Source organism: Eubalaena glacialis, chromosome 1, assembly GCF_028564815.1.
Source record: "Eubalaena glacialis isolate mEubGla1 chromosome 1, mEubGla1.1.hap2.+ XY, whole genome shotgun sequence".
Taxonomy (NCBI): Eukaryota; Metazoa; Chordata; class Mammalia; order Artiodactyla; family Balaenidae; genus Eubalaena; species Eubalaena glacialis.
In genome coordinates this window covers 173,396,040-173,540,218 of record NC_083716.1, presented here as the reverse complement: position 1 = coordinate 173,540,218, position 144,179 = coordinate 173,396,040, and the positions used below count along the sequence as shown (strand labels likewise).

Sequence of the window (144,179 nt, the reverse complement as noted above, 5' to 3'; positions counted from 1 at the left end):
TTTCTTCAAGAGTGTACACTTTTGGGGCTTCCCTGGTGGCGCAGTGGTTGAGAATCTGCCTGCCAACGCAGGGGACACAGGTTCGAGCCCTGGTCTGGGAAGATCCCACATGCCGCGGAGCAACTAAGCCCGTGAGCCACAACTACTGAGCCTGCGCGTCTGGAGCTTGTGCTCCGCAATAAGAGAGGCCGCGACAGTGAGAGGCCCGTGCACCGCGATGAATAGTGGCCCCCGCTCGCCGCAACTAGAGAAAGCCCTCGCACAGAAACGAAGACCCAACACAGCTAAATATAATAAATAAATAAATTTATTTTTAAAAAAAGAGTGTACACTTTTTAAAAAGATAAAAATAAAATTTGTTCTATTTTTCACTGACTATACAACAAACCATAGATGTTCCAGAGTAAACCACTCACACCTACAAGCACCTTCCCTCTTCAGATTTGATTCTTCCTCATCCTTACCAGGGTCCTTTTCTTCTTATCTTCACAGTCCTTCCTTCCTCTGTAGAAGGATGGGGATGAGGTTGGATATGTTTTACTTTCTAGAAATATCTCTATTACCCATTGGCAGAAATTTAGAATCACAGAGCACTCATAGATGAGAGAGATGGGAGCATCTGCTTTGAAAACAATGAAAATGAGAGAAAAGGATGAAGGTGATTTTTAAGAAGTTAGATTAGTCCTTTTCAATCATTAACAAGCATGCAGATCTCCTGGGGATTTTGTTAAACTAGATATTTTGGGACTGGGAACTGAGATTTGGCATTTCTAATAAGCTCCCAGTGAAGCTAATGCTGGTGGTCCATGGACCACTCTTTGCTACAGTATCAAGGAGTTGGGCTGTTATCTTTATGAAAGCACACTTTCCTTGAAGTTTCTGGAAAACACGGAAGAATTAAACTGCTTCTTATTGTTTTTCTTGCTGCTTTATTATTTTTTTGCATGTACTCAAGGCAGGACTGGACCACATGTTGCCAGGATTTATATAGCATTTATGAAATCTGGTTTCTCTGAGGTGATGATGTCATAGTGGAGCATGTATCATGATGTATCTGTATGATAATCAGAAGATAAAACAACTTTGCTTAGATTCTCTCAACAGGATAATAGTATTGACTTAAAAAACAGCAACAGCAACAATCCCAAAAACCATTTGTTAAATATCTATTTTGTTTCAGGCACTGTACCAGGTCCTGGGGACCCAAAGTTGAAGATTACATCATCCCTGCTGGTAAAGATCTAAAATTCATCGTGATCAGTGCTGCAGTAGGGTACGTATAAATGACAGGGGAAAACAGATGGAAACATAACTTGCATGTGGGGAAGACCACAAGGCCATAGAGAAGAGGTGAGACTGGAGTTAAGGCTTGAATGACAGGTAAGGTTTTAGCGGGGGAGGACGTTCTCTGCAGAGAAAACAGCAGGTGCAAATGCGGGGAGGCACTTACTTGCCCTTGCAGCATGGCTTTTGATGGGGATGTTATGCTCTCCATCAGACAAGTTCCTTACGGAACAAATACAGTCAGAGCTGTGGTGAAAAATACTCTATTATTCACAGCAACTAATAATTGAAATAAGAAGCAAGTACTTTTTTTTTTTTTTTAAAGTGCTTGAAAAGGCAAGTGGACATTAAATGTTTTATAATTACCCTCCCCACTGCCTTTTTAAGGGAAGCTATTGTCAAGGAAAGAAAAAAAAGGAAAGAATGTGTTTTGCACCATTTGTTACAGAGGTTGCCATGGAAAAGCTGACCTTCCATGCAGGGGTCATGGATGGGAAGTTACTAGAGCACGCACCAGAAGCCACTTCTCCTGCGTTCAGGCACGAGACCAGTTCCACTATGGAATTAAAGACGATCTCTTTTGACTATGTAATTTTTAGGATATCATCACATGCTGGATAAGCCTTTTAAGAGACCAGCTTTATAGAGTCTGCTTTTTTGTTTGTTTGTTTTGTTTTGTTTTGTCTTATCAGCCAAAATAACTGATAGACATTTATTAGGGGAACACTGAAAGCAAAACAGTGGAGTGCAAGCTTCAAATATGACTAACATTAAATTCATTGTTTGTTATATACATATTTACTTCGCAATATTTTATGCTGAGCAGTTTTCTAGGCTTTGAAACTAAAATGACAAACAAGACAGGAGTGAACCTGACTCCAAGAAGCTTATATTTTAGTGGAAGCATCACTAAGCAACAGGGAGTGCTATTTCATCAGCAGTTTTCAAAGTGTGTTCCATGGACCCTCTGGGGTCCCCAGTACTCTCTCAGTGGGTCCATGAGATCAAAATGCTTTTCATAATAACACTAAGACATTATCTGCTTTCTTTCCCACTTTGTTGACATTTGCATAGATGATGCAGAAGCAATAATGGTAAAACTGCTGGCGCTTTAGCACAAATACCGTCAGTGGCACCCTACTGTCCTCCATTTCTAGTAATTTTATTCTTCCTGCCACAAACACACGGGAAAAAGAAAGAGAAAAAGCCAGTTTCACTTAAGAATGTTAATGAAGCAGTAAAAATTAATTTTATTAAATCTTGACCCTTAAGTACATGTCTTTTAAATACTCTGTGTGATTAGAGACAGATCTAGGACTTTAGCAAGCAGACAGATTAGGAAATCCTTAGTTTTCATCCTCCCATAAAAACAGATTGCTATTCATGAACAAAAATAGCCCTGGGAGGGCTCCAGAGTTCAATTAAGATCCTACAGCAACTCAGTGGAGGGAAGAAAAAGAGAGAATAACGGCACAGAAGGGGTTGCTGAGGAGATTGGCTTGGCTGAAACATCTGGAGAAAGCAGGAAACAAAGAAGAAGGTCAGGGGCTCTCAGAATCAGTATCGACACCAACCACGTGGCGGGTGCCATCGAGATCCTCAGTGACCTGCTGTACAGAGGACACCGGCAGCCTTTGTCCCCGAGGAGCTCAACAGCTCTGGTGACAGCTGCGAACTCTGCAACTTTCACAGCAGAGGACCCCAAAGTCTTCACCTCCGCTCTGCAGAGGGCACTGGCAGCTTTTGTCACTGCAGTAATCTGGTATAGTGCCTGGAACAGAATAGATGTTTAATAAATGGTATTTGGGAGTGTTGTTTGCTTGTTTTTTAAGTCAACAGAGTAGTGCCAACCAGGGGAACTCACCCAAGCTTCAGTGTCTAGAATTTGTATTGGGTTGCCTTTACATAGGCATGAATGAGTGAGTCACTGGCATATGATCAAACTAAATCTATACCCACCCTCCTCTCCCTGGATATTGGGTTTCTGTCACATGGCTCAAAGCCCCAACCCTCTAATTACATGGTTGGTCTTGAGTCAACTCAGCACAAACTCTCTAGGGCCCCCCTATGAGTAGGTAACTAGTAGGTCACAAGTATAAAGTGTCAGGGACCACCACCGTGAATAACAAAAATACCCTTATCACTTGGGAAATTCCAAGGATTTAGAGGCTACTTCCCAGAAACTGAAGACAAAGACCAGTTAAATTCTTCACTATACAACAGGGACCAACACATAGGCATTGAAATACAGAGACTTGAACATGCATGTCTTGCATGAGTAAAGACTTCCCGTCTGTGTGGCTTGACTCCAAGGTATTTTGAAACATAAAAATGAATGCTAAGATATGGACAGAAGTTTGGGGACATTTTATGAAGCATCTTTGAAAGTAGCCTAAGAATTTTATCTTTTTAATAATAGAAAATCTCTTCCTATTACTGGATATATTTCCATATATGTTCCATACCTGAATTACCTCTGTTTGGTGAGACTATAGCATCTAAAAAGATTCTAACAGGGAGAATGGCCCTTGACCATGTTTCTAAAAATCTACCTCATACTTATAAACTGTTTCCAACTGGTCCAAGAAAAAGTCACTGAGTAACTAGCGGTTTAACAAAACTAACAAGGGCCAGCCTGATGCAGTTATTTAGCTGAGTACCTATTTAGCTTCATCCCTGGATTCTCTATCGGCTCTGGTCTCTGTTAGACAGCTACCCATTTTTTTTCTGACTCAATTTTTTCTCTAGGATTCCAGATTCCTGGCTCCTCCCTGAAAACTTTTTCTGTGCCTCAACTTAATGTCTCTGCTGACCTGTTAACTTGCCTATATGTTACCTCCCAGGATGGCGACACAGCCAGAGGCCTAATTATACATCCCTGTGATCAGTGTGGCCATGCCAGGACAAGGCGCTACCTCTCAGCTCTTTAGCCTTGCATCCCTTTGCTGCAGTCCTTGAATGTTTCTTGGACAAGAGCCCTTCATTCCATTCCAGCTCTCAGCTCTCAGGCATGGGGTTGGATTCCTGCCCTTGCACACTGCTTGGGCAGGCACAGTGCCTTGTACAGGATGGGCACACTGATTCTGTCACATTATATCCACACGTACTACTTCTGCTGAAGTCATTGACTACTATACTGCTTTACCCCTTTCTAAAAAAAAAACATGGATCCTCAGGACTGTGGTATACAATAAACAAACTAGTATCTGGTCTGGCTTACAAGAGCTTCTCAACATGGTTAAATGCTAGGTGCTAAGTGAGAAATGTGGATAAATGAAAGGAGCCCTGACTTCATAAAGCTGACAGTCAAGTGGGTAGCTTATAACTTTTTTGAATATAAACACTATCAGTTAATTTTTAAACATATCCCTAATTACATATGGCTACTTAGTAATTACTAATCTAATAGTGTATTAGTATACTGTGTATATTATAAAATATATATAAACCAGAAAATCAGAAGGATAAATTACATAATCTTTTTCTAGATTTGATAATGTCTAATGTTTTTTGGACTTTTTATTAGATATGATTTTTTTATCAGGTAAGATTCATTTCTTTTACCTGATTATATGGCTGAAGGAGAGGTCTAAATCGTAATAGCAGAGGTGTCATTTTCTTGTTGTTATATAAATTCCATAGTTCCTTGCAGAGATCTTTTAAAGCTATTTAGGCAAAGAATCCAGAATAATTCTCTCACTTTTACACATTGGCCCCAACCTATGGTAAGTCAGTTCTATATTCTCCAATCCTTTATGTGCACAAGACAGGTTCCTATCTCAAAGGCGACCATCCAAAGTGGCCTGGAATAGAAATCTCTAAGCACAGGTAAGACATGAGGGGAGCTAGATTCCTTCTCTGGAATTTAAGCCAGGAAACAGAGAGAGAATCTGCAGGAGAAGACCATGTGGGAACAGAAGCCGAGAAGATACCCAGGAGACCATATTGAGGCAGGGCCATGAGAACCATGAGAGAAGTGAAGACATGAAGAAGAAGAAGAAGATACAAATGAGATGCATGAGCTGGGTGGGGGCTGGTAGGAGCAGAGATAAGTCTCCATCATTGCCCAGGAAGGATGTGCTCGGTTAATGAGGTGACCAAATAAATGAACCCTAATGCTGTGTGGATAATTCTACCTCACTTTGTTCAATTTCACTGCATCTCAACCATTCAACTCTTCCTGAGTTTCTGTGGGGTTCTTGCCTTCCTGATTTCCATACGTATCCTTTTATTAAACTTATACAATGTGAGGTAGTCTGAGTTTCTGTTTCTGACCAACAGACAGCACCACCCACTGATCCAGGGCCATTTGTTAATGATTTGATTACTGATTAGTAAAAAGGGAGAGATGGTGGGGGTAGGAGGAGTCTTTTTTGTTTTTTATGAGTTTAAGAGGCATGTTCCAGAACTAAGGCTAGGGGATATACTCAGAACCTTTGTATTCACTTAATTTAGAAAAAATTCATGTAAGTGGGGCAAACAGAATGAACATCACACACTGCAAAAGGCTGATATGCTTCCTCATCTCCCTGACATTCAACCGTGATCAATCTGAATGAAGCCATTCAGGAAATACCCATTCTTACTGGGAAGATATCATGAAAGTAGGCAAACAAGTGAAAGAACAGGTTGGTACGTCCTTTAAAAATCCTATTAGTAATATTCTATTATTAAAAACCCATGCTTGTGGCCAAAACAAAATCATCCAGATGAGTGTAATATAAAAAAAAAGTTTCCAGCCCAACCTCTAGCCCCTATTTCTATTGATACTTGCCAGAAGTAATGAGTAACGGTTTCATGTTTATCCTTCCAGAATATTTCTTTTTGTATATATATTTTTATACAAATAAACTCATTCTAAACATGTTATTCTTTAACTTTATTTTCTTACAGCAACTATCCATTTCTGTTAATATAAATCTGCCTCATTCTATCAACAGCTGGGTTGTATTATATTAAGTAGTTGTCACATTATTTAACCAGAACTCTACCGACAAGCATTAAGTTATTTTCAGTTCTTTGCTCTTATAACTAATGCAGAAGCGAACATTTTTCTTTTTGTATCATTGTGTATTTGAGTAACTATATTTAAAGGATAAACACCTACCAATGGATTTGCTGGGTAAGGAGATACGTTAATTTAAAATGTCATAAATATTGTGAAATTGCCATTCCAAAATGTTATTTCAATTTACAAGAACTTTGTAAAAAAAATGCCTGTTTTCCCACACCCATGTTAGACAGAATATTATCAAATCTTTCCATCTTTGCCAATATAATGTGTTAAAAATGTGCTGTTTTAATTTGCATTTTTAAGCGCTAGTGATGCCAAACATCAGATATTTATTGGTTATTTGAATTTTGTTTTCTGTGAATTCTTTTTTTAAAAAATTAATTCTTTGTCATTTGTGTTGAAAATATTGTTCCACTTTATTATTTTTCCTGTCGATTTATTTATTGAATGTTATCCTGAATACGCATGTCTTTTAAAAAATATTTATACATGTTCAAGAGAATCAGTAATTTGCTTTGGACTTTGAGGATTTTTGTATACTTGGAAAGTCATTTTCTACTCAAGGATAATAAAAAAAATGACGTGTTTTTCTATATTTTTATCTTAATATTTAAATTTTGGTAAATTTAGAATTTATTTTGTTATAAGGAGGGAGATTGGGATTCACTTCTCTTTCAGATGACTATACAGCTGCCCAAATACATGCATTAAATAATCCATATTTTCCCAACTGATATGAAATATCATCTATCATATCTTAAGTCCTATACATATTTAAATCTATTTCTGGATTTGAATGAATATAATTGCATTGATATATCTGTTCCTGTGCCCGTACAAGCTATTTAAGTTTCTATAGCTTTGAAAATGCCTTAATATTTGGTAGGAGGTTTATTCTTTTTCTTTCAAGGGCAACTTGAAAATGTGTGTCAAAAATGACAAAGTTGGGATTCCCTGGTGGCGCGGTGGTTGGGAATCCACCTGCCAATGCAAGGGACATGGGTTCGAGCCCTGGTCCAGGAAGATCGCACATGCCGCGGAGCAACTAAGCCCGTGCGCCACAACTACTGAGCCTGTGCTCTAGAGCCCGCGAGCCACAACTACTGAAGCCCACGCGCCTAGAGCCCGTGCTCTGCAACAAGAGAAGCCACCGCAATGAGAAGCCCGTGCACCACAACGAAGAGTCTCTCGCTGCAACTAGAGAAAGCCCGCGGGCAGCAACAAAGACCTAACGCAGCCAAAAATAAATTTTAAAAAATGTAAAAAAAAAAAAAAATGACAAAGTTAACTACAATCTTTGGCCCAGCAATTTCACTTCTAGAATTTTTAAGAAAATAATAAAATGTATATATAATTTTAAAACGTATGATCCAAATTTCCCCAGGTGTAATCAGAATATAGGACAAATTGGAACACAGTAAGAGTTATAACTAGGGTGACCAACCCTTCTCCTGGGACTGAGGGATTTCCCAGGACATGGGACTTTCAGTGCTAAACCCAGGAAATTCTCAAGTAAACTAGATGGTTAGTCACCCTAACTACCCAAATATTTCTAGTTTTTGTTCTTCCTGTTCTACATGGTCTCCAGCCTCACAAATATTTCTAGGAGGTCCCAATTTTCATATGTGCTTACAAATTTGTGTTTTGTGTAAATACATATACGGGCTCATATTTACTTCTGCTGGCACTGCCGCTGTTCCGCGTGGCAGTCCCCAACTGTTGCTGCTCTATTCTGTGCTACTTCATAGTTAGAGTTTCCTGCTTCTCTGTTGGGTATAGTGAACATCACTGTCTCTCTGCTTAGTATAGTATTACCTACCTGGTGGTAAGATATCTCTCAAGCTGTAAGTCTCTGGTTTCTCTGACTCTATTGCTGCCACTCTTCGGCCAAGAGCACAGACCCCTAGAGACGGATTGCCAGACTTCTAATCCTGAGACATTAGGAAGGCTACCCAGAGGACATAATGTCAGACCCAGATTGTCTAGGGAACAAATTATTTCCATGCTTCCCATTAGCTAACTGGAAGAGCTCCACTCACTTGTTCATAGCCGGAAGCCAAGCTTCTCCCCAGGACTGGGTCTACTTTGCCTCTAAGCTGCTGAGTGAACCTGGCCTGTGAACCCAGATGATTACCCAGGGGTGACACGATCTCAGACTCTGAAGTTTGGGCTCACTGCCAATTTACATGTATGAATGTGTACCCTGCCACTTTTCACTACTGAGTTTGGCGTAAGAAATGAGTGACAACAGGAGACTTGAATTACTCCTCTGTGTTGAGCTAAAGTGGGACCAGAAGAAGAGTAGTAGAGTGAGACTGAGCAATAACCATTGGGAGTGCTGCTACCCATGAGGGCAAAACAGGAACTGAGGCAGAGAGACTCACGTGGCCACAGAAACACGGCAGGTGGGCGAGGCATGTGCTTCGGTGATATCAGTAATTGTTATCCCAATGACTAAGTACTAAACACAATGATAACTTCAAAAAGAAATGCATACAATTGTTAGTTTTTAACCATTCTCTGTAGCCTATTTGGACGTATATTTTTTTAGCAATGAAAAGCAAGAATCAGCAATACATTATCAATCCAATTTTAAACTCTAAAGCAGGTGAGTTTCATCATAGGGCATACTATTAATATGTGTCTCATAAAATATTTTACATTTTGGAGATGTAATGAAGGTATCCAACTGGTTTAAATTTATTTAAAGGACTTAATTATTTTAGAGCACATTTAGGTTCACAGAAAAATTGAGAGGAAGGGACAGGGATTTCCCATATATCTCCTGCCCCTACACATGCACAGCCTCCCTCATTATCAATGTCCTCCACCAGAGTGGTACATTTGTTACAACTGATTCACCTACATTGACACATCATCATCACCCAAGTCCATAGTTTATATTATAGTTCACCCTTGGTGTTTTACGTTCTGTGGGTTTGGACAAATGTAAAATGACATGTGTCTGTCATTAGAGTGAACTCAGAGACTTGAAGCAGAAAAGACTCTCTTCTGCTGGCCTTGAAGAAACAAGCCACCATGGGTTCTACTGCTAAAAGAAACTGAATTCTACCAATGACCACATGAGCTTTAAAGAGGACCTCAGGCATCAGGTGAGACCTCAGCCCTGGCCAATACCTTGACTACAGCCTTGTGATGTCCTAAGCAGAGGATCCAGGTAAGCAGTCCCCAAACTCCTGATCCATAGAAACTGGGAGATAATAAACATGTCTGAACCACTATGTTGTGGTTATTTACTACTCAGCAATTGAAAACCAATATGCTATCATAAAAATATCTGAAAGTTGTTTGGTGGAGATGACAAATAGATATTCCATTTGTTGGTTTTTAGAATGACTGAATTGAAACACCTTAGGAAAATCTATATATGATTTATATATTGATTATAGAGTAGATTCTGGTATATTTCCAGATGTTGCTAAAGGCCTATGATTAAGCTTGTGTTTCTGGATTTTGGGAATTTTTTTTTTTTGCCAGGCCCATATTGAGTCTTGTCCCAAACTGTCTATACTGATATGCCTGCTTCTTGTTTCATAGAGGACTTAGTATCATTCTGATTTTGCTCAGAGCATGGTCTTTATAGTGTTTATCAGCTGATTCCCGAGGAAGTCTTTGCTTCCTGTTAGTATGCCTTGGAAAAGGCTGACTGCCCACTTTATAAATTAACCCGACAATGGCTGTACAATACTATAATTGTATGGTACTAATCAGAGCCCTTTGGATCAGATTTACTTTGTGGACTCTGTTTTCTTGGGCTAATTTTTCCCTGCTGCAGTTGGAAATTGTTGTGTATGGTGGCAGGAAGACTTCCGTTTTGTAGGAAAAGTAACTTATTGTGTGGTTTTGGAGCTGAAAATAAATATTCCACACATGTGGATACATGACATTTCCTGTGTTACTTTGTTAAAAGCCCTAGCCACAGTAGCTCAGGGAGATTATGGTCTAATTATTTTATTCCTGATATGGCTTCCACAAATGTAGCTTTATTAATTTTAATATGATGAAGTATTTCATGAATCAGAGAAAGAAGTTAAGACATGAGCTGAGTTGGATAACTAAATGTTACTGTGCTCATGAAAATATGGATAAACACTTTTAAGACTCTCTCAAGTACTTACAGTAATAATGAAAAAGTATTTGAAACTTTGTATTTATATGAATGCTTGGACACTTTGTTCATTAAGTTTTATATGAGTCTCTGAAATGCTTTCCATTAACCTTTTCTTTAGTTTCATATTTTATTCATGTTGGTTTAATTTTTGAACTAAGAGGTCTTCTATACTCAAGGAAAGAAATATTTTCTTAATACACATGTTTCACAACCTTTTTTTCTTGAAGAGGTATATTCAAATGCAAATTCATAGTTTTTCCAGGAATGTTTCCTAGAAAAATTTGCTACTTTTTTTTTAACACCTAAAATAGATGGAAAATAAGCAGAAAATGTTTTTGCAAGGCTAAATCCTTCTACTCCACCAAAAACAACTAGTCATGCTTCTCAATGGAAGCAGCGTCCTCTAGTGGATAGAGTTGCAATAATGTAAACTTTTTTTAAAAACAAATTTTCTCTGAGGTGAAATTCACATAATATAACCATTTTAAAGTGTATGATTCAGTGGTATTTCGTGTACTCACAATGTTGTGCAACCACCAGCTCTCGCTAGTTTCAAAACTTTTTAATCGCTCCATAAATAACTCATAACCATTGAGTAATCACTCTCTATTCTGTCCTCCCATCCCCTTGTAAGCTCTATTATGCTTTCTGTCTCTATGGATTTGCTTATTCTGAATATATCACATAAAGGGAAACATACAATATGCGAACTTTTGTGTCTTGTTTCTTTCATTTAGCATTTAGCATTTAGTTTTCAAGGTTTATATCAGTACTTCATTCCTTTTTATTGTAGAATAATATTTCATTGTATGTATATACCACAATTTGTTTACCTGTTCATTCAGTGATGAAATTTGGGTTGTTTCCACGTTTTTTCTGTTATGAGTAATCCTGTTATAAACATTTGTGTACAAGTTTCTGTGTGAATATATATTTCCATTTCTCATGGTTAAATACCTTGGAGTGGAATTGTTGGGTCATATGGTAAGTCCATGTTTAACTTTTTGAGGAACCACAAAAAAAAAAAAAAAAAAAAGGGCCAACCAAGATACATCAGAATATGGTTTCCTAAAATATTGGCATGTTTTGCAAGAGAATGCTTGTTAGTGGGGAAAATAATGGCAATAGTTATAGCTACTTATATTTCCCTCTAATAATGCCAATCTTTTACAGAAAGCCTTTCTAGAATTGAGCATGTGGTGATAATCCCTCTTACCTCATGAATATTGAGTTCAATGATATGCTATAAGATTTATCAATTAAAATATATATGATTATTTATGTATACCAAGATGTTTGAGTTATCTCCTGTTGCATTTTGACTTCTAAATAAGTTTTTCTCCTTTTCTTGAATCCTTTCTATCTGAAAAACATGATATTTTCTTGTTTCAAATAACAGGAATTCAGATATCAATTACATCAATTTGGAGGGGAAAAAACTTTGTTCCCCTCCAAATTTGATATTTATAAACTTATAGTAATGTTGAGTTTTTGCATATTAAGATTCAAAGTTCAGAGAATTGAATAAAGTATAGGCTCTAGAATAGGAAGAATAGTTTATTATATAAGGGAAGTTCTTGTCTCACAGGAAAGGGAAAACATTTCCTGTTACTGGTCAGTGGAGCAAAAGAAGAGAAAAAATTAAGGGAAGGGGATTAGATATGAGTGACCTGATTCTCTCTCCCACCTCATAGTTGAAACTAATATTGGAGGTGGTGGTGGTAGACCATTACCATTCGAAGATAGATTTAAGTGACTCTCAAGCAGAGGGCATATTCTGCACTTTTCAGGACATAGCCTAAGAAATTTGAAAGATGTTTAGAGATGACCCCGTTTGGCAAATCCTGGGAGCAATGTGGTGCTGTCCTGTAGGTACAAGAAGAATCAAGAGAGTGGTTACAATGTCACATGGTCTGCTCCTAACAGGTAAGAGGATCCAGAATTTCTTTGGAGCTCTGGCATGGGAGAGGTAGAAAGCAAAGTATGAAAGAGCCAAAAACAGAGTGGATCAGAGACATCTGGAGGCACTATGTGGAAAAGAGAGAATTTGAATCAAGAAACTGCAGTGTCTCTGTTCATGTGAAATCCATCTGCGGCCAGCAAATGATTCCTGTTCATAGCAAAGCAAATCAGTGTTGTCAGATAGAGATCATAGATCTCTGTAAGTCAGTCCTCACTTGATCCTGCTGTTTGGGTTCTTATGGATTTTCTCATTAATTAAGGAGTTATATGAAATCTTGGACTTTTTAAAAATTTGTATGAGAGACATGGTTTTAGGTGTTTTGGGGGTAAATTATCACTTTAAAGAAAATAATGTCACCCTCAAAATACTAAAATAGAAAAAAAATATTACCTTACAAATCTATATCTAGTGAAAATATCCTTCAGAATTGAAAATAAAAAAGAAACACTTTTCGGCAAATTAAACTTCAGGGACTCAATAAGAGTGGACCCACAGTAAAGAAAATACTAAAGGGAGGTTTTTTTCAGGCAGAAGACAAATGATTCATAAGTAAGGAAATTCAAGAAGGAATAAAAAGCATTAATATTTTGGGAAATCTAAGTGAGTATTGGCTGTAACAATAATGCCTTCCAGAGTTTAAGTATAGGTAAAATGAAAATATAAGACAATAACAGCACAACAGATGACAGGGGTGAAGTAGAAAAAAAGTATTCTCATGTCCTAGCAAAGTATAGAAGCTGGTAAAAGTACTAATTTATTCTATTTTATTTTTTTAACACCTTTATTGGAGTATAATTGCTTTAAAATGTTGTGTTATTTGCTGCTGTATAACAAAGTAAATCAGCTATATGTACACATATATCCCCATATCCCCTCCCTCTTGCGCCTCCCCCCCACCCTCCCTATCCCACCCCTCTAGGTGGTCACAAAGCACCGAGCTGATCTCCCTGTGCTATGCGGCTGCTTCCCACTAGCTATCTATTTTACATTTGGTAGTGTATATATGTCAATGCTACTCTCTCACTTCATCCCAGCTTAAGCTTCCCCCTCCCCGTGTCCTCAAGTCCATTCTCTACATCTACGTCTTTATTCCTGTCCTGTCCCTAGGTTCTTCAGAACCATTTTTTTCTTTTTTTTTGATTCCATATATATGTGTTAGCATGCGGGATTTGTTCTTCTCTTTCTGACTTACTTCACTCTGTATGACAGACTCCAGGTCCATCCACCTCACTGCAAATAACTCAATTTTGTTTCTTTTTATGGCTGAGTAATATTCCTTTGTATATATGTGTCACATCTTCTTTATCCTTTCATCTGTCAATGGACACTTAGGTTGCTTCCATGTCCTGGCTATTGTAAATAGAGCTGCAATGAACACTGTGGTACATGACTCTTTTTGAATTATGGTTTTCTCAGGGTATATGCCCAGTAGTGGGATTGCTGGGTCATATGGTTGTTCTATTTTTAGTTCTTTAAGGACCCTCCATACTGTTCTCCATAGTGGCTGTATCAATTTACATTCCCACCAACAGTGCAAGAGGGTCCCTTTTCTCCACACCCTCTTCAGCATTTATTGTTTGGAGATTTTTTGATGATGGCCATTCTGACCGGTGTGAGGTGACACCTCATTGTGGTTTTGATTTGCATTTCTCTAATGATTAATGATGTTGAGCATTCTTTCATGTGTTTGTTGGCAATCTGTATATCTTCTATGGAGAAATGTCTATTTAGATCTTCTGCCCATTTTTGGATTGGGTTGTTTGTTTTTTTGATATTCAGCTGTATGAGCTGCTCGTATATTTTGGAGATTAATCCTTTGTCAGTTGCTTCATTTGCAAACATTTCTCCCATTCTGAGGGTTGTATTTTCACCTCGTTTATGGTTTCCTTTGCTGTGCAAAAGCTTTTAAGTTTCATTAGGTCCCATTTGTTTATTTTTCTTTTTATTTCCCTTTCTCTAGGAGGTGGGTCAAAAAGGATCTTGCTGTGATTTATGTCAAAGAGTGTTCTTCCTAAGTTTTCCTCTAAGAGTTTAATAGTGTCTGGCCTTACATTTAGGTCTTTAACCCATTTTGAGTTTATTTTTTGTGTATGGTGTTAGGAAGTCTTTTAATTTCATTCTTTTACATGTAGCTGTCCAGTTTTCCCAGCACCACTTATTGAAGAGGCTGTCTTTTCTCCATCGTATATGCTTGCCTCCTTTATCAAAGATAAGGTGACCATATGTGCGTGGGTTTATCTCTGGGCTTTCTATCCTGTTCCATTGATCTATGTTTCTGTTTTTGTGCCTGTACCATACTGCCTTGATTACTGTAGCTTTGTAGTATAGTCTGAAGTCAGGGAGCCTGATTCCTCCAGCTCTGTTTTTCTTTCTCAAGATTGCTTTGGCTATTCGGGATCTTTTGTGTTTCCATACAAATTGTGAAATTTTTCTTTCCAGTCTGGGAAAAATGCCATTGGTAGTTTGATAGGGATTGCATTGAATCTGTAGCTTGCTTTGGGTAGTAGAGTCATTTTCACAATGTTGATTCTTCCAGTCCAAGAACATGGTATATCTCTCCATCTGTTTATATCATCTTTAATTTCTTTCATCAGTGTCTTATAGTTTTCTGCATAAAGTCTTTTGTCTCCTTAGGTAGGTTTATTCCTAGGTATTTTATTCTTTTTGTTGCAGTGATAAATGGGAGTGTTTCCTTAATTTCTCTTTCAGATTTTTCATCATTTTTGTATAGGAATGCAAGAGATTTCTGTGCATTAATTTTGTATCATGCTACTTTATGAAATTCATTGATTAGCTCTAGTAGTTTTCTGGTAGCATCTTTAGGATTCTCTATGTATTGTATCATATCATCTGCAAACAGTGACAGCTTTACTTCTTTTCCTATTTGGATTCCTTTTATTTCTTTTTCTTCTCTGATTGCTGTCACTAAAACTTCCAAAATTATGTTGAATAATAATGGTGAGAGTGGGCATCCTTGTCTTGTTCCTGATATTAGAGGAAATGGTTTCAGTTTTTCACCACTGAGAATGATGTTGGCTGTGGGTTTGTCATATATGGTCGTTATTATGTTGATGTAACTTCCCTCTATGCCTATGTTCTGGAGAGTTTTATCATAAATGGGTGTTGAATTTTGTCAAAAGCTTTTTTGGCATCTGTTGAGATTATCATGTGGTTTTTATCCTTCAGTTCGTTAATACGGTTTATCACATTGATTGATTTGCGTATATTGAAGAATCCTTGCATTCCTGGGATAAACCCCACTTGATCATGGTGTATGATCCTTTTAATGTGCTGTTGGACTCTGTTTACTAGTATTTTGTTGAGGATTTTTGCATCTATGTTCATCAGAGATATTGGTCTGTAGTTGTTTTTTTTTTTTTTTTGGTGACATCTTTGTCTGGTTTTGGTATCAGCATGATGGGGACCTTGTACAATGAGTTTGGGAGTGTTCCTCCCTCTGCAATATTTTGGAAGAGTTTGAGAAGGATTGGTGTTAGCTCTTCTCTAAATGGTTGATAGAGTTCACCTGTGAAGCCATCAGGTCCTGGGCTTCTGTTTGCTGGAAGATTTTTAATCGCAGTTTCAATTTCAGTGCTTGTGATTGGTCTGTTCATATTTTCTGTTTCTTCCTGGTTCAGTCTCAGAAGGTTGTGTTTTTCTAAGATTTGTCCATTTCTTCCAGGTTGTCCATTTTATTGGCATATAGTTGCTTGTAGTAATCGCTCATGGTCCTTTGTATTTCTGCAGTGTCGGTTGTTACTTCTCCTTTTTCATTTCTAATTCTATTGATTTGAGTTTTCTCTTTTTTTCTTCATGAGTCTGGCTAGTGGTTTATCGATTTTGTTTATCTTCTCAAAGAACCAGCTTTTAGTTTTATTGACCTTTGTTATTGTTTCCTTCATTCTTATTCATTCATTTCTGATCTGTTCTTTATGATTTCTTTCCTTCTGCTAACTTTGGGGGGTTTTTTTGTCTTCTTTCTCTAATTGCTTAGGGTGTAAGGTTAGGTTGTTTATTTGAGATTTTTCTTGTTTACTGAGGTAGGATTGTACTGCTATAAACTTCCCTCTTAGAAGTGCTTTTGCTGCATTCCATAGGTTTTGGGTTGTCTTGTTTTCACTGTCATTTGTTTCTAGGTATTTTTTGATTTCCCCTTTGATTTCTTCAGTGATCACTTCGTTATTAAGTAGTGTATTGTTTAGCCTCCATGTGTTTGTATTTTTTACAGATCTTTTCCTGTAATTGATATCTAGTCTCATAGCATTGTGGTCGGAAAAGATACTTGATACGATTTCAATTTCCTTAAATTTACCAAGGCTTGATTTGTGACCCAAGATATGATCTATCCTGGAGAATGTTCCATGAGCACTTGAGAAGAAAGTGTATTCTGTTGTTTTTGGATGGAATGTCCTATGAATGTCAATTAAGTCCATCTTGTTTAATGTGTCATTTAAAGCTTGTGTTTCCTTATTTATTTTCATTTTGGATGATCTGTCCATTGGTGAAATTGAGGTGTTAAAGTCCCCTACTATTACTGTGTTACTCTTGATTTCCCCTCTTATGGTTGTTAGCATTTGCCTTATGTATTGAGGTTCTCTTATGTTGGGTGCATAAATATTTTCAATTGTTACAGCTTCTTCTTGGATTGATCCCTTGATCATTATGTAGTGTCCTTTTTTGCCCCTTGTAATTGTCTTTATTTTAAAGTCTATTTTGTCTGATATGAGAATTGCTACTCCAGCTTTCTTTTGATTTACATTTGCATGGACTATCTTTTTCCATGCTTTCACTTTCAGTCTGTATGTGTCCCTAGGTCTGAAGTGGGTCTCTTGTAGATAGCATATATATGGGTCTCGTTTTCGTATCTTTTCAGCCAGTCTATGTCTTTTGGTTGGAGGATTTAACCATTTACATTTAAGGTAATTACCGATATGTATGTTCCCATTCCCATTTTCTTAATTGTTTTGGGGGTTTTTTTGTAGGTCATTTCCTTCTCTTGTGTTTCCTGCCTGGAGAAGTTCCTTTAGCATTTGTTTTAAAGTTGGTTTTGTGGTGCTGAATTCTCTTAAATTTTGCTTGTCTGTAAAAGTTTAAATTTCTCTGTCAAATCTGAATGAGATCCTTGCTGGGTAATCTTGGTTGTAGGTTTTTCCCTTTCATCACGTTAAATATGTCCTGCCACTCCCTTGTGGCTTGCAGAGTTTCTGCTGAAAGATTTGCTGTTAACCTTATGGGGATTCCCTTGTATGTTATTTGTTGCTTTTCCCTTGCTGCTTTTAATATTTTTCCTTTGAACTTAATTTTTGTTAGTTTGATTAATATGTGTCTTGGCATGTTTCTCCTTGGATTTATCCTGTATGGGACTCTCTGCACTTCCTGGACTTGATTTCCTTTCCCATGTTAGGGAAGTTTTCAACTATAATCTCTTCACACATTTTCTCAGGCCCTTTCTTTTTCTCTTCTTCTTCTGGGACCCCTATAATTCGAATGTTGGTGCATTTAATGTTGTCCCAGATGTCTCTGAGACTGTCCTCAATTCTTTTCATTCTTTTTTCTTTATTCTGCTCTGTGGTAGTTATTTCCACTATTTTATCTTCCAGGTCACTTATCTGTTCTTCTGCCTCAGTTATTCTACTATTGATTCCTTCTAGAGAATTTTTAAATTCATTTACTGTGTTGTTCATCATAGTTTGTTCGCTCTTTAGTTCTTCTAGGTCCTTGTTAAACGTTTCTTTTATTTTCTCCATTCTATTTCCAAGATTTAGGATCATCTTTACTATCATTACTCTGAATTCTTTTTCAGGTAGACTGTCTATTTCCTCTTCATTTGTTTGGTCTGGTGGGATTTCACCTTGCTCCTTCATCTGCTGCGTATTTCTGTCTTCTCATTCTGCTTAACTGACTGCGTTTGGTGTCTCCTTTTTGAAGGCTGCAGGTTTGTAGTTCCCATTGTTTTTGGTGTCTGCCCAGAGTGGGTAAGGTTGGATCGGTGGGTTGTGTAGGGGAGGTGGAGGGGACTGGTGCCCCCCCTGGTGGAGGGGACTGGTGCCTGTGTTCTGGTGGGTGTGGCTGGATCTTGTCTTTCTGGTGGGCAGGGCCACATCTGGCGGTGTGTTTTCGGGTGTCTGTGAACTTATTTGATTTTAGGCAGCCTCTCTGTTAACAGGTGGGGTTGTGCTGCTGTCTTGCTAGTTGTTTGGCCTGGGGCATCCAGCACTGGAGCTTGCTGGCCATTGATTGGAGCTGGGTCTTAGCGTTGAGACAGATATCTCTGGGAGAGCTCTCACCAGTTGCTATTACGTGGGGCAGGGAGGTCTCTGGTTGTCCAGTGTCCTGAACTCATCTCTCCCACCTCAGAGGCTCAGGCCTGACACTAAGCTGGAGCACCAAGACCCTGTCAGCCACACGGCTCAGAAGAAAAGGGAGAAAAAAAAAGAAAGAAAAATAAATAAATAAATTAATTAATTAAATAAATAAAATTATTTAAAATAAAAGAATAAAAAAATTATTAAAATAACAATTTAAAAAGTAATAATAATAAAAAAAAGAGAGTAACCAAACCAATAAACAAATCTACCAATGATAACAAGCGCTAAAAACTATACTAAGATAAACATAAAAATCAGATACAAGTCAGTTGCAGACAGCAAACCCCAAGTCTACCATTGCTCCCAAAGTCCACTGCCTCAATTTTGGGTTGATTCATTGTCTATTCAGGTATTCCACAGATTCAGGGTACATTAAGTTGATTGTGGGGATACAATCCACCGCTCCTGAGGCTGCTGGGAGAAATTTCCCTTTCTCTTCTTGGTTCGCACAGCTCCTGGGATTCAGCTTTGGATTTGGCCCCACCTCTGTGTGTAGGTTGCCCTCAGGCTTCTGTTCCTGCCCAGACAGGATGGGGTTAAAGCAGCGGCTGATTAGGGGGCTCTGGCTCACTCAGTCCAGGGGAAAGGAGGGGTATGGTAGTTCTAATTGGAATGTGAGGCAAGCCTGTGGCAGCAGAGGCTGGTGTGACGTTGCAACAGCCTGAGGCATGCTGTGTGTTCTCCCGGGGAAGTTATCCCTGGATCACGGGACCCTGGCAGTGGCGTGTTGCACAGGCTTCTGGGGTGGGTGTATGGATAGAGACCTGTGCTTGCACACAGGCTTCTTGGCCGCAGCAGCAGCGCTAGCATCTCATGCCTGTCTCTGGTGTCCATGCTGATAGCCGCGGCTCGTGCCTGTCTCTGGAGCTCATTTAGACGGTGATCTGAATCCCCTCTCCTCGCGCACCAGGAAACAATGGTCTCTTGCCTCTTAAGCAGGTCCAGACTTTTTCCCAGACTCCCTCCCAGCTAGCTGTGGCGCACTAGACCCCTCAGGCTGTGTTCACGCAGCCAACCCCAGTCCTCTCCCTGGGGTCTGACCTCCAAAGCCCGAGCCTCAGCTCCCAGCCCCCGCCCACCCTGGTGGGTGAGCAGACAAGCCTCTCGGGCTGGTGAGTGCTGGTCGGCATCGATCCTCAGTGTGGAAATCTCTCCGCTTTGCCCTCTGCACCCCTGTTGCTGTGCTCTCCTCCGCGGCTCCAAAGATTCCAACCCCCACCCAGCCCATGTCTCTGCCCACGAAGGGGTTTCCTAGAGTGTGGAAACTTTTCCTCCTTCACAGCTCCTTCCCAGAGGTGCAGGTCCAGTCCCTATTCTTTTGTCTCTATTTTTTCTTTTGCCCTACCCAGGTACGTGGGGGAGTTTCTTGCCTTTTGGGAGGTCTGAGGTCTTCTGCCAGCGTTCAGTAGGTGTTCTGTAGGGGCTGTTCCACATGTAGATGTATTTTTGATGTTCTTTTGGGGAGGAAGGTGATCTCCACGTCTTACTCCTCTGCCATCTTGAATGTCCCCCCCTAATTTATTTTAGAATTTAATAAGTCACAGAAGCATGTGGCAGTTGGTGGGGTAGCTAAAAACAATATAGTAACAAAATGTATAAAATAAAAAAATACCAATAATGAATCCAAAAGAAGTCATCAATTTAAATCCAAATGTATTGTGTGTGTGTGTGTGTGTGTGTGTGTGTGAGAAAGATTGTTAGATAAGGATTGTCAGACTGGATACAAAATAAAACATCCATATTCAATATTGAATATGAAGTTACAGAAACATTAAAGGTAAAACAATGAAAAAAGATATACCATGCAACCACCATCTAAGTGAAAGCCACTGTAGATATAGTAATATCAGACAAAGTGAATTTAGGGCAATTACTAGAGATTATTACTAGCAATTATTATGACTATTATTACTAGAAATTAAGGAGCCTATTTCATAATGATAAAAGGGTCTATCTACTACAAAAATGTAGCAATTATAAATTTTAGGTGCTAATAAATATCAAATAACCAAATAAAAATCAAAAAATATATAGCAGAAGTTAACAGGACTTAACAGTGAAACAAACAAATTCATAAATACATTGGGAGATTTTTACATATCCTTTTTTTACATTACCTTTTTGTAAATGATTGAAAAAACAGACAGAAGAAATCAGTAAAAATGTATTCTGAATGAGAAGTCCAATAAACTTGATCTTTTAAACATATAAAACACTGCATCTAATAAATGAATAATGCATTTCATTTTCAACTACACATGAAACTTATGTTACATTTGATAGATGCTGAGCTAAAAAGCAATTCCTCTCAAGTGTTAAATGGTTAAAATTATTCAGGGTATGTTATCTGAATAAACAGAAATTAAATTGGAAGTCAAAACAAATATATCTAGATATTCCTGAAGTATTTGGAAATTTAGCAGTACTCTTCTGAACTTCCAATAAGATAAGACAAAATCACAATACAACTTAGAAAATATTTTTAACTGAATGGTAACAAAATAAAATATAACAAAATTTGTAGATGTTATTAAAGTCATGCTTAGAGAGAAATATATAGCCTAAATGCATTTACTAAAAAAACAATAAAGGCTACAAATCAATTTCAATAATTTAGAAAATAATGGAAAATAAAAATCATAGAAATAGAAGAAAGTAAGTTATAAATATAAATGCAAAAAAAAAAACCTAGTGAAATAGAAAAGGATATACAGTAGAAAAGATGTCAAAAGCCAAAAGTTGGTTCTTTGAAAGACTGAATAACAAAAAGAAAAAAGTCACAAAATACCAATATCAGGAATCAAAAAAGGGTCATTAATACAGATTCTACAGATTTGTAAGACATAACAAAGTTATAAACAACTTTATGTGAATAAATTTGAAATTTCATTTGAAATGGGCAAATTCCTTGAAAAATTTGCTACAGAAACTGAAACAAGAAACAGCAAATCTGGGCTTCCCTGGTGGCACAGTGATTGAGAATCTGCCTGCCGATGCAAGGGACATGGGTTCGAGCCCTGGTCTGGGAAGATCCCACATGCCGCGGAGCAACTAGGCCCGTGAGCCACAACTACTGAGCCTGCGCGTCTGGAGCCTGTGCTCCGCAACAAGAGAGGCCACAATAGTGAGAAGCCCATGCACTGCGATGAAGAGTGGCCCCCGCTTGCCGCAACTGGAGAAAGCCCTTGCACAGAAACAAAGACCCAACACAGCCAAAAATAAATAAATAAATAATTAATAATTTAAAAAAAAAAAACTCACATTAAAAAAAAAAAAAACCAGCAAATCTGAATGGTTCTCTATTAAAGAAAAAAACTAAAAACTTGTACACAAAACCAACTCAGCCCCAGAAGCCTTCACTAGTAAATTATCCAAACAGTTAAGGGAAAATTAATACCAATCTTAATCTCTACTAGAGAACAAAAAAGTGAAAACCTTTTTCATCTTGTTTTAAGAGGTTAGCATAACTTTACAATCAAAATCTAACCAGCACATTAAAAGAAAGAAAAATTATAAGCCAAACTCTTCCACAAAAATAGATGTAAGAACATGAAACAAAACATGAAAAAAATGAAACATGGCAATATATGAAATTGATAATGCAAGTGACCAAATTGAATTCAATTCCAGGAAAATAATTAGATCTAACATTCTAAAATCAATGAATGTTATTTACTGCAATATAAAAATAAAGGAGAAAAATACTATGAATACCTAAATATAATGCAATAAAAATTTAATAAAATTCAGTATTATAAATGGTTTTTAAAATGCTTAGAAAATTAGGAACTGAAGGGATCCTCTTTAAGATGATAAAGGATATCTATTTTAAAAACCTACACCAAACAGCATACTTAATAGTGAATTATTAAAATCTTCCCCATACTCAGATCAAAAGTAAACAAGCTAACCATTATCATCATACCTCTTAAATGTTATAATGAATGTCTAGTCAGTCCAGTAAGGAAAGAAAATGAAAATGATGGTAGCGGAATTGAAAAGAGCAGAAATCAATGGAACAGAAAACTGAAAAACAGTAGAGAAAATCAGTAAACCAAAAGTTAGTATTTTTGAATACATTAATAAAATTGAGGAAATCCCTAGATAAGCTAATCAAGAAAAAGAGATAAATACAAATTTTCAATACCAGAAATGAAAAAAAGGATATGACTAGAGAGGCCACAGACATTACAAGCATAAAAAGGGAGTGATTTGAATAATTTATGCAGTAAATGCAATAACTTAGATGAGGAAATTCTTAGAAAAACTCAACTTATCAAAAGGAAAAAAAAAAGGAAAAAAAATCTCAGTAGCCCCATATCTGTTAAAGAAACTAATATCTTTAATTTAAAATTTTGCACAAGGAAGACTCAAGTTACAGATGGCTTTACTAGTGAATTCTATCAATATTTAAGTGAGAAATAATTCCACTCTTACAGAAATTCTTTCAGGAATGAATGAACACTTCCTAACTTGTTTTATGAAGACAGCATTATCCTGATACAAAAAATCTGACAAATTATCCAGAAAAAGCACTAAAAATAAGAGAGAGACATTAAGAGACATGGGAGAAAGATTTAGAAATTTCAACATGTAATCCTCAAAAGTTCCAGATGGAGAGAATAGAAAAGTATGGGATGAGAAAATATTTCTAATGCTAAAAGCTAAGAGTTTTCCTGAAATTGTCTTAATTAAAGATACTAATAAATATCTTCAAATTACATTAGCATAAATTCTAAGTCAGATTAATAAAAGTAATTTTATAATGATGCAAAAAATTTAAAAACATCAAAAATAATTATAATATAAGCTAATGTATTAAAAATGTGGCTGACTAGTCATTTTCAGGAAAAGAAAAACTGAGTGAGTTTGCTATCTACAAACTTTGCTGACAGAATTCCTCATCTATTTCAAGAAGGAAATAGAACACAAAATGAAGAAGTAAGCAAAAGAAGCAAACTTAAAGAAAGAAATGAATTAACATCTAAATAAGTCTAAATAAGCACTGCCTACATAAATCCACAATAATAATACTGTTTAATTCATTGGGTGCCAGACAAGGTAGAATTAAAATAGTAGACAAAAATAACACAAGAAGTGAGCAATGATATGAAATCAGTCCTGGAACTTCATTGCTCCAGATAAGGGTACAACTATTGATTATATTTCACTAATTAAGTATACATGTTAAAATTTAAAAGTAATCACTTATAAAAATAAATAAGGAAGAAGGAAGGAAGGAAGGAAGGAAGGAAGGGAGATAATGTGCATCTTCACAACAGTAGAAATGGGGGGAAAATGATGATAAAAAAATTAATGCAAAAGAAGACAAAGAAAAGAAGGAAGAAACAAAGAAAAAACCTTGAAAAATAGAAAGCACAAAATAGTGATAAAAATAAAATAAAATACATCTGTACCTAAAATAAATGTAAGTAGATTAAGAAAGGTTATTAATAGAACATGTCAAATTGGGTTTTATAAAATAAAAGCTAGGTATATTCTTTTAAAAATATGTACTAAAAAGATAAAAACACGGACACCTTAAAAAAAAAAAAGAGATGGGAAAATGAGATCTCTGTAAAATATTAGCAAAAAACAGGCAAGGTACCCTTATTACTAACAGCTTAAATAGGTACAGATGTATCTGATTTCACTGCTCATTCTACTGCTTGGAGCAATCAATCACTCCTCGTTGCCAACAGAATAAATTCCAGACTCTTTAGCATAACTTTCAAGTTTCTTCACCTTTGGCTACAACCCTCCTTTGGACAGTTAAGTTCATGTTTGATCTCTCAGCTCCTATCATAAAGCTGATATGTAGTAGACACGCAAGTATTTATTTAGTTCAGATGAAAGAAAAAAACTCACGAGGGACTTCCCTGGTGGTGCAGTGGTTAAGAATCCGCCTGCCAATGCAGGGGACACGGGCTCGAGCCCTGGTCCGGGAAGATCCAACGTGCCGCGGAGCACTAATCCCATGCGCCACAACTACTGAAGCCTGTGTGCCTAGAGCCCGTGCTCCACAACAAGAGAAGCCACCACAATGAGAAGCCCGCGCACCGCAACAAAGAGTAGCCCCCGCTCACCGCAACTAGAGAAAGCCCACGTGCAGCAATGAAGACCCAACGCAGCCAAAAATAAATAAATAAATAAATAAAACTCACGATTCATGCAATCATAACATTTACTTGCATAAAGTCCTCTTCAACTTTTTCGTAGGTGTTTTTTCTTTTAAAAAAAGAGAGGAGAAGCACATTTATATTGTGGATCTGACATATTGACAACTAAGCAAAATTTCTTTCACCCACGCCTCTTCCTTCCCTCTTCCCCCACTATTGCTGTACATATTAACAACAAAAGACTTTTTTTCAGAGGATAATTTATGAAGCATCCCCTCCTATTTCTTATACTCCCTTCCTTTCCTTGACTTTCCCGTTTTTCTTCCCACTTCTTCCTTCTCTTCTCCCTTTTCATCCTCTCCCTTCTTTTTTTAACTCCTCCCTTCTCTTTGTACATTCATCTGTATTATACCAGAGCTTAGGAAAACAAGTGATGATGAGGGGTGCCCAAGATAAGAATGGAAGTCTTTCCTGTTTAGATGTGACTTGACAATGACTAATCGAATGAACGTTTTATATAAGCTGCCTCCCATTGTCCAGATTTAATGGTTCTTACCCAACAGGGCATCTGGAGGACTATTTCTATGAATCCATACTGTTTCCTAACCCCCCCCCCCCGTATGCACTAGGGATAGTTGGGGTGCCATTTTGTATGTGTGTGTATGTATAATTTGAAGATCTCTAAACTATTCTGATAGAATTCCCTTTCCACCAACTACAGTCCTAGAAAAGAACCCCTGATACAAATGGGTCAATGTCACACTTCAAGATAAACACCTCTTGGGACTTCCCTGGTGGCGCAGTGGGTAAGACTCCACACTCCCAATGCAGGGGGCCTGGGTTTGATCCCTGGTCAGGGAACTAGATCCCACATGCATGCCACAACTAAGAGTTTGCATGCCACAACTAAGGAACCCGTGAGCTGCAACTAAGGAGCCCTGGAGCCACAACTAAGGAGCCCGCCTGCTACAACTAAGACCCAGCACAACCAAATAAATAAATATTTTTTTTTTAAAAGCTTTAAAAAAGAGATAAACACCTCTCTCCTACTGTATAGCACAGGGAACAATATTCAATATCCTGTGATAAACCATGATGAAAAAGAATATGAAAAAGAATATATATGTATAACTGAGTCACTTTGCTGTATGGCAAAAAGTAAACACAACATTGTAAATCAACTATACTTCAATAAAATTTTTAAAAAAGATAAACACCTCTCTCACTACAAGATAAACACCCCCAAAGCCATCATATCGGGAACTTGTATATGATGACTTATACAATGAAGCCCTGAAGGGAACAGGTGCATATTCTGTAGAACATTTTTTCATATTGAGCAAGGATACCCTAACTCATTGGTCCTCGACCCTAAGTATAAATCAGCATCAATGGGGAGCCTTAAAAAAATTAGATGCTTGGAGAGAGGAGAAGATGGCGGAAGAGTAAGACGCGGAGATCACCTTCCTCCCCACAGATACATCAGAAATACATCTACACGTGGAACTGCTCCTATTGAACACCCACTGAACGCTGGCAGAAGACGTCAGACCTCCCAAAAGGCAAGAAACTCCCCACGTACCTGGGTAGGGCAAAAGAAAAAAGAAACAACAGAGACAAAAGAATAGGGACGGGACCTGCACCAGTGGGAGGGAGCTGTGAAGGAGGAAAGGTTTCCACACACTAGGAAGCCCCTTCGCGGGCGGAGACTGCGGGTGGCGGAGGGGGGAAGCTTCGGAGTCACGGAGGAGAGCGCAGCCACAGGGGTGCGGAGGGCAAAGTGGAGAGATTCCCGCACAGAGGCTCGGCGCCGAGCAGCACTCACCAGCCCGAGAGGCTTGTCCGCTCACCCGCCGGTGTGGGTGTGGGCTGGGAGCTGAGGCTCTGGCTTCGGAGGTCGGATCCCAGGGAGAGGACTGGGGTTGGCGGCGTGAACACAGCCTGAAGGGGTTAGCGCACCACAGCTAGCCGGGAGGGAGTCCGGGAAAAGTCTGGAGCTGCCCAACAGGCAAGAGACTTTTTCTTGCCTCTTTGTTTCCTGGTGCGCGAGGAGAGAGGATTCAGAGCGCCGCCTAAATGAGCTCCAGAGACGGGCACGAGCCGCGGTTATCAGTGCGGACCCCAGCGACAGGCATGAGACGCTAAGGCTGCTGCTGCCGCCACCAAGAAGCCTGTGTGCAAGCACAGGTCACTATCCACACCGCCCCTCCTGGGAGCCTGTGCAGCCCGCCACTGCCAGGGTCCCGTGATCCAGGGACAACTTCCCCGGGAGAACGCACGGCGTGCCTCACGCTGGGGCAACGTCACGCCGGCGCAACGTCACGCCGGCCTCTGCCGCCTGCAGGCTCGCCCCGCATCTGTACCCCTCCCTCCCCCCAGCCTGAGTGAGCCAGAGCCCCCGAAGCAGCTGCTCCTTTAACCCCGTCTTGTGTGAGCGAAGAACAGACGCCCTCAGGCGACCTACATGCAGAGGCGGGTCCAAATCCAAAGCTGAAACCCGAGAGCTGTGCGAACAAAGAAGAGAAAGGGAAATTTCTCCCAGCAGCCTCAGAAGCAGCGGATTAAAGCTCCACAAACAACTTGATGTACCCTGCATCTGTGGAATACCTGAATAGACAACGAATCATCCCAAATTGAGGAGGTGGACTTTGGGAGCAAGATATATTATTTTTTCCCCTTTTCCTCTTTTTGTGAGTGTGTATGTGTATGCTTCTGTGTGAGATTTTGTCTGTATAGCTTTGCTTTCACCATTTGTCCTAGGGTTTGGTCCGTCCGTTTTTTGTTTTTTACTTTAAAATTTTTTTTTCTTTTATTCTTAATAATTATTTTTTATTTTAATAACTTTATTTTATTTTATCTTTCTTTTATTTTATCCTCTTTCTTTTTTTTCTTTCTGTATTTTCTCCCTTTTATTCTGAGCCGTGTGGATGAAAGGCTCTTGGTGCTCCAGCCAGGCATCAGGGCTGTGCCTCTGAGGTGGGAGAGCCAACTTCAGGACACTGGTCCACAAGAGACCTCCCAGCTCCACGTAATACCAAATGACGAAAATCTCCCAGAGATCTCCATCTCAACATCAAGACCCAGCTTCACTCAATGACCAGCAAGCTATAGTGCTGGACACCCTATGCCAAACAACTAGCAAGACAGGAACACAACCCCATCCATTAGCAGAGAGGCTGCCTAAAATCATAATAAGGCCACAGACACCCCAAAACACACCACCAGACGTGGACCTACCCACCAGAAAGACAAGATGCAGCCTCATCCACCAGAACACAGGCACTAGTCCCCTCCACCAGGAAACCTACACAACCCACTGAACCAACCTTAGCCACTGGGGACAGATACCAAAAACAACAGGAACTACGAACCTGCAGCCTGCGAAAAGGAGACCCCAAACACAGTAAGATAAGCAAAATGAGAAGACAGAAAAACACACAGCAGATGAAGGAGCAAGGTAAAAACACACCAGACCTAACCAATGAAGAGGAAATAGGCAGTCTACCTGAAAAAGAATTCAGAATAATGATAGTAAAGATGATCCAAAATCTTGGAAGTAGAATAGACAAAATGCAAGAAACATTTAACAAGGACCTAGAGGAACTAAAGAGGAAGCAAGCAACAATGAAAAACACAATAAATGAAATTAAAAATACTCTAGAAGGGATCAATAGCAGAATAACTGAGGCAGAAGAACGGATAAGTGACCTGGAAGATAAAATAGTGGAAATAACTACTGCAGAGCAGAATAAAGAAAAAAGAATGAAAAGAACTGAGGACAGTCTCAGAGACCTCTGGAACAACATTAAATGCACCAACATTCGAATTATAGGGGTCCCAGAAGAAGAAGAGAAAAAGAAAGGGACTGAGAAAATATTTGAAGAGATTATAGTTGAAAACTTCCCTAATATGGGAAAGGAAATAGGTAATCAAGTCCTGGAAGCACAGAGAGTCCCATACAGGATAAATCCAAGGAGAAACACGCCAAGACACATATTAATCAAACTATCAAAAATTAAATATAAAGAAAACATATTAAAAGCAGCAAGGGAAAAACAACAAATAGCACACAAGGGAATCCCCGTAAGGTTAACAGCTGATCTTTCAGCAGGAACTCTGCAAGCCAGAAGGGAGTGGCAGGACATACTGGAAGTGATGAAGGAGAAAAACCTACAACCAAGATTACTCTACCCAGCAAGGATCTCATTCAGATTTGATGGAGAAATTAAAACCTTTACAGACAAGCAAAAGCTGAGAGAGTTCAGCACCACCAAACCAGCTTTACAACAAATGCTAAAGGAACTTCTCTAGGCAAGAAACACAAGAGAAGGAAAACACCTACAATAACAAACCCAAAACATTTAAGCAAATGGGAATAGGAACATACATATCGATAATTACCTTAAATATAAATGGATTAAATGCTTCCACCAAAAGACACAGACCGGCTGAATGGATACAAAAACAAGACCCATATATAGGTTGTCTACAAGAGACCCACTTCAGACCTAGGGACACATACAGACTGAAAGTGAACGGATGGAAAAAGATATTCCATGCAAATGGAAATCAAAAGAAAGCTGGAGTAGCAATTCTCATATCAGACAAAATAGACTTTAAAATAAAGACTATTACAAGAGACAAAGAAGGACACTATATAATGAGCAAGGGATCGATCCAAGAAGAAGATACAAAAATTGTAAATATTTATGCACCCAACATAGGACAACCTCAATACATAAGGCAAATGCTAACAGCCATAAAAGGGGAAATCGACAGTAACACAATCATAGTAGGGGACTTTAACACCCCACTTTCACCAATGGACAGATCGTCCAAAATGAAAATAAATAAGGAAACACAAGCTTTAAATGATACATTAAACAAGATGGACTTAATTGATATTTATAGGACATTCCACCCAAAAACAACAGAATACACATTTTTCTCAAGTGCTCATGGAACATTCTCCAGGATAGATCATATCTTGGGTCACAAATCAAGCCTTGGTAAATTTAAGAAAATTGAAATCGTATCAAGTATCTTTTCCAACCACAACTCTATGAGACTAGATATCAATTACAGGAAAAGATCTGTAAAAAATACAAACACATGGAAGCTACACAATACACTACTTAATAACGAAGTGATCACTGAAGAAATCAAAGGAGAAATCAAAAAATACCTAGAAACAAATGACAACGGAGACACGACGACTCAAAACCTATGGGATGCAGCAAAATCAGTTTTAAGAGGGAAGTTTATAGCAATACAAGCCTACCTCAAGAAACAGGAAACATCTCGAAAAAACAACCTAACCTTGCACCTAAAGCAAGTAGAGAAAGAAGAACAAAAAAACCCCGAAGTAAGCAAAAGGAAAGAAATCATAAAGATCAGATCAGAAATAAATGAAAAAGAAATGAAGGAAACAATAGCAAAAATCAATAAAACTAAAAGCTGGTTCTTTGAGAAGATAAACAAAATTGATAAACCATTAGCCAGACTCATCAAGAAAAAAAGGGAGAAGACTCAAATCAATAGAATTAGAAATGAAAAAGGAGAAGTAACAACTGACACTGCAGAAATACAAAGGATCATGAGAGATTACTACAAGCAACTCTATGCCAATGAAATGGGCAACCTGGAAGAAATGGACAAATTCTTAGAAATGCACAACCCGCCGAGACTGAACCAGGAAGAAACAGAAAATATGAACAGACCACTCACAAGCACTGAAATTGAAACTGTGATTAAAAATCTTCCAACAAACAAAAGCCCAGGACCAGATGGCTTCACAGGCGAATTCTATCAAACATTTAGAGAAGAGCTAACACCTATCCTTCTCAAACTCTTCCAAAATATTGCAGAGGGAGGAACACTCCCAAACTCATTCTACGAGGCCACGATCACCCCGATACCAAAACCAGACAGAGATGTCACAAAGAAAGAAAACTACAGGGCAATATCACTGATGAACATAGATGCAAAAATCCTCAACAAAATACTAGCAAACAGAATCCAACAGCACATTAAAAGGATCATACACCATGATCAAGTGGGGTTTATCCCAGGAATGCAAGGATTCTTCAATATACGCAAATCAATCAACGTGATACACCATATTAACAAATTGAAGGATAAAAACTATATGATCATCTCAATAGATGCAGAGAAAGCTTTCGACAAAATTCAACACCCATTTATGATAAAAGCCCTACAGAAAGTAGGCATAGAGGGAACTTTCTTCAACATAATAAAGGTCATATATGACAAGCCCACAGCCAACATTGTCCTCAATGGTGAAACACTGAAACCATTTCCTCTAAGATCAGGAACAAGACAAGGTTGCCCACTCTCACCACTGTTATTCAACATAGTTTGGGAAGTTTTAGCCACAGCAATCAGAGAAGAAAAAGAAATAAAGGGAATCCAAATCGGAAAAGAAGTAAAGCTGTCACTGTTTGCAGATGACATGATACAATACATAGAGAATCCTAAAGATGCTACCAGAAAACTACTAGAGCTAATCAATGAATTTGGTAAAGTAGCAGGATACAAAATTAATGCACAGAAATCTCTTGCATTCCTATACACTAATGATGAAAAATCTGAAAGTGAAATTAAGAAAACACTCCCATTTACCATTGCAACAAAAAGAATAAAATATCTAGGAATAAACCTACCTAAGGAGACAAAAGACCTGTATGCAGAAAATTATAAGACACTGATGAAAGAAATTAAAGATGATACAAATAGATGGAGAGATATACTATGTTCTTGGATTGGAAGAATCAACATTGTGAAAATGACTATACTACCCAAAGCAAGCTACAGATTCAATGCAATCCCTATCAAACTACCAATGGCATTTTTCACAGAACTAGAACAAAAAATTTCACAATTTGTATGGAAACACAAAAGACCCCGAATAGCCAAAGCAATCTTGAGAAAGAAAAACAGAGCTGGAGGAATCAGGCTCCCTGACTTCAGACTATACTACAAAGCTACAGTAATCAAGACAGTATGGTACTGGCACAAAAACAGAAACATTGATCAATGGAACAGGATAGAAAGCCCAGAGATAAACCCACGCACATATGGTCACCTGATCTTTGATAAAGGAGGCAAGCATATACAGTGGAGAAAAGACAGCCTCTTCAATAAGTGGTGCTGGGAAAACTGGACAGCTACATGTAAAAGTACGAAATGAGAACACTCCCTAACACCATACACAAAAATAAACTCAAAATGGATTAAAGACCTAAATGTAAGGCCAGACACTATCAAACTCTTAGAGGAAAACATAGGCAGAACACTCTATGACATAAATCACAGCAAGATCCTTTTTGACCCACCTCCTAGAGAAATGGAAATAAAAACAAAAATAAACAAATGGGACCTAATGAAACTTAAAAGCTTTTGCACAGCAAAGGAAACCATAAACAAGACGAAAAGACAATCCTCAGAATGGGAGAAAATATTTGCAAATGAAGCAACTGACAAAGGATTAATCTCCAAAATTTACAAGCAGCACAAGCAGCTCAATAACAAAAAAACAAACAACCCAATCCAAACATGGGCAGAAGCCTTAAATAGACATTTCTCCAAAGAAGATATACAGATTGCCAACAAACACATGAAAGAATGCTCAACATCACTAATTATTAGAGAAATGCAAATCAAAACTACAATGAGATATCATCTCACACTGGTCAGAATGGCCATCATCAAAAAATCTACAAACAATAAATGCTGGAGAGGGTGTGGAGAAAAGGGAACCCTCTTGCACTGTTGGTGGGAATGTAAATTGATACAGCCACTATGGAGAACAGTATGGAGGGTCCTTAAAGAACTAAAAGTAGAACTACCATACAACCCAGCAATCCCACTACTGGGCATATACCCTGAAAAAACCATAATTCAAAAAGAGTCATGTACCAAAATGTTCATTGCAGCTCTATTTACAATAGCCAGGACATGGAAGCAACCTAAGTGTCCATCATCGGATGAATGGATAAAGAAGATGTGGCACATATATACAATGGAATATTACTCAGCCATAAAAAGAAACGAAATGGAGTTATTTGTAATGAGGTGGATGGAGTTAGAGTCTGTCATACAGAGTGAAGTAAGTCAGAAAGAGAAAAACAAATACAGTATGCTAACATATACATATGGAATCTAAGGGGGAAAAAAAATGGTCATGAAGAACCTAGTGGCAAGACGGGAATAAAGACACAGACCTACTAGAGAATGGACTTGAGGATATGGGGAGGGGGAAGGGTAAGATGTGACAAAGTGAGAGAGTGGCATGGACATATATACACTACCAAACGTAAAATAGATAGCTAGTGGGAAGCAACCGCATAGCACAGGGAGATCAGCTCTGGGCTTTGTGACCACCTAGAGGGGTGGGATAGGGAGTGTGGGAGGGAGGGAGACGCAAGAGGGAAGAGATATGGGAACTTATGTATATGTATAACTGATTCACTTTGTTATAAAGCAGAAACTAACACACCATTGTAAAGCAATTATACTCCAATAAAGATGTTAAAAAAAAAAATTAGATGCTTAAGTTTCATCCCCAGAGATATGAATTCAATTGGTCTGCTTTTGGTTCAAACATTGGCATTTATTAAAGCTTCTCAGGTATTTCTAATAGGTAATCAGAACTGAAAAACATTTCAAACTTCTCATAATTAAATGGAAAAACCAAATCTGCATCATTTGGGGAATTTTGTTTATATATTATAAAGAGTGAGATCTAAGCTCACTTGGAATTTTTGCTTCCAAAATTATAGAAATGAATATGAAGATATTATATGAACTTTTTCTAGTGCAGCAGATTATTAGGGGCCTAAGTGTACAGATCTGTTGTCTACAGACTATAATAAGCAAGAGATTTGGTGAACAGAAAAGAAAAAATAAGAATATCCTTAATGAAAAATACTGAGAGCCCAAGGAAGTGATGGAAAAGTATATAGAAAGTACATCAAGAATACATAGGGAAGGAACCAAAATGGAAAAGAGAATAACAAAACAAAACAAAGCAGTAGGTAGACGGGAAGGAGAAAGGATGCACAACTTAAAATGCTAGTCAATTTTTTATTAATTTTTGTAATTTTCCACTACTCTATCCAATACCATATCTAGGTTTTGGGCCAATATTAAAACTAGATATCCAGTACACTCTTCTTAATTAATTTCCATTAAATGAAAAAATTTAAAGATGAATTATTATATTCAATGTGTATTTTTACATTTTTTCTGACAGATCATTTTACATGATAGAAATTTACCTTTAAATGGCATTTCAAAGATAGAAACAAAGACAGAACAATTAAATACAAAAACAAAAGCAAAAACTTTATTCTTTTGGCTTGATTGTGATGTGGTTTACCGTTCTTTATGGTAATAGCATTTTCCTGCATGCATTTCACCAACATACTACAAGTCAATAGCTTTAGTGTAAAGAATCTACATTTAATGTTGCTTGTGAAAGAAACACAAAATGTTTTGCTGTAACTGGTAATATAATTTCACTTATATAATTTTTGTTGAAAAGAAAAGCTTGGACCTCATATCATATCTGATAAAGTTCTAATGCCATATGGGTCAGTAAGAATAAGATCTACCTGTGTGAACAAACACTGGAAAAGACTGATGATTTACTGAATAAAAGGACTAGGTGGAAACATCTGATTCAAGCGATGCCAAGAATATCAACTGATCGTTCCTTAAGCCTCTTTTGATGATAAGGCATCACTATTTGAAAGCAAATAAATGCTGGACTCAGTCTGAGATTTGTTTCACATTGAAATGTGTGCAAAGTTTACTGTACTAATAAAAAAAAGGCAGGAACCTACACTGCATGTTAGTCTTTGTTTCTTATTTTGTGAAGTGCTTTAATTTAAAAGTGCTAGGAACAGAAACTAACAGTAGTGACTGTGACATCAACCTGAAGATACTTTTAATTTCTCATTTTATGTACAAAAAGCTGAAAAATAAAATAAAATGAACTTTGTACAGTATTTATATTTTCTTAGAAAACTCTAACCATATATTTTCAACAGAATTAAGCAGCTTGCAACATGTTTGTACATCGGGCTTTTTACCGTAGAGTATTCAATTAAGATTGGAAGGATAAAAACCAAGAAGCTCTTTATTGTTTGCTGCAACCTATTGCTTAATGACATGAAGAATGAGGTCTTGATACAGCAATTTGCTTCACTTTACCACTGACATATATGGCTTCCCATATTAGACTTCTGGACAGTGGAAGGAATAAGATGCAGCAGCAGAGGCAAGATAAACATGCAGCAGTGACAGCTTCAAACTATAATGGAACCAATTACATCATATTACCTGTTGAAAGCTTGCAAACTATACTTACTGTGGTACATATTTGATGCAATAAATACTGTGCTTAAGTCCTCATTTTTGTTTGCTCAAACATGCACCACTGGGTAAAATTACTATTTACAAAGCAGACTTTTATTTTTTAAATTGACATGTACTATGTCAACCTTACCAAGAGCAGAAGATGGCTAAACAATACTGCAGGAAAAAGCAGAATCAACTTTATAAAGTGATGAGGGGGGGATGCTTTTTGGTCAATTCAGGTTTTAGAAAGGACTGATAGGATATTTTTATTTTATGCCAAAGGACACTTATCAAAAATGTTATAGTCATGCTGCCAGGACTCTGAATGACTATGTAATGGTGTGTGTGTGTGTGTGTGTGTGTGTGTGTGTGTGTGTGTGGTGTGTATACATATATATGTATATACACGCACATATACATATATACATATATACAGGTACATGTAATGGATTATGAAAAAATAAAACAACTTTTTAATGCTTGTGAATTCTATGAAACATTTACAGGCACAGTAAAATTTTTCTGGATGAGACACCTTAAAAACATGAATAGCTATTTAAGCACCTCAAAAATCTAAAAACATCCTGACACAAGAAGTAAACTCTTTCCTTTTGTGATGTGATTTCTTTTCATGTGAGAATGAGAAGTGCAGCATGCCTTCATTTAAAATATATCCAGTTATACAGTAGAGAAACATAGAATTTCTTACCTTTACTCCCTCTCCCCAAACATAAACCCATTTACAAAAATAGTCACATATAATAGTAAACAACCTGTGAATTAAAAAGAAAGTGATAAATTCACAGCATACATTTCATAAAAATATGGCAGGTGTGGCAGTTAGAACATAAACAGTGGTGACAATTACTGTTATCAAGTGTCACGTGCTGAATTTACATAAAAATTTAACTTCCCTCCCCCCTTTAAATTGGTTCCTAGAGTCTGAGTAGCCATTACTCTCTGCTCTTCAGCAGTGTCAGCTGGTTGTGAACACAGAAACCTCCTGTCGATGTTGTTTCTCTGGTTTGTTGAGTCTCAGTTTGCTGACCAGAGGCCCCTGTCTTGTTATAGGCACTGACCTTAAGTATACAGTTGTAAAAACAGTCAGTTTGGCATTGACCTCCTGTGGGAGTCCTGTTGACACAAACACATCACCATCACGGGCTGTAAACAATTGATCACAAAATGGAATATTCTTTGTTTCTTTTTACTTTTTACTTTCCCTGATATCTTTCCCTTTGTCTTCCTTTTCTGATTTGTCTTTTTCAAATTTTTCTTTTTCTGGTTTGGTCACACTGTCATAGGAAGGTGGAGACGTGGTAGAAGGTGTCACATCGGTTTTCTCTGGAGTTGAATTCTCATTTAGTTTATCAATGAGGATATCTTCTTTGATGGGTGTTCCATCACCTTCTTTACCTTTGTCCTTCTTATATATACATGAAACTTTCTTAACTTTTTGCTTCAAGAGGTAGCGTCTATAAGCCCTCTGGATAACAATAGCAGACACCTCCTCTTGTTTGCGTTTCAAAGTGGTTGTAATGGGCTCATAGGAGACTTTGGAGGGGTTGGATGCCATGAATCTCTCTTCCATCTGTATTCGAAGGGCATCCATCTCTCCACTCTCACCCAAAACACGCTTTGTAAAGGCAAATAAAATGTCGAGGCAGTGGATCCTGTCCCCACTGACCATGGGCAGATCCATAGCAATGAGCTGGACTTTGTTTGGTTTTGCTATGAGAAGAGGAGGATCCAGGGCAGCCGCAAAATCTGAGAGCTTGGAGAACTCTATGAACTGGGTGGCATCGGGATCAAACTTCTCCCAGACCTCATAGAACATCTCAAAGTCATCCTCACTCAGGGGCTCTGCGCTTTCTTCAGTAGCAACACTGAAGTTCTCCAGAATGACAGCGATGTACATGTTCACCACGACCAGAAATGATATGATGATGTAACTGACAAAAAAGAAGATCCCCACAGATGGGTTCCCACAGTCTCCCTTAACTGAGCTGCCAGGGTGATCTTTTTCAGGGTCACAGTCTGGAGGTCCACTATTAAGAATAGGTGCTAGCAATCCATCCCAGCCAGCAGAGGTGGTAATCTGGAACAGGCAGATCATGCTGTTGCCAAAGGTCTCGAAGTTGAACATGTCATCAATTCCAACCTCCCTCTTAACATAGGCGAAGTTGGACATTCCAAAGATGGCGTAGATGAACATGACCAGGAAGAGCAGGAGGCCGATGTTAAACAACGCAGGAAGGGACATCATCAAAGCAAAGAGCAGCGTGCGGATCCCCTTGGCCCCTTTGATCAGACGCAGGATTCGGCCAATTCTGGCAAGACGGATCACTCGGAACAGGGTAGGGGACACAAAATATTTCTCTATCAGCTCAGCGAGAAACATACCTATGGAAAGCCAAGATAAAACAAAAATAAGGTTATACTTAATGGCAGCAAATGAAAATTTACATTTCTAAGATAAGCACTAACTAGTTTTACAAAATGTGGACATAAGAATTAGGGGTACACACACACACACACACACACTTACATACACACAATCTGCAATATTTGTTTAGCAAAATGAAACTGGTATGTTTAGTGTTATAACATTAACACCTTTATACTAACTGAAGGTATTAATGGTCATTTTTCCTGGTTCAAGAAAAGCATCTATAAAGGACACAATGTATATGGCAGCCAAGCACAGAAATTTAAGAAATTTATGTTTCTTAAATACTAGTTCTAGTGTTTGTATAAGATTTAATGGATAAAGCATATGATTTTTGGATCAGGAATATGAGAGTTCTTATTCTTCTGAGATGGTTTTGATCCATTTTATTTGGGAGGTGGCAGAACAACGTACTGGAGACAATCCAGGCTTTCAAGACAGACATACGTGGGACTGAATCCTGGCAATGATTTTATGTATTGCTAAATGGTGATAATAGCTACTTTTGTTGTCGTTGTTAGGCTTAACATTTACTAAGTCTTTTCTTTGTGCTAGGCACAGTGCTAAGTGCATTTACTTTCATAATCTCATTTAATCTTCACAACACCACTTCACAAAAATATTCCTTGGAAAACTAAGGATTGGAAAGGTGAGGTAACTTGCCATAGGTCACAGAGTTGGTAAGTAGTGAAAATAGGGAAGTGCTCGGTCAGGTCTGTATGACCCAGGAGTCTCATCCCTTAATCACTGTATTATCCTGCATATCACAGTCGTCAGGATCAAATGGAATGCTACCTTGTCTTTCTATTTAACCAGCGAAAGTGTATAAACAGTGGCATACTATTTTTCTCTCTATGTATATGTTCTCTTTCCTCAAACAAGCAGAACCTTACTTCTAGCACCTGATTTAATGTCCTACACACAAACACTTAATATGTATTGATGAAATGAATTTGCTTTGAATTTTTGAACAAAATGTGTACTTGTGAAAGAGAATATTACACACCATAGAAAACTATCTGAACCCAAAGATAACATGAAGCTTGTATGAGTGTGAATATATATAAACACACAACATGATATTCTAATTATCAAGGACAATTATTTATGGACTATTTGACTACTTGTAATGATTTATATGTGTACGTGTGTGTGAACTGTTTATTCAAAGCAATACTTGTCTATACTACAGGAGTATGACTGAGTACAGGAGTATTATGCCAAAGTTGCAGTTATTTTCTTCTGAAATGAGACAAGATGATAAATGAAACCTGCAGAATATAAATTCTTTTTTTTACACATCATTTCATACACAGCATGCAATTAGAGAAATGACAAGCTGAGAATGGACTAATAATTAGAATTTTATTTGAAATTTCGGGGTGAATGAGTAAGATTAGCGAAAAAAACTTTAAAGCTTTAAAACACAAATTTTCACTACTAAATTCCTTAACTGAGTAAAAGCAGCTCTTCTTACCTACGATGGAGAGAATGACCACCACAAAATCAAAAATATTCCATCCGATGGTGAAATAGTAATAACGAAGAGAGATTAATTTCAGCACACATTCTCCAGTGAACAGAACAATAAACACCAGATTAATCCAGTACAGAATGTTTGTCATTTCTTGACTCTGGTCATCAGTTTCCACCATCATGGTGACCATGTTGAGGCAGATGAGGATCATGATGCTGATATCAAAGACTTGTTTGGTTACAAAATCAAAGACCATCCCTTGAAATTTGTTCTGAAACAAAGAGTATGTAAAGTTCACTTAGAAACTGAAAACAAAAAAAATCAAGTTCAACTTATCTGATTTTAATATAGCAATATGAAAATGTAGCTTTTATTAAAAAACACTCTATGTTTGTTTTACACTTGGAAGAAAATTTGTATATTGGAATATCCAACTCTTTCCAAATGTACTTGTTTTATTTACACTGTTCATGATACCAGATTTTATAAACTGATTTTATGTTAAGAACCGCCTGCTAGGTTCTCAGTGCCCAGAACATCACCATGTGTACAATGGACAGTTAGTAAATATTTGCCACTATAATGAATCTTTGTTATTGCCTGTGTTAGGGGTGAGCATCAAAATTAACTTTGAAGAACTAATAAATAAATACTTCTCTTGCTTTTTCTGTCCTATTCCCCCCTAGTTTCTCCCTTTATATACCCCCCAACCCCAGCAAAGCCAAAGCGTCTTAAATTCTACCTTAATTCTACCTCAAGGTGCAGTTGAGAAGATGTTTTTAGAATTATAGTTCAAGAAAAAGGACATTATGGGGCCTCCCTGGTGGCGCAGCGGTTGAGAATCTGCCTGCCAATGCAGGGGACAAGGGTTCGAGCCCTGGTCTGGGAGGATCCCACATGCCGCGGAGCAATTAGGCCCGTGAGCCACAACTACTGAGCCTGCGCGTCTGGAGCCTGTGCTCCGCAACCAGAGAGGCCGCGATAGTGAGAGGCCCGTGCACCGCGATGAAGAGTGGCCCCCGCTTGCCGCAGCTACAGAGAGCCCTCGCACAGAAACGAAGACCCAACACAGCTAAAAATAAATAAAGAAAGAAATAAAGAAAAAGGACATTAGTGGAATAGTTGGTGAAATCCAGTTAAATTCTACATTTTATTTTATGGTATTCCACCAAGATTAATTTCTTAGTTTTGCTAACCAATCTATGGTTATGTAAGAGGTTAAAATAAAGGAAAGTAGGGTGAGGATTTTGTGAGGTAACTCTTCTATAAGAATAAAATTATCTTTAAAAAATTACAGTTCACAATTCAAATGTTCAAACTCTGCCCTATTCAATTTGGACCTTATTCCAAGCACTAACTGGCCTTACGTCTTGTTTATGAAATTAAGTCCTCATCTTGTAAACCAATTAAGCCGATTGGACCCTATTTTCTTCCTTTTTGCCTCTATCTGTTTGGTATTGAGGCACTCTAGAGCTTGGGCCTTGGCTTACCTCTGCTAGGTTGTCCTCTACCTTCTCAACTAGAACTACAGATGTTCTGCTACCTCTACGCTCATAGTCTGCTTTCCCAGATCGACACATTTGTTGGTCTGGATTCTCTATGTTAGTGTTTTGTCCTCTCCCTAGTAGAAGCATCCATTACTCCCTATTGAAATTCTGGGACATCAAACACCACCTGTTTGTTATATTTTGCTATTTTCTCTGAATACATATTTAGCCTGCTGGGTTGGACTTACATTGTTTCAGCTGGGTCTGTCCTTCTAGGGCCTTCTTCAACCTAATAAATGCATCTAATTCCAGTTCTAAACACTTCGTTCTTAGCTCTTGTGTACTGAAGTTTACTTTTCCAAGGCTAGTTATGGTCCCCTTATTTCTACCCTTCTGATATTTCCTACCACTCTTGTACCGTATCATTTTATCTTGTTTATCTGTCTCCTCTGTCCTAACACCTCTGTCAAGGGGTATTATCAGACAGCCCTTCTCAGTCTGGTGAATCCTAACTCAGTTTTAAGTTTTAAGCACTCTGTGATCTCAGAAAACTTTGTGCTTACATTTGTCATAAAAGTGATGACATTTTATGACATCAATTGCTCTTATTTAATTAAAACCTTTTTCTCTTCCACAGATAATAACACCTACAGTGTAGTAGATTCAAAATTGCATAAAATCAGAAACTTGGTGTTTATTTTCATATCAGCATGATCAATAAAAAGCTCCTTAGATTCCCTGCCATTTAGTTTTCCAGTGGATTACCTCAACGTATAACTCCAATTCCCTGTTATAGATCACTGTCTCCAATTTAAATCCCAGAATATGCTGGAGGAAGCTATATAACCTTGGAGGCCTTGTTCACCAAAGATTTATGTTCTCTCACTTTATCTTGGCCCTTGACAATGATTAGCAATCCTTTGTCCCTCACTTGGTCCCAGGATAATTTCAAACTTCTCAGAAATTTCCCATTCTCTTGCCCTCTATTCTTTTTTGAGAACACCAAAGTCAACTGGTGTAAAGAAACTCTTCTACTTGCTTTTTCATTTCATATTATCTTGTCTCCCACACCTATCTTTTTATATATTACTCCAAATTCATTGGAGGACTCAGTCCCTTTTGCTCTCTAACCTAGACTACACTGTTCTTGAGCCACATCCTGCGCAACTTTATTCTATATTTATTCCCTTTCTCTTCAATCTCTTCTTCTCCAGAACTCCTGCTTTGCTCTGAACCTAATCTCTCAATCTTTAGAAACTTTATTTTTCTACTTCTTCTAAACATTCATTCTCTTTCAGACTCCCTTTTTGATTGTAAAATTCTGTAAACTAGCATCCCCAATTTTTTCTCCATTCATGTCCTACTTCATATTCTGCATGACACCACTATTCATCCAGTTGTGTGAGGCAGAAACTCATAAGTCATCTTTGTTGCTTCCTTCTTCACCTCTCATATTCAATTAATAAACCTTTTAATTTCACTCCTGTGATAGCTTACAAATCCATCCATTTTATTCATCTCTACACCACTCTACCTATCATCTCTGAAATAGTTCCAAAACGAGTCTACAGTGCACATACCACCTCTGTCAGCGCTGGTTGAGTGATATTCACAAAACCCAAACGGCCCAGGTCCCCTTCAATGGCTTCCCATTGCTCTAAGGACAAAGACTACTCTTGAACATGGCCTGTGAAGTCCAGAGAAGTGTGGACCATCCTAACCTCTTCATTCTCCCCATGTCCCAAATGAACTCCCACCCTCTGCACTCCAGCTCACTGGCCTTCCTACCTCAGCGCCTTCACATATACATTCCTCTTCTCTTCCCACATTGCCTACTGACACTTCCTCATTCTTCTCCATGCCTCAGCTCATGCTTCAGTGAAGCCTTCCCCAACTTCCCTGATTCATCAGTCCCCTCTTTCTTATCAGCTCTCATAGCCAAATGGATCTTTCCTTCTTGGCTATTTCTATATTTGTTGGGGTGACTACTTGATTACCAAATAGACTCTTTACTGTTCGATATTTAAATCCAATGTTTAGCATAGTACATTGTTAATGAATGACTGAATGGATGGATTTTACCAAATCATTTCTTAATTTGCCAAATTGTTGCCAATAATAGTCTAGTTAAGTGCACTGGTCATTTCCTGTGCATCCCTGTCCCTGTCCAGGTAAATCTACGTCATTTGATGTAATTAAACAGCCATTTAAAAATTTCTTTCTCAATCATTTATCTACATATATATGTTGCCTACTGATAAATCTCACTCCTTCACTGATTTACCTCTTCCTATAATGGTGAAGTGCCCAAGGCTTCATGCTCAGCACTTTTTGGGTCTTTTTTTTTTTTTTTGATATATTCTAATTATCTTTCAAAAATGAATCTAAGCTTCAGAGCTCAACTGAATTATGTCTGACAATGACAACTCTAAAATCTTTGTCTCATATTCATAAGACCTAATTTTTCCAAATGCCTTTATAAGACTTTGTTAGTGCAATCAGTAATTTTACAAAACATTAACTGTTTTACATTTTTCATTATCTACATGTCCTCCCTCTTTTCCTATATTTTATAGCTGCCTCATCCCACTGAGTCTTCTTGTTGGCTCCTTTATTTCCTATGTTCCAGTCCTATTGGCATGACCCCATATTGTGGACTCATCTTCTTGTATATAAGGGTTCATCTTCTTGTCCGAGGCCCAGCATTATTTTGTCTCTAACATCTTCTCATGCCAGTCTCTAAAATTCTTTTTCTTCACATTACTATGCTGTTCACTTAACTGTATTATATTTTCATTTGGCTTAATTAAGATCGATTTCTTCAGACTCATAGTGGTAACCTTGACTCATTTAACCCAGAAAACCTTGTGTTTACTACTCACTATTTCAAATATATCACTATTCTCCACTGCAATATTTATTTCCATGGCTTTGGAGTATATGTTTTCTTACATAGGGCATTACTCTGCTTTACTCCCCATCCATTCAAGTTGTATTATTTCTCAAAGAGTAGGCTCAAATTGTCCATTCCTAATGTTTTGTCCAATATAACTATCCACTTTCTTTGAGCTTTTGGCTAACTTACAAACAAAACATGGGCATGGCCAGTTTTAGCTTGGCCAGTTTTACATCGCCACTAATGGAGTCATAGAGTCATGATTCCTGGGGAACACTGGATTGCCTTGTACCATGTATATCTTGGGGGAGGACTTCTGAAACATAGAAACACTCAGGAACTCTCCTGACAACAATTCCTTGCAGCAACCAAACAGAACCAGTAGCCATTGGCAAATATACAATTGGAATAGCCATAAAAAGTCTTAAAGAATGATGTCATCTGATTTAGGGGCAAGATGCTAGGAGGAAATAGATTTTTCTTAAAAACCAGGAAAAAACAACAAGACCTGTGACTTTTTACATTAATGATTCCATTCAATCTGCAGAGTTGGACAGAATATGGGGCATATCCAAGAGGTACCAATTATCCCAGTTGGTCCCCACTGCACTCTGAGAACATTCAATATTCCCACACTATGTATATATGAATATGTTTTCTTCTCTGCATTATTAGAAGCTTCTCAATGACATCAATCCTATGGAATAATATTGGCATATAAATCTGAACATTATTATTAATATGTATTTTATGTCTGTATATAAAATATATTACATAATTTCTACATAGTATGTATATATAAATTACAAATACTTAGGCTATTTAGGCTAGCTAGTCACATTGCTAAGGCAAAAACTTTGTTTTGCAAATGCACAAAAATTAGTATCTAGCAATTTGGGCTGTAAAAGTGATAGATAGCATAGCTTTTATTAATGATGAAAGTATGTTATTCTTACAGCAGGTCGAGGTATGGGTTTTTGTGGTTTCTTTGAACCCAGTTTTTTCATTGCATTGTAGTATTTCTTCTGTTCTTCTGTCATAAAAATGTCTTGACCTCCAAAGTAAAGAAATGAAAGAAAAACTTGTAAAAATCACGTTCTTTGCTAGCTACAAAATTCATCTTAGTAATTGTGTGAAAAATGGCTCCACATTCTATTCTAATGCTACTAATTAATATATGTATTTTAGAGATGCATATATTCAGTGCATAAATTATGCCATATTAGTCAGATTTCTATACTGGAAGTATCAGTACATGCTATCTGAATTATCAATCGCTTAAAAACTCATAGATGATTAAGTCTCTCAAAACAATTTCTGAATTTTATATTCTTTCTTTTTGTTGACTGCATTTGGAGCCAAAAGGAAACAGTGTGATATGTTTAGTTCACATTTTAGAGCAAGGATGAAGTTTTAGTATACTTATCTTCTTTTTCTGTTGGTTGAAGTTATCTATGATGACACCAATGAAAAGATTCAGAGTAAAGAATGAACCAAAAATAATAAAAATGACAAAATAAAGATACATGTACAGATTGTCTTCATACTTGGGTTGTAATTCTACCTACAAAATATGAAAAATGATAACTATTAGACCTAATCCATGTTTCATAAAAAAGACATCAGTGAATTTTCGATTCTCAAAGCATGTCTCTATCACTGGAAATTAAAAAAAATTAAACAGATTTTATGAAACATCAAATCTAACACACCTATTGAAGAGTCTCTAATACGGTTCACTGACTAGAGAAAATGAAACAACTCATAGAAAAGTCTGAATAATTAAAATTAATTTCACCCAATAAATGCCTAGATTATGAATGCACTTTCAATGCAGTTTCAAGACCCCAATGGGGCATGCAAAGTGAGGATTTCCTCTTCCTACAGAAGAGGTGTTGTAGTCACACTATTCTATGTTAAAAACTTTCAAATTTTACCCTCTCTGACTCAGCTTCTTCATCTGTAAAATGGAAAAATATAGAATCTACTCCTCATATGGTAGTTGGGAAGGTTAAATGTTACTATTGTATATGAGAGGTGTTAGAACAGCACCTGGCCAATAGTAAGAGCTAAGAGTAAAGGTTTGATTTCTATTACATATTTCTGTTGATAGACTAGAATTATTACTGTACGTGTGGACATAGGTACATCAGTAGGATCTTTCCATTCTGAAAATGAGTCTATTGATTCATCCTATTCAGCAGGCCTTAGGCATTGTTTTTGTAACAATGATACCCTCTCTCATCCAGCACAGTTCTGATGAAAAATGTATGATGGTTGGTTTAAGCTTTGGCTGTAATCTGTAGTTCAGGTCTCACAGGACATTGTTCTAACCAACTCAGTTAACTAGTCACAGGTGACAATGAACGCAGGTAATGACCCATTGTGTCATGAAATCAATTTAGAGGGTAATGGCCACATGAAATTTTTTTTTCTAATGAAATAGGGTAAAATAGAAAATATTGGAAATATTCTAAAACTGCCTATTCTTTGATAAGACTTCTATTTTATTTATGCATGTGTGTAGTGGACAGTGATATAAAATATTTTAAAATGTCTTAAAATTAAATACAATACAAACACAAAGGTGCACAGTACATAAGTGTTAGATGTAATAAACTCTTTTAAAGTGAACTTTACAACCCAAGATGTCAGAAGCCCTTGGCGTATCCTTCCCAAACATAAACTCTACCATCCCTGCTAGAGGTAATCATTATCCTGACTTTTACGGTAATTATTTCCTTGCTTTTTCTTTAGAGTTAGAACCTAAGTATGCATTCTTGAACAACAAGGTTAGTTGTGTCTACGTTTTATCTAGTAGACACATTTGTTATAACAGTTACATTTTAAGATTCATCTGCATTATTATGTATACTGGATTCATATATCATTTTCAATACTGTTTAATATTCAATTATTTGCCTATTTCTACTACTTTTGAGTTGTTTCCAGTTTTTCACTAATGCAAAAAAAGTTATGCTCATTCTTATACAGAGATTCTCCTATATATGTACACACGTTTCTATAGAATATATTGCTAAAAATGGAATTGTGGGGTTAAAGAATATCTTGAACTTTAATGAATAATGTTGGTAATGCTCAACTTCTTTAAAGGAATATTTATCCATTTCCCCCCAACCAGCACACTAGAGTTCTTGCTGCTGTTTATTCTTAGCAGCACTTGGTATTGTCAAACTTTTTATTATTGCCAATCAGGAAGGTTTGTAGGTAATATCTAATTTTGGTTTAAATTTGCATTTCTCTATTAACTAATGAGAGTAAGAGTGAATAACTTGTCATAATTATAGTGGCCAATTGGACTCCATCTTTTGTAAAGTGCTTGAATGCTGAGGGGTTACATAGCAGATAGTGTATGCTAGGTTATTAAGGAAGAAACTGAAAGCAAGTTGTGTGTCATGTAGGTTACTGATAAGAAAGGTGGAGAGAATTTTAAATGAATTAATCAAATAGGTAGGAAACCACTGCAGAAAATGAGATAATGTAAGAAAGCCAGCACAGTGAGTGGTAATAAATAATAAATTATAATTATTATTCAAAAATCCCATAACTGGGATTCCTGATAGTAATAGATACAATGCAGGGTGTTAAGCTCTCTCATTCTTTTTTTTTTTTTAAATAAGGTGAAAAAAAATCAGGAATTCTTTCTAAGTTACCACCTGGTTTTTGGTGTCAGGGATATAATATTTTGAGCTTAATTACTATACTCTGGCAATATATCAGAAGCCAATCTCTTTTTCAAAATGTGATTTCCTCCCTTATTGTTAGTGAGAAATTAATGGAGATTATACAAAAAATTTCAAAAGTGCTGATGTGTATAAGGTAGATTATGAAAGCCCCTTTTTCTACCACAAAAATCTCACTTCCCAGAGAGAAACACCATTAGGTTTTTTTTATATGTTTATTTTGTCTTCTGTTTGCTTTTTTCACCATTAGTCAGATCCTTCCTATCAGAGGAAAGATCAAAAGCTGGAAGAAATCTGTGACAGATGAAGAAAGTGCCTGTGAGGGCTTTTAATTCATGGCCAGAACTATCAGAACCAAAAATAAGATGTCTCATTTTACAAATAGAGTCAACAAATTTTTAAGTGCCAGGTACCATGCTAGATACTAGGAAAGATATGTTAAAAGATTCACAGTGAGTAGAGAAATACATTTAAATCAAAGTTTGGAAAGTGTAATGTAAGGTTGAATATTTTATTTTTCTAATATAGATGTAATCTATAAATTAACCTATGATTTCATTTTATTGACAATATCATTAAATAACAACACTGCAGAAATATTCACTGGATCAAGTTAAACAATTTTCTCTCTAAACAGACTTACATTTCGTGAATCAACAGCTGCATACATGATATCCATCCATCCCTTAAATGTGGCCTGTAAGAAAAGTCACATCATTTAATTTTTTCCCTCACAAATTATAATTCTAGAAAAGAGATTAAATATCAGATTGATTGATTCAAAACAGGTATATAAAAGATTCATTCAAAACAGGTATATAAAATAGTTTTGAATTAATATTTAAACTCTTCGGGCAAAGTTTTATAACATATGCATTGAAAACTCTTCCTTTGTATTCTTCTATAACATCTTTTTATGAAACCTTAACATCTATAATGAAATCATGATGGATTATAACAATATGCTATCATAAAAGCAACTATCAATAACTTTTGACTCTGCTGTATCTAAAGAATATAACATGAAATAATTTCACGAATATAGTACTACCTTCAGACAAATGAAAAAATATGTTGTGTTGTTTGATCTTAATGCTTTCTTTTCTGCTTATCCCTTTCTAAGTGGTATTATCACCAACCATCAATCATGATGGTGTGTTCTTGAAATTCTCCTCAGTATTGCTAAATATACTATTTTGAGGCAGTTATTCTATAAGAAGCAGCATTATAACCTGAAGCAAACATTATATTTAATTGCAATTTACTTTTTAAAATATTTTGGTTTTGTGTGTTTGTGTGTGTGTGGGCATAGTAATCCTGAAGACAAGTCTTGTACATTTTTCAGTTCCTTAGTGCCACAGGACCCTGCAATATTTATCTAGTGTTGGGTATTGTGTAGGTGGATCATCTCAGGGAGCATGTGGACATGACTTAGAGTGGTCAGTTGAGAAGTTGAATGGATTTTTATGAAATTATAGCAGACATAATAGACTTGATAGGAAGGTTTTCATTTGCAAGAGAGCAATCTCCCTATCTGAAAGCATTCAAGCAGCAGGGAGGAAGAGGGGAATCAAGGTAGGAGTTTGGGTGAGGGTACATTTGGTTACGGTGTTGGTGAAGGTTGGGTGGGTGGAGACTTGGCGAGGGTTTAGAGACTGTCTGGTACCTGAGAAGGAGGACAGAAATCTACCACCCTTCTCCCCACCACCTTTCCAACCCCACCCTCAGGCCACTGCCTCTACTTTGCTCAGATTAGGGATGGAGGAAAACAGTAGGAACCTACACAGAAATCTCAGTAACAAAGACCTGTGCTGGGAACCTAAGGCTTAGTCTGAGAGACTATAAACTTTGTAGAGCTGTCCAGTTTTCAACATGGTGCAGAAAAGACAGGTCGGCCATGATTGAGGAAGAATCTAGGCAGATGGGCTTGAGGAAGTATGTATTTGCAAACACTGAGAAAGAAGAATTTTGGACTCCTTTTCATAATACATCACAGTGAATAATAAGGTGGTTACTTACTACTTGAAGTAGAGAAAGATACCCGAGTCCCACATTATCAAAATTAACTTTCACGTTCTTCCACCGGGCAGTTTGGTTGCTCTCTATGAGGGCCTTACACTCACTGTAGTTGTTGACCACGCTGACATCAAACATTTCTCCAGTGGTGTAGTTAATACAGTGATAAAACTTGCCAGCAAAGAGATTCACTCCCATGATACTGAATATTAACCAAAAGATCAGACAAACCAGAAGTACATTCATTATGGATGGAATGGCTCCTAAAAGAGCATTGACAACAACCTGGCACAGAAATGAGATGGAAAAAGAAGTGAAAAGAGAGTCAGATCTATGGAAGGACTAGGAATTTAGGTCATTATATATGCAAACTTGATATAGAAAATATGAAAATCATTCTAGTACTGAAAGTTTGATTCTCTTTTTAAAAATTAAAACAGCTACTGCAAAAACAGTAGATTTTAAACTGGTAAAGTGAAAAGAATTTAAGAGCTAGCCATTCCTTTCTATGCAATCATGTGCATACAAACATAGGAGAACACACACCTACACACATCATCTGTTTCTGGTTGTTTTTGCAACATTCAGAGAAAGTCCTAAGTAGCTATTTTAAAATATCACAAAAAAAGCATCTAAAAGTTCTTTTTTGAATAGCTAAATGTACCGAGACAGGGCATCACCATTTCCTCAGTGCTGAGGGTATGTGATCTCAGGTTTTGTGCCCCAGGGGATGACAAATGGCAGCACAAATTCCTCTGAGTTCTTTTGTACCACTTTTCTAAATGAGTGTTAGATTTCCACAGCTGACCTACTTTTTAGCCATCTCAGCCTTCGTTTGAAAGCTAAAAGGCCAGATTTGAACTTTAAAAGGCTCAAAATACATCATAAGGAGCAGGCAAGAAAAATGATGGGGAACGATGTGGTGGTTTCAAATTACAGTGAGTGGGATTCGTGCACGTTTATAAATGGAAGGAACATAACTAATCTTGACTCACATCAGAAGCCTACACAACATGCTAGAAATTTCCCACAGAGTGAAAAAATCTAGTTAGAAGCAATCTAATTGTTTCTAATTAGAAGCAACCATTCAGGCATTATGTTCTGTGAGTGCCTCCAACAATGTCAAGTTTATGGATGTCTGACAAATATTACTGATTGATTGGTTATGTGAGTCTGAATGTAGAAGACACAAATTCAGCATGGATTTGTCATGTCTAAGGTTCAAAGCAGCAGTTTGTTCTCAATTCTAATTCCAACAAATTCTAAAGCATTTGGTCTTACCCTCATTCCTTCAAACCGGGATAAGGCTCTCAATGGCCTCAGAGCTCTTAGTGTTCTGAGGGATTTGATGGCACCAAGTTCTGAGTAACCCAAAGCATTTGCAGTTAAGCTAACCAATGAGACCTATACAGAAAAAGCAACACAGTTTTCTCATTTACAAACAAAAATGCTTACACAATTCAACCTTGCTCTATGTAATAAACCAGTAGTTCTCAAACTTTAGTATCAGAATCACCTGGAGAGCTTGCTGTAAACACAAATCGCTGGCCAAGGTTTGAGGTGGGGCCTGAGAATTTGCATTTCTTAGAGTTCCCAGGTGAGGCTAATGATACTGGCCTGTGAGCCACACTTTGAAAACCACTGCTATAAACTTATGAAAAAGAAGAAGCTATTTGTGTTTTTTTTCAAGATTCTTGACAAGAAAATTTTAAAAAATTAAATGTAAAGCAAGAAAAAGAATGACACCGAAATGAAATTTTCATCTATAGATCTGTAAAACTTTATCATTCCTCATATTACTGAGCAGACCTGAAAGAGAAATTAAAACTTAGTACAAGTACGCAAGTAAACTACGCAAACCACTATTGACTCTGAATATAAACACATTCAGAAAGATCTAGGTTTCTAAACAGTGGCTTAGTCTTCCTGTAAATGTCAGTGTGAGGGCATAAGATCATTAATTAGGGAAAATTAAAATAATTAAGTAAAAAAAAAGTTGAGATTTTAGTATAACTAATTAGAAATTGTCAGAACAATGTTTTCTTTAGTCATTTACACAGATGACTAATGTAGTTGATAGAAGTTCTAAAATCTCAGCTAAAAAGGAAAAGAATAACTGCCATAGGTGGCACAGAAGTGTCTGATTTCCTTTGAAAATACATAGAAAACTCATTAAAGCTATATAAACTAAAAAAAGATATTTTCTCCTAAAGTGCACCTAAATTTCAAAAGTAGAAAAATGAAAACAGATGTGTAATATAGGTTTTAAGAATATGGTGTTAGTGTATATTTAAAAAATACATTTTTTAAGAAAAATAAGCAAAGCACAGAGAAAATTTTTACAACAAAACTTGACTTATTCGAACTAATTTTGCACATGTCATCTGAGATAGAAAAACCTTTAAATTTAGAAAAAAATAATCTATAAAAATTTCTGAAGTGGTTTTTATATTTTTCCTAAAATCTAAACTTTTAGGCTTTGTAAGTCTCCTCTTCACAGATAACTGAAAAATAGTTACTGAATTATCATTTGTTGTGAAGATCTTCTACATATAAAACAAGAGGACCTATAGTACTTTACCTTCTCTAAAGACAAAATGAAAAAGAGATAGGCATAAATTAAAGGAGGAAAGATAAAAATTAGACATAAGAAAAAAAATTCTGAACCGGGGCAGTATTTATTGGCTAAAGAAGTAGTAAAATATTCAATTTTATATGTCTTGTGTAGCTGAATATGAAAAGGAGATACCTGTAGACCCTCTTCTCTTTTTGATCTTTATTGGTCTTTGGCCTGTAAATAGTAATCTCCTTCTATTCCATCACTGACACCTCCACCAAATTTCTCTCCCTGAAAGAGTGAGCTTTTCTTGTCACTTTCCATAGACAATTCTTTAGCGGCTTCATTACTAAATCATAAATCTAAATCTCTTTGTATGGCATCTCAGGTCCTTCAACGTCTTCTCCAACTTATCTTTCTTACCTTATCATCCAATTACAGAACGCTTTCCCTCACTTGTTTTGTGAACAAGCCCTGCTTGGCATGCATCAGTGTCTTTAAGGCTTTGGTGTCCTTCCCCTCATCTGTACCTGCTGACATGTCATCCCTCAAAAGCCAGCTCACACTGCACTGCCCTCATGAAGCCTTTGCCCCTTCCTCAGTGAAGCAGATGGCACTTTTAATATAGATGTCATCTTCTCATTGTATACTATCTGTCCTCACTAGTTGTCTGTAAGCTCCCATAGGCCCAGAAAAATGGCATTCATATTTGTCTCTTCCATAACAAAATAGATGCTCAATAAATATATTTGACATAAAGCAAAGTATCGATTAGTTTAATACATTATCATAATAGTTTTCTTAAATCTAAGAAGGTAAATATCAGGATATGCTAGGTAATATGAGTAGCAGCTTATAGACTTCAACTAGATTTCTCTTAAGAATTTCTTTATATTTAGGTAGTGTTGACTTAATGCCTTTATTATCACATAGATATATTAAATGCCAGATATTTTTATTAAAAATCATAACCACATACAGAAAATAAAGAAAAGTATCATCCATAATCTCATTATACAAATAAAATAACTGGTATTGTCTTGGTATATTTTTCCTTTGTTTGTAATGTCCACACATATGTGGTTTTAAGTATTAGTTATTGTCTTATTTCATTGCCAGTAAACTTTTGATATAATTCTGCATGTAGCTCTATATGTTATTTAAGAATAGATTTGCTTTAGGAAGATTCAAGGGAAAAAAGATATTTTTGTCTCTTAAATTCAAAGAATTCTCTTTGTCTCTTACAAATTTTTTCCTCTGTTTGGTGATTAGAAAACTCCTACTAAATTAAAAGTTGATATATTTTTCACCTGAAGTTGTAAAAAATAATTTTCTCCATGAAAGGGTCCATTTTTTTCTTTGTTAGCATCATATGTAAATTTTATATTTCAAAATACATCTTTAATTGCCAAGGAATTATTATAATCAACAGAATATTATCTTTAAAGTACACTACTTAACACATTGTGCTTTCCTGAAAATTCCAGAGTCCTCCTCCTCCGTTAGCTCTGAGCATCACCCCGTCCCCTCCCCCCAGGTTTCCTGTCCCCTATTCTCACTGGCTAGCCTAGTCTTTTCTAGGCAAAAGGCCTTTAAGTTCCTTTCTAGTCTTTCAAAATGGACTATTAATTTAAAAGGGGTTTAAGAAGTAAATCTCCAAAACTAAATGAAAAGTGATTAAAAAAATTTTTTTTAGTTAAGATATTATATGCATTAAAAAAGGTGAGATCTTCCTCAAAATTTTCCCTCAAAAATCAGGGAATAACCTCATATTCGTATTTTTAAAGCTTCATATTCTGATACTGCATCTTTATTTTCAACACCATCGTGGTTTCACAAAACTTTTAAATAATTGGTCCATAGCCAATCTGTTTCTACCATCATACAAATCAAGAAGTGTCTCTTGCTATTTGGACTTTCAAATTTTTTTGTAATTAGTAATACACCTGTGGGACAAACACTTTGCAACAGGCTCTGGTGATGATGAATATAGTAACATCAAAGATGCCCTTGAAGAATTTAAATACAGTTATTGTATGAAATGTGAGAGTGATAAAAGCAAAACTTCTATGTTAATATATTATTTTGTATAACTTGGAATCTTAAATATTAATTTAAACTAAATCAATACATACAATAAGTTCCATTTGACTGTTTCATCTCTGAAAGTATATACATTTAAACCAGCAAAAAAAATTGTTTTGGGGCATTTTCTTATTGGGAAGATGGGAACCATCATTTATATTTGGGGCCATGCAGTACTTACTGAGTGCCTTTTATGTGCCAGGCACCATTGCTAGCACATATCATTCACATGCCAACAGAATGAAACAAGAATGTGCAGAATACTTACATCGACAATCAGGAAATCTAGCCAACACCAGGCATTGGTAAAATACATTTGAAAGCCATATGCAACCCACTTGAGAAGCATTTCCAGGATGAATATATAAGTGAAAACTTTGTCAGCATATTCTAACATGGTCTTAATGGTTTTTCGCTGTTCAATATATATATCTTCAAAGGCCTGTAAGTGAAAAAGCTTCACTGAATTTCATTTTCATAAACTGTCTCTAATTGGTATTTTATTAGAGAAAAACATGCTGCAAGCCTCTTCTCAGGTGCTTAAGGGTGGAACACTTTGTGCTTCCCAGAGCTGCACTTTGCTTTATAGTTATCTATATGCAAATGACTGTTGACTGAGCATTTATCAACCAATTAATTCAAATAATTTTTAAATTTTGTTATCAGGGTACCCCAAAAGAGCTTAAAATTTTTGAGACTGCCAGCTGCTTCTCTCTACAGCAGGAGGCAGAAAATCATCTGCACGCAGATCTGCTTTGTTCAGTGCAGAGTTGTGGACTGTAGCCCTTCAGTAATGCAAATGTAAGGCAAGGAGCCCCCTTAGCCTGGGAAAGGGGAATGGATTATGATCTCTAGCTTTCTCCTCTATCTCTCTTGCTCAATCTGGGCATGTGTGTGGTGTATATCTAGAACCTCCCTTTGCCACTATTTTGCAGAGCTCTTTGGAAAGGGAGGGGGAATTCATTTGCAGGAGTCCCTAGGCCTTCTGGAACGAAAAGAGCATTTATCTAATTCAGCCCTCTTACAAGAAAAACTATCAGGGTAACCTGGTGGTCTGGATCAAGGAGAAAGGAGAATTTTTTTTTTTTTTGGAGAAAAGGGGGATCTGGGCTTGTAAGTGGGGCTCAATACAAGGGCCTAAATACTTTTCAGCTCTATCTATAGCTGAAGCTAGAAGCCCCTCAGAAGCCAGCCTTTGTGCATGTTGGTGCACTTTGGTGAGCTCTGACTGGGTGTAATTGATAACCGTGAGCTGCTACAGCAAGGGCACTAGTCACCGACAAGATGTCACAGTTCCCTCTCTACTTGGCATTAAAACACAGAGCTGACCCTCTTTGCTCCAAGTACATGACAGGCTGCAGGATCCTTAATCAAATCAGAGGTGGGCTTTGAGGCCTCCAGATATAATGCCATGATCCTCCTACTGAAATCAACTCACCAAACACTAGCAACTAATAGAAAAATAAACAAATAAAAGAAATGTAACCACATTTACATTACCCAATGGAAAACGGGACACACTGTTTTCATTATGTTAATCAATATTTTGACCAAATTGACCATTCTGTGGAATGAAATCAGATATAAAATAAGATTGTAATGCTTTCACTTTGCTACTCATTGGTAATTAAGTTAGTTTACTATTTGCCATTCAGTGTGATTGGCACTAGTGAATCAGCATGAACAAGACAGGTGGGTTTTATGCAGCAATGGAGCTTATGTTAAACAGTTTGCTGATAATCCCATATCATGTCTACATACTCATTCTTAACAGGAACTGGTTCTGATGACTAAAAGAAAGAGCCTTCCTTAAATATTCACAAAAAATCATACTGATCTAAATTTGATTCAATCTGAGGCCTATTCCAGAACAATGAAAATTGCTATTTAAGTAGTGTGCTAAAAATATCATACAATGTCTCTCATATTCACAAACACCTTTTTGTAAAAACATGTAAGAGGAGGTTCATTAAGGGGAAAGGTGAAGGATTTCAGGTAAAAGTAAAAGAGCAAATCATATTTCACCTACCAGTGCCCCACTGCTGAGTAGAATCATGAAGACAATGAAGGTTTCGAACCAGTTATGCTCCACTATCTTATAGCAAGTTTTTCTCAAGTTCCACCAGAGTTTCCCTTTGCCTTCTTCTATGCTTATCTGACAACACTTAAACTTCCGCACACAGTCTAAAATATGTCAAAGTAAATGAAGAAAAAAATTACTCTTTGATTATGTGTATTTGTGTTGGTGTGAGATTCATCTACATTATTACCTGATATATTGTAAATAACTTTATTTTTTAATATGGCTTTCACTTGTAGAAATAGAAATCATCTATACTTTTTTTACTCATTCATTCAACAACTATTTTTTAGTGTTTATGGGACTATTATAATGAACTATATTGTATTATAAAAACATATTATAGAACAACAGAAAGAAGTAAAATCACCAAAAGTTGATATTTCCATCCTATCCTTATCCTATGAGTATGATTCCACTCATATACAGACCTTATATATATTTGATTTCTAATTAGTTAACTTAATGGTATAATATAAACATTTCCCTTTTTGTTACAAGTAAATAGAATTTTGAAAGGTTTCACATGCTTCTCTAAATAAGATTACCAGACATAACCAAAATTTATATAAAGATTCCACTATTATTGAATATCTTTTTTGTATTTTATTTAATTTATTTTTTTATACAGCAGGTTCTTATTAGTTATCCATTTTGTACATATTAGTGTATATATGTCAATCCCAGTCTCCCAATTCATCACACCACCTATTATTGAATATTTATATTTCTTTAACTCTAGCTATTATCAGCAATAATGTAATAGACACCTTTGCAGTCTACTATATCAAAGGCTTGTCAACAAATATTTATTGAATAACTGTTTATTCAAGGAATTATATTGGACAAATTATAAAACTAGAATGTGTAAAACACAGCCTTGTTCTAAAAAGAGTGTGTATTTTGAGTAGGGGACATTTGCCCACAGATATTACAGTTGTAGAAAGCAAAATAGGTATTGTGAGAGTTTACCAGCAGATTAATTTCTAATACTGCGCTCACTTTGGCAGTACATATAAAACACTGGAATGATACAGAGAAGATTAGCATGGCCCCTGCACAAGGATGACAGGCAAATTCATGAAGCGTTCCATATTTTTTACAAGGGAATCCCCATAAGGTTAACAGCTGATCTTTCAGCAGAAACTCTGCAAGCCAGAAGGGAGTGGCAGGAAATATTGAAAGTGATGAAAGGGAAAAACCTACAATACAACCAAGATTACTCTACCCAGCAAGGATATCATTCAGATTCGACGGAGAAATTAAAACCGTTAGAGACAAGCAAAAGCTAAGAGAATTCAGCACCACCAAACCAGCTTTACAACAAATGCTAAAGAAACTTCTCTAGGCAGGAAACACAAGAGAAGCAAAAGACCTACAATAACAAACCCAAAACAATTAAGAAAATGGGAATAGGAACATACATATCGATAATTACCTTAAATGTAAATGGATTAAATGCTCCAACCAAAAGACAAAGACTGGCTGAATGGATACAAAAACAAAACCTGTATATCTGCTGTCTACAAGAGACCCACTTCAGACCTAGGGACACATACAGACTGAAAGTGAGGGGATGGAAAAAGATATTCGATGCAAATGGAAATCAAAAGAAAGCTGGAGTAGCAATTCTCATATAAGACAAAATAGACTTTAAAATAAAGACAATTACAAGAGACAAAAAAGGACACTACATAATGATCAAGGGATCAATCCAAGAAGAAGATACAAAAATTGTAAATATTTATGCACCCAACATAGGAGCACCTCAATACATAAGGCAAATGCTAACAGCCATAAAAGGGGAAATTGACAGAAACACAATTATAGTAAGGGACTTTAACACCCCTCTTTCACCAATGGACAGATCATGAAAAATGAAAATAAATACGGAAACACAAGCTTTAAATGATATATTAAACAAGATGGACTTAATTGATATTTGTAGGACATTCCATCAAAAATCAACAGAATACACTTTCTTCTCAAGTGCTCATGGAACATTCTCCAGGATAGATCATATCTTGGGTCACAAATCAAGCCTTGGTAAATTTAAGAAAATTGAAATCTTATCAAGTATCTTTTCCAACCACAACACTTTGAGACGAGATATCAGTCACCGGAAAAAATCTGTAAAAAATACAAACACATGGAGGCTAAACAATATGTTACTAAATAACCAAGAGATCACTGAAGAAATCAAGGAGGAAATTAAAAAATACCTAGAAACAAATCACAATGAAAACACGACGACCCAAAACCTATGGGATGCAGCAAAAGAAGTTCTAAGAGGAAAGTTTACAGCAATACGATCTTACCTCAAGAAACAAGAAAACTCTCAAATAAACAACCTAACCTTACACCTAAAGCAATTAGAGAAAGAAGAACAAAAAAACCCCAAAGTTAGCAAAGGAAAGAAATCATAAAGATCAGATCAGAAATAAATGAAAAAGAAATGAAGGAAACGATAGCAAAGATCAATAAAACTCAAGGATGGTTCTTTGAGAAGATAAACAAAATCGATAAACCATTAGCCAGAATCATCAAGAATAAAAGGGAGAAGACTCAATAGAATTAGAAATGAAAAAGAAGAAGTAACAACTGACACTGCAGAAATACAAAGGATCATGAGAGATTACTACAAGCAACTATATGCCAATAAAATGGACAACCTGGAAGAAATGGACAAATTCTTAGAAAAGCATAACATTCTGAGACTGAACCAGGAAGAAGCAGAAAATATAAACAGACAAATCACAAGCACTGAAATTGAAACTGTGATTAAAAATCTTCCAGCAAACAAAAACCCAGGACCAGATGGATTCACAGGTGAATTCTATCAAACATTAAGAGAAGAGCTAACACCTATCCTTCTCAAACTCTTCCAAAATATAGCAGAGGGAGGAACACTCCCAAACACATTCTACAAGGCCACCATCACCCTGATACCAAAACCAGACAAAGATGTCACAAAGAAAGAAAACTACAGGCCAATATCACTGGTGAATATAGATGCAAAAATCCTCAACAAAATACTAGCAAACAGACTCCAACAGCACATTAAAAGGATCATACACCATGATCAAGTGGGGTTTATCCCCGGAATGCAAGGATTCTTCAATATACACAAATCAATCAATGTGATAAACCATATTAACGAATTGAAGGAGAAAAACCATATGATCATCTCAATAGATGCAGAAAAAGCTTTTGACAAAATTCAACACCCATTTATGATAAAAACCCTCCAGAAAGTAGGCATAGAGGGAACTAACCACAACATAATAAAGGCCATATATGACAAACCCACAGCCAACATCGTTCTCAATGGTGAAAAACTGAAACCATTTCCACTAAGATCAGGAATAAGACAAGGTTGCCCACTCTCACCACTGTTATTCAACATAGTTTTGGAAGTTTTCAAACAGCAATCAGAGATGAAAAAGAAATAAAAGGAATCCAAAGCAGAAAAGAAGAAGTAAAACTGTCACTGTTTGCAGATGACATGATCCTATACATAGAGAATCCTAAACATGCTACCAGAAAACTACTAGAGCTAATCAATGAATTTGGTAAAGTAGCAGGATACAAAATTAATGCACAGAAATCTCTTGCATTCCTATACACTAATGATGAAAAATCTGAACGAGAAATTATGGAAACACTCCCATTTACCACACAACAAAAAGAATAAAATACCTAGGAATAAACCTACCTAAGGAGACAAAAGAACTGTATGCAGGAAACTATAAGACACTGATGAAAGAAATTAAAGATGATACAAACAGATGGAGAGAAATACCATGTTCTTGGATTGGAAGAATCAACATTGTGAAAATGACTATACTACCCAAAGCAATCTACAGATTCAATGCAATCCCTATCAAACTACCAATGGCATTTTTGCCAGAACTAGAACAAAAAGTTTCACAATTTGTATGGAAAAACAAAAGACCCCAAATAGCAAAAGCAATCTTATGAAAGAAAAACAGAGCTGGAGGAATCAGCCTCCCTGACTTCAAACTATACTACAAAGCTACAATAATCAAGACAGTATGGTACTGGCACAAAAACAGAAATATAGATCAATGGAACAGGATAGAAAGCTCAGAGATAAACCCACGCACATATGGTCACCTTATCTTTGATAAAGGAGGCAAGAATATACAATGGAGAAAAGACAGCCTCTTCAATAAGTGGTGCTGGGAAAAGTGGACAGCTACATGTCAAAGAATGGAATTAAAACACTCCTTAACACCATGCGCAAAAATAAACTCAAAATAGATTAAAGACCTAAATGTAAGGCCAGACACTATAAAACTCTTAGAGGAAAACATAGGCAGAACACTCTATGACATAAATCACAGCAAGATCCTTTTTGACCTACCTCCTAGAGAAATGGAAATAAAAACAAAAATAAACAAATGGGACCTAATGAAACTTAAAAGCTTTTGCACAGCAAAGGAAACCATAAACAAGACAAAAAGACAACCCTCAGAATGGGAGAAAATATTTGCAAATGAAGCAACTGACAAAGGATTAATCTCCAAAATTTACAAGCACCTCATGCAGCTCAATATCAAAAAAACAAACAATCCAATACAAAGATGGGCAGAAGACCTAAACAGACATTTCTCCAAAGAAGATTTACAGATTGTCAACAGACACATGAAAGGATGCTCAACATCACTAATCATTAGAGAAATGCAAATCAAAACTTCAGTAAGGTATCACCTCACACTGGTCAGAATGACCATCATCAAAAAATCTACAAACAATAAATTATGGAGAGGGTATGGAGAAAAGGGAACCCTCCTGCACTGTTGGTAGGAATGTAAATTGATACAGCCACTATGGAGAACAGTATGGAGGGTCCTTAAAGAACTAAAAATAGAACTACCATATGACCCAGCAATCCCACTACTGGGCATATACCCTGAGAAAACCATAATTCAAAAAGAGTCATGTACCACAATGTTCATTGCAGCTCTATTTACAATAGCCAGGACATGGAAGCAACCTAAGTGTCCTCTGACAGATGAATGGATAAAGAAGATGTGGCCCATATATACAATGGAATATTACTCAGCCATAAAAAGAAACGAAATGGAGTTATTTGTAGTGAGGTGGATGGACCTAGAATCTGTCATACACAGTGAAGTAACTCAGAAAGAGAAAAACAAATACTGTACTGTAACACATATATATAGAATCTAAAAAAAAAAAAAAAAAAAAAGGTACTGAAGAACTTAGGAGCAGGACAGGAATAAAGACGCATATGTAGAGAATGGACTTGAGGACACGGGGAGGGGGAAGGGTAAGCTGGGATGAAGTGAGAGAGTGGCAAGCACATATATACACTACCAAATGTAAAACAGACAGCTAGTGGGGAGCAGATGCATAGCGCAGGGAGATCAGCTTGGTGCTTTGTGTCCACCTAGAGGGGTGGGATAGGGAGGTTGGGAGGGAGACGCAAGAGGGAGGAGATATGGGGATATATGTATACGTATAGCTGATTCACTTTGTTATACAGCAGAAACTAACACACCATTGTAAAACAATTATACTCCAATAAAGATGTTAAAAAAATTTTTCTTATACTGAGCTTTACAGAAAAAGTGGATTTGGGGCTAGACTTTGAAGGATGTGTAAGAATCAGGTCTAGTATATGGAGCGGTAAAGGAATGCAGAAAAAGTGATATTAATAAACCTTGGTGACGGAAAAGTCTAGAAATTGTATGAAGCTGAGAATTGGGAGTCAAGACTAGAAAACACACTCTAAAGCTAATCTCAAAAGGACCCGAATGATTCAGTTAGAGAACTTAGATTTTATGTGCTATCTAATGGGGAAAACATTGAAGGATTTATTTGGGAGTTATGGAGATTTACCTGATAAGAATACTGATTTAGAATGATCTTTACCTGCACAAGGCATTGGATGACTAGAAGAGAGAAGATGGAAAAGGAGTCCAGAGTCTACGAGATTCAATCAACTTAACATTAAAGAAAGTGAAAGCAAGGGTAATGCTAGTGATAGTGGTCAGGAATCAAAAGATACTGCTGAGTTGACAGTACCAGGCAGCACACAGTATATGGGGGCGCTGGGGTGTGAGAGAGGAGTCATGACATAGAGTTTTAACCATGACAGAGAGCTCTTGTTCAATGAATAGAAAAATGGAAACCTCATTTTGAAGGAGCTTAATATTTTAATGCATAAATATTTAACAGATGCTACTTTATAATGTCAGCCAGATCATATCCTTTGTTTCATGAAAATTTAATGAAGTCCTCTTAAATGTTATTAGTTTCTCAAGAAAGAAAGAAATAGCATTGTATTTCTTGTTTCTTTGAGGTAAGATCTTTTTCACATTTCTGACTCCCAAGGGATTAAGAAAAATTACATGCCCTGAAAATATTTGTTGTAATGAATTAAATGGAACTGGATTTAAGGGGTTTTTTCCCCTAAAGAGGATATGGGATGAAAAAACACTGTTTAACATAAAAAGACCAACATTAGTGGGAAGGATAAATGCCAAATTTGGGATACTGATTCACTTCTGAGAGGAAAGCAAGGGAATGGGATACTGAAAGGGTACAAAAGGGGCCAAATCTGTATCTGTTTTATTCTTAAATTAAAAGTCTGAAGCAAATATGACAAAAATATTCAAATTGTTAAAGTTGGTTGGTGGGTGTCTATGTATTATTTTTGTTTTCTATAATGTTATGTTGGTGACATTTCATACTTAAATGCTTTTTTTTAACTTCACAAAAGACAAATGTTGATATTACCATAAATATTATTATGCATATATTGTGACCCTAAAAATAAGCTAATTGTCTGGGAAGGAGTAATAACTAAAACTACAGAAATTATTTTTGTGATATACCACTTAAATGTTTCGTAAAGTCATAATTTTTTTCATAATCAATGTCACTGAAACGTGTGCAGAATTTTGGAGGAAATAGTGAAGAAAAGTGGCTTCCCTCATAACTTATGCTGAATAGCTCTTCCTCTAAAATAATTTAAAAATTGACAATTAATATATAAATATTTGTTTTCTCCAATGCATTGAAGTCCAAAAGCAATAGGTGTATGTAACATAATCATCTGCAAAAGCCTGGAATCTATTGACATCAATTTTGATTTCTAACATTTGTATAATCACATATTTTTAAAGTTAGCTTAAGTCTAAATTAAAACAGCTTTAACGTTCTTAAATGAAATGAAAATGAATGAAACACTTTTAGAATCAGTTGTAATTAAATAGCATTACTACAGTCATTATTATTAAAATAAATTACTGTTTAAGCAATTACTATTGAATTTGGGTCTAAGACATAGTATGAATTGTTAAATAGCTGTTAACTAAAAAAATGATTTAAGAATGAAGTGATTCCTAGGACTTTAGAGAAAAAGTTCTGTACCTACAATAGTGATTTATATAAGAAATATAAGGAATTTCATACTCCGTAATATTGCACTAAGTTTTTACGCCTCTTTGTATGTAGCGCATTCCCACATTGAATCTGGATTGGCGACTCTGCTTTGGTGAGCAGGACAGAAGCAAACCTGATGTAAGTGGAGGATTAAGTGCTTGGCATTTAGGCTTCCTCTCCTGCTCCTTTGCTTTCGCTATGAGAACAAGCCTGGGCCAGTGTGTGGATGGAGCTGAGTCAGGCAGCAGTCTCATCTAAGACCTCAGCCGTATGACTAATCCTAACCAAGATCAGCAAAACCACCTAGCCAGCCATGGGCTTGTGAGCAAAAATATACGTTTTTTTGTTATATGATAAGAAGTTTTGGGTGGTTTGATACACAACATTATTGTTCAAGAGATAACTGATGGGCTTCCCTGGTGGCGCAGTGGTTGAGAATCTGCCTGCCAATGCAGGGGACACGGGTTCGAGCCCTGGTCTGGGAAGATCCCACATGCCACGGAGCGACTAGGCCTGTGAGCCACAATTACTGAGCCTGCGCATCTGGAGTCTGTGCTCCGCAACAAGAGAGGCCGCGATAATAAGAGGCCCGCGCACCACGATGAAGAGTGGCCCCCACTTCCCGCAACTAGAGAAAGCCCTCGCACAGAAACGAAGATCCAACACAGCGATAAATAAATAAATTAATTAATTAATTTAAAAAAAAATTATTAAAAAAAAAAAAAGAGATAACTGATGCATACCTCAAATAACATAATTTTAGTTTTCTTCACAAAATCCTCTTAGTATTACTCTAATGGCATGGATCCCTGTATTATATAACTCAGTATATTTTGGCATTTCATTATCTACAATCTAGTATCATTCAGAGCTAATAAAAAATATTTGATCTTGACAGATACAGGTAATTGTTATTCATGGACAGTTTGAAATGTACATTAATCAATTCATACCCATTATGACCTAACAAAACAGTAAACAATAAATTACTTCTTTGATTTAAAATGTTTTTCTTTTTTTTTAAAAGCTAAAGAGAGAGATGTATCATTTGGCTTTCTCTCCTATCAAAGATTCTAGAAGGCCACCAAAAAACCCAGATGGTTAACAGCATTTCTTAAAGTTGAACAGGATTCACAAAAATAGAATATCTGATTACATAAATCTTACCTTTTCAAAAATCATCTTTGTTTTGATATAGAAAAAGCAATGAACAGACAAGTAAAGGAACAGTTGTTGGATAGATATGGACGATTAGAGCGAGCCCGGGAGAGAGAGAATAGATGGCTAGATCAGAGACGTCTAATGAGTGTACACACATTGTTTCCTCACCTTCCGTAAAACAGGCTTCAGGTTCCAGAGATTCTTCAGGTTCAACCTCAGGTTGTTCTCCCTCAGCGGGAGCTCCTATGTCAACAGTGCTGCCTTCAGATGAACTAGTTGCATTTAGCTTCTGAAAATCAATTCCACAGAAAAGCTTTTAAAATATTTTCTTTAATCTACAATATAAAAATTTTAAAGGCGTGCCCTTAAGTCTTCTGTATTCGTTTCCTTGATCTGTAATTTAAGAATATCTTAAACATAATGCCAGTCCGCTTTAGTAGAGGTGGGAGTCACAAGATTAGATACAGCACCACAAAATTTTTTCCTTTAAAAATATGGTGCTAACAACTTAAATAATTTTTGATTAAGCTCCTGTATAGAGAGAGATTCTGAAATAAAATCACGCAGAGAGCTTACGTAAGCTGCCAGAGTAGTATTGTGGTCTGTGATCTTGCTTTTGTAAATTAGTTTGCAAATGGTCTAGTTTGTTTTATTCTAAAATTGTGACCCAACCAACAAAAGCTGTCTGAGTGTATTTTCATGTCAAATGCAGAAAAGAGTTAATCAAATGCACATAAACAGCAACAATCTAAATTTACCCACTTTTCATTGACATGAAAACATATACCACTTGTTGTTATTAAATATATTCTATAGTTTTCTAATTCTGAAAAGAGCAGCACATTGTTAGCTTTATAGCAAGAGCTGATATTTTGCATTCTCTTTGGCCAATGCACTCCTGTGTTTCATTGTGCATTTGGAAACTACTTGTTACTCTGGCACTCTTACCTCTCCAGTTAATAAAGGCAGAAATGAATCTTTGGTTGTTGTTTTGTTTTCCTTTAGGTTAAATCAAATACCACCAAAAGAAAAATATAATAGAAAGAAGTTGTTTTAAATCTTGAAATACAACAAACTTTAGCCAGGTCAGGTCGTTCATGGGATCAGTATAAATGAAGGGATCCAGTCTTTAACCTGGTCTTAAAATGCTGCAGGAATGACACAGGGCCAGGTATGAGTGCCACATGGAATCAGAGTAGTTTGGGCCACAGCATTCTCAGACCTGTTACAATGTTATTACCATTAGTGCATAACATTAGGAAATGGCTGAGCTGATAGGAGCTACTTTATAAAGGGAAAGAGGTAAGCATATGATAAAATGCACATTGAAATATGTTGAACCCACTCTAAAATAGATGGTGTAGTCAGTACTGGAAACATTATATTTGGGCTAAGGATTCTATGGATTTCCGGAGGAAGCTGGTTCCTTTATTTCCTGAAAATAATTTTCTTTATATAAAATATTTCCTTGGCATAGTGGTGCTGATAAAGTAAAAATATTTATATAAGCTATAGATAAGACTGAAAATGCTTTTGTGTATGTAATTTAACAATACCAATGATAGAAGCATAAATATTATATATGTCTCCTCAATTAGAACTTGTTCAGGATTATTTTAAAATCTAACCAAACTACTTAAATCAAGGATTATATATTATAAGGTGCCTGAAGTTTGTTGATTTCTTTTTCTACTCACCAAGTATATCACAATACTAGATAGATACTCAATTATAATATTTTTACTGTTAAAATTTGAATATATTTTGTTTTAAAATGAAATATTATATGACTTTTTCTAATTTCCTGTCCTTCATCTTTTGATTAGACTCTTTCTTTGATAAGTGTAGCTGGGTTTATAAACATGTAATTGACTAAGAAATGGCTAAATTATCCTATCAATCCCATCCATCTGATTCACATAAAGCTGTTACATATTAGGGACCTGAAAATACTGATCTTATCATTTACTGGATATTGAAACATGACATAGGTAATCAGGATAAGTGAAGCTTGGTCATATATAATCTAACTACAAACAGCCCAAAATAACAAATGGAAAACATTCCTTTTAGGAAAAAGGATAACACTGCAATTACAGATTGGGGGATGACCTGGGGGTAAATGAGAATCCATATTGAGGGCGCTTCACATTGGCAAATGACTGCATCAGAGCCTGCATCAGTGCTGGCTATATTACACGTCAGGTACTCAACAAATTTTTTTTAAAAAATGAATGAATGAATGAACTTCTTCATAACAGAATGAAGGCTAGTCCTTGACAGTGATTGGGAGAAGTCACCAGACAACATATTCCAGGGAATCTTGGTTCAAAAGTTCCCAGAGGATCTCTGTAACATCAACTACAATGCCTTTCATTTAGTGCAGTGCCTTAGTACTGACATAGAATTAATAGATATCTTTTTAATTGAAGCCAAACATTTATATATTTAAAGGTCAAATCGTTACTTTTTCAAAAGTACAACATAAAAGTATTCTTCTTTTCTAGAAGATGTATCTCACCAGACAATCTTTCGAAGCAAAGATCATGCTTTTGCCATCTCTGCATCCCTAGGACCCATCACAATGTTTGTGTTTAATAGATGTTCATTGGGTAAATGAATGAATGACCAATGCATGCACTATTTTATTTTACCACTAACTACTTATAACACCTCCTATCTAATACTTACTTTTACATTCAAGGGAATACATATAATATTCTCATGTAAGTACAGAGAAACACAAATCCTTCAAGATTCTAAATTGTGTAGGTAATGACCAACAACCCTTAGAATTTGAAGTGCTGTCTAAACATCAGGCTTCCAATTAACCAGACCTATGATGAAACTACGAAATAAACTGTACTTTAACTCTGGAGTCAGGAAAACTAAGACTGACTCATTTTGACAATATTTTTCCTGTTTCTACTCTCTGCACATGGATCTACAATCCCAGCAAAGAATGGAACCTCTCTAAGGAAAGGCAATATCTCATCCTTCTCCATCTTCTCCCTGATGTGGAACAGAACCGGATCTACCTGTCACATTTATTACTTGAATAACTTTATTTGGTTTACAAATAAAAAATCTAGGGTACACATTAATCCTCAACACCAACCAATCTAGTGTCTAGTTAGAGAAGGAAATGTGGCTTTAATCATCTTGTCAAAAGTCATACTGAGTCAGTAGCTGGACTCTAGGTCTTCTGTACCCCACTTTGCTAGGATTCCCTAGAGAATTTCTTTGATGATCCATAAGTTAAGTCAATCTTTATCAATTTAAAACATTTAGTAGATGTGGTATGTAATTAAACATCGTACGTTCAAGATAGTGTTGGGATACTGTTGATTCCCATGTTTCATGACCATGAACGTAGTATTAGTTTCTTATATTCATATCTTTATATGTATTAATGTAGAGTGAAGCTAAATATATGTTGGGATATTTTATAAACAAAAGTTTACTTTAAACAATAAGCCTGAGATATAGGCAAGAAATTCTGATTTATAAAATCTTTCTTGATAACATCAATTCAATGACTTTCTTAAAATCACATAAGAGGCAAATATCATAATATCATAAAATATGTTGACGAAAACAGTTAAAATGTATAAAGAGCCAATAAAAACCAAAGGGATCAAATTAAGAATATAAAACTCTTCAGCTTCAGATAAGGTCATAATTATGATTAATTCTAACTACAGTGCAAATTCACCAATTAGAATTATCAAATACACATCATTTTATGGAATTATTAGTACTCATATACTTAAAAGAAGAATTTTCAAATAAAGATTATTTGTAAATTCTCCAATCTAGGCACCATTCACTGTAAAATGCCACATGAGTAAGAGACCAATATATTAACTACTTAGAAATAGAACCAGTTTTTTTATTTTCAAGTTCTATTCTTCCCTTTGGTAAAATTTAGATGTTTAGGTTCCTTTTTTATTATTTGTGCTTATTTGCTGGAAGACAAGTGGACTGAATGATGTTTTTAGAACAGCCCTTCCTTACTCAACCTTTAAGAAAATATGGATGTTCCCTCAATGTCAGGATAGTCAAGAGATCAAACAGGAATAACAAACTGTTATTTGCTATGCCTGGCATTGACAATCATTTATTTTCAGATGAAAATATTAGCTGAACTTTTTTTTTAGTGAAAACTTCATGTTACAGGGCTCTTACTATTGAAAATCTGCTGGATTCCTCTAAGTGCTGGGGAATTATAATCATAGGAGTTAAACAGGGCAGAATCATATTTTGCTTAATGATGTAATAAATAAATTTCAAGACACACAGTATTTCACTTTGCATTTTTAAACATTATACTTCTAACTTTTACTTTCCAAACTATTGTTAAACATTTACATGCCAAACTCATAGTCCTTCTTTCAGAAAGTAAAAGTATTTTTGAAAATAATTAATCACAACAGAAAAAGGGAGGGAAAACATCACTTCTTGTTAAGTTTTTCAAAGGCACACTTTTTTTTTCTCATTATAAAGTTAAGATATATTTTTGAGAAAATGTAATTAGTAAATATTGTATATATTTTGGGGAAAATGTATATTCTAAACTTAGTCAATAAAAGAAATTGGAATTTTTTTTAAAAAGAGATAATTCAAATATAGATTAAATCAAATATTCCATATCTAACTATTTTGGTCACCACAAATGGCAATCTTTTGTTCCACATGGATCCTAATCTGTACTTAAAGAACTCTAGGTCATTTTACATGAAAAATCTTAACATCGAAACAATGAAAGTGATGGTTATGCTTACTTTGGGATAGGCCTAAGGCCAAAGTGATACATTAATACTAGAAAGGAACTGCTCTTCTTAATAAGGAAGAAGGCAAAATCAAAACTATCATTATCATCGTACTACATTATCAGATAATCATTTTTGTCTTTATAATAGATACATTATAAAATTCTATAATCCATAAATAGCAGGGTCTTAAATATTTCTTGGGATGGCAAAAGTAACCCTTATGTCGTGCTGACCTACCCCTCAGCATATTACCAGTGCCCCAAAGACACATGTTTGGCCAATTTTGTTCTTACATTAAGGATATTTAGAGCTTTTTTTATCCTTTAATCACTATCCCACTGGAAAACTTTCCCTTGAAGACTACACATTCTCCAGTATAAAATTATAGATGGGTTTCTATTGAAACCACTCTACCACTGCTTACCCAAACCATCTCTACACATCCTTCTCTCCCTTCCTACCCCTTGTGTTGGAATTCAGTATACTACTCTTTTAGGGAGCAGACAATGTTTTCTGGCCAGAGACATATTCAAGGAAATTGGAAAGTGTAATAATGTGAGGGTGAGAATAAATGAAGTCATTTGCATCAGTTCTACTTAGTTTGTGTTCCACCACACTTACTCCAGCTAAATCTCTTAAATACTGGTAGACGATATTCCTGATTGTCGCTTTCCCTCATATACCTCTCTACACAGGAACTTGGAAAATGATACTCAGAGAATAAGAAAACTAACTTACCTCTTTCTAAGAAACTGGGAAAAACAAGGCATTATCCTAAGGAGTCAAATCTCACACTTTTCTGAAGAAGTAATATATAAGAGGAAAAAATAATTCTCTCTAGTCCCTGTGTATATGTTTTTACTATGTATCTGTGTTTAGTTGTGAGCATTTTTTACCTTGGGTCTCACTTTATATGACCAATGATATTGGTTTCATTCCTCCAATATATAAGGCATTATCTTTCATGAATGTAGAGTGCCAGTGACTGAATATTTTGTTCCAAGATACAAAAGAATGTTCTCAAAATGGCATGATTATCGCTCCTTCCAAAGAGGCAAATATGCTTATGTTAGGGTTGTTTAACAATTTTAATGGTAGAAGGAGAGGAAACTGCATCTAAGTGACAAAGCATTTAATTAACATTTCTTGAAAATAATTAAATTGGGTCGAGCAATTTGGTTAACATATTTTAGCACAAAACTGTGATTTCAACATCAGGAAATGAAAAGTCCTCCAAATGGAGCCCATAGAAAGGTGTTACATTCACTGCCTTAGTTGCATGACTAGGAGGTCCCTTCATTTAATAAACACGAAAGGAGCAAAAGCTCACACTGATTCTCTTCCTATATGAATTTGCAGTGCATGATATATTTAAATAATATTCTTCAAGAGAAAGTTTCCCAGCAGGTCTGGATGAAATAAAGGAGAGACAAAAACACCAAGTACAGAGGAGCAACACGATGAAGAAAGTGGATCCCAGATCTCTTTTCAGAATGAATATACCACCTATAACACTGCTTTCCTTCTTTCCTTCCTTCCTTCCTTCCTTCCTTCCTTCCTTTTGGTGTATAAAATGTATTTCCTTTTCTTTCATTCTCAAGAGTTTTAGGGGTAAATATCAACAGATTCTCCAAGGGAATTGTATTCTAAATACAAAGTGCTTTTGGTAAAGTGCTAAATAGAGAGATGGCATTTTCTCTGAAATGAAGCAGATAAAAATTGTACCCATGCTGGTAGCAGCCAAAACATAACATTCCAATTCATTTACATTCTAATCACATTAAAACATCCTTTAGGAAGTTTGCACATGAATAAGGGATTGCTTTAATTTGCAGATTACTCTTCAGAAAAATTTAATATGACACTGAGCAAAAAAATACCAACAAAGTACACTCATTGGGGCTTTATTTATTTAAGAAAAGGGCAGGGGAGAGAAAGCTTTCTGCAGGAGTTTTTCAAAGAGTATCTTATATTTCTCCTTTTAGACCCTTAGCAGGTTCAAAACTCTGTAATGTTAAATGGTAATTAAATAATCCATAAAGGCATGCACTTTTACTTTTCACTGAATGTAATTTCTATAAAAATCTATGTAAGAAAATTAGCAGCTAACTCATTTTTTAAAAAAAGTTAGGGTTCCCAGACTTGCCTGACCATGCTTTATGACTCAGCATAAAAGCGGCTGTGCATGTTTTTATTTTACTGCCAATGGATGGGCAAGGAATGTAGCTGAGTAACATGCAGGCCAGTCAAAATTCATTTAGAAACTAATTATATTTATATATGTACAACTTGCTTAGGTAACCTGGGTAAAAGTGGTGGCACAAGCCTCTGGCTGGTTAAAAAACACCAGAGCTGCATTCTTGATGGCTCCAGCTTGATTTTACCCCTGTGAGAAGTAAGAACGGTAAGCAGTGAAGGTCACCATATTGCACTAGTAAATTTCACTTTGAAAAATAATCATTGCGGCTTCAACATTATTAAAACTCTATAAGAAAAATCAATCATTCAAAATCACGAAGTATGAAAGGAATTACACTATATATAGTCAAAATAACATGAGTTAAAACATATAATTAAGATATGAATTTAAAATAATATACTCTAGAGAATCTACAGAAAGCTGTCAAAGAATCACACAAATTTGGCAAAGATGAAATAGAAGAGGATTTAGTTCAAACACCTAAACAACCTCTGGGTCCACTTGGTTAGTCTGCCCTATAAAAAGGAATTCATTAGGCATTCCAAAAATTAAAAGGTGCTCCATTTTTTTCCTTTAATTTTTCAAATCATTTAGAAAAGAATGTCAATTAGCCTTATTCCATTTATTAATACTCCACATGTGATATTTAACAGCACAATCCAAACCTACCAGTTAAGGAACTGACCAGACAAAACTTGAAGGCAGAACACTAAAAAGATATCTGAGGTGGGAATATTTGCAATTCTTGAATAATTATGTCAGTTCTCTTTTGTTTTCTAGTGTAGAGTTACAAGGTAAAATACCAAAAAATTAAAACGTGCACATAGTCCCTTCCTAGACTATTGCTGTAATCCTTTATTTGTTTATGAGCTTATATTTAGGAAGTTTGATATAAAGCCATAATTAAAAATTTCACCAAATAATAAATTTTAGCACACAAGTAACAATCACTATGATGGGAAAGTATTGAAAGGACTCTACAGCTAAAGCAATAAAATAATTCTGTCTACTTTCAACTGGCAGATCAGTTCTCTGCCTCCAATTCCGAAGTATTGACTTCACATATATTACTTTGGAGTACCTAACTCAAACAGAAAACAGATGAAAAAGCTTAATGGTAACAAGAGAAACCGGGAAGAGAGTTTGGAATTTTCCTTCTATAAGCCCCACCTTAACTAGATAATTCTCTAATGTCAAACACAATGGTTTGAGATGAGGCAAAATACATGCTCCTTTGGAGAAGTCTGAGGCTTTAAAATTTCTGAAAATTAAGAAGACTGGATGATGAGTTAACCATACCTCAAAAGATACTCAGCTAGAAGTTTAAATTGACTGATGGCTTCAACATTTTATTCTCCATAATTCATTCTTAGTTAATATATTTTTACTAGGTAAAAATAAAAATTGACTTCTGTACTGTAAGGGAGATATTTGCTATTAGGTATAATGTCAAAATAATGAGAGGGGAATATATATTAAAATTTAATGACCGAATTCTATCTTCCAAATGCTGACTTTAGTTTCTAGTAATATACAATGCCAGAAGTTAGTCCCCACCCTTTCAGCATAGCCCAATCAAATACACTTATCCAACATTTTATTAACTAGATCTTAAGATATTAGTCAGTTTTAAAATAATGATCTTATTAGTGAACAATTGAGTTCAACTAATTACAGCAATTATTTGTCCCAGGCTATAAGGTTTTAAAATTTTCCCCTTTAATCTCATCTGTTATTTTGTGAAACTAGTAGCTATGGCCTTGTTACCTATATGCTAATTTTAGTACCTATATTTAAACTTTCTCTGAATTTCACGTTTAACATCTACTTCTATGTAATCACTGAATTAGCAATACTACCTATCTTACAAACAAGAAAAACGGAAATAGCGTCTTCTTCAGTAATCTTATAGAATAAATATAGTAATACTGATTGAAATACCTAAGGTTCCTTTCTTAGAAATATATTTTTGCTCATAATTTTATTAACTGATCCCTAATTTTTGTGACTTTGTTGCACTACTTAAATTGTACCCTTCAGCATCTCGAACTCCCCCAAATCATCTTTCTTAGGATGAGAATAATAATAGAGGTCTTTTTGTTCCCTGCCAATCACTTCAAATGACAAAAAAGAATGAATCTTTGTTTTTTGTCGTTATTTTTATTTGTTTATGCAAGCTTTATTGTTGGGAATTCTGTCTTCATTTTTGTGTAGTTAAACATTAAGGTATTAATTCCTTCTTCTCTTTATTCCCAACTCTGTGCTTATTAACCTATAAACAAACCAAGAACATATCCTGGTATTTATACTCTTCTAGTAAATCAAAGAATTCTTTAAACTACCAAGACTCTTAACTGTAGTTGGTAAATTTAGAATTTTACATTCTATAACGTATCAAGGCTTTTTGTTTGTTTAGAGAGCATGTACTGGGTTCAGTAGGGTTAAAAACATTTTCAACCTGATTCTTCATGACTACCTTCACTTCCTTTAAAAAATTATTTACTTCAGGAAACATGAAACTATATGTAAATATCAAGCCAATATCCCAGTCATACTTGCATTCATAAATATGCCTGTGAAAACTAAATAAGGTCAGAGTTTATAAATTATTCCATAAGAGCCAAGAATGTAGCAAAATGAGAATTGGAACTGCCCTCTCACCAAGTATTGTTCTAGTACATACAAAAAAACCACCACTGTGGGAGAATTATAAGGAAGAAAGTGTATAAACTGAGGCACTGTTCACAAATCAAAAATTATTTAAAATCCTCAAAAATTCATATTAATCTGAATATTCATATTATCAATAATTCAAAATGGTGAATATTTGAAAAAATGAGTCAACATATCATTTGTCTAGTTATATATTAAGGTACTGTCAATTTATCTATCGCCAATTTTGCCATAGAAATTGTGTCAACAGATATTTCCTATTTTCTTACAGAAAGAAAATATAATTTTTAAAAGTCTGATAGTTTAAAGCATACATAACACCAAAATAACTTCTGACGTAGAAATTCCTACCTCTTTGCTTTCCTCCATATCTGACTCGCTGCTGAATTCTTCAGTATTTAAATTTTCAAAGTCAGATTCTCCGACAGCAATTGGTACAGTCACAGTGAGGCTGGGGTTGTTTATAAAGGACATGTAATCACTTTCATCCACAACATATTTTTCTACACTGCTGCCTATGCCACTGGTAGTTCCATTTCCATCTTTGAGATAATTGAGGTCTTTGCCTATTTCTATGGTGGTATGGTTGGAAATACAGCTGTCTTTTTTGTTATTTAGATCTTCAAGAGGTTTAATTTCATCTAAAGCTTTCTGCTTTCTAACAAAGGCTTTCTGAATAAATTCATGTAATTTTCTTTTAACATAATCAATTCCTTTCTGCATCCTTCCCACAGCAATCTGGAGATTATTCATTTCATTATCATCATCAGTGGCGGCAAGATTGTCAGAACTGAATGAACTCAAGAGTAAGGCCAGGAAGAGGTTCAGAACCTAAAACACAATAGGAAAATTGGTGATCAAAACATTCTGTTGTTTCTATTGCTCCGAACTACAAATTTTCCAAAACTGTTCTTACACCTCACTTTTTGCTGATAGGTATTCTTTCTAGTTTATGGTAAACTATCCTGGGGGAAAAAAAAGGTGAATGAAATAAATACCTGGCCAACATAAAATAATACTATTAACACTAATTCCTTTTCAGTCATTGCAAAATTACTGAAACCACTGTTGCATAAAACTTCTATATTAAGTTCAATTCCAAATTTAAAATTTTAGCTATCTAGATAACTATACAGTGAAAAAGAAAAAAACCTTTTATTGGGATGTTAAGTATTTTCCCCATGTAACTTGGGTTTTCCAGGACACTGATAATTTATTATAGTTTTATTCCTGAAGCCAAAGATGATTCCAATATATTTAAATACGATTTTATTTTTATGTGTTTGTACCAATTTTTGCACTTTAGATAACTTGTCGATTTAAAAATATATATATACCTACTGCTAGATCAAAGTTCCCAGTTTTTGGTTCAGAAAATAATGGCCACTAGATTTATACAGTGGTTGGAAATACTATAAAGAAATGGTTAGAGACCACTAATTAGTCTATAACTTGGGTCTCCAAAAATAGGACCCACTGATATGAGTGAGTGAAAAGATTAGTGACCCCACCATGTACACTCAAAAAGAGGTAATTTACTAAGGGACAGAGTACTCTCATGGGCACAAGACCAAGTAATATAATTTTTTTCAGAATTTGATTGATAATGTTCATGAGTCCCTGACTATTCAAGCATACAGAAAAAAAGGAAGGATATGGCCCTGAAGGGATCCAAAGACTAAAAGTAAATAGTACAGAAGAGGAATCCTAGGAAAAATTTTAAGTAAAACTCCAATGAAAAGGATGCTGCATTCTTGCTATATTCCTATCTTTCCAATAAGCTAATGAGGCTCAGAGTTCCTTTGTCTAACCAGTACGAGTTAGTCTAACCAATTGTGGTAAGAAAGGTAAAAACCTATAAGACCCAACAAGGACTGCGCATAATTCTGTGAGTCTATATTGACATCTTTCAATTGCTATACCATGTCTGCTAGTATTCATACTAAGACCTGCTCCTTCACATCAGAAATTTACCAATAAAGTTATATTTTATTGTGATTTGCCTTGAATTTACTTTTTGGATGAAAAAACAGATGCAAGAGAAAAAAATTAAATGCTACATTTGGGTTTTATCCATTATAAAACTGAATTTTGGTACCATAATTTTTTTCTAGATTTGATTTCCTAAGGTTTATTAATGAACTTTTCTATTAGGAATTTTTTCTTGACAAATATCAATCAACCTTCCCAGAGTGAGATCCAACTTATAGTTCCTCTTCAAAGCATTGGAACAGGTATCTATTTGTGTCATTTGCTGTTATATCTATATGGCTTGCTCCCCTTTCTCATGAGAATTATAATGTTGGGTAAGAATCCAGTTTCTGTCAATTTTCCCAGTGCTAAGCTTACAAGATTGTTGTAAGGATTCAATTAGAAAATCCATGTGGCTCTCACAAAGCTACCGGCACATGGTAAACCCTTGAGAAAGTTTAGCTGTTATTATCACTGTTATTAATACTATGATACAACCTACCCTCTGTTATACTATCTTTCAATTTATCTTTTTTTCTTGGAAATGTTTGTGTGAGCCAAGCTGATCTCTTTTTCTAGGGCTCCTTTGTTACCACAGGGGATTGATCTGCATAACAACTGGCCAAGGTGTTGGTTGTGATCAAAGGCAATTTAAGGGAATACAGTTCAACTAGCTTACTCAGGGACTGAAACCTGGAAACCTGTCTCACACGTGGTCATGGGCAGATCTGATAGCTCATTGAGTGAAAATGACTCACACGTCCCCCAGTCTCTTGGAATAATAATTTCCATTTGGGGTTCAGGATTGGAATGTATTGCACGAATCAATACTGTCTCCATCCTGATTCTTTTTTTTTTTTTTTTTGGCCGCGTCGCGGGCACGCAGGATCTTAGTTCCCGACCAGGGATCGTGCTCCCTGCAGTGGAAATGTGGAGTCCTAACCACTGGACCGCCAGGGAAGTCCCTCCATCCTGATTCTTAATTGGTGAGAAGAACCCAAAACTTTCACATCCCTCCTGTGTGCTAATGCTCCACCTTCTCTTAGACATAGACGAGACTGCGGTGGCTACTTCTAGAAGTGGTAATCTTCAAAAAATCGTATTTTCCTTCTGCAGCACTTGCCTTGAACCTATAAAAGGATTTCTGGCCATAGTGTTAGCAAACCAAGAATAATAGCCTGGGGAAAAGCAGTCTGTGGCCAAACCTCTGTCTTGTCTGTGGACTAGGCAGTGGTTACTCACACTTTTCGTGGTGGAGCACCATACAGAAGTTTACATGTGTTAACAGGAGGTTATGTCAGCTTGTCTTTGGGGGACATGACCCTTTCTGGTGAGGATGAGAAGGAAGGATTGTAGGAGGCACTGCATCAGTTTCAGTCAGTCTTATTTAAGCAAATGTGATATGAACACATTTCCTTAATAGTGGTAAACATGACAGATACTATTACTACCTTAGTTACTCCAGAAAAAATATCCAAGATATCACAAAAGGAGGAATATTTTTTAACTTACAGTAAAACAAAAAAAAAGGGAGATTCTTTAATTTTTTAAAAAATGTACAGAATTTAGGGCTTCCCTGGTGGCACAGTGGTTGAGAATCCACCTGCCAATGCAGGGAACACGGGTTTGAGCCCTGGTCTGGGAAGATCCCACATGCCTCAAAGCAACTAAGCCCGTGCGCCACAACTACTAAGCCTGCGCTCTAGAGCTTGCAAGCCACAACTACTGAGCCCACGTGCCACAATTACTGAAGCCCGCGTGCCTAGAGCCCGTGCTCTGCAACAAGAGAAGCCACCGCAATGAGAAGCCCGCGTACCGCAACGAAGAGTAGCCCCGGCTCGCTGCAACTAGAGAAAGCCCGCGCACAGCAACAAAGACCCAATGCACCCAAAAATAAAAAAAAACTTTTTTAATGTACAGAATTTAAATTTATGCCAATAGATGGAAATTATTATTTTATAGGCTATATCTTTTTATGCATATACAGCCATCCAAATTAATATTAAATGTCATCCATAGGTATGGATACTTCCTGAAATTCTCTTTTCAACTTGAATCCTCCGTACAGTTACAGAGATGTGTCTTATTTCAGTAAACTAATAGATGACATGTGATATGTTGAGTTTCCTTCTCTTTAAATTCACTCTGTGTTTTCTGGCTACATGAATTCTACCAAAATCCCACTTGCTCATTGTCACTTTCCTGATAAAAAGCCATCTGTAGCTCTGAATTGCCTACAGAAAAACTCCAATTTTGTCATGCAAAGTCAGCCTTTTCATAAATTAAACTCTACACAGTTTGGCCCCAAACTTACTTTCTACTACTCCCACTATGAATTCCCTGTTGCTTGTGTCTGATCTGCTCACTCATTGTTGTCATAAAGGGTTCTGTTCTCTGCCTTTTATTCTTTTCTTCCAATGTATGCCAAATATATAAATGGAATCAAATCAAATCTAAAATCAAACCTATGACCTTTTCTTTGTTTCTTTTCTATTAACCCTATGACCATTTCTTTCTGTTCTATGCAATATTGCACTTTTCTGAAAGCAAGCAAGTTGTATTTGGAATTGTGGTGGCTTTAAAGTAAATCTACAGGGGAATTCCCTGGCAGTCCAGTGGTTAGGACTCCACACTTCCATTGCAGGGGGCACGGGTTTGATCCCTGGTTGGGGAACTAAGATCCTGCGTGCCATGCAGCATGGCCAAAAAAAAAAAAAAATATATATATATATATATATATATATATTTATGTATATAAATTATTTGATACTCTTCCCTTCAAAAGTGAAAGCCTAATCCCTTTTTCTTAAGTGTGAGTTCTTTTTAGTGACTAGCTTCTAATGAATACAATATGGCAGAAGTGACAGTATGTGACTTCAAGATTAGAACATAAAGAGGGCTTTCTCCTTGCCCTTTGTTTTGTGTCACCTGCTCTGGGAGAAGCCAGTTGCCATGTCATGAAATAATCAACAATCCTATGGTGAGATACATGTGGAGAAAAACTGAAGCCTTCTACCAACAGCCAACAAAGAGGAATTGGGATCTCCTGCCAATAGCCATGAGAGTGAGCCTTCTTAGAAGCTGATCCTCCAGTCTTAGTCAAGATAACTGAGTTCCCTGCCAACATCTTGACAGCAACCTTATGACAGACCCAGAGCCAGAAGCACCCAGATAAGGTGCCCCCAAATTTCAGACCCACAGAAACTATGAAATAATTAATGTTTATTGTTTTAGGCCACTGTTCATATTTCTGGATTGTACACTGTTCATGTTTGTTGTTATTTTAAGAAGAGGTCAGAATTATTTAAGCTAATACTGAGGAGGTTGGAATCTTGGGATAAATAGAAATAAATGATAATCTTTTGCTTTTTTTCACCCTCCCTTTTCTTTTCCTCTGGGGAATTGGAAGTTACTTTGATGTGAAAGGAAATGAAGTCTATAAATTGCATACTTTAAAATATTGGTTATGACTATTCCACTGGACTGGGGCCTAATCAAGCACCTTAGTATAATAACTTTATATTTAAAGTATAAGAGCCTGATCCCTCTTAGAGAATCTACTGTCCTTTCTTCCCCAACCACTGGGTCCACTGCTCCCTGGCTTGGGACAGCCTACCTTTCTTCTTACCGAGCTAAATCTTACATCTCAGTAAAGATATTTCAGGTCTGAACTCCTTGACAAAGCCTTGCCTGATCATCCTTGCCACTGTAAAGCAAAGTTTCCATCTTGTGAACTTGACATATAACACTTCACTTTCACGTTTTTTCACTTACTAGCTCCTATTTTTACTCCTGTTTAGGTAAATGTCATATCACAATGCCATATATATCTTCCTATCATCTTTCCCATGCCTCCAGGACTCAGCAGAGATGTGTTGGACATGGTTCATTTTACACAGATATGATAAACAAGTGATTCTTGAGTCAGTGTTACTTGTTCATACTGTAGTTTCTAGGCAACAATTACCTTACGTGCTTTTAATGGACTGAGATTAACACTATTTTTTTTTAACTCCAACTTGTAGAGAACCCAAATTTGAAACATTTTCAAGTGATACTATTATTAGTACTTATAAGTAAAATGAATGACTGTTCTTCATTGCACTTCCATGCTTTAGTACAAGAACTGAAACATAAAAGCCAAAAATGTCCCTCTGCATGAACAATAAGAGGTACAGAGATGAAGAACAGCTTTGGTTCAAAAGACATTTTAAGAGTTTATGTTGCATGTCAATTATAGCTCAATAAAACTGGAAAAAATAAAAATAAAAATAATGAATAAGGAAATATTTAAAAAGAGTTCATGTGGATTTCAATAGTCTGAGCTATACCTGACTCCTGCCATCATGAAAATTGAGAATTGATTTAGAAAAAAAATTCAAAACATTCCTCAGTTGAACATACTTTTGCATGGTTACATTGTCTTTTACTGAAAATGAGAAAAATGTTTTACCACATACCACCAGGTTTCCAATGACCATGACCATCATGAAGACAGTAAGGCACATGGTTTGACCGGCGACCTCCATGCAGTCCCACATGGTCTCTATCCACTCTCCACACAGCACTCGGAACACAATCAGGAAGGAGTGGAAGAAGTCATGCATGTGCCAGCGCGGGAGTTCACAATCATTGGAAATCTTGCAGACACATTCTTTGTAGCTCTTACCAAAGAGCTGCATGCCGACCACGGCAAAAATGAAGACGATAATGGCCAACACCAAGGTGAGGTTACCCAGAGCTCCCACAGAATTGCCAATGATCTTTATCAGCATGTTCAGAGTCGGCCAAGATTTTGCCAATTTGAAAACTCTGAGCTGGAAACAAAAGTAAGAAGGCCATTACTGCTCTGCATTCTGAAGAATCTGCGTATTTGTTTATAGGAAAAATCTACAGTGTCTCAATTTTAGGTGATGGATTATTCATGTGCCAAACTATTATCTAGCAAATGTATTAGTTTGTTACCATGGGATATTTTTCATTTTGAAATAGTTTATATTGTAAATAAAATAATTATACAGTTTTTCATCAGCATTCAAAGAAAAAGATTCACCAAATATTCCTGAATCTTACATAAGCATTTATACTATTCTTTTTGTTTTTCTGTAAGGAACTGAGATATCTAAGATTAGTGGTGATTAATTAGAAAAGACTCTTTCAGAGAAGTAGAGGCTCTCATTATTTAAAAGCCCGAAGTGGATATATTTTTCAGTGTACTTGAAATACAATGCTGAAATGCACAAGTGCAAACAACATTAACACTTATATAAGGTACAAGAGAAAAACCAACTAATTTCTTTAAATCTCTGGACTGCTATATCTTTAGCTTGCTGTAATATTAGGCTGTATTTTAAAGGAGATTTATTATATTCAAGGAAGAAATACTTGGACTTGAGTAAAAAGCTGTATTTTGTCAACCTTTATGTCTTCAGTGATTTAATTAATCAACTCATTATAGTGTGGAAATGGCTCTCCACTACTGTGCCTGACACACTGGTTGTATTAGAAGCCTCTAGAGTACCATTTACCATTAAATAGCAGCAGCATTTTATTTCCGATGCTTCAGTAAATGTCAGGTCAAGAGTAGTGCATTATTTAATGGCAACTAAGTGACCCAAAGGAGCAGATATAAGAACCAAAAATTTTAATTTATTCCCAGAGAATAATTAATGCAAAAGGGCCTGATATACTAAGCAAGACACTGATGATATTATGCCTTCTATCTCCCCAAACTGCATCACATTATCACAAAGATTTACTAAGCTTCTTAAAAGTAGTTGCCCACACTTACTTGTTATATAATCATTGCTAATTTTTGTTTTTTTTTTTTTTTGCATCCTTCTAGCTTCAAATTAGATCTACAGCTATCCATGAAGACTAGGAAAGGAAATCACAGCTCTAAGGATCTTAACACAAATTTGAAAGTGGTAAGGGAGTTTCTAAACAGACTTCACAACAAAGTCTTGAAACTAATCACTGTTAAGATAAGTTGCCTATAAGAACCTGTCTTTACTAACTATATACAACCTCTGTTGTTTCAAAATAAATCACAAAAAGTTAGAGCCAACTCAAATAAACAGCACAATAAAACATACCAAACTTCAAATGGAAATGTGTCAAGTGATATTTTGTCTCATCTGTAAAAGATCCATAAACTTTGAAATATAAAGATCAAATGAAAGACCCTTTCTTTAAAATTAAAGTGTAACACAGGCAACTCTCCTCAGAGAGTGGATTTGGTGACTTCCTGACCTGGCTGAAGGAGCAGATGTATAGGAGCTCTGTCTTTCCCTGTACACTCTACCCAGTCCCGGGTCTTGGCTTCTATGGGGGCAAAGTGGGCAACTCCATAATCCCTTAGCCTCTGGTAGAAAGATGAGCCCACCCAAAGCCCCAACCAAGCCTTATCATGGGTAAGGAAACCCCATATAGCTGAGAGGTACATGTTGTGTTGTTTAATTTGATCTGCGTTTACCTATGATCTCCATTTTCTCTCTCCCCATTAGCCTTGCCATTCAATTACTAAGGACAGAACTATTGGCTGTTCATTTGAATAAACTTAATCTATGCATTAAAACTATGAGGAAGAAGAAATTACCATCTGCTTTGTTAGAAGTATATTCAAATAATATTAAAGCTATGGGAAATCTTGTAATTTTTTCCTAGAAAAGAGTGACTACTAATTAAATTATTTATAAAAACATTATGGTTACTCTCAGTTAATTTACCAGTCGAAATGATCGGAGAACTGACAATCCTTCCACGTTTGCCAAACCAAGTTCCATTAAACTAAGGCTCACAATTAAACCATCAAAAATATTCCAGCCTTCTTGAAAGTAATAATATGGATCCATGGCAATTATCTTTAGAAACATTTCTGCTGTGAAGATCCCAGTGAAGACCTAAGTGAGAAATGTTTATTACACAAGTGAAGACTCTTGAAAACATAAATAACTATTGAGCAACTTAATTTAGTCCCAACAAATCACAATTCAATTCTGAGTTTTAAAAATTGGTTTGGGTCCAGGAAATTAGTATCCTCAAATGGTTTGTATTCAAATCAATATTTAATTGTTTACTATATTTAAGGTTTATCAAGTGATAAAGAATACAAGAATTAAGACAATAAAATTAATATTCTTATTTCTATATTCTTAAGTGAAAGGTTCAGCTAACTCTTTGTGGTCAACTACCTGGCTCTGCCTCTGATCTCCCTAGCCCTCCAAAAACTCACCAAATAATTACCTAAGAGTTTGGTTCCCTCCCTTGGCCCTGCAGGCAAGGCTGGTGCTAAAAAGGCTTTATATTGGCTGTAATAAACAAGGTCACCACTAGCCCTATAGATGTTAAGGATGCTTTTAAAAAAAAATTTATTTTCCTGGCCAAAGAGAAGTAGCATTCTCTATTCTCCATTTTCTTTCTCTACAACTATTTTAAATTTTCCACGTGTCTTCAACCATTTTTCTTTATTCTCCACTCTCAGTACTTCTGCATCTCAGAGGTAATGGAAGTCAGTCAACCTGAACTCACTCAGTTTCCTTATATCTACCAAACTACTTACATTCACACCATACTTTGCTTTTCTTTTTCCTGTTAAAAATTAAAGACATGTCCCTGCTTTGCTCTAATTTCTGCAGCTGCAATTATGTATCTTCTTTGGACTTCTTGAAGAATTCACTTTCTCAATTAACCTGTAGTTTCAACCTCTTCCTGCTACTGACTGCTTCCTATTGGGATTTTACAAGTATCAACAGATACTCAGTCCCTCTCCACCTTAAAACTACCACCAGCATCATAAAAGAAACTCTCCTTGCATTCTACTTCCCCCATTAGCTACCGCCATCTGTCCTCTCTTCATAGCCCAACTTCTTTAAGAGTTTGTGTACTTGACTGTACTCACTAGTTCCATTTCTTTAACTTACCCCCTGACCTGCCAGTCAGCACAAACTGCTTTAACCAATTTCACCAACATAACCGAAACTGCCATTGATCAATTCAATTGAACTTTTAGTAGTTATCTTGCTTGCCTCTTTAGGAGTTTTTCACAACGTTGTCTGTTCCTTGTTCCTTAAAATAGTTTCTGTCCTGGCTTCAGTGATCCACATCTCCCTGGATACTTCTCAGTTGCTCTTCTTCCTCCAACAAATCATTCAACACTGGATTTCTTCAGAGGTCTTTCTGTCCTCAACCTTCTTAATCTAATTTTCCTTTTACAATAAATTTACATTTTGAGATCTATTTTCCCATTCAAGCATATCTCCTGAATTCCAGAACTACATCCTTATTTCCTTATTCAACACCTCCACTGGATAACTGTCTCACAGGTACCTCAAATTCAACAGGTCCAAAATTCATTTCATCACTTTCTCTGCACAACCGTGCTTCTCTTCTGATATTTGCTAACTCAGTAAATGGAATGACTCTCTACCTCGGTGGCCAGCCCAGAAACATGAGAGTCTTGCTAACTTTTCCAAATATCTCTTGAATACTTCAAGTTGAAATTCACCCATGCATGTATTACCAGTTTTTCCTCCTTTTATTGTTGAGTAGAATTCTATTGTTTGAATATTCTATAAATATTTAAATAATGTATAGCACTTTTTGTCTCTTTTCCAAGAAATCTTGGCCGCCCCAATCACATGTGCTAATATTTTCATATATTTTATACTTACATGTGCTATAAACGCTTGCTTTAAATAATCAGCTGTCTTTTCAAGAAATTAAGGGAAAAAAAAACAGTATTTTCTATTTACCCACATTTATTCATTTCTAGTGACCATCATTCTCAAATTTCCATCTAATACGTTCTTCCCGTTCAGCCTGAAGAACTTCCTTTAGTATTTCTTGCAGCATAATTCTGGTGTAACAACTTTTTTAAGGTTTTGTTTATATTAAAATTCTTTATTTCACACCAGTTTTTGATAGATAGTTTCACCATAGAATAATGTTTTAACTTCTTTTTTTCTTTTTTTCATCAGGCCACTTTCTTATGGCCTGAACTGTTTCTGACAAGATGTTAATCCCTTGTATATAATATGTATTTTTCTTCTGGTTGCTTCTAAAAGTTTCTTTTGTTTTCACAGCTTGGCTAAGATGTGCCCAATGTAGTTAATTTTATATTTATCCTTGTTGATGTTCACTGAAATTTTACAATTTAATATTAAGGTGTCTAAGTTAATATCTTTCATCAAATTTGAGAACATTTTGGCCATTATTTCTCCAAATATTTGTTTTGTTCCATTCTCTCTTTTGTCCTTCTGAGTCTCCCTTATGTAAATATTAGACCACTTGATGTTATTCTGCAGATTAGTGTGACTTAGTTCATTTTTCCTGTAAGTTTTTCTCTGCTGTTCAAATTGGATAATTTCTATTGGTTTGCTTCAAGTTTGACACTTTCTTCTGACATCTGCAATTTTCTTTTAAACTCATCCAGTGAATTTTTCATTTTAGAATTTGTACTTTTCAGTTCTAAAATGTCTAGATAATTCTTTTATATAGTTTCCATTTTTTCTGCTCATATTCTCCATCTGTTTATTCTTGATGACCATTTTTTCCTTCAATTTGTTAAATGTATTTATAATAGGTCCTCTAAAGTCCTTTAATGCTAATTTTAGTAATTCAGCCATCTCTGGATCTATTTCTATTGAGTATTTTTTTCTCTCAACTAAAGTTACAGTTTCCTATTTCTTCACATATCATGTAATTTTTTATGTGATGTGAATAATGTGTTGTAGAGAGTTTTGATTCAATTATTTTCCTCTAAAAAGTACAGATTTTTGCCCTAGCAGGAAGTTAAATTATAGGTTGGCCACTTTGAACTTACGGTAGTTTGGTTTAATACTTAAGTAGGGCACAGCTATTTTGGTTTGTTCTTTGTCCTAGTTGAATCTTCTGGTTCTCTGACATAGCCTTTACTCCTTAAGTGTAACCCCTTTGGGGTTTTAAAGGAAAGCCCAAAGTCTTTGTTCAATTTCTCCATCTTGGTCAGCTTTAAATTCCAAACCCTTGGGAAGTATTTCCTTCTATTCCTTTTTTTTTTGGAAACAATTTGTGAAGGATTGGTGTTAATTCTTTAAATATTTGGTAGAATTCACCAAAGAAATTATCTGGGCCTAGGCTTTCCTTTGTGGGAACATTTTTTGATTACTAATTCAATTTTTACTTGTTATAAGTTTTTTCGTATTTTCTATTTCTTCTTGAGTCAGTTTCAGTGGTTTGTTACTTTCTAGGAATTTGTCCATTTCCTCTAGGTTATCTAATTTGTTGGCATACAATTATTTAAAGTACTCTGTATACGCCTTTCTATTTCTGTAAGATCAATAGTGATGTCCCCTCTTCATTCCTGCTTTTAGTAATTTGAATCTTCTCTCTTTTTTCTTGGTAAGTATAGCTAAAAATTTGTCATTTCTATTGCTCTTTTCAAAAAATCAACTTTTGGGTTTGTTGATTTTTTTCTGATGTTTTCCTATTCTCTATTTCATTCATTTCCATTCTATTCTATATTATTTCCTTTCTTCTGCTAGTTTAAGATTTAGTTTGCTCTTCTTTTTTCTAGTTTCTTAAGATGAAAATATAGATTATGGATTTGAGGTATTATTTTTTTACTATAGGCATTTACAGCATAAATTTCCCTCTAGGCACTATTTCAGTTTGGTGTGTTTTCGTTTTCATTCATCTCAAAGTATTTTCTAATTTTTCTTGTGATTTCTTTTTTAACCTATCGGTTATTTACAAGTATGCTTTTAATTTCCATATATTTATAAATTTTCCAAATTCCTGTTTATTGATTTCTAATTTCATTCTATTTTTGTGAGAAAAAGTACTTTGATTTCAATCTTTTTAAGTTTAATGAGGCTTGTTTTATGACCTACCTATCTCTTATGCTGGGGAATATTCCATATGTACTTGAGAAGAATGTGAATCCTGTCCATATATTTTCTACTATTTCATTATCTTCCTTAACACATAAGACAAGTCCTATTTTGAACTGTCCATTTGTTGTTTATGTCTTTCCAGCATCCACTCTCTCTTCTTATGATAATGGTAGACCTAATTTTCTTCTTCATAATTGTATTCATTTACTCTGTCTCCAGTGATAAGACATGGTTCTGGTTTGGCCAAATAGGGCTTTCTAACCCTAGAATCATATTAACTGACTGACTTAGAAATGGTCATGTAACTCCAACCAGGCCAATGATATTCAATTCTTGGGCTTTTGTTAGAACCACTAGTTAGGAGGCACAATCCTTCTGCTTAAAGAGCTGTGTCAGGATAAAAGTTGGTAGACCGTTGACATCAATAGAATACCCAGCCAGAGATGAAAAAACATACTGGGAAAAAGTTGGCAAGAAGCTAACTCCCAATGACATTGACTGAGAACCTGAATCTAGCCAGATTAAAACGTGAATCTATGCCCAAATGGACTTTAGTTACTTGAAGTAATGAATTATCTTTATTTTTGTTTAAGCCCATTTGAGTTGTTTCCTAATATCCACCTCCATAAAGCTTCTTTGATCCCTTGCTCACTTTTTATAGATAATGTTGAAGTGATTCCTACATATGTGAAAAAATTTGGACTAGGTAATGTTATTGTTCTTTCCTAAAGTTTTGTGATTTTTGGCCACAGCTTAAAATAGTCTCCGAAATATCTTTTAGAGTCTCTGATATAGTATTCAGAGCTTCCATTGCTCCGTGAATTTCTCATGGGTATAGTTTCTCCCACTGTAAAAATGCAGACATTCATAGTATCTACCTAAGGACTGACTTTGTGGGAACCTAGAGAGAGGGATTTTACATAAACCATTTAATACAATGCCTGGTACAAAATAAGTGGTCAGCATATATATGTTAACTTTATCAGTTAAGACCTATCTGGATTATAATAAAAAAATAGTGGTTACTTCAGAGCCTAAAAATATTGTGTATTATACTTCAGAATATATCATTTACTATCATATAGAACCTGTTTATATGTTCATTTATCAAGTTGGGAGGTTCATGAGAACTTAATAAGCCTCATATTGATATTAATATATTTTTGTTGCCTGAATTTATTCATTTTGTTTCTCTGTAAAAGACCATTTTACTTTCAATTCTATCATTCTACCATGTCCATGAATGTTAATACAAAATTTTAAGTAAAAATGTATGAAAAATTAATCATTTATAAATTCTTAAATTTATAGGACAAATTCAAACAGAAATAATAACCTCTATGATGTTTCCTCTCTTAAAAATCCATCTTCAGTTATGAACAGATGATATTTCAAAATTACCTGACTTGGCATATTTTATAATTTGTTTGGCAAATGTAGACATGTCTGAAAGAATCTATTCTAAATGCCTGAGAAACACATCAGGATTTTACCATAAATCAATATCCTCCATAATTCATAATAATCTTTGTAATGAATGGGCAATTTATATTTAATTCTAAATCAAACTATACATAAAATCTTTGAATCTTTTCCACTGCTAAACTGTAGCAATATATTTTTGTTATAAAAAAGTGATGCTGAACTTTTGCTGTCCAGGTATATACGACCAATTAATTCATATTTAATTTGAGAGTGATATGTGAAATTCATTAAGGCAATCATGAACTCTTTCAATGGGTAGAGTAACGCTCAGTGAGCCTTACCAGGTTCCCGACTGACAGCACACTGCTAAACTGCTCCGTCATGGGATAGTGCTCCATGGCCATGAAGAGGGTATTTAAGACAATGCAGATGGTGATGGCCAGGTCAACAAAAGGGTCCATCACAACCAAGTTGACGACATGTTTCACCTTTAACCATGGCTTACAGCAGCCCCAAATCAAACACATGTTAGCAAATTTATACCAGCAGGGTGGGCATTTCTGTCTGGATTCTTCAAGTTCTGGAAGAAAAAGGTTAGAATACTTATGAAAACTGCTTCCTTCCTATTAAGCAGCCTTTGGTTTAAACTGAAAGTGATTTTTAAAAAATCTAAAGTTGTTAAAAGGCATTATAGGTTAATCTGATGGTTGAGCAGGAAAGCACTTACAATGGATTAGCTGTCATAAAAAGTGTGGGCACAGAAAGGCTAGTAAACTTTCCAAATGTATCTTGGTTAAACATGGTTTCCAAGATTCTATCTACAATATTAAACAGTCTGATAATTATCTTTAAGGCTATCAGAAATGAATGCGTAGGACTTGTGTTAAGTATACTTAAAGCTCATCTATGTTCCAGATAGAGCAAGACATATATTATCAAAGAACACCTCTCAGGAGATGTCTTTAAAACCTTTATCAGTCATGCTGAATCTCAGTTTCTTGGATTAGATATGTTCTTTGTGTATTTTAATGAGATAGTTTTGTCAGTGTCACCAGTCTTAGTTAAAAAGTTTCTAGTTAAGCCTAATTAGATATAGGCCTGTATATTAAACTCAGCAGTATTTCTTAATTTAACTAGATGGCACAAAAGAAGAGGAAATATCAAACCTAGGAAACTGAGAACTGCACTGTTTCACAAAATGGGACTTATGTACTACTGGTAAAATACAAGAGGAGCTTAGGTAGAACATACGTAGAATTCATAAATTTTAATGGTATGCATTTATTTTAATATATTAAAATGTATAACTATCACACCAAACCTATGATATAAGATTTCATATAAAAATACATTTATTTAAAAAAAATACAATGATTTCAAAAAGAATTTCAACTAAATAATAGGAGAGAAAAGACAGAAATGCACAGATCTATAAGGTGATACTCAAAATACTGAAACTTAGTAAATATTGGCAAAGAATTTGGGATAATTAGGAAGTGGGAAATTATCTGCTCTTTTCCTTTGGTATATTTCTCTCTTAATCAACTCTTGAGTGAGAAAAGAATTCAGAAGTTGTTGTTTTCTGCCAATATCATTGCTGCACACTCTGTTACCTGCTCTGCCAAATGTGAGCCCATCACCGATTAGCACTAAAATAAAGGAAAAGATTCTTTGTTCATCCATAGCATGACTCTGGTTGGTCACTTTAGTATTACTACTGTGGCAACTGCAATATCCCTCCAAACCTGGTACAGTTTACTAAGAATTAAACTTTTCAAGAGAGTTTATGCAATGGACAAACATGACCATAGGTAGTGATTTTTGCTTTGCTGATAAACATTCACTACTAATACTATAAAGTTTACTACTTCCCTAAAGTAAATTAATTTCCTTATTATTTTTAACAGAATTCCATGAGAGGTAGATTCTTCAATTGTCTCTTTATATACTGAAATTCTTCAAGTACCCAGTTTATTTCCTTTTCTCTTAAATGTAATTTTGTAAACAGTAAACAATAGTTGCATTGTAAATCAGAAGAAAAATATAAATATAGTTATTATGCACTGTTTTGTAGAAGCTTTTAAGACTCCTAAATAAACCCATATTTATACTGAAGGTAAAAAGGCTTTACTACTTACAGTAAATAACAAAAGAGAACTGAAAAAGCTCTTTGCCTATGTACAGTCAGAATAAGTATTTTTTTAAATGTTACTTGTAATTTAGCAGATAAAGAGAAGCAAATAGAAACTGTGTGGAAAAAAGTAAATCAGAGAAAAGTTCAAAAGACAAAATGCAGCCAGTGTTGCTCGTCTTGACACCAGGAAAAAGTGGAGCAGAGTTGTTAAATTCTAAAATAAAATCATTCAATTATTCATGCTAAAAAAAAAAAAAAAAAAAAGAATATCACACTTTGAAAAAAAAACAAAGCACTCAGGGAGAACTACAGCCACGTCTCCATTATTCCTGGGTGGGTTATCCACACTGAAAATCATTTACAGCCCAGTTTAGATCTTTTGCTGGCTCCCCTCAATTCCTCAGTGCTTGTACCTCACCCTCCCACCACCTTCCCAAGGATTTGACCTGGAAACATTTCCATATGGTTTTTGCATTTAAAAAACTTGAAAAGCAAACAATTCATTTTTCCTTATCTCTTACAGTGTCATTAAGTAAGGGGCATTCATTCATTGCCTGGACAATGAAGACTTAGCTGTAGTTCAAAAGAAGGAAAACAAAAGTTGCCAGCCTGGATCAACAAGCCTGGTTCCAAAAAGGAAAGGTGAACTAAACCATGATTAGACTTAGAAGGAAGGATCTCCAAATAAACAGATTATGTCAACCTAAGACACCTTTCCACTGTTATTTGTGTTTTTTTCCACTGTTAGGAACAAAAAAGGACTATATTAAAGACAGCTCTGGTTGCATGTATACGCTATGTACTGCTAACGACAAGCCTTGATTAATGCCAGATTCAAAATGTTTAGATATAACTGAATAAAGAAAAGTAGGCTTTGCATTCTATACAACCAATGAAAAACAGAATGAAAACTCAGCCATTTTTCCTCACATATATATAAAGTTAAAAGCTCTGCAGATATTAAAACCAAACACTCAGTCTCCTGCTTCCTAAGTTACACTTATCTCTAGGACATCCTTTTCATTATAAGCAAGTCCATGAGACACACTTACATGGAGGGCGATGTGGGTGCACTCATTTTTAACTCCATATCTTAATTAGTGGACAAGTCCAATCTTGTGGTGGTGGGTTGATGTTTTTTAAGTAATTTCTTAAGTTAGCCCAAACTTAATGCTATCAGAAGTTCAAAGTAGGACTGTTAATTTAGACTTACCCTGTCTCCTTCTCTACTTCTTGCTTTAGGGAGCAGACATGCTGCTGACATCGGTAGCAGAACCACTGGCAGCTTCCTCTCAGTGGTTTTGCTATGGCAAGGAGCAGAAGACCAGAGAATCTTCAAAAGATTTACCTGGAGGGACAGGGAGGAGCAAGCTACTGGCAGCTGGGGGGGAAGAGGGAGTGCAAGCTAACGCAGGCGAGGTTGGGGAAGAACGTACTGAGTTTAATATTCCATAGAAATCAGTGAAAAGATTTCTGATATTGCATTAGGACATTATGAAAATTGGGTCCTGCAGTAACTGACATGGCTGTGATATGTAAGACCATCTACATTGTGAGATTTTCCTGGCTGTGACTTTTAGGCTTTTGGTACTGATATTAGTATCATGGGATCTTTGCATTCAGACTGGAAAATAATTATTGCAAGAATCTATCCAGTATCAAGAGAAACTATAACTAACAGGAAGAAAGGCATGAGCGCATGTTCGCGCTCTCTCCTTCATTCTCCATCTTTCTTTTTCCTGTGACACATCTACACACACACACAAACACACACACACACACACACTTCGGAGGGGAAGAAAAGGGAGGGGCTATAAAAGAGAAAAGGAGAGAAGGGGAAAGGACAGCAAGGGAGGAGGATAGAATATATTTTATATGAAAGTATTTTCCAAGTAGCTGAAGTTGATAGTTGATGTCTGAATTCACTTACAGTATGGAAAGGCACAAACATGTGAATTAACAAAACAACAATAAAACAACCAATAATAATATTTATTGACTGTCTTCTACATGCCAGGTGCTTCTACATACATAGGTGCTTTATATATGAGGCCTTATTTAATCTTTACAATAACCTTAATCTAAACGTCATTATCCACACTTTACTGATGAAGAAACAAGTGTAGAGTCCCAAGCTAACACACAGAGCCAATGATTGATCGCAAATCAAGCTGTCCTCAAAGTCTTTATTTTGGAATTATAAGATCCAGATCTCTAAACAGTATATTCACTACTCACGTATAATCTGCAACTAAAGAGAAAGCTGAGATATTGTAATATCTGATCAGAGAGAGACAAAAGTGGTTTTACAAAATTTTGAAAACTTTGCTTCAAAGAGGTTATTATCAAACCCTAATTCTCATTTTTTCATTTATACATCTGGTTAAATCAAAAGAGTTTATAGCTTGAGTCTCAAGCAGTTAATACAATTTAAATGGGTTAGCATCACCATAAAAATAAACATTTATCATTACATTCCTTTTTATGTCATGCACATAACAAGTTTCAACAACTTAGAACTTAATCTACCAAAGTGGTATTCCAAGTATACCTCGAATTTGCAGTAGATTCCTGGAGGCTAAATGTAAAAATCTGTATGAGACAATAGAATCCATGTGTTGTACATGGATTTTACTTTTATTTAGTAAAAGACATAATGATGATTTGGTGTCAAGTCAGGAAGAATTTTCTTGGAATTTATGAGAGTTTTTTTCATCATTACCAGAGCACCGCCAAGTAATTGTGCTGTAAGACTTTTGACATACCTTCCATGGTGTTGGTCAAAATACTAGCCATACTCATTGCTCTTTGCTTTGCTGTAGGATCTTCCAACAGATCCATGGAAACATGATAAGAACTGGACCGTCTCTTTCTTATTTCCGTTTCAGTAGTCGTGCCCTAAAAAAAATTTCATATGAAATAACTATTATTTTTAAAGGTAGCAAAATCCAAAGTGTTCCTGTAATAGGTGTTACTTAACTAAGTATTCACCATGCTTTCTCAGATGTAAACAGCTCATTAAGACATTGCTGGAATCATCATTCTTGGGAAGTGTTTAAAAGCCCATCATATTCTCAGCTTTCAGGGATGCCTGGGTTTGTGATCAAGATGGACTTTTCTAATTCCTCCATCTTGGAGCTTTGGGCTGGAGGGATCATGCCTATTACAGGATGGATAACCTTTTAGCATTTCAGCCAGTCCTATCTAGGACTTCAAACTGAAGCATATCACTCCTTGAGTTACTCACAGGTTGAGCTATTAAATCTTTATTTATATGTATTCATGTGGTTTAATGTATGAAAAGAACTTTAAAGGCTTCCCTAATATGTTCTCCTAAAATGAGAATTCCACTTTAAAATGCTTCTGTTCATTATAGACAGGTAACATTTCCCAACATCCTTAATAATAAAACTAATTTTTAGAACTATCTATAACTTTGTCTTACACTTACAACACAACCCATCCTTGGCATTGAAACTCTAATTTAAGGCAAAACATCAAATTGGGGGGGGGGTCTTTGAGTCTTAGCAATGTTGTAATGACTTGATATGTTTCTATTCCAAAATAAACTCACCAGGATTTCAATATGGGCAGAAATTTATTCCTACGTCAGGAGCTCAAACAATGAATTTAATGGTCACAGGAAAAAAGGGCAAAACTCAAGCATTCCTAATGTGGGTCTCAGTGCTAATAATAAATAAGAAGTCACCTTTAGTTCTCTGAGGATTTTCCTTATTTCTAAAATAGTAATATGAGTCCTGTTCATCTACTTTATTGTGCTATGAATAATTAACATTACTTTATTAACCTCCATGCCTCTAATGCATACATATTCAAAAGCAGACTTTCCACTCAATTGATAGGATTGTCATTAATGGGAATAAACATTCATTTAGGTCACTCTAAAATTAATTTTACTGTGAAAGAAAAGTAAAATTAATGAGAAAAGAAATAACCCCTCTCTGAAACTAAAGCTCTTTAAATCAAAAAGTTGTCTCTCAGAATTTAAAATATTTTGCCTTGTCAGAGAAAGGCAAAGTTGGAAGGAAAAAATAGGGTCACTTATGAATTTGGTAAAGTAGCAGGATACAAAATTAATGCACAGAAATCTCTCATTCCTGTATACTAATGATGAAAAATCTGAAATTGAAATTAAGAAAACACTCCCATTTACCATTGCAACAAAAAGAATAAACTATCTAGGAATAAACCTACCTTAGGAGACAAAAGACCTGTATGCAGAAAATTATAAGACACTGATGAAAGCAATTAAAGATGATACAAATAGATGGAGAGAAATACCATGTTCTTGGATTGGAAGAATCAACATTGTGAAAATGACTATACTACCCAAAGCAATCTACAGATTCAATGCAATCCCTATCAAACTACCACTGGCATTTTTCACAGAACTAGAACAAAAAATTTCACAATTTGTATGGAAACACAAAAGACCCCGAATAACCAAAGCAACCTTGAGAAAGAAAAACGGAGCTGGAGGAATCAGGTTCCCTGACTTATAGGAATCAGACTATACTACAAAGCTACAGTGATCAAGACAGTACGGCACTGGCATAAAAACAGAAATATAGATCAATGGAACAGGATAGAAAGCTCAGAGATAAACCCACGCACATATGTTCACCTTATCTTTGATAAAGGAGGCAAGGATATACAGTGGAGAAAAGACAGCCTCTTCAATAAGTGGTGCTGGGAAAACTGGACAGGTACATGTAAAAGTACGAAATTAGAACACTCCCTAACACCATACACAAAAATAAACTCAAAATGGATTAAAGACCTGAATGTTAGGCCAGACACTATCAAACTCTTAGAGGAAAACATAGGCAGAACACTCTATGACGTAAATCACAGCAAGATCCTTTTTGACCCACCTCGTAGAGAAATGGAAATACAAACAAAAATAAACAAATGGGACCTAATGAAAGTTTTTGCACAGCAAAGGAAACCATAAACAAGACGAAAAGACAACCCTCAGAATGGGAGAAAATATTTGCAAATGAAGCAACTGACAAAGGATTAATCTCCAAAATTTACAAGCAGCTCATGCAGCTCAATATCAAAAAAAACAAACAACCCAATCCAAAAATGGGCAGAAGACCTAAATAGACATTTCTCCAACGAAGATATACAGATTGCCAACAAACACATGAAAGAATGCTCAACATCATTAATCATTAGAGAAATGCAAATCAAAACTACAAAGAGATATCATCTCACACCGGTCAGAATGGCCATCATCAAAAAATCTAGAAACAATAAATGCTGGAGAGGGTGTGGAGAAAGAGGAACCCTCTTGCACTGTTGGTGGGAATGTAAATTGACAGAGCCACTATGGAGAACCGTATGGAGGTTCCTTAAACAACTAAAAATAGAACTATCATACAACCCAGCAATCCCACTACTGGGCATATACCCTGAAAAAACCATAATTCAAAAAGAGTCATGTGGGGCTTCCCTGGTGGCGCAGTGGTTGAGAATCTGCCTGCCAATGCAGGGGACACAGGTTCGAGCCCTGGTCTGGGAAGATCCCACATCCCGTGGAGCAACTAGGCCCGTGAGCCACAACTACTGAGCCTGCACGTCTGGAGCCTGGGCTCCGCAACAAGAGAGGCCACGATAGTGAGAGGCCCGCGCACCGCAATGAAGAGTGGCCCCTGCTTGCCGCAACTAGAGAAAGCCCTCGCACAGAAACAAAGACCCAACACAGCCAAAAATAAATAAATAAATAATTGATTAATTTAAAAAAAAAAAAGAGTCATGTACCACAATGTTCACTGCAGCTCTATTTACAATAGCCAGGACATGGAAGCAACCTAAGTGTCCTCTGACAGATGAATGGGTAAAGAAGATGTGGCCCATATATACAATGGAATATTACTCAGCCATAAAAAGAAACGAAACTGAGTTATTTGTAGTGAGGTGGATGGACCTAGAGTCTGTCATACAGAGTGAAGTAAGTCAGAAAGAGAAAAACAAATACTGTATGCTAACACATATATATGGAATCTAAAAAAAAAAAAAAAAAAAAGGTCATGAAGAACCTAGGGGCAAGATGGGAATAAACACACAGACCTACTTGAGGATATGGGGAGGGGGAAGGGTAAGCTGGAACAAAGTGAGAGAGTGGCATGGACATATATACATTACCAAATGTAAAATAGATAGCTAGTGGGAAGCAGCCACATAGCACAGGGAGATCAGCTCGGTGCTTTGTGACCACCTAGAGGGGTGGGAGGGAGGGAGATGCAAGAGGGAAGAGATATGGGGATATATGTGTATGTATAGCTGATTCACTTTGTTATAAATCAGTAACTAACACACCATTGTAAACAATTATACTCCAATAAAGATGCTGAAAGAAAGAAAGAAAGAAAGAAAGAAAGAAAGAAAGAAAGAAAGAAAGAAAGAAAGAAAGAAAGAAAGAAGGAAAGAAAGAAAGAAAAAAAATAGGGTCGCTTAAAGGTCATCTAGTCCCTTCTGCTCTATATAAAATTATATGTGTAATCCTATATCTGTCTAATTTTTAGTGCTAGATTCCAAAATCTCTAATGATATTACCAAGGAAATTCTTTCTTAAGTTAAATTGCTTCAGTTGAATTTATGTGTAAACTGCAGGATACTGTGTGCTTTGGAGGGTGGCATTTGTTTGCAGCTCTTTATTTTCTGTTCTCTTTCCCTCTCTGCAGTCTTGCAAAGCCCCTTTTTTGGCCTGCACTTTCAGCTCATGTGGCACCATATGTTGCAGCTCATGTTGCAGTGCCCTGCCTCACACCTGACTGCAGCACTGAAGGACGGACACAAGGCAGCAGGAAATATAGATCACACTAGGCTTTGTTTCAAACTGCCCCAATTTGCCTTTAGAGATTTATCCCACCCTCTCTGATATGACAGGAGTTTTGTGGTAATTACTGATAAATGCTAAATATCTTCTGACAGACTGACATTCTCTTTGTATTTATGCAAAGAAGTTGTGGATTTATTTTTGTTTGTTCAATTAACCTTTATCAAGATCAGTGGTACTCATACTTTATTATGTGTAAGAACCATGTGAGATACTTGTCAAGGAAGAAGAAATTCCTGATCTTGCTCTCCTCGGCCTTTTGGTCTGAGTAAGACTGGGCCCAGAAATCTACATTTCTTTCTTTAAACCACTTTATTGAGGTATTATCGACATGTAAAAAGCTGTATATATTTCAGGTACGCAACTTGATGAGTTTGGGGATCAATATACACCCATGAACCATCACCACCGTCAGGTCATAAACATTTCCATCACCTTCTAAAGTTTCCTTCCACTCCTTTTATTATTGTTGTTGTTGCTATTTGGGGTAAGAACTCTTAACATAAGATCTACCTTCGTAGCAAATTTTAAATTTACAATTCAGTATTGTTAGCTCTAGGTCCTATACTATATAGTAACATATCCAGAATTTATTTATCTTGCATAAATGAAATTTTGGACCCTGCGGTCATCAAACTCAGAGAAGCAGAGAGTAGAATGGCAGTTGCCAGGGGTGGAGGGAGGGGGAAATGAGGAATTTCCACTTTGAAAAGTATCCCAGGGAATTCTGATGTAAGTAGTGTGAGGATGAAATATATTTTGAGATACACTGGGTTAAAATGAAAGTTTTTGTTTCCTTGGCCATGTCTTCTTTTCCATTTAAGAAAATTAATGGGAGGTAATATTGCAATACGGATAGAAGGTAGGTTCAGTAGTCAGCATACCTGGGGTCAAACCCTAGCTCCACCATGCACAGGCCTCAGTTTCCTCCTTATAAAATGAGGATATTAGTAACTACGATAAAGGTCTGTTGTGAGGACTAAATGAATTAATGCATGTAAAGTGTTCTGGACAGTGTCTGGTACATAGTTAGCCATGATTATTTTTTAAGAGAAGTTGACATTCCCTTTGCATTCTTCCAGTTTCTTTCACAACAAAGTTCTACTTTTTTCATGATTTGATCTGACTCCAGGATACCTGGACATTTCTCTGGGAGAAAGTGGTGGGGAGAGGCTATGTGAAAAAAGTGAAGAAGATCAGTGGCTATGTCTATAATCCAAGGTAAGAATCTCCTCTATTAGGTGACTGAAAGCTGACTCCATATGATTTTAATGTAGCTTAAAGAGCTCGTCCAACTATAATGAGTAGAATTGTGTAAAAAAAAAAAATACAGAGAAGATTTTAATATGATTCTGTAAGCTATAAAGTATAACCAATGACATTGCTAGAATATTTTTATATTGGCAAATGAAATCTTATTTAATAACGAAGTTAAAAAGCACCTATGTTTTACAAAGGAAATGTCAATAATATATCCCTGTAAGTATCTGGTATTTAGTTGAAACCCTTTTTCATATGCATGATTTAGGGCCACTATGTTTATTAAAAAATTCATGACGGTAATATAAAAATTGAAATCTGCCCTAACAATTACAACACATGACTTTACCAGGTACTTCGAGTGGCTTCTTTACCACACAGATGTACAATGGTCATTTGACTGGGTGCTAAAAATGTTACAGCACTCTGACCTGCCAAGAGGAAAAATGTTGCATTGCAGGATTTAGATGTATTTAGTAATACTATCTACTTCAAGTGGAAGTATCAAGTTCTTCTTTTAAAGGAACAGAGATAACAAGATCCTTAAGATAAGTATTTATATCATTTCTTGCATTTACTTTGCTTATATTAACTAATCATAATGCATGATAAATTGTTGCTATACTTTTTGGCAAGTTTCATTCTGTAGTAATAATGATGAAGGAATACTTCTAATTATAGTCTATGAGACCCAACCTACGTTTTTAACTCATTTGAGAAAAGTCTGAATTGAACAATTTGACAAAATAAGTTCATAACTTGAATGAACTGACCCCTGGCCTTTGAACGTTAGACTCAGTAAAATTCACACGTGTGGAAATCGAAACCCATTCCTGCCTGCAACCAGCCACAGCTCCCTCCCCAACAGCTGCAGGTTTCACTGGCCTCACCTCTGGCAGGAGCTGTCCAGCGGGAGACGTGAGGGCAGAAGGGCCCCCGACCAGGGAGACCACGCCGTTGCAATCCACAGAACTGTGCATCTTCCCGTTCATGGGCAGAACGGGGAGCACCCTGGAGGCGCGGCTGGCCTGGCTGACGTTGCTGGGGCGCCGCTCCCCGTGTCTGTGCGGCACAAACAGAGAGTCTCTTCTGCTGTCATTGTCTTCGAAGGTGCTGTGCTCGTCATCGGCAAAGTCATTCTCAGAGCCAATGTCCTTGGCTCGACCTCTGAAGCTGAAAAGGCTCGCCCTACTGTTGCGTCTTGGAGAGAAAAGGGAGCCACGGATGCTCAATAAAGACTATCAATAACAAGAAAGGAAACAAACAAAAAACAGATGAACAGAATTAAGTGCTGGTGTCCTGAACAATATGAGCCTGGACTCTTCATTTCATAGCTGTTGACTCACCAAAGGTAAGGCACTGGACAGGTGGAAGCAAGGGCTCCTGTGGCAACTGCTGGTGGGATTCTGGCACTTTCTACTAGGTTCAGGTCTTTTGTTCTGCTCTCCCTTTTCCTCCCTTCCTTCATTTTCATCTTCTGAGCTCTCATTTTCTACCATTTTCTTCTACTTTACCCATGACTTCAGATAGTCAGAAGTACCCCCCCGAAGACTGTTTTGTCTCATTTCTGGCACCTAGAACTGAAATCTTTGCTAGACCCTTCTCTAGAAACTATTCTTATTTAACAATCCAGTGGAAAGCAATTAAGTACACAACTATGTTTTGATCCTTTGAAGCCAAAACTACACCAGTAAGAGTTCACTAGTGCCCACACCCAGATGCAGATCTCACCACCGAGGAAAATAAAACCAATCTTGCTAGTAGGTCTGTTTAATTATAGTACAAGGAGCAACTTCTCTCCTTCCCTTTGCATATTTTATAACGGTCCTCATGAATAATTTAAACAAATCAAGCTGAAAGAACTGTATGATTCATTCCCTGATTTTCACTCTTCTGTCTCAAGAAATCTAAAGAGTACCACATTTACAAAAATCTGGTCTTCACTAAGTATCTGGTCACAACCATTTGACAATTTTCTAGATGGCTACAATGTCATTGCCATCATTCAGTTTACTTTGATTCTCAAACATAGTACCATTGAGCACAACGAATCATTTCCTGTTTATTACTAGTCTATTTTTACAACCTCACTCTAGTGAGCACTTGTTTCTGTTTGTCGAATACCCATTTGTCCTTTTTCTGTTGACAGTACGCCGATTATCTCCAAGAACTGCTCCCCAGGCAAGACCATGGCCCAGGTCTAGTCAATGAGTGTATTCCATGCCTCTGGCCGTAGAGACTGGTTTGAAAATGGGTAGGAGACCCTGCATGGTCCATTGACAGTCACCAATTTCTTGTACAATTGTTCGGAAAGAGGTGCATTTTCGATTGAGGTTGCTAAAAAATATTGAATGTAAGTTTGGAGCCATGGTGGGCATCTTATCAGCATATTGGAGGAACCTGGAGATGTGGAGTAATACTTGGCCCTGATAACATGTTTTGAGCCTTTGGATCTAGCTGTACCTAAAGCTACTCATTGATATCATTTATATAATTTAATCCTTTTTTTTTGCTTAAGCTGGCTTAAGCTGGATTTCTATGATTATTAATAGAATACCAACTTTATCATTTAACCATTACTAGTTTCATCTTTTTATCTCCCAAGGGTTTAAAGCTAACTAAAATTATTATTTTGTACCCATATATTTTTTACATTCCCTGACTAATAAGTATACATTTAACTTTATTTTCAGCTAAAGAATGATCTTCTCAATAACATCTATAAACATCTATAAAATGTCTATAATCTTTAAACACTATCTTATGTTATATGATCTTATTCATTATTTACAGAAACACAGCTAAGAGTACTGATCTGCTCCCACAGCAGAACTTATTTCTTCTTTTCCTATACCCATGTTTTTTCATCCTGTTATCAACTTCATTATTCTTTTCTTTTATTGTTTCCATATGAGTATTATTATTATTATTATTTTAATATTTATTTATTTATTTGGCTGTGCCAGGTCTTAGTTGCAGCACACAGTATCCCTGACCACGGATCAAACCCAGGCCCTGTACATTGGGAGTGTGGAGTCTTAACCACTGGACCACCAGGGAAGTCCCCAATACGAGTATTTTTTAAACTTCTCCTACACTATCCAATTTCTTTCATGTCTCCTTTCTCTCCTTTCACAAGGGACTTTGAATTAGCTATAAGGACATAACAGTTACAGAATTTCTGACCTGCTGGTTATCATTACCTCAAAAAGAAGCCAGATAAGAAATGCTTGGCAATAAGAAATAAAGTAGAAATTATGTATACGTACCACTCTTAGTAAGAGTTTTTATTTTAACTACAAGTACTCCCCTCAATTAGAGCCAATAGAAGGGCTGGAGAGAAATAAGTTATTAAATTGCACACAGTGTTTCTCAAAGTTCAAAGGTGAATTATGCCACAGAAGAGCATAGTTTACATATGGCAGCTATATGAAAAGTGACTGTTTCCCATCTGTTAGCATCAACTTCCACTGTTTACATTGATTACATAAATCCATAGCAATCAAATGCTATGCCACAAATAGAGGATGGACAGTAAGAAAAAATCTGCCATACCAAATGGATCTCTAAAAACTCCTGGTTTATCACAAATATGGAGGGAAATAATAACTTCAGAAAGTCAACAGTATCTTATAAAGGCTTCAAAATAAAATATTCAGGTTGTCTTGAGACGTCATTAGAGATTGCACTCTTGACTTTCTTCTTTCCCTTCTCCCACACTAACAAGTCATATTGAAGTCTAAAACATATATCATACAATCCACCTACCCTACTGAGAAAATTATAATCCTATGGTAAAAGTATACATTATATTTTTTTCAATATGAAAGTAGAAATGGTTACCAACACAGTTGCCTATCATGTCACTACAAAACAATAGTTTTTAATACTTTTGGGCCTTAGGCCCTTGAAAAATCTAACAAAAGCTATGGACCCTTCATCACTGCACCCAGGTTAAGAACCTGGTTCACTATTTTCAGTAGCACTTACAGCGTCTTGCAAAGTGGGATTAATATGATTTCAGCATCCCTCCCTTTCTTTCTCTTCCTTTATCTCTCTCTCTCTCTGTGCCTCTCCATCGCCCTCTCCATCTTCTTAGTTACTTGTCTGTCTACTTCTTTATCAGATAAAAATCTTTAGTTCTATTTTTATACACATACCACTTCAGAAACGAATATCAATTTGAGCCAGATATTACATGTTGTGTGAGTGATCACCTATAATGCCCAACTAGGAAGCAGAGGTTTTAAGAAGACAGTAGGGGGAAAATGTTATGTCTTTGGACAAAATTTACAGAAACAGATGGGATAGAGCCTAACATTTTCAGACTTTACTATTTTGCCTAGAATTAGTTCTATCGGACTTGAAATGAAGCAAATTGGAATAACTCTGTGGTATCTGTTGGTTTGCAGTTCAGATTTAGGTAGTTTTTCCTCAGGTAACTTACTTTCCTTCTTCCCTCCCTCCCTCCTTCTCCTTTTCCTTTCCTTCAAAATAAACAGTGCTCTAAAAAGGGGATTTGATTTTTTAAAAATTCACATTTATTAAGATTAGTATCTCCACTAATGTAATCATAATGACTGTGACAACAACATGAATAGGGGTGAGTAAATGTTGATATTTATTTAAAAACAAATTCTACTTCAAATTTGAATTCAACCTCACTAAGCCTTTAATTTATCCTATCTTATAATGTTACCTGGACTTGGAGTGAATCAGGCTGACATAAAAATTTATATGTATTAAACATAAGGCTATGTGAGACTGTGTATACTAAAAAATGTACAAAGAGCATGTATAATCCTAAACATACGTATCTTTTAAATGAAATCAAATAGTAAATTTCCTCAACAGTTTCTTAAGATTTTTTAAAATATTTTTATTTCTTTTAGTATTATTATTTAAAAAAAATTTTTTGGCCATGCCACATGGCATGCGGTGTCTTAGTTCCCTGACCAGGGATCAGACCTGCACCCCGCTGCATTGGAAGGTGAAGTCTTAACCACTGGACCGCCAGGGAAAAAAAAGATTTTTTTTTAAAGATATTCTTTCTAGTCAGCCTGATACAGTGGAAAGTTCAAGGGTATCAGTGTCAGGCCAAATCTGAATGCCGCTTCAACCTTTAATAACCAGATGACATTGGGCAATTATTTAACTTCACTGAGCCCAAAAAATAGTGAAAGTAGTACTATGCAGGGCTGTTAACATTAATTATGGTAGAATAAGAAGAATGCCAAGCACAAAACAGGCACTCAGCAAAGAATACCAGCCTTCCCCTGTCTTCACATCTGCAGATTGGGGATGAAGATTATAGTACCACCCTAGGGCTGTAGTGAGTGGCTTCAAGTAGCAATGCACCACGTAGGTGTTAGCTATTATCACTGTTATCGGTGTTGTTCAAATTGTGACTGTTAACTGTATGGGTATTAAGCTTTCACTACTGAAAAACTGTATTTCTGGTAATTCTCTTGGTAATTTCAAAGACAATTAAGGATCCTAAATTTCAAAGTTTCAGCAGCTTGTGTTGGTACATAAGCCAGAAGCATCTAGATATCATTTTCTGCACTATGTAAGTCAAGGTATTCTTTTCATGCAAGTCTCCTTAAACATGAGACACAGATAATCAAGAGCAATTAAGCACAACTGTTTATTTAGCGTCATAAATCTTCAGTGCACGTCTACCTAAAATTTTTGATTATATTTTTAGAAAAATTTTGCTTCGGTTTCCCTTGAAACAAGGACACGAAGAATACACTCCTCATAAGAAGTTTGCACGTGCATGGGAACAACTGCACAGATGGTCTGAGAGAATCCACTCTTCACTTCTAGGAACCTGTCACTCAGAAAACCTACAATTCACTGGGTCCAGGCACCACAGCTAAGAAGGGACAGTAACAATCTGCTGATGATTCCTCATGTAGAAAATTGCCCTGAGGAGTCTCATAATCACAAGCCTTCCCAAGCCCAGTGGGAGCTATGCTCTAAAAATGCTCTCCTGAATTCCCAAAGTTGTAAAACTCACAAATTCCTTGAGGTGATAACCAAAACACTCAATGATCGTTACCATTCTGAAAGCATTGTGCCATCCAGGAAGAAGGCAGTTTTATCTAACCAAATTCTGGCATATCTTAAAAAAATTGTGTTTGTTATGACAACGCAATTTATATAATCTAATATTTTTACCTGGTGTGGAGAGGAAAACCTCTTTTCATATGTCAGCCTGCTTCCTTCTAAGGAAAAACGGAAACCTTTTCTTCTTATGCTGTCTTCAGATTCAGATTTGCGGACCCCATCTTCCTTCTCTTCTTCTCCAGACTGTTCTTTCTGTTTCTTTTTCTTCCGTCTGTTTTTCAGCTCTTTTTCACTCTTGGAGCTCAACTTTGATGCTACTGAAGAACTTTCTGAGAAAACCCCTATCCCACCAGCACCACTGAAGTCTCTTGATTCAGCAGATGCGGCTGCAGCTGCTGCCTAGAAGGGTTCAAGGGAGATGGTAGTTGCATATACACTTTGAAAAACTCTATCTATGTTACTGCTTACTTTATCTTTGGTATCATGAATATGTGATTTTGAAAAATGATTCTCCATTCTAGTATGTATTTGGAAAACAATGCATTGTCGTTAGACCGACTGAAGAATTAAAATGAACAGAAAAGTGGAAATGCACAACAAAAGCAGATTATAGATTGTATATAAGAAAATCCCAGATCATGGCATCTGAATGAATTTGTAAATTTTAACAGTACAGTTATTGGAAAGAAAAAGTGTTCAATGTTGTTGCTGCTACCCCAGTATATTTTATTTATCTGATCTTTATTACATATTGATACTGTAAATTTCAACAGTACAGTTATTGGAAAGATAAAGTGCTCAGTATTGTTGCTGCTAGCCCAGTATATTTTATTTATCTGATCTTTATTACATATTGATATTTAGGATATTCTGTGTTAAAAGGGAACTGTACTCTACATCCAAGAAAAGACGAATATAGGCAATTGGATTAATGACATTAAGTCAAACAAATATACCTAGAGAAATTCTTGCCTTATTTTGAAGCCTCATCAGTCCAAATTATAGGATTTACAGAGTAGTAGGCAAAGAATGTAATGATTTAGTATGTTTATGTACCAGTGTTTTCCTTATGCGATCCACAAACTTGCATTTAAACACTTGAAATAGAAAATAAATATTAAATAGGTCTTTGTCTTTCTTCCAGACTCTATGAAATAATCTTCTCAGTTTGACCCTGGTTTTCTGACCTTTCCCACCTCTAGCAACACTAACGAAGAAGCAATTATAACTGAATTCTGCTTCCTCAGAAGATTAAGAAAATACTTCGAAGGCATGTAGGTATAACTACTTTGTGAGCTTGAGTCAATAAAGGGTCACAAGGGAGAAAAAAATGTCAACAAAGTCATTATAATTCGTCATGTTTGGATGCCATTACTATTGACAGTAAGTAATCATCAAAATAAAATAATAATCCCCTAATAAGCAAACAGGCTCCTAACACTTACCAAATACATATGACTTGTTTCGAATATCAATTACCACTGCTGATTTTGTGTGTTAGATGACTCTGATCTCGACAGTGTGGTCAGAGAGCTGAGATAAACAAACAAAAAGGCTCGATGCTTGCTACTATACCTGAGCTTCTTCTTGTTGCTTTTTTAATTGTTCAAGCATCTGCTGAAATTCAGCTTCTTTCTGTTCAGCCTCTTCCAGCGTTGCCTGATTCTGTTCCTCATAGGCCATGGCCACCACAGCCAGGATTAAATTTATAAGGTAGAATGAGCCCAAGAAAATGACTAGCACAAAAAATATCATATATGTTTTCCCAGCAGCACGTAATGTCTGCAAAAATGGAAGAGATATTTTATTAAATTTTATACAGGATGTTATGAGCTCACACTCTAAGTAATAAAGTATATTATAGCAATTCTCTTGATCTCAGTATTTCATGCTTCCCAGATGAATCATTTTATCTGTTCTCACCAGTTGATAAAGGTTTTCCCAGAAGTCTTGAGTCATAAGACGAAATAAGGACAAGAAAGCCCAGCTAAAGGTGTCGAAGCTTGTGTAGCCATAGTTGGGGTTTCTACCAGCCTTCACACAGATGTATCCTTCTGGACACTGGCTGTTATTAGGTTAAAGGAAAGAGAGGAAGTCAGTAACTGTAAGTTGGATGGCTGGCTTTCCTGTTTTTATAGATGCCAATATCCATTTTATGAGACACCAGGGAAAGCAGATTTCTCTCACTTTAGCCAGTGCTCAACCCAGCACTTAAGTGGACTGATTTACATAACAACAGAATCTGCTAAGTCTATTTGTGGATTCCTCTGTGATTCATGATTGTCATTATTATATTTATCATGTCTCCATATAAAAGCAATCATATTATGATTACTATCTTCTGGGATTTGTGAACATGAACAGAAAAATAAGTCTACAGGGAAAAATTTGATTTTCACTGAAGATATCTAGAGGCAGAAGTGTGTTGAATGTGGAGGTAGGCAAGAGGGCTAAAGAAAAGATGGTGGGGGCACATTGAGAGGAGTGAATGAGTCTGCAGAGTGAAGGTTTCATAGTATGACCTTAATGATCAAGCTGACCTGGCCTCAATACTGTGCCTGACACTTCTGGGCTGCGAGACCTTGGGCAAGTTTCCCACACTTGCTAGTCTTGGAGAACCTCATATGTAAGAAAGGGCTAATAACAGAACCTGCCTCCCAAACTTACAATCATTGAATACGATATCATATGTAAAACATTTAGTATAGTACAGAGAAAGAGTTAAAATCAGTCTGTTTTACTTATCACTAAGATCTGGAGATAAAGGCAGCACAATCTTTATCACATGAGCCAAATGCAAAGCCTGATGCTGATACCATTGGGAATTTTGCTACAGGTATTAGCTACTAATGTCCACAATATCATCTTCCACAGAAAGAACATTAGATTTCTGCCTATGATTCTAAAATCTTGTCAACTAGAGAAAGGTAACTATTTCTCTGAATTTTCCTCCTTGCTTTAGCTCCAGGTACAATACTTCTTAATAACAAGCATTCACATGATGCCAATCATAATAATTAAAAGTACTTATTGAATGCTGTAATAGCTAAACATTCATTAATCCATTTAATTCTCACAGCCACCCTATAATTATTCCTATTTATCACATGGGGAAATCAAGGCAAGGAGAGGTGACGTTATATGGTGAAGTCTGGGTTTGAATTCATATAAACTCTCCAGTCTACGCTGTTAACCGCTTTGCTAAAATATGCTAAACATGTACTCACCACACCTCAGATATTGACATTATCTTCAGATATCTTACATTTTATGCCATGGAGACCACATTAGCTTATATAGAATATCACACTTATAAAAGAACATGCTTATGAATTCTATTAACTTAAGCTTCTTATGTATATGTACTGCTTTTCCCTATATTTTCCGTTGAACTAATTTGCAAGATTAGCTGTGACCTAGTATGGAAAAATAATTGCTGCGTATGAGTGAGTGTGTGAAGGAGGTGAGAATCCACACTCATCCCAGCTATTTTGAGAGTCAGTGTGAAGTGGAATTTATGGAGGGCTTTGAATGAGGAGCAAGCGGGGGCTGGACGGGTGGAAGGTAGCAGGTTATGAAGGCCGATGGAGTAGTGTGGACTGAGACTCAACACAAAACATCACTTACCCTGCATCTGAGCTGTTGCCACAAAGCAGAGCATCATTTTGCCCTTCCAAAAAATAGAAGTGACCTATTTAAAAGAATAAAGAATAGAAAGAATCATTAAAAAAAAACCCTCAAAACACTTCAGCCATTGTGTCTAGGTAACAAAGCTTACCTTTTTTTAAACCATAATGAAATTGATAAAATAATAAATATGTATAGGGCTAAATGAAAATATTTTAATAATAATTGAATATTAAACAAATATCAAAAAACATTTTTGATTAAACGAATGTTTAGAAAATTGATTTAAAAAGAAATTTTTTGGTAAGGAATAACTATTATAGCATTCTCTATCAGCATTTATTGCAAATATAAACTCAAATTGCTTGGGATAATTCAAAAAATAGCTGTCAAATTAAGGCTGTTTGGCACAAAAAGTGAGAGATAGGAAAGCCTTGTTGCTTCTAAATGCTGCCATGAAATAACATTTTATTTTACAACTACGCTTTGCCTGGACCCAAACTAGATTCAGACCTTTGTTTTCCCTACCAATTTTAACTTAATTTCTTGTGAAAAGTGGACTGAGCTGTTTGCTCTTTCCATGATACTGTAAGTAAGTGGTTTGCTTTGAGTTTTGGCTTGAATACTGTCTTTCAAGATAAACTTGCTTCTTTGGAGATACGTATTTTCTAAGTATACCTATTTTTTATTCTTAAGGAATACCTTATATATAAATTTAATAAGTTGCAAAGATGATCTCAGGAAACATACACATATATAAACATACGTATTTACATATTCACATACAAAAACACACAGACACATATACATTAAAAAAACACACACATAACCCCCACAAAAAAATTTTACTATAGTTTTCAGGAATACTTAAAAGGCTATATTCAAGGAATACCCTAATATATTATGTAGGTCAATCTGGGTCATAATTTCACAAAAAATTTTAGATCCTTACCTCATAACATACATCAAAAAATCATTCTAGATATTTAGAGATTAAAGATTTAAAGACAAGTCCATTAATATAATATAAAAATATGTAGGTTTTCTTTTCAATCTAGAATATACAGGTGGCTGTTTTATATGCAGAATATACAGGTGGCTGTTTTATATGCAGAATATCTAGGTGAAAATTTTTATTATTTCTGAATCCAGAAGCATTTTATAATCTTAAATATAGAAAAAAAGAAAACAAATTTGATGACTTGATTGCCTAAAACTCAGAATCACTTAGGGACCAAAAACAAACAATAAGAAGAAAAAACAAGCTGGAGAATATATTCACCAAAAAAAGACAAAATGTTAAGATACTTGATAAATTATAGAGATCTTATGAATTCCCAAAATATACTATCACCTGATAGAATAACAGGTAAAAATGTCAACAGATAATTCACATTACATTAAATATATAACTTGCTAATGATACTAATAAACAATTATAGATTCTACCACATTAATAATTAAAAAGAGGATACACTTTTCCTTCCATCAGAAGATGTTAAAATATGGTAATAATCAATATTAATGAGAATTCAGTAAGATGGCCACTGCTGCAGGAGGTATATAGTGGTCTGACCTCTTTGGAGAGCAATATGACACTATGTCTCCCTAGCCTTAATCTCATCATACCCTTTAACCCCTCAAAATTCTACTAATAGAAATCTATCTGAAGGAAACAATCAGAAATAGAGAAAAGATTTATGTGCAAAGATTGTCACTGTGCTGTTATTATAACATTAATAAATGGGAAATTTCATAAATAATGAAATCATTTGTTTTATTTATTCACTTGTCCAAAGAATCTTAATCTCTTCAGTAAAAATCTTCATGAGAATACTAATTCTTAAAACATTAATATAATGTGAGAAGTGATAAAATTTCACATGGTTCTAAAAACCATGAAGGATACCTTGCACTAAGTATCCCAATGGAGTATTGATAATCAAGAGATCAATGGAAGTTGGCTAGCTAATTGCATAAGGAGAGGGAGGGACTTGGACATTCCAATGACAGAGGGGCTGGCTTCAATGATAAGAAATTATACTAAAGCATATCATAAGTATATTCTGATGTCCATCTCTAAAATAAAATCAAACTGTATTGATAAACAACTCTAACACAATGATTGATACCAAAGAGATAAACTGGAATAAGAATATTATAAAGGTAGGTTTTGAGTTTACACTTGCTCATCAATAAGTAACTTGCTGGACTGAGGTTGCTTAACTTTCTGATGAGTACACAAATTCAGATTTCATCTTAGTTTCTCCATTTCCAGATACATCATATGCACTCAATACGTATATTGAGTCAAACCAAATAGGGCCAGATTATTTTTCCTCAGTCTTCTTAATAATCCATTTCAGCAAAATACATTGAATAGTCCAAACTAATGATTTATTTATTAAGATGACTGAAAACTCCTGATCAATCCCTAACAAATAAATATTTTTGTTTGTAAAGCATTATATTGTATTGCTGTCAAGACTGGTTTAGGAAAAGAATACATCTTCAAATGGTAACTTTTATCACATTGGTTGAAAGATAAGGAAAAAGGAGTAAGATACCATTTGATTTCTGTATCATATATACTATCTTAAATTGGTCTAAGTAATTTGGTTCACATCAAAATTGAGACAATTTTCACTATATATATATTTTTAATATTTAAAGGACTAAACAGCTTAATGGTTAAAAGAGTATATCTTACTTTTATCTTCAATATATTCATCCCAGTTAAACATGCTCACTGTCCTATTGAAAGTGGTACCATTCCCATCCAATGAGTTATTAAAGAAGGAAGTGATGTTTATTTCAAAGGAAGAATTATCTGGGGGCCATTGCAAACATTTGTTTCGCAGGTTGCCCATAAACAGCTGTAATCCTATTAGTGCAAACACGCTCAGACAGAACACAGTCAGGATCATTACATCTGAGAGCTTCTTCACCGACTGGATTAGGGCGCCCACGATGGTCTTCAGGCCTACACATAAAATCAAAGGGAGGAATTTAAATATACTATTCAACAGCTACTTCACAGACAAAAACATCATGAGCTTGTCCTGGAAAATAAAGATGTCATGCAGAATGCCAACAATATTAGTTTAATGTTTGTGACTGAATAACATTTTCATGAAAAGCCTGCTAGCTGGTGAAAATGAATGAAAGCAGAATTTGTATGTTCATTAGAAAACCGTGAATGGAAATAAACCAAAAGTGTATTTCCAAATACTCCTTAGAGCAAAAGAAATGGTTTTGTTATTCATGCTTAAACATCAACCTTGTATAAAATTTTTGCCTTTATTTGCAGATGTCTTACTCCCTAACCTCTTATTGATTTTATAAAAATCTACATGAATAAAGTAGTAAGAAATCTTGAAGCCACTGAATTATGAGGTTATATACTTGTGAATTCTGCAAGCTTGAGTATGGGTTAAAAAAGGAAGACATCTGAAAAATGAGCCCCATGCAGCACTCATGCTATCCCTTGCTCTTTCATTTATCTGAAGTTAAAAAAATTACCAGTTTTAGACCTAACTGGTCAAATCTGCAGCAGTTTGAATGCCTTACAGTTTAGCTTCTATGGAGAAAGCTTGATGTTACAGGACGCAAACCACGTAGCCTGTTACTGCAAATGCCTCATGCAAAAAGTTGTTAAACTCAAAGGCTGATTTAGAACAGATCATTTTAAAGAAAGCAACTAGTAAAAGCAAAGAATCAAATCCACCCAAAATATGATGTACTGATTCTTGCTTTTTTACAAATTTATTTGCAATAGGTGAGAAGCAACAAGGCTTACGCACAAAAGCTGTGATTGTAGCACCAATGCTGCTAAAGTCAGCCTCGGTGTTTAACCTAGCTCTCACCTGGAATGACTGAAATTGTTTTCAGTGCTCGGAGAACTCTGAATGTTCTCAACGCTGAGACATTGCCCAGGTCCACAAACTCTGTCACATATCTGTAATAGGGAGTTCACACACAAACACAATAACAGAACACAAGAAACAGTTGGAGATATAAGGGGCCTACCACCTTATACCAGTTTCTTCTTACCTGGAATTACAGAAATAGTTTTCAAAGCTCTCAAGACTCTGAAAGTTCGAAGAGCTGAAACATTGCCTAGGTTTACAAATTCTGTTACATACCTGTAGAATTAAATCAGAGTTATTCAGAATTTAGGGAAATCTAAGTCTAAGTTGGTCTTTCATCAAGATCTTTCAACTTCAATGAGTGTTGTCATCAGATTTCCCAATTAAGAGAAAAATGGCATTGTCATCAATCATAATCTCTGTTACTTGGGTAACTTATTTTATTGCTTTACAGCACTAATTGAAATCAAAGCCATGTAATTTACTATGATAGTCCCTAATTTCTCCAAAGTGCACAATCTGATTGGAAGAAAAATATCCTAAATTCACAAAATAACCAAGAAAAATGCTTGATCTGTTAAGGGAAACCACCAAGGAGAAATACAGTGTAGGCTCCCACTAATGATTTACTCTTCCCGGATAGAAAATGTATTAAGATACTTACGCAAAAGTAATGACTGTGAAATCCAACCAATTCCATGGATCCCGTAGAAATGTGAAATCTTCTAAACAAAAGCCCCTTGCAAGTATTTTTATAAGTGATTCAAAAGTGTAAATTCCTGTAAAGGTGTACCTGAGAGAAAATAGCCAAGCCCACATTAAAGATCTAGTAGGTAATTTACATGTACATGTCTTAAAGGAGAAAAACAACAAATACAAATTAGAGGCTTCCATATAGTTCTATATTGGTCTCCCTATAATGTAGACCTTAGGTAGTACTTAAGGAAGAAACATTACATTCTGAAAGACATTCTCATTGACTATAAATGAGTATTGTACTTGCTACATTAATTCATTTGAAGGCCCAAATAATATGGTTCTATATGAAGATATTACCCGAAATACACTAGTTTTGGTCTAATTCAAGGAAATAGTTATTAACAAAAATAAATGAAGATTTTTTGTTTAATAAAATGTGCATCATTAACAGCCATGAAATATATACTAATAAAACATAGAAAGGTGATAGCCATGAGGAAAAGAACATACAAACTGGGTATAATTTTTATCATCAGATATTAGTAATCACTGATGACCTTTGAAAGAGTGTGAGACTCATAAGGAAGATAAAGAGCTACAAATATTGGCAGTCAAATCAGTGCAGTAATTGGAGCAACTTAATGAGCCAGTGCAAGCTTTGTCCTACAGAAAATCAGTGGTTGAAATGAACTTGAATCACTGTCTAACTGGTTTGTAGTAGCTAGTAAGATTTGCTAAAGAAACTGATGAGGTCTCAAGATGTTAAATGCACATAAAGGGACAACAATATTGCAAGATTTTTTTTTAAATCTTCTACTTACTCCACATTCTTTGTCCAGTCTGGAGGATTACTCATGGTCATAAATACACAGTTGGTAAGAATAGTGCACATAATGAGCACATTGAATAAAGTAGAAGAATACCGTCAAGGAAGACAAAATTCAGTGGAAAATTTCACTTTCATACACCATTGTGTCTTTCACCACCATGAAGTTTAGAACTTTTATGCCCTTATTATTTTATTATTGAGTTTGCTTTTTCCATTTCTGTAATTTTAACAACTCCATAACCAAGTCATGTCAGGCCAAGCCATCAATTATTTGGAGGCTACTTATGTGATCTTCGCAATGAAAAAGATTAAATGAAAAGAAATTAGCTCATTGGTAAATAATTTAAGTTTTTTTCTTTCTTTAATGACAGACTCAATGACTGAAGTGCAAGCTCAGCATGTATGAAGACTCTGACAAAAATTCAACAAGAGAATTCCAGTAATTACAGTCGTCCCACAGTATGCGTGGGGGATTGGTTCCAGGACCTGCAGCAGATACCAGAATCCACAGATGCTCAAGTCCCATAGTGGGCCCTCTGTATCCGTGGTTTCTGCATCCTCAGATTCAAGGAACCATGGATCCTGAACACTGTACACCACCTACTGTTGGTTGAATCTGCGAATGTAGAACCCATGGATATGAAACCCGTGGATGGGGAGGGCCGACTGTAACTGAATGCATTATAACTCCATCCTAAGGGTCACCTGAGTGGAATATCTTCAATAAAATTCTTCGTAAGTGGAGTATATAATATACAGTGATTGCTCATTAAATTCTGAATAGTAAGAGAAGATGGCTGGTGTTAGTACTGACATTTCTTGGGTTTGTAACTGTGGCCAAATTACTTAATAATTTCCCTAAGCCTTGGTTCACTTTGCTATAAAAGGGAGAAAGAATAACCATTTCACAAGATTGCTGTCAGGATAAATTAGTTAAAATATATTAAACCTCCTACAACTTAATGTGTCTTGTACATGGTAGATACTCAATACTTTCTTAATTTCCTAAATCATAGAGAACACTACTTATAACAAACATGTGGTTTGTTTCACTCTACCCCACTTTGCCTGTGTAGACATAGCCAACGCAGTTCACTCTCCTTTATACTGAAAAACAGCAACAAAAGCTCTTTAAGAAAACATTCAGTAGTAATACTTGAAATAACTTTCTTTCATAGTTAATAAAAAGCACAAGAAGGATTCAGCTGTACTTATGCAAAACAAGAGCTTTATCAATATAGATTTAGAAACTTTATAAAAATTCCAGTGAATAAATGCTAGTAATATCACTTGTCACTCTCTATTTTTATTATAAATCTTCACATTACTTACACATAGCAAAATATCAGCACGATTTTAAATGTAGTAAAATAGAATAGTGTTGTGTTATCTATATGTTGTGTTATGTATTATGTGTTAATCTATAAAGGAAGCTTCTTTGCACCCGTAACTGACTTTAGTCAAAGCAATCATTGATTTTTCATGTTGACTGGCAGTGATGCAAGGCACATGCTTAATTCTCAGCTTGTTAAAATGCATCCACATGAAAACAGTCATAAGTGAATGATGTGGATCAGCCACATGAGGGCACTACAACCTAGAGAACACAGAAAAACACCATTTCAAAGAAGAAACATTTTTCCTTTATTGCTAAAAAGAAACAAAAAAAGTAAGACAAAATTAAAGATGACTTGCTATTAGTATATAAAACTAGAGGATCCTCTGTGTCTGTTAGGTTGCTAGGCTCTACTGGAGAAAATGACTCCCCTTGGTCGGTTGGCGCCATTCAAAATACATGGTTCCCAGCCTCACCCACACTCAACACAGTCTAAATATTTCTCCACTTCACTGCACCTCCTACTCTGCAAAGACAATTCCAAATATTCTCCACTCTTCTCTGATCTCCAATCTTCCTCCTTCCCTCCCCATTTCAAACTCATGACCTTATTTCCTACTTCACTGAGAGAAGAGATAGGATCAGAATGCCATATCTTTACCTCCCACCCACAAATTGACAAACCTCTCTGTATTAAGATCCTTTCCTCCTTCTTGTTTCAATGGGGGGAGTTTTCAATCCCTCTACTCATACTCTGGACACCTTCTACCTTTCCAGAACACTTCAGAAATCTCTTATCTCTTCCTTCTCTTATCTTTAACACTTCCCACTCTATCCACCTCTTCCTATCAGCACAAACTTGCTTAAGTCTCTCTTATCTTGGAGTAAAAAAAGAAAATACTTTCCTATAACCCACAATCCTCTAACTACTTACTACTAACTACTTCTCTTTTCCATTTCACAGCCAAACTTCTTGGAAGAGATGTTTATCTTTACTTTCCCTCATTTATCTATCACATCCTTAGCCTACCAGTTTTCTTTCTAAATATGACAAACATCTTCATGTTTTGTCCCTGAAAATAAAAGGATAATTTGAGTTCTTATTTGACTTGCTCTCTCAGCAGCATTTGACAAGCATGATTCTTCACCCTTTCATTATGTTCTCTTATTTTTGCTTTCATGAAGTCCCAATCCCTTGATTTTTCATGTCTCATGGACAACAATTTTTTTGTATCCTTTGAAATGTTATATTTCCCTTTTTGAAAAGGACATCGGATATCCAAGCCATTTTTCCCTCTCCTGCTATATTTATCCTAGTAAAGCTCATCAACATACATAGTTCCAAGTACATTTACATGCCCACTGATCTCAAATATTTCTCTCTAGACTAGCCCTCTCTTCTGAACTCAACTGTCCATAGTACCCAATTGTACATATTACATCTGCACTTATGTTTACTCATCTCATTGACACTTCAAATTTTTTCAGTTCTAAAACTAAACTAAAAATCTTTTCATCCTATCCCTCTGCTCCTCTCAAATACTGCCCCTTTGACATCTCTTTATCACAGAAAATGGCTCATGATCCAGCCAGGAACCTAGGAGCGATCTTGCATTTTTCTCTTCCCTAAACCTCCACATTCAACTTAACACCAAATATTGTCAATTCTACCTGCTATGCCTGGATTCAGTGAACTTTTTCCCCAATCCTCATATCACTACACAGCCCAGGTGTCCATCAAATCTAACCTAGATTACTGCAATTTCATCTAAACTGGTCTTTCTGAATCCATGTTTGACTCCTTTCAATCCTTTCTGCATACTGTACCAAATGATCTTTGTAAATGTAATTTCAATAGCTTTCCACTACCTTAGGATGGCGATCAAATATCTTACAATAGGAGGTCTAACTCCTCTCTACTTCTCCAATTTCAGCTTCTTTACTCTTCATTCCACTCTCCCCAGTCCAATATTATTGCAATTGTTCTAGGTCATGGAATTAAATAAGCTCTTGTTCAAGTCAGGATCTTAGCAAGTATCACCTCTTTTCCCTGGACATGCTCTCTACTTCACCTAGCCAATTCCAACTTTTTCTCCAGCACTCAGATTAAAAGTTATTTTCAGTAAAATGCTGTGCACAATAGCACATTTCCTGATTAGGTCTATCAGTAATATATACTTGTAGCATCTGATACCATTCCTCCAATGACTAATTTTAACACTGATTTTTTTTCTACTAGGCAGTCAACTTCATGAGGGCCATGTCTATATTGTTCACCACCATACCCTTGCCATTTTGCAGTGTCCGTTGGCTATTGAATGATGTCAGTTCGGAAGATTGTTTATTACTAAGTGAAGTAAATTTTCCCTTTTTAATGATATATTTATTAATATGGATCAGAAATACAGTATGAAATTTGTTTTCACATATATCAAGTTCACAAGTTTCTACACTTTTTTTGAAAGAGAGAACACTGGATAAATATAAAGGGGAAATTAATAGCCTCATGAGATTTATGTCACATAACAGACTGAGCCATGGTTTTATGACCCTTAAAAATATTTACTCCTTATAATGATAAAAATTAAGTATATATAATAACGTAAAATATATATTCAAATATTAATAAATAATAGAAAGAGTGAATATTACCCAGTAAGTCAAAATTAATAAATCATTACACTCAAACTCATGTTTTTCACATTGTATGACTATCATTTTAATAATAAAAAATATGCTTAAGTTAAAGATCCTGACAGATGCTCAAAAAGGAAAGCAAATAAAACTATTTTGCTTTTAAACCAAATAAGAGATAACTAGAGTCAGGTTTTTATGCTTTTAGTTTAATAGATAATCTCTAAATAGAGAGTTTCAAAATCCATTACTTTTTAAAATCACTATAAATTTATTTTATCAGTCACATATCTTTAAGATTCTTGGAGTTTGGTGAGTGATTGAAATAGTAGGGTTTCAGATAATGATAACAAATATACAAATATGAAAAAAAATGTAGACATGGTATTAGTGATACCATACATTGAAAAAGTATAGAAATTCCATGTCAAGGCAGATTTCAAGGGGTTAGAACTAGTAACAAAATGCATATATTTATTTTCTAAATATATATTCCATGACATCAACTAAAGTACATTTTTCGAAAGAACAATGAATCCTAGAATAGTATTTCCTTAAGAGACTTTGTATATAAAATAAAATAGAGGTAGGTTAACCTCACATAATATCAGGAAAAAAAGGATTTTTAAATCTATCAATTTCTCTATACCAGGTATTAATACAAATGTGTTAACCTTTTGATTGATACTAACCTGTCAGTTGGCAAGTCTAAATTATTTCCTATGTGTGTATGATGAGGAAAGACTTCAAGTTTATACTGAAAATGGTTTATGTAACTTTTGACATGGAAACTAGATGTCTACCCCTATATCCATGTAGGTAGGATGAAGCAGCATGAGTTTTAATGTGATGAACTGTGGATCAGATGCATCCTTTACCAAACACATGGGCTTCAGCAAGTTAATTCTTTAAGGCTCAGTTTTCTTGTGTAAATGCAGATAAGAGTACTAATACTTTTCTTAGAGGATACAATCATTTTTATTACTATTAATCATTTGTTTATTAAACATAAAAATGTAGGGTGTTTCTTTGTTATTCTTAAGGAGAAGACATCGTTTGTTCTGTCCAGGGGCTTTGTAATAATACATAATACCCAGAGAAGTTGCAGAGAAATTTTCAACTTAAAATATATATGAACTAGAGGTAGAAGATAGTTTTATGTAAGAGGTTTTCTAACATAAAAATGGAGAATTCAAAGCAAAGTAAGACAGGTCTCTTTCTACATATTGGTGCATATTTGTGAGACAGCAGAAATATTGACTAAATGTCACATATATATGTGACACACACATAATGTTAACTCTTGAGTTGTTTAATTTTGTTATTAACAAATTCCTAACTATGTGATAACTTTTGAGCATTGAAAGCAGGAAAAATAGAAATCATAAGCTGTTCACCCTCCTTTCCCTTAGACCTATATAATTTTTGGGTTTTGATTTCTACATAGATGAAAACCGTGATTTTTTAATTTCTACATAGATACCATATAATTTTGGGATGAGCTAAAAAGCTTGCTTCCTCTTTAATGAAATAGTAAGTTGGAGCCACTGAAAATAACCTTTGAAATACACAGAGACAGAGATACTGGCAATGCCCCCAGTACATTATTTATACCTGAGGGTTCAGAAATCAGTTTTCTTCTGTTAGATGGAAATTGCAAAAGATCTAACCTAAACTTTTAGCTCTGCCACTTATATAAAATGTAGTCTTAGAAAAAGACTAAACATGTGTGGGCTTCAATGAACTCATCTGCAAAATGAGAAGGCTGGAACTGACCACATTATGTTTTGGTCGACTAACAGCTCCTAACTCTGGTGCTGTATAAACATTTTGTTTGCAAAATCAAGCCTCAAGACAGTAGAGATTTGTACAGAATTCTTTGTGGAATTCCTTAAACAATATGAGAGTGTTCCTTTGCTAATCTCGCAGCAGCTGCTCCTAGAATTGTAGCTACTACTACCAACAATAGCTGTCCTAGCTACCAGTTATCACATTCTTACCAAGTGCTAGTCATGGTGTCAGGTACTTATGTAGTTATTATTACTGATGTATAAATAACGATTGCAATTTTATAGATGGAGAAACTGAGATTCAAAACAGTTGGAGTAACTTGGCCCAAGGTCATGGAGCCAATAAGTAAATCTCAGAGGTGGGGTTTGAATCCAGGTTTTCTGAAACCAAAAGCTGTTTATTTTCCTACCCCTTATGAATGATAGGTAGTTCTGCATTATTGTGTGATTTGGAGTGTTTCAGGTCTTTGCCATCACTTTAAATACCATCCATACACTGACATCTCTCAGTTATACCTCCAGCCCAACCCTTTTCTGAACTCCAGACTTGTATTTCCATTTAACTTCTCAACTCCTGCACTGAATGTCTAATAGACCCCTCAAAAAAAAATAATATGTTCAAATCCACGCTTTTGATTTTACCCAGCATATCCCTCCACCTAATGTTGTCCCAAGCTCAAGTAACTACATTTTTCTTTCTTGACCAGACTAAACACTTGGAGTCTTCCTTAGCTCTGCTCATTCCCTCACACCCCACGTCCAATTGTTCAGCATCTCCCGTCAGCTCTTCTGAAAAACACATCTGAATTTGATGACGTTTGCTACCCTCATTGTTTCCACCAAAGGCCAAGCCACCGGCATCCCCTGCCTTCATAATGGCAGTAAGCCCCCAATCTATCTTCTTGCTTCCATTCTTTCCCCCCAGGCAGTCTGTTCTCCACGCAGCAGCCAGAGTGATCTTTCTCAAATTTGAGTCAGGTGATGACACTCTTCTGCTGAAAACCCTCCAGTCATCTCTCCCCATCTCATGCAGCATAAATTTGGTGTCTTCACCACAGCCTACAACTTCAGCCCCGACCTTCACTCTCACTGACCTCATCCTCTCCTACTCTCTGCCTTTCCCACTCTCCTCCAGGCGCTCTGGGCTCGTGGCTGATTCTAGAGCACACCAGGTACATTTCCACTTTTATCCTTTGCCTTCATATTTGCTATTCCCTTTTCCCCTCAGATTTCCATGTCTCACTCCCTCACTTCCTTTGGTTCTCTACTCAAATGCTATTTTTTCAGAGAGGACTTCCCTGATCATATGATTTAAAACAGGACCTTGCCACTCTTCTCTTTTTACACTGCTTTATTTTTCTTAATAGCGCTTATCACTAGCTGACACTAGCTGATTTATTTTTATTACCTCTCTCCTCTCAAACACACACATACACATGAATGTAACCACATGCGAGCAGGGACTAGGTTTGGTTCTATGTTGCATCCCAGTGTCTAGAAGAACACCTGCCACACAGTAGGTACTTAATAAATATCTGCAAATGAACAAATGAATGAGTAACAAATGCAAAGTAAAGGAGAGTGTGCATATTAAAGTAAAATAATAAAAACTGACATGCAACACATTGAAAATTCTGATAGGGAATTTTAGGAATATGGATTATTTTTTACTTGTTTACTATCTAGAAAATATAACCATATTTTATTTAACTATTGAAACAAGGTAATGGGCACATCAACAGCATTTTCAGTTTTCAAAATATACCCTGACAAAAATATAGTAAGCATAAGATTTATCTGCCAAAATCAAGAAACAAAGCTAATTTGATATGCAACAGCTCCTAATGAAGATAACAACTCTTTAAGAAGTAAGTCAGGATTTTCGTTGGAAATAGAGATACCAATCTAGGTTTAAAATACAAATTTCTTGATTGTGAATGGCCATTTTCTGGATTATAAACTAATGATAATAAATATACAGCAACCCCTTAACTGTGCCCAAAACCCACCATTACCAACCCCAAGCATTTTTATCTTATAGCAAAAGACACTTGAAGTCAGAAAACCAGGATTTGAGTTTAGGATTTGCGTTGTGAGGAATAAGACAAAATCACTGGGAAAATCACCTGCAAACTGTACAGTATTATTTACATAAAAGTTTACTAGGATCTCCAGGCAAATGTGCCTTATCACCACAAGACTGAAGAATGTGTCTATCAGTCTACCTGCCTTTTCTCATATCTCTACTCCAAGGTGAGATATCTGAAATATAATATTTTAATTCAGGCAATCAGAGATTTTTAAGAATCTACTTTTTCTACGTTGGAAGAAATTTGTAACTATATGCCATTTGTAAGTTTCTGGGAGAGTCAACCGTTCAGTTTGGCAAATCTTAGATTTACCTGGCTGCCTTCACATTTCAACTTGCACCACTGCAGGCCTCCTAACAACTTTGCCCCTTGGAGGTTTTCTTTTTTTCTGGGAAGCAAGTGCAAACCTTCAAATTCAAATTGTATCTTGATTCCTGAATAGCCCCCACCATAAACTCGGTCCTCAATGCCCAGAGTCTCTGATCAGAACTTCTAAAACTGCTCTCATCCTCTACCACTGGAAGTCTCTTTTCCCAGAGGGCGTTAAGTTAGGGTTCCAGGGTCTCCTAATATAGAATTTTTTGGAGTGGAGATTATAGATTTTCAAAAAAATATACTATCTCCCCACAAAAGTTTTAAAACAACAACAAAAACAACAAAAAATCCTGCCTTTTCCTTTAACATTGGGCTTTCTTAATTTTATTTCATCATTCAGTTTCAAGAAAAATAGATTTTTCTGACCTCTTCAAACCTTCCATTTTGTCACTTGTTATGCATCTAATTATTTAACCTCTTGACTCATTTGTCACTTATTTATTCAATATGTACTCTCTCAGTATTTACTACGAACAGAGCATTGGGCTAAGTCTGAATTTTCCACATAATTTCATGTATAAATTGTGATTACATAGGGATGTACAATTATTTTTAAATATAATAAATAATTTGTGGAAAGATTTATTCAGTGCCCAGATTATAAATACTCAAACATAATAATGGACCATAATTTATAGTTCAAGAGACTCAAATCTAAATCTCAATTTTATTATTCATTCCTAAAGCTAACTCAAAGCATTTTTTCTCCCTGTACAACTGGGTTCTCTTACTTGAAAAACAGAGGTAAGGAATCATTATTGCTTAAAAAAACTCAGAAGAAATTATTAAATGTTAAAACATGAAATTAAAGTATAAAATTAAAATATGTTGATGTCTATGCAAAACTGGGGGGGGGGTGTGGAAAAGGAATGACTTAGGTTAAAAGGAAACTGAATTCCAGAATGCCACGCTTCTAAAGACATCATTTGCCACAATGCCAGGCAAGTCTGGGGACATGCTTTACAGCCCCTCCACCCAGAAATTAGATGACTTCCCTGTACCAAGCTTATCCCATCTCTTGAATTCCTTATCTTTTCTAATTCCCTACCATATCTAATTCAAATATTTTCTGGGCCTGCTAGAGGAAGTAAGTTTTTACTTTGTAAGCCTTAAAGCCAAGCCCTGGGCTGACCATGTTGTAAATTGCAGGCAATGACTCTTTCTAATTAGGAAACAAAATTTAAAGTTGTCCTACCTGAGACTTTGCTTAACTTTCAGTTTCCCCTTCCTTACCTCTGGTTCCTGATATATATCAGTTCCTCATCCCAAGGTTTCTGTGCGCTTCCTGTAAATACCTCTGCCTAGCACAGCCAGTCTTGCAAACCTTTGCTTCCTTGGTTTTTCCAGGGCTGGCTGTCAGCCAGATCACTGTCCCTGGCCTGGAATAAAACTTCTCATTCACAACTACTCTATTTAACCTTCAGGAGTAAATCAAATCACCATCTCCCACCAAGGTGTCATCAATCCCATCTCTAGGAAGTAGATACTTCATAAGGGGAATGAAGCATGAAATGAGGATGTATATGGATAAATAGAAATTAAGCCTTTGGAAAGAGATAATTGTAGCAGGACCTGAGACTTGAATAAAACATAGGAACAAGTGACCCAAAAAAGTGACATTTGAAAGGCTAATGTGTATTCCATCACAATTATAAACATTTACTAACTCAAAGCTTTCAAATGCTAAAATGAAAAGCAGAAAGTAGTAAAATTCAGATCAAAAAGATATAAAATTGTATAATTCAGATTATGCATATATTTTCCAAATGTAAGGTAGTGAAGAAAATTAGCTCACAGAATTTACCCATTATATAGATAACCTTGTAAAATTTGAAGACTTATAAAAGGAGAGCCTGGTAATACTGTCAAAATTAATGAAGAAGTCTTGGATGTAGTAGGCAATTCAGAAGGGAGCAGAGGAGGAAAGAAGAAAGAAAGAAGTAGTAAGTCAGGGAAAGAAGAAATACTTGGAAGATGGGGCAAAGTGTTTCACTTACCTATGATCCCATTTTGCAGTAATGCTAACTGTTGAGTAAGAGGGGAAAAAAAAGAAAGAGCACATAACATTGCCAACCACGCATATTTCTGAAAAATTTCCAACTCAGTAAGTGAGTCCAAGAGCAAAATCATATTAAATGACTATTTGAAAAAAGGATATGAATGTACCAAAATCTTAATAGCTAATTTTCTAATAGGGTTGAAGGGAGTTAAAATGTACAGGGCAGGGGTGGCACTGAATCGAGAGATTGCTTTCCCTTTATTCAATACTATAAATGTCTGAAAAAGAAAACAAACACATAAAACAGAATTTAGAATCTTAGTATTAAAATTAAGACCATTTTAAGAAAAAAGTGAGATAATTTTTTAGAAATATTGTCTTATAAAATAATATAATAATATACTAATTACCAACATATGACATGATGCTATGTACTTTCTCTTTCTGAGCCCTATAAACTCTCCTAAATTTGGTAAGTGATATGAGGATTTAAAGAACATAAAGAAAATCTGTAGTCACTGCCATAGGAATACTTAGCATCCTTATCAAGTTTTAATATCAGTATTTTAAAACTGTAATTATAATTCACAAGAGCTCAAAAATGAGGCTTTGATTACTTTTTCAGTTAGATAAAAATTTTCTCAGAGGAACTTCAGGGTTTTCCAGAGGTGTTGTTTGATCACACTCTTTTTTGGGCACTTAAAAGCCACCTGCTTTTATTTCTTCTTGGGGGAGCCATGGAATGGGCAAAGTTTATGGTGTGAAGGAATAAACCTGCTGAAAATCAAAGTACCTTATGTAGAGCTAGATATTGTAAAGAGGAATTTGGATACTACTCCTGGAAATATTATTTTTAATGCATAAAAAAATATACTCCTTGTCTTAACTTTCTGCTTCACCATACTATAAGGTGAACAGACTTTTGCCCTTCCTCATTTCCCCACTGCAGGATGCCCCTTCAATTCTCTGCCTGTCCTGGACATGGGTTCAAATGAGTGCTTCCAAAAGGCTTCTAGGGTAATGGGGCCATTACATGGTCAAGCCCACCTAGTACCCTAATGATATTTCAGACAGAGGGGAGGAGGCGCAACATTCTTCACCTGACATCCCTGGCACTAGCCTGGAAGCAATTAGGAAGTAGGGGAAATAAAGGCAACTTGACTAAGAACTCACTTTCTTATTGATATAGTAGGGGTCCAGGTCCTCCAGGGGCTCTGACACCATCTCTGGAGGAATGTCTCCATAAATAAATGGAAGGGATTTTCCTGCTTCCAAGTCACTATTTGGCTTTGGGCCATTTTCATCATCTTCATCCTTGCGTTCTTGTTTGGGTCTCTTAGCTTTCTCTTCTGCAATGCGTTGTTCAATAGCAGCAAGGGATTCCCTGGTAAAGAAGCGGAAGCTGTCAGGTCCTGGCGGTACCAGCACTGATTGTGCCATCTTTTCATCCTGCTCCTTTAATCACTGTTTAGCTCCTTGCATAAGAAAGTGCTATGGAAACGAGAGAGAGAGAGAGAGAGAGAGGAAAAAAAAAAAAAAAAAAGCAACTGTCATTAGGATAAAATGTGACTGTGGCCAATTACATGATACTGAGATAAAATATATAAAGCAAGCTATCTGTAATATTTTACTAAGGAAGCTGCACTTGGCATTCGGGGGATTCTCCTGCATGCATTCATCTGCTTGCATGGAGATCTATCTTTCACATTCAGTAGGTGTCTATGAGGTAATCTAATCTCCCACTCCCAAAATGTTTTAAGTGAAAATATCCAACTCAGAGCTCAGAAATGGAGAATACTGGTTTGTGCTTGCTGTTTCACTTGTGTGAATATTTTGGCAGCCATCTTTTTCAGCATCCCTTCTGAAAAAAATATCCGAGATCCATAACAAGAGATGAATAATGATCAAAAATTGTAGAACCTGGGCTGTGCGAAGATCTTGCATGTATCTCTCCATTTTTTTCCATGTTCCCTTTGGCCTACTTTTCCACCTCAAAGAGCTTATTCAAAATCAAGGCACCTGGTAAAGAGCTCTGGAAATCCTGAAATGCCAGGCTGTGGAAACATAGGTAGATACTGCTTGAAAGCAAGGGAGCGGGAAGGAGCAGGGAATGCCGGATTGCATTTGGAACTGCTCGGAAGCTGCACAGGAAGGGACCCAGCTCCTGCCAAACCAGGCAGGAAGTCACCCACGTCAAGAGGTCTGGAGCTTGGACCCCCTGGTTTAGCAACCTGCTGCTAGCTAGTGTAATTGCTTCTTAAATTAACAAATTTGCAGTACCTTAGGAAATACTGTAGAGATAGCTCATTTTCTCAAACAGTGCCCATTTCTTAAGAATCCACGTAGCAGATTCGGACTTGAAAAAAATAATAAGTTTAAGATAGTTTATCTTTTACATGAACTCCTCTTATGCTGGTCTTTGTGATAACATAAATGGAGTTTTACTGTATTCTAATCATATTTTACTGGACTAACATATATAGCTCAAGAGAGCACACCAATCATTTCAAACGTTATCTCTGAATCAGTGGCAAGAGTTTCTATGCTTTTTGAAATAATACAACCAAAATCTTGACTCCTGAATGCCATCTATATACAATCACTTATCTATTTTTCCTTCTTTTTAAAATATCAATCCATTTTAACCCTTACCCTACAGGAATGAGAATTACCATTTAATTATATGAGTTGCATTTTCTAAAAGTAAAATTCATTCACATCCAGATCATTTCTGCAGATATGCTAGATCAAACAGGGAAATCTAAAATAACATAAGTTACTGTACCATTTCCACATTTTTTTTTTTGAAGTAGACCAGGACCTTTCAGCCAGCAGCTAGAAGACTGCCCTCTCAGTATCACAGTGCCTCCAATACATCCCTCATTTTCCTCACCCATCCCCAGAGACCCTTATGCCTAATGACAGGCATAGGCATGAAGAAGGTCCCTGCACACTTCAGGGAGGAACCTGCCATGCCTGGATGCTCTAATAGAAGAGACATGCTAAAACATGCAGACAGCAGCTTCAAAATGAAAGTGGTCCTCTGCAGATTCCCCCAAGGATTCTACTGTAAAGGTAAAGAAGCATCACAGAGAATAAGCATAATAAGAATATTAAAACATTACCCCTGCAGAATCTTTTACACCCAGAGTTTAGGATTGATAAGCTGGCACCAAGAAGACTGCAGCTAAAATTCCATCATGCTTTTTTTCTTTTTTTCATTTTTTTTTAATTCTCCTTCAAAGACCACACCTAACTTCCTGTGAAAGGATTCTGGTAACTGAAGTAAGAACAGGCATTTCCTGTGCGGGGACTACAAAATGGCATTATTATAACTACCACTAGAGGGCGGGGGAACCGTGAAGAGAAAACCCTCAGTGTACACACAGAAGCATGTTTGAAGCAGCCCAAAGCTCTCAGTAATGGAGCTCTAATCTTCTACAGGCTTTTCTTAGAACAGAACATTAAGACTTAGCTGGTTTGAATTACTAATTTTGTTAATTGATAATGCTTCCGTTCATGCTTTTTATTTGCTAAGCCAAATTGAATCGACACAAATAATTCAAAGTAAAAAGAAAGTAAATAAAGAAGGGTTAAAAATAAAAACTCATAAAACAGCAATTATATTAATGAAAGCCTTACATACATGAGCTTTAACATTAGCCTCAGCCCCAGAGTATCTGAACTCCAATAAAGGGATTTGATAGTTCAACAAAGAGGTGGCCTTTGCGCTATCTAAGTTAACTTTCCCTAGAAATAAAACTAAACTAATGGGACACCAATATTATTTTATCTCTAATTTAAGTGGCTGAAAAGCAACCAGAAAAAAAATGAAAGCCAGTGAGATACTAAATGCCAATACTTAGATTAATAACATAGTTAAGATCTGCAGGCTAACTATGTGCCGGTCACTGACTGGGCTGAGTCTGCATGCACTATATCATTTCATCCTCCCCGTAACCCCATCAGATAAAGGCTTTCATGATCCTTATTTGAAAACTGAAGAAAGGAAGTACACTGAGGTTAGGAAAAGTTACCTAAGATCACACAGGCAGGATTCAAACTCAAAATCTATGAGCTTTATTCAGCCATAAACAAAACAAAAACAAAAAATAAAAACACCTGCTCATGTAACTAAATCCTAAAATAAAGATTAAATAAAAATCAGTAAGTGGCATCAATTATAATCAGAAACAGTCATAATTATTAAGTCAATATATTTTTTACATATTTTCTAGCTTCACCATTTTCATTAGAAAAGGTATTTGATTGAAACAAGCAAGAATAAGATATAGCCAAAAAGAATTTTTTAATTCATTCTAGCATGTCTGTTTTGGTTATAGAAGCAAAAGAATGACCCAAAGTGGCTTAGGTAAGAGAAAGAAAGAAAGAGGAAGAAAGAAAGAGGAAGAAAGAAAAGAAAGAAAGAAAGAAAGAAAGGAAGGAAGGAAGGAAGGAATAAAGAAAGAAAGAAACAAACAAACAAACAAAGAAGGAAAGAGAGAGAGAGAAAGAAAGAAAAAGAAAGAAAGAAAGAAAGAAAGAAAGAAAGAAAGAAAAAAAAGAAAAGGAGGAAGGGAGGAAGGGAGAAAAAAAAAAAGAAAGGAAAGCAACATGGGAATTCATTGTCAAGGTTTATTGTTTAGGGCTAGCTATAGGCATGCCCAATTGATGTTACCAGCACCTAGTCATACTGCATCCTTTGGCTCTGACTTCTATGGTGATAGCTTTTCGTTCCTCATTGTAGTAAGATGCTATAGCATCTCTGGCCTCCCAATCTCCCAGATTTAAATCCAATCAGAACAAAGACCCAGAAAAACTCCCATCGCATCTCACTGGCTTCAGTTGGGTCACATGCTCATTCTGAAGTAATCAGGCTGTCCAGGGTGATGCCATGCTTTGTGCTTTGATTGGCTTCTCCTAAGCCAATGTCTCATCCTGGACTAGGGAGGAAATCCTACTTGAAACCTATGAACAGTCAGGGTTGTGGTGGTGGCACAGAAACATTCCTCAAATGCAGAGCTTGGGTGCTATTACTGGAATAAAAGGGGATTGATGCTGGTCAACTAAAACAAGCAAGCAAGCCAGCATGCACTCTAGTCACACAGTGGTCATATTTGCAGTGCCTCAATACTCAAGAGAGTAACTCTCTTCCTCTCTCTCTCTCTCTTTATATGTATAAATATGGAGAGTGCAGAGGGTATATATATATATATATATATATATACACATATATAGCATATTTTCTAGTGTTATCATTTTCATTAGGAAAATTTTCATTGTCTTCCATGTATACCATCTTAAAGACTTAGAAACCAGGCACGATATTTAGAAGATTACTTCCTCAAAGTAAGTTGTCCTACTGTAATAAAATACTTTACAAATCTCTATGATGAGCTTTAACTTCATTTATCAAATGAACACAAGCATAATTCAAAGATATTTCAGGTTTGGTTCCAGACCACTGCGATAAAGTAAGTTACAGGAATTTTTTGGTTTCCCAGTGCATATAAAAGTTGTGTTTACACTATACTTCAGTGTAAGTGTGCAATAGTATTATGTCTAAAAAATGTACAGACCTTAAAGTTACTTTATGGCCAAAAAATGCTAAAAATTCGAAGCATCTGAGCCTTCAGTGAGTCATAATCTTTTTGCAATAGTAACATCAAAGACCACTGATCATAGATCACCATAACAAATATAATAATAATAAAAATGTTTGAAATATTTTGAGAATTACCAAAGTGTGACACAGAGACAGGAAGTGACTAAAGGCTGTTGGAAAAATGGTGATAATAGACTTGCTCAACACAGGGTGGCGGCAAACTTTCAATTTGTAAAAAGCACAATAAATCAAAGTGCAATTAAAAAAAAACAAGGTATGCCTGTATCTACATATTCTGGTCTTACTTTACAGATGTGCTCAACAACAGGCTAACTTGTTATACAAAAGATTCTAATTCAAAAAATAAACTAAGGAGTAAAAATTTACAAAGTGTTTTGCCAAACATTTTGTGGGGAGGGGGCGAGATTAACATACACAGTGCTTATTTTTTGCCAGGCACTATTTTAAGAACTATAAAACCATTTAATTCTTATAACAACCTGATGAAGTAGATATTGTGATCATCCTTACTTAAAACATAAGGAAACTGGGGTACCAAGAAGTTAAATAATTTGCAAGATGCATAAGTTCTCACAGCTGGAAGTATAGTCAGGATTTGAACCCATGCTCTCTGGCTACAGAATCCATGTTCTAACCATCATGCAATGCTTCTTAAGTCTTTTTCCGGAATCACGCAGTATCAGGAACACACCAAGATATGTGCATTTACATTAATTGTAGGGTCACCCCTTTCTCTCCCATTGATCCTAGCCAGTGAATGTGTCTTAGGATATTTAAAATGGTGAACACAAAATATTTTACCAAAACATCCAAGACATACGATGAACAACAACTGACTATTTTTTCCTTCTCAAAATGTCTTTTGTAAAATATAGATAAGAATCATAGTCTCTTGTTTCTGATTTCCCAGGATGATGTTTTCAGAAGGCACGCATATTAGTTTTTCTTGCATTTGCCCTGACCCTTGTTAACATCATGCTGGCATTTTATGAGAATGCTAAATGACATATGTTACATGGTTTTTAAATTTCATTCAGTTGTACTACTTTTCAGACAGAACATTTTGTATTACAACTTTTAAGGCCAGACACTGTATTTGGAAGACCCATAAATAATGGGAAAGGCAAGCAATATTATTTTAAGTGGTTGGAAAGAATATTAAGAATTGGATTTCTAAATTCCAATGACATTTCTGTTTCCCTTTAGATGTCTTCTTTTTTTAAAATTTGTCTCACTTATAAAAGAGGAACATTAATTTTCTAAATTAAAATATAAAAGAAAAATTAACGATATTATTACACATGCTGATATCTACAAAAAGTTGTATTACAGTGATATGAAAGAGCAATAACAAAACAAAGAAATAATAAATAGTATATGACTCAATTCCTTTCCACAAAGAGTCACATTTATATTAATAAGTACTCTAAAATTAAATTTATACTAAGAAAATTATTGGCTTATTACATTTTATGGATAAGGAAATAACTATAAAATAGTTTATATTATAATTGATGATTGTGGATAAGTGCTCAAAAAACTTGGAGGATTTTGTACCTAAGAGTTAAGAAAGCTGAGAAAGACTAAGGAATATCTTTTTCTGAAAGTGATCTTTTAATCCTATTTTACAATTGTAATTTTTAATTTTCTTCAGCATATTAAAGTAATACTGGAAACATAAGCTAAGGAAAGATTTGCTAAGTATTACCTGGAGATTTATTTTCTGTATTTTCTAGTTTCCTTAATCTATAGGTTTGACTCTATTTTCTCATGAACTTTTTGATTGTCACTTACTGTGTTTTTGCATATCCTTTTTTCTTTAACCTTGATCCACTAGCTCATTTCCATAACTAACAATTTCCGTAAGAGTGAGAAAGTTCTGAACTACCAGACTTACATGTTTTCTCACTACAGATTAGAAAAAGAGCATAACAGAAAATAAAAGACATATGCTCAGTACGTACTGTTCAGATAAAATGTCATTTTTCTTTAAATGCTAGTTTTAGTTACAACACTTTTTAAAAACCTTATTTTCAATATTTTATAATCATATGATATTTGTTGAGCAATAGTCTTTATAAAAGTATAGATATTCCTTTAAATGACTGTTATGTTTTTAAACACATTTTGTTTTTCTTTAACAGAGATGTACTCCAATGCTATCGTGATCCCTGGGAAATATAATTCAAGGTAACAATAATCACTTTCATCAAATTTCCTGGGAAAAAAATAAATTATATATGAAATATGCCTCCATTTTTATACAAGCATTTTCATTTTATTGCAGGTAGGGTGGCAACTTGTTTCTACATCCTTTCTTTATCTTCAGATATATTAAATGCATGTTCACATCCGTGAAATACTTCAACCCTGCCAAAATGACTTATCAACTGGAAGTTCACCTCTAATCTGATTACATACTAGTTTTTTTTTTTTTTTTTTTAAATTTTATTTATTTATTTATGGCTGTGCTGGGTCTTTGTTTCTGTGCGAGGGCTTTCTCCAGTTGTGGCAAGTGGGGGCCACTCTTCATCGCGGTGCGCGGGCCTCTCACTGTCGTGGCCTCTCTTGTCGCGGAGCACAGGCTCCAGACGCGCAGGCTCAGTAATTGTGGCTCACGGGCCCAGTTGCTCCGCGGCATGTGGGATCCTCCCAGACCAGGGCTCGAACCCGTGTCCCCTGCATTGGCAGGCAGATTCTCAACCACTGCGCCACCAGGGAAGCCCACTAGTTTGTTTTTGATGGATCGATCATACTAGAATCGTTGAATTCTACTTTTGGATCTCAAGAGTCAACTAAGGAAGGAAATTTCCTAAGGTGTGGTCCTCCCCATGAGAGTGAGACATTTCCATGTTCTCCAAAGGCTTGAATATTTCCAGCTGTTTTCTTCCTTCCTTCTGTTTAACTGAGGATTGCTACCTAAAACTGTCCCCCTCAGCCCTCCTCCTTTTTTATAGGGGAGAAAAAAGTGGCCTCTAACCTCATAAGTGGGATAGTAAATCTGAATGTCTGGGCATCTTCCCCAGGAGAGAACAATCAGGCAGAGCCAGGAGCAGGTCTTTGGAATGAAAAACAATACTCAAAAGATAGCTACATTCCAAAGTGTCCTAGATACAAAATTTGTGCATGCCTCTGTGTGTGTGTGTGTGTGTGTGCACGCATGTGTGTGCCTCAGAGAGACAGAGAACTAGAAATGAGAATGAGCGCATAAGAGACCATGGATTTGTTTCTTCACATCATGTTAGCAGGACCTAAATTCTAGCACTCTACCTGGTTCTTGCTGTTAGTTGCCACATTTAATTCTTGTAATATTTTGTGAAGGGAGTAGTATTGTGGTCACTTTTCTAATGTGATGGTGATCCAGGCTTACATAGGCTGTGTAACCTGACATGGTCACACAGAGCCAGCATTTAAACTCACATGTGTCTGATTTCAAATTCAAATATACTTCATTGTCCCATTTTGCCTCAGGAGTGAGAAATGTTCCATTGATACACAAGTTGAAACGGATAATGTGAAATAAGTCTGATTTTTTAAGTCACTGGATCCCCATCTATAGCTAAGATGTTTGTAGGGTACACTAAGCCTACTGCTATTAAGCAAACTGGTGACCCACTAAGGTAACTCAGTTTCCTCTTCATAATCTTGCTATTGTGGGGTTCGCTTGACTTCCGCTGGAATAAGCTTTAAACTCTCTGAACCTCAGTGTTCTAATCAGTAGACGTGAAGGCTCATTTTGAGTTTTATGAAATAAATTTATAAAAACAAACTAAGCACTATGACTGGGACATAGTAGATGCTCAGTAAATAATGGCTTCTTTTCCTTTTTTCAGAGATACCTTAGTGCTGTTGTTTGTCATTTGAACTTTTTATTAAAGTTATTTCTGTAAAGCTTCTCTCTCCATTATCCCATCTTCCTTGTCTTATCCCATTTTTGTTTGTGGTTTCCAGTGTCCAGCATAGTACTCACCTGAGATAAACCATTCAGTAAATCATTGATGAATCAACAGTCGTAACCCTATATTTATTCAGGAGCTTTCTTGGTCTTTTTACTGAGTACACTTTCTTTCCTTTTTGGGATAATTTATGTGTCATGACACCAACTAATTCTAGGTTTCTGATTTTGTGGTCGTTGTTTCAGTTATATAGAACTTTATACTTGACTGCATACATTTATGGTACCTCTATAGTTTGAGCTGACCTCACCTTTCCTAATACATGCCCTTAACCTAAAGTCAGACTACTATCGTCACTGCCTCTCCTCTCCATCACACATGCACACACCACACACATGTGCACATATACACAGATATGTTTGTTTCTGTTTCTCTAGCTTATTTCACCAGCCCAGAAAGTTCAACATTCATGTATTTGCTTTTCACAATCTTATCAATTCTTCACGAGCCATTGTGGAAAACGTTAAGAAATTTCTTCTTCATTTTCTGAATTTCCACTATATTTATGGTAGAAAAATAGTGCAGTATTTACCTCTTAAGGCATACCTCTACATACATTTTCCTTTGCTTTAATTTGTCCCTAAATTACTACTTCTAGGTCAGTTTTAATGAAACTAGAGCCTTACATTTGTCATCCTCATCCAAGTATTGTCAAGGATTCTCCATTACCATCCACACAAAGTACAAATTCCCCTGCCTGACATTTAAAGGACGCTCCAAATTTTCTTTCAAGTCTGACATCCTGTCAACCCCTACCCCTACCTGTTGTAAAGACAAAATAATTTGTTCAAGTTTTCCTAAACTTGCACTGTGATCTCTGTATCTTCACTTCCAAGCAATTGTTTATGCTGTTTTCACGACCTGACATTCACTATATTACCAATTCAACCTGATGAGACCAATAGCAGTTTTAAATCTCAAATATTGCATTTTCCATAAATACTTCCACATTCTTCCATCCTGTTATGTCCTTCACTTTTTTGAGCTAAATAACACTTGTTTTTTACACACTATTTGTTGTATTTATGTAACTGCCTTGAGGTAAGTGTATGATGTCCTCCTCTTTGTAACTCTTGAAGTTCATAAAGCAATACCTTGCACAAAGTAGATACCCAATAAAAGAACTGAATAACAAAAGATCTCAAAGAGACAGTATTGAACAAGCTGTGATGCTGAAGGTGGCCTGGATGTACAACAGGCTCTTGTGACTCAAGAGAGCAGATCTAAGATGCATGTGAATGTCATAGGAAAAAAACTGTTTCGATATAAATAATAATGTTCAAATTCTTAGACCTGCATAAAGCAAAACAGCTACTCCTTAACAAGAAGTAATTCTCAGTTACCAGAGATATTCAAGCTGATACTGTAGAAAGGATGCTTGTCTGGGCAAATAATTGGAATATATAATTCCAAAAATATTTCCAACCTCCAGATTGTATGATTGCCTAAAAAGCAGAGCATCCAATTATCTTTTACTAAAGTAAGAAAGATGAAGACAAAATTAAATTAATTATTATGGTCTTTTACATAAATTCTGGATTAGAGATAACTCAACATCCAGAAGATTGTGATAAAATATTTTGTCTCCCCGATCAGTGGTTGCCGCTGCTTGGTAATGAGCAGCATGAGGGCAGGGAGCTTGTCTGGACCTGCTAACCACCTTCTTCTCCAGTGCTTATTGCATCATGTGGTTTCTCCATAAATATGTGGAACTGAATTAAAAATGAAACTTAACTTGCATTTGCATAACTAGACCAAAAGAGGTCAGAAAGAAGACACAGTAAAAAAGGATCTTAACAAAATCTGGCTTGTTTTAAAAATACAATCAATTACTGCTTCTTGGAATGCAATAAGAAAACACTGAAAAGCAGTGGTAGAAGTTTTTCTTGCCTCTTTTTAGGATAAAGAATGAATCTATTTGTCTTTGTTGAGTTCACATTGTAAAAAATATATTTTCAGCAAATATGTGAAAATATGTGTCCAGATACATGTCTTCCTTTTAAAAATTAGTTACCTTGGAGGTCCAGGCACTTAAGCCAAGAGGGTTATGGCTCTAGATAGTTTGGGATTTCCCTCTTTTGGGGTTGTTGCTTATTTTCTAGGGAGCTAATTTAAGGTTCTTTTTTTTCTCACCAAACTTTTTTGGCACTCATCTTCTAGTTACACTTGATTTATGCAACGTCACTCATTTTGAGGAGCTCTAACTGACTTACTATTATTTGGTGTACACCAGGCTTCTGAAGAAAAGGCAGTAACTTTGGAGCCAGACAGAACTAGTTTGCATCCTTACTCTGCTACTTTCTAGCTGTGGTTCTTTGAACAAAGTACTTGGATTATAGTGAGGATTGAAGAAGATAAGTAAATTACCCAGCACACACAGAAGATGCTACTTACTCCGTTTTTTTCCTATACCCTTCAAGTTCTTTTTTTTTTAACATCTTTATTGGCGTGTAATTGCTTTACAATGTTGTATTAGTTTCTGCTGTATAACAAAGTGAATCAGCTATATGTATACATATATCCCCATATCCCCTCCCTCTTGCGTCTCCCTCCCACCCTCCCTATCCCACCCCTCTAGGTGGTCACAAAGCACCAAACTGATCTCCCTGTGCTATGCGGCTGCTTCCCACTAGCTAACTCTTTTACATTTGGTAGTGTATATCTATGTCCATGCCACTCCCTCACTTCGTCCCAGCTTACCCTTCCCCCTCCCCGTGTCCTCAAGTCCATTCTCTACGTCTGCGTCTTTATTCCTGTCCTGCCCCTAGGTTCTTCGGAACCTTTTTTTTTTTTTTTTTTTTTTAGATTCCATATGTATGTGTTAGCATACGGTATTTGTTTTTCTCTTTCTGGCTTACTTCACTCTGTATGACAGACTCTAGGACCCCTTCAAGTTCTTACAAATAACACCGTATGAAGCAGAATAAATAAGACTAAATATAAAGCTAGAAGTCTGATCTTTTGCAATTTACAATCCAGTTTATCATTTAACAAAAAAATTTTTAAGCGCTCACTAAAAACCAGCATAGTTCCAGATGCTTACAGACAAATCTCTGCCCTCATGAAGCTTATATTTTATGTATCCTAGTACTACAGATTATGTACAAGAAAATTAATTATAGAATATAGTAGGTGGTGGTAATTGCTATGGAAAAAGACAATGTAGGAAAGAGAGAGAGAGAAAAAAAAAACAGGGTAGAGAGTGAGGGAGAAGAAGGGTGTGTTGTAATTTGAAATAGAGTGGTCAAGGAAAGTCTTGCTGAGGAAGTAACATTCAAGCAAAATCCTTGAAGGACTCACAGAAGCCAGCCATGTCATGAGCCTTCCTGGATGACAGGGTTGCAAGCAAAGCAAACGCATCGAAAGAGTTGCAGAAAGGTATTCAGGTTTGGAAAGGCCTAAAGAAAGGTAAATAACATTGAAAGAATGAAATGACCATGCAAAGCAACACATATCAACAAGAAGGAGAAAGTGGAGCAGGTAGCAGGGACAGTGAGTATAGCAGCAGATGCTGCCAACCTCAGTTAGGCCCGCCATCTGCTTTCCCAGCAGTTTCACCGGGGACACCTGTGACATAAATGTCAAGATCAGAGCCCAAGCCAGAACCTGAGAAGCAACAATCATACCAGAAATGAAGGAAAGCTCACTGCCACTCAATGTCCTCAGCCTGAGCACAAAAGGGGGATGTTAAAAGCAGGATAGCCATGCCCGGTGGCTCAGAAAATCTAAACTGGATGGCCGTCTGCAGAGTGGACCCAAGAACCGCCTTATGGATAGATACGGAGTATACAGGAGCCAAATTTAGCAGCTAGAAGCAGCTCAACATCAGAGAAGCAGGCAAAGCAAAATGTTGCCTATCCTTAATGCCTAGAAATATTTGTTGAAATTTTAAAAGATTAGAAAAGGGATATTCTTTTGGGACTGTGATGCAGTTTTAAAATAGACCAATTAAAAGATATAGCACCAATTAAAATCCCAGCTGTGAAACAGGTACTGCTTACAAAACTTTTTGTTTGTTTCTATGTATGAAAAGTGTGCTGCTAATGCATTTGTCTATTCAACATGGTGGCCGCTATCTTCACTAGCATATTCCCTGGCTTCTAATCACTCCTAGTACATTTTAGAGAGAACAAATAGAGAATTAGCCACTCTTCCCTCAAGCCTTAAGGGCTCCTTCCTGCCTCTCTCCTTCCCTCCCTTCTCTCTCTTTCTTTATTTCTATTTCTTCTTTCTTTTCCCCCCTCTCTTTAGAACAAGGATAATTCCTTTCCTGATCAAATCCATAAGGTTGTTGTTGGGATGAAATCAGATTATTTAAAGTAAACCATTTTTTTGAACTGTAGAGCCCTATAACATTGTTTATTCATTTTATTATTTTTCTTCATATTATTAAAACATTAAATTTGCCTGTAGAAATGGAGAAAGGGTATTTTAAACAAAAAGAAATGACCACTTACGTTCTATGTTTAAAAGTTTCCCTACATAACTCCATGTATGTGAATTATAAAAGTATGGTTAGAACTCATAAGATGGTTAGATTTTGAACAGCTCTCTATCCATGCACATAGATGCAGAAGCCCACATATGTCAGGTCACATGATTTCCCTCCCACCATATTGCTGTACCAGTTTCATCTGCAAACTAAAACAGGAAAAATAGCAAGCTTAAAAGGGGAAAAGGGGAAAAGCCTCAGGAAAACATACCGCCTCTCCCCAATAAAGTGATCATTTGCGTTCTACATATTCATTTCCAGGCTCATACTCATGAATGACATTTCCCATTTATTTTTCTCACTCCCAACCAAAATCTACTGAAATCATTAAAAGCAAGGACCAGTCTGTAAAAGCAGCCTCATCACTTGGAAATTATCAAAGGGCAAGAAATGACACACATTTTTTTAAAAAGTTCGAATCATGATCACAAATTGCAAACTGAATTTTCTTTTGGTTTCTCATAAAAGATACAGAGAGAGAGAGAGGGAGAATGGTTTGAGTTCATAAAGAAAATGTTCTTCCAAATAAAAGAATTTGCAAATTAGAAGATATGATTTATATTTAGAATTAAACCCCTACTTTCTTTATGGCACTGAGCAAATTCTTTTCCTTGTATTGGCACCATAACCAATGCTAATTAAAATCATAGGTTTTGTGTTTGGAAGGGGGCCTCCCAAGAGATCATTTAGTCAGACTACTTATGTTCATTAAGGATTGAACTAAAATCAGAGACAGATGGCTTTGTCTCAGATCTCAGAACAGAGATTTCTCAATTTTCCTTGGTTGTCTATTCAACTCTTTAATCACCATCTAACTTATTCTTTAGTTATAATCTGTTAATATTAACACTATCCAGACTATTTCTGCTAGTGTTTCATTGGATGGAAATGGAAGCACCATACACATCCCAGTATGGGATTTATCAGGGTGAAATTGCCAAAACATTTATTTAGCATTCTTTTTATTGACATTGAAAGGATATTACCTATTAGTTCAACCAAGGTACAGTGACTCAATAACAACTGTAGTAAAATAAAAACACTGGCTGATGGTGGGTTGATTCCTATAATTCTAAGACTTTAGTCTGCTTTTCTGCCCATTCTCTTCCCCAATTCTTCTGAAGAAAATGTAAATTTGATTAATCAGTTCCTGAGACATTATAGTTAAAAGACATAAACACACAGACTTTTAACATGTTGTAGTCTGTCATTCAGTATAGAACACTTCCTAATTTTCCTTATGATTTCTTTGATTCATGGATTGACTTAAAAGTGAGTTGCTTAATTTTTCAAAAATAAAGGACTTTTTCTAGATGTCTTATTGTTATTGGTTTCTAACTTAATTCCATTGTAGCCAAATAATCAAATAGATTGAGACTTATTTTATGGCCCAGCATATGATCTTTGGTGAAAGTTCCATGTGCACTTGAAAAGAATGTATATTCTGTAGTTGATTGTAATATTCTATAACTGTCAATTTGAGCCTCATGTTTGATAACTGAAAATACTATTTGTCTCCTATGTCCTTACAGGTTTTTTTCTACTTGTTTTATCAACTACTGAAAGAAGACTGTTAAAATCTCTAAAAATAATTGTGCATTTGTCTACTTCTCACTTTAGTTCTGTCAATTTTTTCTTCTGTTTTAGAATGTTATGATTTTGTCATACACATTTAAGAATGCTATGTCTCGTTACAAATCTGATCTTTTATCCTAATGAAATGACCATTTTTATCTGTATTAATATTCCTTGTCTTGAAGTCTACTTTATTTGATATTAATATAGATATTTCAGCTTTCTTTTGCTTAGTGTTTACATGCTATATCTTTTGCCATTCTTTTACTTTCAACCCGTCTGTATTTTTATACTTAAAATGTGTCTCTTAAAAACAGCATATCATTGGATCTTGTTTTTTATCCAGTCTGCTGAGAATCTCAAGAGAAGCAAAAAAATCCTATACAGGAATGTTCATAGCACCTTTTTCATAATAGCTAAAACTCAGAAGCAACTCAAATGTCCATCAATAGGTTAATGAAAAATAAATAAAGATGTATTTATCCAATGGAGTACTACTTGACAAAATGTTATGAACTACTTATATATGCAACAAAATGTCTGAATCTAAAAAAAACATTGTGTTGCGTGAAAGAAGCCAAGAAAAAAACACCACATACTTTACGGTTTCATTTATGTAAAGTTTTTGAGCAGGCAGAACTAAGATATGGTGATAGAAATCAGAACAGTGTTTGTCTCTGGAGGCAGAAGGAATTGACCGGGAAAGGGCATTGGGGATGTTCTGGGCATAGAGATGTTCTACATCTTGATCAAGATGGTGGTTACACAAGGAATACATTTGCCAAGACTCAAGCTAATTCATATCTTATTTTATGCAAATTATACTTCAACTAAAGAAAATGGGATGAGCCCAAGCTCTACTGCCTTTCTTCTACCTCCTGTTTTCCACTAAGTCTGTGTGACTACACCAAGCCAGACCTGGGTGAGCTGAGGCAAGCTAACCATCTTTGTTCACCCTCTTGCTGACCCTCTTTCAGTTGATAGAGTGTTTCTATCAGGTATCTTCAATTTACTCTCTCCATGTGGTCGAGATAAGAATATAAGCTCCTCTGATATGGATTCACACTTTAAAGGGAAGTACAAGCCAATTATGCGTCTAAGATAATTAGCTCTAAGATAATTGGGAGTTGGCTCTTTTTGGTCTTTGATCATATCACTATCAATCTTCCTTGCCCCCCCAGCCCCACCCAAAGAATCTGAAACCTAATTTAGTCCAAATAAATACATGGAAATTTAAATGACAGTACTGAGTCCAGTAACAGCATAAGAGAAAAACGTACAAAAACAATACAGCTAACAAGTTGATTTGTTTGTGACAGATTTTTTTTAATTTAACAAAATGTTTGTATATATGTTATATTTATCACTTACAACAACCCTAGGAGGTAGATCAGGGAGGTATGAATAACTTCATCTAATAGATGAAGAAGCTAAAGTTTTTAGTCAGTTATATCACTGGCCACAGCAAATACACAACAGATGCAAGAGTGCAACTTACGTATTTTGACTCTCCCCCCAAAAGATTTCATTTTATATCCCTCGCTGTTTATAAAAGGTTAAAGGCATTGAGGGCTGAAGTGATAAACAAAAGCTTCTTAGGTGAGGTGGAACTTAGGCTAAGCTTTAAAAGCTGTCCAGAAGAAGAGGACATTCCTATGGGAAGGGAAATCATAATCAAAGGCTCAGCCCTAAGCAGGGCTTGGCTCTGACCTACAAGAGAAAACAAGACAGGTCAGGGCAATAGCAAATGAAAAGATCAATTGAACTGAAGTGGAAGTTCTTGCCTACATCAAATTGCAGATCTAATCAGGGAAGGATATTAGAGGCGAGAGCGGGGAAGGTGTCAAATAGAATGCCAAAGGTCAGTGCAATTTGCTGAAGTTTTTAAGAAGGAAAATGAAATATTAAGAAGAAAAATGTGTATTATAAAATATCTTAAATATTATAAAATATTAATAAGAAAATACTAAACTAATACACATGTAAGATTACAATTTTAGTACAGTAGTGAGAGTAGATAAGCAACAAGTAGGTTATAAAGAAATAAAGGAAATTGGTACACAAAACTTGTTTAAGAAATTCACTTTCAAGGGAAGAAAAACAGGGAAAAAATAGAACCAAAGAGCACATCATTTTTCAATGTAAGAGAGAGCTATGCTTGCTCGAAGGCAGAACAAAAGGTGTTAATGAAGAATAGGAAATTAAAGATATGGAGAGAGTACTTGCTTAAGGGGACTTTCTCTTGGAATATGAGGATAGGACAGGGTCAAGAACAAAGAATAAATCATTAAGCTTTGAAATCAAGAAGAATAACATTAAGTATGGGGAAAAGTCCAAGTAAATGGATGAAAATACAGTTAAATTAAGATTGACAACAGAGAAGATCAAATTCATCTGATCACCTCAATCTTTTGAGTAAAGTCCTGTGCAGATATTGATTTAAAAAAAAGAAGAAAAGATTTGGATTGGAAAATACAGGAAAGAATAATAAGGTCATTTAAATTATCACTGATAAGAAGCAGATTTTTTGGTTGCTCACAAAAGAAATAAGATATAATAATAAAAATACAGAAATGGAGGAGACTTTTTAAAAAACATAAATTTAGGTAATAATTCATACATATATAGTATCATTATTATATTAGCATTTTTTCCCCATTTGAATAAAAGAGGATATGATGTCCTTGTGTGAGATGAATTTAAGCTTAAAATTAGGAAAACTTTACTATCTGACTTCTCCAGAAATGTAACACAATGGAACATCATAATAACCAACATTTAAAAAAATTAGTCAAAAAAAGCTAATACTTGTTGAAATCTTACTAAGGACAAGTACTGTTCTAAATGTTTTACATGTACGCTGTATTATTTAATTCAATCTTCACAATAACCAATGGGGTAGGAACAATTATTTCACACAAGGAACTCCAAAGAGGTTTATTTCTTGCCCAAGAACAGATGAGTAACTAGAAAAGCCAGAATTTGGACTGGGGCAACCTAATGTCTGAGTCCAAGTTCTTAACCATACACGCTGACTAAAATCATCTATGTAAACTGTAAAATGTTAGCCATGGCTCTATTTCCCGCTACAGTGTTAAGATTTCAAAATTTTACTTTAGGTCTACGATACCAGGTCAGACTGTGACCACTGCCATCTCCCCAGGCTTTATATCCAGTAGAACTGGATGTATATGGACTGGAGTATAAAGTCCATGGGCTGGAGTTCACGTGCAAGTTAAGCAATCTGGACTTTATACTAAGGGCACAGGAATTCTTGGGGAACATTATTCAGAAAAGCAACCCAACCAGGTTTATTTCTTAGATATTATTCTGATAGTGTGGAAGAGGTCTGGAGCATGAAGCCTTTTAGGGCGCAAGGTAAGACAAAAGCCTATTGTAAGAGCCCAGATGAAAGACAATGAATGTCAAAATGAGGCAGAAGCAATGGGATCAGGAGGAGATGATCTGAGCATTTCTGAGGTTGCTTCAGTAAAGCTTGAAGTTTTCACATTGGTGGCGGAGAGCTGCAGAAGCTGAAAATGACTTCAGGGTTCTTGTCCAGGGGACTTGATGCACAGGAGGTAGACAACTTCTCTGGTTTTCCCAGCCCTCACTAATCTTCGTCTTTAAAGTCTAATTGCACGTGAAGCCATCCCAAATTTATAGAGGAAAAAGAATGAAAGTTTTATTAAAGAAAAATTATTCAGCTTTGAGATATTGGAGAAAGAGGAAGATTAAAATCAAGGATACTAGTGAGGAATCTTTTGCAGGAAGAAATCCAAGTCAGCTGGATATTGAACTCTGAAGAATGAATATTTCTTATTATTTCATAAAAGAAAAAAAACTGAGTGAAGTTTGAATGATAATAAACATAACCTTTATTAATATAAGATACATATGTTTTTTAAGAGTAAGTGAATATTTCCACAGTTCATTAGACTATCATAGACTGTTTTTTCTATAATAAGGAAAAAAATAATAGTCTTCCAGAAAAAGGAGTTGAAAAATTAGATTTATCTTTTACTAATTTAAATATTAAAAAAATTATTATAGTAAAAAGAAATGTAACAAAAAAGTAAAAAAATAACCTTTTCCTTTATTTGAATTTTGTTAGCCTGGCTGAACATGAAACTAGTATTAAGAAAGAATATTCTGATATTTTGAACAGTCAATCAATATAAAAAGTGAATAATGGAATTTTCATTTAAAGGAAGGTTGAGTTAAAGCTTCACCAAAGAGGCCAACAATGAAACAAAAAAAAGCCACCAATACTTAAAAATTCAACAAAATGCAGCTTCATCACTAAGGGATAAGGTGGAAGAGCATGCCAGAAGAGTACCAATCATTATTAGAGATGAACATAAAAGACATACACAGAGAAAAGCAAAACATCCAGACCTCAGTATTTTGTGAACCGTAGT

General features: G+C 35.9%; 1 protein-coding gene and 1 non-coding gene across 13 annotated transcripts; one reads left to right on the top strand and one right to left on the bottom strand.

Annotated features, from left to right (window-relative positions):
- Positions 1–36,470: 36,470 nt before the first annotated feature.
- On the bottom strand, positions 36,471–125,549 carry LOC133098249 (sodium channel protein type 2 subunit alpha). Of its 12 annotated transcripts, XM_061201001.1 has the most exons (27): positions 125,283–125,549; positions 124,269–124,387; positions 113,878–113,967; positions 113,022–113,150; positions 112,355–112,446; positions 111,199–111,471; positions 108,489–108,552; positions 106,785–106,926; positions 106,437–106,643; positions 104,973–105,260; positions 99,656–100,027; positions 95,484–95,492; positions 93,430–93,562; positions 88,872–89,110; positions 82,960–83,133; positions 80,692–81,048; positions 74,612–75,091; positions 64,781–64,901; positions 55,964–56,118; positions 54,203–54,376; positions 50,574–50,696; positions 49,296–49,577; positions 47,920–47,973; positions 44,999–45,136; positions 44,529–44,633; positions 39,190–39,460; positions 36,471–37,666 (listed from the first exon to the last, which is right to left on the bottom strand). In XM_061201001.1, the coding sequence occupies exons 1-27, from the start codon at positions 125,547–125,549 to the stop codon at positions 36,471–36,473; spliced, it is 6,054 nt and encodes a 2,017-aa protein (XP_061056984.1). The 12 variants fall into 12 exon arrangements, with proteins under 12 accessions (XP_061056984.1, XP_061057009.1, XP_061057063.1 ...); XM_061201026.1 differs by lacking the exons at positions 95,484–95,492; positions 112,355–112,446 and adding an exon at positions 112,542–112,633 and having other exon boundaries at positions 99,680–100,027; XM_061201080.1 differs by lacking the exons at positions 95,484–95,492; positions 112,355–112,446 and adding an exon at positions 112,542–112,633 and having other exon boundaries at positions 44,999–45,132; positions 47,916–47,973; positions 99,827–100,027.
- Positions 57,009–57,114, top strand: LOC133078960 (U6 spliceosomal RNA). The gene has a single exon (XR_009697983.1). It is a non-coding gene; the product is annotated as a U6 spliceosomal RNA (small nuclear RNA).
- Positions 125,550–144,179: the final 18,630 nt, after the last annotated feature.

What these genes read in the sequence shown, in the direction of transcription:
- LOC133098249 (XM_061201001.1), bottom strand. Translation starts at nt 125,549, where the DNA reads ATGGCACAATCAGTGCTGGTACCGCCAGGACCTGACAGCTTCCGCTTC. An exon ending in ATTAAGATTTTGGTACATTC is followed by an intron (nt 113,968 to 124,268) that starts ATATCCTTTTTT and finishes GTATTCTTCTAC; the next exon opens with TTTATTCAATGTGCTCATTA. An exon ending in TACTCAGCAGTGGGGCACTG is followed by an intron (nt 54,377 to 55,963) that starts GTAGGTGAAATA and finishes TTTCACTTACAG; the next exon opens with GCCTTTGAAGATATATATAT.